At 44.6% G+C, this 116,115-nt stretch overlaps 2 protein-coding genes, 2 non-coding genes and 1 pseudogene across 7 annotated transcripts; 1 reads left to right on the forward strand and 4 right to left on the reverse strand.

Annotated features, from left to right (window-relative positions):
• Window positions 1-12,507: 12,507 nt before the first annotated feature.
• On the reverse strand, window positions 12,508-18,488 carry LOC128598415 (cAMP-dependent protein kinase type I-beta regulatory subunit-like; annotated as a pseudogene).
• On the reverse strand, window positions 17,950-18,022 carry TRNAC-GCA (transfer RNA cysteine (anticodon GCA)). The gene has a single exon. It is a non-coding gene; the product is annotated as a tRNA-Cys (tRNA).
• Window positions 18,489-38,496: 20,008 nt separating the features above from the next.
• On the reverse strand, window positions 38,497-67,693 carry ZNF777 (zinc finger protein 777). Its single transcript, XM_053553657.1, has 6 exons — window positions 67,432-67,693; window positions 62,160-63,017; window positions 61,105-61,231; window positions 58,252-58,365; window positions 43,338-43,589; window positions 38,497-40,055 (listed from the first exon to the last, which is right to left on the reverse strand). The coding sequence occupies exons 1-6, from the start codon at window positions 67,546-67,548 to the stop codon at window positions 38,902-38,904; spliced, it is 2,622 nt and encodes an 873-aa protein (XP_053409632.1). The 5' UTR covers window positions 67,549-67,693; the 3' UTR covers window positions 38,497-38,901.
• Window positions 53,741-53,845, forward strand: LOC128560655 (small nucleolar RNA U13). The gene has a single exon (XR_008373124.1). It is a non-coding gene; the product is annotated as a small nucleolar RNA U13 (small nucleolar RNA).
• Window positions 67,694-79,231: 11,538 nt separating the features above from the next.
• ZNF746 (zinc finger protein 746) lies at window positions 79,232-105,709 on the reverse strand. Of its 4 annotated transcripts, none has more exons than XM_053553523.1 (7): window positions 105,387-105,709; window positions 101,977-102,276; window positions 101,762-101,888; window positions 100,678-100,791; window positions 83,292-83,483; window positions 82,670-82,795; window positions 79,232-81,592 (listed from the first exon to the last, which is right to left on the reverse strand). In XM_053553523.1, the coding sequence occupies exons 1-7, from the start codon at window positions 105,408-105,410 to the stop codon at window positions 80,505-80,507; spliced, it is 1,971 nt and encodes a 656-aa protein (XP_053409498.1). In that variant the 5' UTR covers window positions 105,411-105,709; the 3' UTR covers window positions 79,232-80,504. The 4 variants fall into 4 exon arrangements, with proteins under 4 accessions (XP_053409498.1, XP_053409501.1, XP_053409500.1 ...); XM_053553526.1 differs by having other exon boundaries at window positions 79,232-81,589; window positions 101,762-101,843; window positions 105,387-105,651; XM_053553525.1 differs by having other exon boundaries at window positions 101,762-101,843; window positions 105,387-105,651.
• Window positions 105,710-116,115: the final 10,406 nt, after the last annotated feature.

A 116,115-nucleotide genomic window follows, 5' to 3' on the forward strand; every position in this document is an offset into this window, starting at 1 on the left:
GCAACAAAGTGACACTCTGTCTCAAAAACAAAACAAAAAAACCTTTCCTTTTTGCATTTCCTTCAGAGGCTTTTCTCTGCCTATATATACCGATCATACAAATAAACATTTTCAACACTGGGATAATACTATGTATGCTGTTCTGCAAATTTAACAACAATACATGATGAATATCATTCCTTAATAGACAAGCCTATTAATATTTTAGTTTTTGTTTCTTAGAATCCCTCTGAAAAGGTGCTATAATTTATTTGGGGGGGATTGGATGCTGTCAAACATTTAGGTTCTTTTTTATTATAATTCACAAATATTTATTAAGTGTTGGCTGTGTGAGGATACAACAGTGAACAGACTAGAGAACAAGGTGCCTTTCTAGGGCTTACGTTCTCGCTTGAGAGACAGTAATAACTAAGTAAGTAATAAGTAAATAAGGCATCTTGAAGAGTGATGCAGAAAACACAAAGAAAGTGATAAGTGATAAGATGGAGGGCTAGTATTCATTTGAAAACTGTCCAGCTTTTTAAAAAAGTAAATTTCACGCCTGTGGCTCAGTGAGTAGGGCGCCAGCCCCATATGCCGAGGGTGGCGGGTTCAAACCCAGCCCCGGCCAAACTGCAACCAAAAAATAGCCGGGCGTTGTGGCGGGCGCCTGTGGTCCCAGCTACTCGGGAGGCTGAGGCAAGAGAATCGCGTAAGCCCAAGAGCTGGAGGTTGCTGTGAGCCGTGTGACGCCACGGCACTCTACCCGAGGGCGGTACAGCGAGACTCTGTCTCTACAAAAAAAAAAAAAAAAAAAGGTAAATTTCTACACATATTATCAAATATCCTTTTAGTTTATTTTGAGACAGAGTCTCACTTTGTTACCCTGGGTAGAGTGCCATGGCATCCTAGTTCACAGCAAATCTCAAACTCTTGGGCTCAAGTGATCCTCATGCCTCGACCTCCTGAGGAGCTGGTGCTACAGGTACCTGCCACAATGCCTGGCTAGTGTTTTTCTATTTTTAGTAGAGATGGGGTATTGCTCTTACTCAAGCTGGTCTCCAACTTCTGAGCTCAAGTAATCCACCTGCTTTGTCCTCCCAGAATGCTAGGATTAGAGGCATGAACTAATGTGCTCTGCCAAATATCTGTTTAAATGTACCACCAATCTTGGAAGGAAATCTCCAGGAGTCAAAAAGAGAAGAATCTGGAAGCAGATCAGCACTGCTATGAGCTGATCTCAGTAACTGAAAGGCTAGGGGGTTAATGATTGTGTGAAGCTAGAACTGAGATCTCTGTGTAAAGCTAGCTCCCTCATTTTGCAGTAGGAAAAAAGAAAGGACCAGAAAAAAATATATACCTCCACAGGGGGTTGACAACAGAGCTTCTTCATCTCAGCCCAGACTTTGGGAGAAAAAAGTCCCACCAGAGAATCTATAATCAGAGATTTGTCCTCATGTGTATGTGGGTTTGGGGTTTGGATCTATACCACTCACATTGTCCTGGCATTCTCAGACTAAGATTTTAACAACAGGCACAAAATGATCCCAAGCCAGTATTAACTGCCTGGTGTCTGTCTTAACACAAAACCTCTCTGGAGGGGCACTCTCCGAACCCCCCTGCTGCATACAATTCCCAAAGACAAAAGGCCCCAAATAGGAGCTCACAATCCAAAATTACAAAACATGCATGGAAATAATTCAGTAGGACTAAAGGTCAGCAGAGTCATGAAAGAGCACAAGTACATCTGCAAGAAGTTCATATGATAAAATCTGTGGATATACCTAGCACCCAGATCTTGGTTTCCAGTACCATTTTTCAATAAAAGGAATCAGGGCTCCTTGATGAACAGAAGATTGTAATACTGAACATCATGTAGTGCCAGAAGGTCAGGAGATGCTCTAAAATCCCATGGTGATGGGGGGCGGGTATGTTAAAGCAACACAGGAGCCAATTGAAAGAGCTCCCAATGGCCAAGGCCAGATAAATTTAAGCATTAAAATAAAGTACCATCGGATCGTAACCTAAAGTATATAATTGATATTCATAAGTCTATACAAATATAGATGAATGAATGAATGAATGAGTAGGGGAGAATAGACAAATCTTCCATGTAGAAGAATTTAAAATAATTTATGTAGGGACATATGTGTAATTATGTAACTTATCTCCTTTAAGTGTGAGCAGCACATGGTAGATATGTACAATATGGGAAGGAAAAATTAATAACTTTACAGTAGAGAAACCTAATAAACACTACCTCAGCCACATAATAAAGGTTAACACTGTGATAATGTCACATAGGTAACATATGTCCCTTGATATAACATGATAAGAATGACACTTTACTTCTGTGCCCTTCCTTCCCCAAACCCACAATACCAGTCTAATCATAAGAGAAATGTGAGGTAGATCCAAGTTGAAGAACATTCTATAAAATATCTGACCACTAGTCCTCAAACTGTTAAGGACATCAAATACAAGTTTGAGAAACTGTCACAGCAAAGAATAGTCTAAGGGTACATGGCAACTAAATGTAATATAATATCCTGAATGGAATTCTGGAACACAAAAAGCGCATTAGATAAAGACCAGTGTAAAATGGATAATGATTTTACTTAATATATATATTTTTTGAGACAGAGTCTCACTATATCGCCCTTGGTAGAGTACTGTGGTGTCACAGCTCACAGCAACCTCAAACTCTTGGGCTCAAGCAATTCTCTTGCTTTAGCCTCCCGAGTAGCTGGGACTATAGGTGCCCACCACAATGCTTGGCTATTTTTTTGTTGTCGTTGTCATTATTGTTTAGCAGGCCCAGGCTGGGTTTGAACCTGCCAGCCCCAGGGTATGTGGCTGGCGCCCTAAACACTGAGCTACAGATGCAGGAGCAATTTTACTTAATATTAATGTATCGATATTAGTTAATTGTGAAAAATGCACTAAACTAATGTAAGATGTTAATAATAGAGGAAATAGGTTGGGAGTATTTAGGAACTGTCTGTAGTATCTTCATACTGTTTTTTGTAATCTAAAGTTGTTTTAAAATTAAAAGTGGAGGCCAGGCATAGTCAGTCACTCATGCCTGTAATCCTAGCACTCTGGGAGGCCAAGGTGGGAGAGTCACTTGAGCTCAGGAGTTCGAGACCACCCTGAGCAAGAGTTAGACCCTGTCTCTACTAACACTAAAAAAATTAGCTGAGCATTGTGGTATGGCTCTCTAGTGCTAGCTACTCAGGAAGCTGAGACAGGAGGATCACTTGAACCCAGGGCTTTGAGATTGCTATGAGCTAGCAATTGCTATGAGCCATGGCATTCTTGCCTGGGCAACAGTGAGACTCTATCTCATAAAAAAAAAATTAAAAGTCTGTTTAGGACTCAATGTTATGACCAGATGTGGTGGCTCATGCCTGTAATCCTAGTACTTTGGGAGGGAAGACTGCTTGAGATCAAGAGTTTGAGACTAGCCTGGGCAACATTGTGAGACCAGGTCTTTACAAAAAAATTTAAAAAGTAATCAGGCCTGGTGGGATGTGCCTGTATTCCTAGCAACTTGGGAGAATAAGATGAGAGGATTACTGGAGCCCAGGAGTTATATTAGCTATAATCATGCCACTATACTCCAGCCTCAGGAATAAAGCAAGCATATTTTAATAAAAACAAAACAAAAACAAAATTAAAAACTCAACAGCACAGATTATATGATAACCATTTTTAAATTCATTAAAGAAATAATTTATTAAAGAATGTTAATAGGGTGGTGCCTGTGGCTCAGTGGGCAGGGTGCTGGCCCCATATACTGAGAGTGGTGGGTTCAAACCCAGCCCAGGCCAAACTGCAACAAAAACATAGCCAGGCATTGTGGCAGGCACCCTGTAGTCCCAGCTATTTGGGAGGCTGAGGCAAAGGAATTACCTAAGCCCAGGAGTTGGAGGTTGTTGTGAGCTGTGTGAGGCCATGGCACACTACCATAGGCGATAAAGTGAAACTCTGTCTCTACCAAAAAAAAAAAAAAAGAATTTTAACAAAATAAAATTATTAAAGAATTTTAATAAAAATAAAATTATTAAAGAATTCTAGTAAATAAAACTTATTAAATTTTATAAAAGAAATAAAATAAAATAACTTGACTAGATTGATTGAGGTTTTATTTAAAAAGACAAATCAGATTTGAACAAAAGATAAATGGAAATTCTAGAAACAGGAGGTGGAGCAAGATGGCGGCCGAGTAACAGCTTCCCTGCAACTGGGAACAGCGAGTCCGGGGAGCTAAGACTCCAGGCATTTCTGGCTGGTGGGATCTGCCTATAATCATCCCTTTGAGGATACAGGTAGTCAGCAAGGGACTTCTGGACCACACGAGGAGGACAAAAACAGTTGAAAACTGGCAAGTGGTTGCGTGGGCTCGATCGACGTAATCCTGCCGGCAGCTGTAAGTATAAGCAGCAGTGAGACTGCAAACTGGAAAGGCCTTACCTGTGAACTGTTTCAGTGTCTTTGGATTTGGCACTCAGTTGAACTGCCCTGGGGAGAGCTTGAGCAGGAGTGAGGAGAACTTTGGGCAGACTGAGCCACTGAGCCAGACAGAGCTAATAGTGTTTGGCTGTGGGCTGCAGGGAGCCATTGTGAGAGAACTGCCCCGGCAAGCTCCACCCTCAGGATTGCAGAGCAAGGATTGGGCAGGAGCTAGTAACCTAAGTGACTGAGTAGCCTAAAGGCAGGGACTGAGCTGCCTTACAGCCGTAACCCTCAGGGGCAGAGTGAGACCGGTTTTGGCACACTGGAGCCTCGGGCTGTTGCCCTGGGTAGAGTGCCATGGCATCACAGCTCATAGCAACCTCAAACTCCTGGGCTTGGCACCACCCAGACCTCCATAAGAGCTGTCCCGTGACCCCCGACCCAAGACCCGCGCCCACTGGGCCTCCGCATGCCCTGACCAGGAACTGCAGGAGCCGTGCAACCCTGCGTCCTCCCTCTGGTACTTTCCCTGCCTCCACACCAGCCCGCTCATCTGGCCAGGGACTCTGGTAGCCGCGTGCCCTCTGGAGCCCTCTGTGCCTCTGTGCAGAGCCCCCCTCCTGGCCAGAGACTGCTGGAGCCTTGGGCTTTCTTTGCCAAAGTCACTGGGAGCCAGGCACTCCGAGAACCATGAGCACCACCTCAAGCCCTGTTGCTGGATCTGGGTGTATTACACTCCGGAGCTGCTTCCACAACCAGAACTCCCTGGCTGGGGCAGCCTCAGAGAAACTACACAGGGTCACTCCCTATGAAGATCCAGCAACAATAGAGTGATCCCGCTGGGGTCTAATCTTGGAGAGACACCTCTCCAACTCTGAGGACAGCCAGAGGCAATGGTGAAAAACAATCATGAGGCGAAATCAACAGAAAAACTCAGGCAATATGAACAATCAGAGTAAATTAGCTCCCCCAAGGATCAATGGGGCAGAAAAAGCACAAGATCCCATGCACAAACAAATAGCTGAGATGTCAGAAATCGAATTCAGAATCTGGATAGCAAATAAGATCGAATTAGAATTCCAAGAAGTAACCCAAAAGATATCTCAAGAATTCAACGAATTCAAAGACCAAATGACCAAAGATATTGACACATTGAGACAAGAAGTTGTAGCCCTCAAAGATCTGAGAAACACAGTAGAATCCCTCAGTAACAGAATGGAGCAAGCAGAAGAAAGGATTTCTGACATTGAAGACAAAGCTTTCAAACACTACCAAACTCTCAAAGAAGAAGAGAAATGGAGGGCAAAAACAGATCACTCTCTCAGAGACCTCTGGGATAATTCAAAGAAAACAAATATTCATCTTATAGGGATGAAGTGGCCAAAAGCGACGAAGTGGCCTCACAAGGCACAGAGTCTCTTCTCCAAGCAATTATGAAGGAGAACTTTCCAGACATGCCAAGAGATTCTAAAATTCAGATAGCAGACAATTTCAGAACTCCAGAACGACTCAACCCAATAAGACATCCCCCAGACACATCATAATCAATTTCACTAAAGTTAATATGAAGGAGAAAATTCTGAAAGCAGCCAGACGAAAGAAAACCATCACCTACAAGCCTAACCAAGCCGAAAAAACAGTCAAGGACTCTATTCCTTTCACAGTAGTGCCAAAGAAGATGAAATATTTGGGAGTATACCTAACAAAGGATGTGAAAGATCTCTACAAAGAGAACTATGAAACTTAAGCAAAAAAATAGCTAAAGATGTTAACAAATGGAAAAACATACCATGCTCATGGCTGGGAAGAATCAACATTGTTAAAATGTCTATACTACCCAAAGCAATATATAATTTTAATGTAATTCCTAGTAAAGCTCCATTGTCATATTTTAAAGATCTTGAAAAAAAAAATACTTCGTTTTATATGAAATCAGAATAAACCTTGAATAGGCCAAACATTACTCAGCAATAAAAACAAAGCAGGAGGAATCACGCTACCAGAGCTGAGACTGTACTAAAATCGATAGTGATGAAAACAGCATGGTATTGGCACAAAAACAGAGAAGTATATGCCTGGAACAGAATAGAGAACAAAGAGATGAATCCAGCTACTTACCATTATTTGATCTTTGACAAGCCAATTAAAAACATTCAGTGGGGAAAAGATTCCCTATTTAACAAATGGTGCTGGGTAAACTGGCTGGCAACCTATAGAAGATTGAAACTGGACCCACACCTTTCACCATTAACTAAGATAGACTGTCACTGGATAAAAGATTTAAACTTATTTCATATTCATATAGATATGAAACTATAAAAATAGTTGAAGAAAATGTAGGGAAAAATCTTGAAGGAATCGGCCTGGGTGAATATTTAATGAGGAGGACTCCCCAGGCAATTGAAGCAGTATCAAAAATACACTACTGAGACCTGATTAAACTAAACAGCTTCTGCACAGCTAAGAACATAGTAAGTAAAGCAAGCAGACAGCCCTCAGAATGGGAGAAAATATTTGCAGGTTATACCTCCGATAAAGGTCTAATAACTAGAATCCACAGAGAACGCAAACATATTAGCAAGAAAAGAACCTGTGATCCCATCTCATGGTGGGCAAAGGACTTGAAGAGAAACTTCTCTAAAGAAGACAGATGCACAATCTACAAACACATGAAAAAAAGCTCATCATCCTTAATCATCAGAGAAATGCAAATCAAAACTACTCTGAGATATCACCTAACCCCAGTAAGAGTAGCCCATATAACAAAATCCCAAAACCAGAGATGTTGGCGTGGATGTGGAGAAAGGGACACACTTCTACACTGCTGGTGGAAATGCACACTAATACGTTCCTTCTGGAAGGATGTTTGGAGAATACTTAGAGACCTAAAAATAGACCTGCCATTCAATCCTGTAATTCCTTTACTAGGTTTATACCCAGAAGACCAAAAGTCACAATATAACAAAGCCATCTGTACCAGAATGTTTATTGCAGCCCAATTCACAATTGCTAAGTCATGGAAGAAGCCCAAGTGCCCATCGACCCATGAATGGACTAGCAAATTGTGGTACATGTATGCCATGGAATACTATGCAGCCTTAAAGAAAGATGGAGACTTTACCTCTTTCATGTTTACATGGATGGAGCTGGAACATATTCTTCTTAGCAAAGTATCTCATATTTTGGAAGAAAAAGTATCCAATGTACTCAGCCCTACTATGAAGGTAAATTATAGCTTTCACATGAAGGCTATAACCTGACTATAGCACAAGACTGTGTGGAAAGGGCCAAGGAAGGGGAAGGGAGGGGGTGTGGTTAGGGTGGAGGGAGGGCAATGGGTGGGGCCACGCCTACGGTACATCTTAGAATGGGCACACGTGAAACTTACTAAAGGCAGAATACAAATGTCTACATACAATAACAAAGAAAATGCCATGAAGGCTACGTTGAACAGTTTGATGAGAATATTTCAGATTGTATATGAAACCAGCACATTGTACCCCTTGATTGCACTAATGTACACAGCTATGAGTTAACAATAAAAAAAAAGAAATTCTAGAAACAAAATATATATTAATTGGAATTGAAAACTCAGTGGATGGGTTAAACATCAGAAAAGACACAGCTAGAAGAAGGTATTGGGGACTATAAAGATAAGAAATTACCCTAAATGAAGCACAGAGAAATAAAGGAAAGCAAACATGAGAGAGAGCATAAGAGATTTGCGGATAGAATAAGATGGTTTAAAATATGTGTAATAGGGTTTCCATAAGAAAAGACTAGAGAAACAGAAGAGAAGCAATAGTTAAAATGATAATGGTAGAGGATTTTCCAGAATTGATAGAGGACATAAATCTTCAGATTCACAAAATACAACATATCTCAAGAAAAATAAACAAAAGAAATCTATACCTAGGAATATAATAGTGAAATTGTAGAACACCAAAAACAAAAAAAAGCTTAAAACCAATCAGAAAGACAAAGAGACCACAGCATAGGGATGCATTAGATTGACAGCAGACTTCTTAACACAACAATGGAAGCCAGAAGACAGTGGAATATTATCTTTGCTGTATCGGGGATAAAATCAACAGCATATTCAACCCTAGCTGTGATCCTTAATTTTATATGTCAACTGGTCACAAAGTGCACAGTTATTTTGCTAAACATTATTCCGAGTATGTCTGTGAGAATGCTTTAGATGAGACTAACATTTAAATGGGTAGACTGAGCAAAGCAGATTGCTCTGTCTAATATGAATGAGCCTTATCCAATCAGTTGAAGACCTGAATAGAACAAAAGTGCTGACTCCCGGCTAGGTATGGTGGCTCACACCTGTAATCCTGTCATTTTGAGAGGCTGAGGCAGGAGGATTGCTGGAGCCCAGGAGTTTGTTGAGACCAGCCTGAGCAACATAAGACCCCAATCTCTACTAAAAATAGAAAAATTAGCTGGACATTGCAGCAGGTGCCTGTAGTGCCAGCTATTTGAGAGGCTGAGGCAGGAGGATCTCTTGACTCCAGGAATTTGGGGTTGCTGTGAGCTAGGCTGATGCCAGGACACTCTAGCCTGGGCAATAGAGTGAGACTCAAAGAAAAAAAAAAGCTGATTTTCCTCCAAGTTAGAGAGAATACCTCCTGCCTGATTGCCTTTATTACTTTTAGACCAGGCCATTGGCTTTTTTCCACATTTTGACTCAAATTAAAATAATGGTTTTTCCTGGATCTCAAGCCTGTTAGCATTTGGACTTGGGCTGAAACTAAACCATCGGCTCTCGTGGGTTATTAGCTTGCCAGCTCACCTTGCAGACTGTGAAACTTCCCAGCTTCCATAATCTCATGAAACCAACTCCTTAAAATAAATCTCCACAGATAGTTAGATCAATCTCTTTCTCTATCAATCCATCTATCTAGATGTATGTATGTAAGTAATGTATGTTTCTATTCATCTATATTTATCCATACACATCCTATTGGTTCTGTTTCTCTGGAGAACCCTGACTACTATATGAGCTAAACCATTGTTCAATAATAATAAAAGGTAAGGGGTGTTTGTTGATAAAAGTGAACAGAACTGTCCATCAGCAAACCCTCATTAAGTACATTTAAAAATAGATTATGTTTCAGGAAAAAGAAAACTATATACAGAAGGAATGAAAGATAGAAACTAAGGAAGTGAACAAAGCAATAAAAATTGGCTCATCTAAAACATTAACTGAGTAAAAGATTAATAATAAAGTAATAATTTATTTTTCATTAATAATCATATGCCAACGATTCAGGCATTAACAAGGTAAAGCCGAACACTGGTTTTAATAATAAATTATACAGAGAGATTTTATTTATTTATTTATTTATCATTTTATTTTATTTTATTTTTTGAGACAGCGAATACAGCCAACCTGTCTGTGCACTGTGTGAAGACACAGGAGAAGATGGCCCTCTGCACCTGGGGAGAGGGGGCTGTGGAAGGAACCAGCTCTGCCAACACCGGGATCTCAGGCTGTACTTTCAGGACCGATGGGAAATAAACTCCTGCCGTGCAAGCCCAGCAGTCTGTGCACTTTGCAATTGCAGCCCCAGCAAACTAACACACCAGGGATGTGTGATTTTTTTTTTCTTTCTCCAGCAATATGCATATGCTTGACTGAGTGTTTTACTGGGTTTATTCCAGGGTGGGTTTTGCCCAACAAGAACAAGGGGGAAGAGAGGGGCAGGGAATGAAGAGAGTTATAAAGTATACTCTGATGAACAGGAACATACATCTTTGCCCATTTCTCAGATTGTATCCCTAGGATTATGTCACTTTTAGGATTGATTCCTACATGTGAAAAATATTTGGATCCAAGAATACTGCCCAGTTAAGTGGCTCACAACAGGGATGATCAACAGTAACTTCATCTGTGGTGTTTCCAAAGGCTCTCCCCTCCACACTTCCCCACAATGGCACCTGCTGGGCTACAACCTTCAACATGACCCTCACCGGAGTGCTATTAATTGGTTTCAGAAAGGCGTCCAGAAATCCCAAACTGGCAGAACCTCAATGTGGTTGTCAAGGTATAGAGCTTGGGCTTCAGGTTTATAGCACCAGAACCCTGAACTTGCAGATGCAACTTAATTTGACCTGGCTTTCAAGACCTCCCTAATTAGACTCTGAAAGACTGACACATAAGAAGCAAGAATGCCCTTTAGGTTACCTGGGAAACCAAATTAGCCATCTGGAGGTTGCTTAGTGAAAAGCCACAGCACTCTACCGAGGGTGATAAAGTGAGACTCTGTCTCTAAAAACAAAAAAATAGAAGAAGAAAGTTACTTAGTGAGACTGCAGTCAGAGCACATGGAATTGAATGCTCTTGAGGGTATTTTCTCAGGCCGTGGAAAATTATTATGAATTATCCTTGTTCCAAAGTATTTTCCCCTGAATTGAGGCCAGAATATTTACATCCCCCAAACTGAGACCCTTGGTGACTCCTTGATTACTGGCAGCAGATGGCTGTATCCCGTCCCTCAGTTTCACTGGCTTGTCACTGCCAGTGTCTTGGCCTGTGACCTGTTGAGTGTTTCCTTTTGTCTTCACAATGACTTTGTGAGGTAGGTACTGTCATTATCCCCCATTTGCAGATGAAGAAACTAAAGCTGAGAGTCGGTAACCCAGATAGTCTAACTTCAGAGCCAAATTTTGTGATGACATTGCAAGAATTCTTTCCAAATACAGGTTGGAAAGGGTCTTTGCCTGCATGGCATAGCTGGATAAAACATCTACTAATTCCTTACTGTCTGACTTCCCTTCTAAAATATTTGGGGGAGACATTAGCTCATCACCCACGTTAGGCTGTGGGATTGTGGTGCAGTTAAGCCATTTAAGTCTGAAGAAAGCACTGTGGCTGCTTCTCGTAAACATACCTCTCTGGGTCACTTGTGCTGAGGCCAATCCCATCCATTGTGTGCTGATGCTAGTTTCCCTTTCAGGGGGTGATTGTATCTTCATCAAACTTGAGAAAGGCTTGGCGCTGGCCACATACACCAAGGCTGGCGGGTTCGAGCCTGGCCTGGGCCTGCTAAAGAACAATGACAACTGCAACCAAAAAGTAGCTGGGCATTGTGGTGGGCATCTGTAGTCCCAGCTGCTTGGGAGGCTGAGGCAAGAGAATCGCTTAAGCCCAGAAGTTCAGGTTGCTGTGAGCTGTGATGCCTCAGCACTCTACTGAGGGTGACATAGTGAGACCCTCTTTCAAAAATAAATAAATAAGTAAGAAACTTGAGAAAGGGACTTTTGGAAACTTTTTATCATGGGAAATTTCAAATACACACAAAAGTAGTGGGACCCCCTCCCTAGATCCAACAGTCTTAGTGGGGGAGAACTAATTTATTTGGATTTATTTTTAATTTTAAATTGTATATTTTATAAATAAACACTGTAGGTACAGAATTCACATGATACAACATTCAAAAGGAACAAAAAGTGTGCAGTGAAAATTCTTCCTCTTGGCTGGGTGTCTGTAGCACAGTGGTTATAGTGCCGACCACATGCACAGAGGGTGGTGGATTTGAACCTGGCCCGGGCCAGCTACACCACAATGCCAACTGCAATAAAAAAATAGCTGGGTTATTGTGGCAGGTGCCTGTAGTCCCAGCTACTTGGCAGGCTGAGGTAAGAGAATCGCTTAAGCCCAAGAGTTGGAGGTTGCTGTGAGCTGTGACTCCATGCACGGCACTCTACAGAGGGCCACCTAGTGAGACTCTGTCTCAGAAGAAAATTCTTCCTCTCATTCATCTCTTAAGCCTCTCACTCCCATCACTGGAGGAAACCCACCCACGTTAACCATTTATGTATTTATTCTTCTGTAGATAATGGGAAGTTGTGAGTTATTGATGCATATTTCCTCCTGCTTTTTCTGTAAACCAAATGGTACTATAGTGTGTACACTGTACTGTCTTTTTTAATCTAATTTAATTTTATACAAATAAGGCATTTTTTTTGAAATGCACAAGGTGATTATTGATTCCAAACAGTGAGTCCTGGGAAGGGAGCCCCACCCCACCCTCCAGACACAGACACCACACTTGGCCATCACGTGGGTGGGGGGCTTGGACATGAGGGAGGCAACGGCTCAGACGGTGGGAAGGTGAAGCTGTTGTAGTGCTAGATGCCCCTCTTCAGGATCTCGGAGCAGGGGCACAGCACACGCTTGAAGTGCAGCCGGTCCAGCTTCACACACTTGAGGTGTCCCCGGGCCGCCACCGTGGCTGCACGCAGCCTGTTCAGTAGCAGTGCAATCTCCCTGAAATAGTTGGAGGGCCCAAGACGCCCCACCCCCCCATACTCCTCACTGACTGCTTTGGGCCCTCCGTGATGATGAAGTCGTCGTCTCATCTGGCTCCCCCCAGACAACAATTTTCTCTCCATCTTCAAACTGGACGGGCTCCAGGGCATCAGCCCCGGTCAGGCGCTCCCACTTCTCCAGGGCCTCTAGGACGGACATCTTGCTCAGGAACTCCTCGCACATCTTGCATTTTCTCCGTGTGCTGCCCATGAGGATGCGCTGGTAGCTGTCCCAGTCAATGCCCCAGAGCTTGAGGTCCCTCTTGGCTTTCACCGTTGAGGCCCTGGGGGTGCCATAAATGAGCGCCAGCTCCCCAAAGCTGCATCCCTCGCTGATGCTGGCCACCCACTCTACATACACATCCAAGTCTCCTGGGTCAATTACATAGAAATTATCTCCTTCCGGGAAAACCTGGCCAGGCATTGTGGCAGTCAGCTGTGGTCCCAGCTACTGGGGAGGCTGAAGCAAGAGGATCTCTTGAACCCAAGAAACTGAGGTTGCTGTGAACTATGATGATACCATAACACTCTACCCAGGGCAACAATGAAATTTTGTCTCAAAAACAAAAACAAAAAACAACTCATTTTCTCTCAAATTCTACATTCAAGCTGTCAGCCAACTCCATTGGCTCCATCTTTAAAATTTATTAAAACTCTGGTCTTAGCGAGTGGCTCATGCCTGTAATCCCAGCATTTCAACTTGGGAGGCCAAGTTGGGAGGGTTGCTTAAGACCAGCCTGGGAAACATAGTGAGACCCTGTGTATTTTTTACATGTTATAAAAAATAATTAGCCAGGTGTAGGTGTACTTGTAGTCTCAGTTACATGGAAAGCTGAGGCAGGAGGATCACTTGAGCCTAGGAGTCAGGATTACTGACAGTTGTACTATGATGATACAACGCTACCCTGTCTGGGCAGCACAGTGAGACTCAATGTCTCAAAAAGAAAGAAAGAAAGAAAAAGAATCAGAATGCTTCTCATCCTTCCACTGCTACCCTACGAGCCCAAGCCACCATCATTCTCGCACCTAGGTTATTGCAATGGCCTCTTATCTGTTCATTCTGTCTTCATTCCTGTCACTCGACAATGTTTTCAACATAACAGCCACAGTGACTCTTTAAAAATACAAATCAGATTATGTTACTTTTCTGTTCAAAACTCTCCAGTAGTTTCCTATCATACTCCAGAAAAAAACAACAACAACAGAAATTATCTCCTTCCTCCCTTGCTGTATAACTGTCTCACTCCAGAGATGTGAGTGATAAGGAACATGGCCTTGAATATGTCACTTCTCTCATTGTCATCAAGATGAGAAGAGAGTACATTCTTGGAGATGGCTTTGGCCAGCGCTGCGTGGTCTTAGAGTCCTTGGAATCACCTTTCTGACACAGGAGACAGCATCCTTCTCTGTGTACACCTCGGCACTCACACCTCTGCACCCGTGGCTGGCTTCACTGCAGGGTTCCGAGGGGCAGGAGAAACTTCCTCATTGTGGGAGTCCAACTGCGAGTTTGTCTTCTGCTGAGGCAAAATCTGTCTGTTTTCGTCCTTCTTCAGATTCTCAAAGTGCTCCTGGAGGAACTTCATGGGGTGGTTCGGCTTGTAGATGCGCAGGTGCACCACACAGTCTTTGAGCACCTGCTGGATGCAGAGCTTCTGAACATACAGCTCACACATTTTCACTCAGTCTTCCTCCTCAGAGGGGACACTGGATGAGAGGCCATGGTGAGGGTGCCCTCTTCTGTCCTGGATACACACCCGAGTCCAGGAGGCGGTTGCAGGAGAACGTGGGGACAGCCCACAAATAAGGCATTCTTTGTAGTCCAATGGTAACGGAGTAACAAAAATTCAAAAGTCTGCAGGAGCCTTTCATGCTGTAAAGGAACTGGATCAGGTTTCCAGTGGGTATTTGGGGTAACATTACCCAGAGGCAGAGCAGAGTAAAGGGAGGTTTGGGAATAATTACAGTGGGGACCTGGACTTGAACTGGGCACCTCTTGATCTACTGTCAAATGCTCTACCTCTGAGTTATACCTACTCTTGAGGGTAAGCTTGCCTCCTTAGCACTTCTCACTTTGGTAACCACACCCAAGATCTCTGCAATATCTATAATATCCACTGTTTTTGAATATTTATAATGTACCAGACAAACCGTTCTAAGAACTTCATATATACAATTTAAAAATTATTTGTGATAGTACTATCATCACCACTATCATCATCAATGAAGTGACACAGGGAATTAAAGAAACTTGTCCCAAATCATAATGAGTTAAGTGACAGAATCAAGTGTTAAACAGCCACTACATTATCCTGCCTCAACTAATGCTGACTGCTCTTTAGGATGGGCTCCAGCCTCTGATGCCGTCTGCGATCAGCCCTCTCCCTGCTCTGTCCTCTCCCGCCTCCTTGCCATCCCACTCTTTGCATACAATGGGGTTGCCCAGAGAAGCAGAAAAGGCAGCCTGACCCCATTCCTTGAGAAGACCCAACAGAGGCTTCTGGAAGTCAGAAGGTTTGAACCGAGGTTTTCTGAACATGTGCGTTAATTAACTTTTGTATGAGTATCTCACATGGCTCAGAACTGGAAATGTACAAGATGGCATCCAGAGAAAAATTAAGACTCCGTTCCAGCCCTGTCACCCAGTAACCACGTTATCTCTTCTACACCTTTAAAGGGAAACACTTCTCTTAGAGAATCAGTGTTAGTAAATGTTAGTTTATTATAGTGTTTATAACTATATACAAATATGTACAAAAAACTAGATATGAATGCCTTATACTTGCAATTTCATACATGTACAGATAAAATAATTTTGGAAATAAATACAAATGAAGTCACAAATCTAATAACATTCAAATTAATAGCCAGATGAAATTGGCTTGCTAGAACTAACAGACTCTTTGCAATGTGCTTGTGAGACTGTCTGTGCCTGTGAAGACCCGCTGGTCCCCTCCATGCATCTCAGAAACTGCCTCAGAGAACAAACCTATCATTTAGCCTCTTGTGCACCAGATTATGCATGGCTAAATCATAAACACAGCCACACTCAGGCACTGAATACTAGAAACAGCTCTTGATTATGAAGAGGCCATTCAAGCAAGCCATACCAAGCTTACATTAAAAATGTGGAGATTAGCAGGGGGCAGTGGCTCATGCCTGTCACCCTATTACTCTAGGAGACCGAGGCAGATGGATTGTGTAAGTTCAGGCATTCTAGACCAGCCTGAGCAAGATTGTGACCCCATTTCTACTAAAAAACAGAAAAACCAACCAGGCGTGGTAGTGTGTGCCTATAGTCCCAGCTACTTGGAAGGCTGAGGCAAAGGGATTGCTCAAGCCCAAGTTTGAGGTTGTTGTAAGCTACAATGACTCCATGGCACTCTACCAAGAGAAACAGAACGACATTCTGTCTCTCAAAAAAAAAAAAAAAAGTGAAGATTGTTATTAAAATACGAATAGAAAAATTCTCAGGAGAGATCAGGTACCACTGAAAAACAGATTAAGCCACGTCCCCCATGCTACCCACCTGAAAAGGGACTCAGGCTCACCTGTGCATGATCCGGCAGCTGACAAGAGTCAGGATGAGGATCCCCAGGATTCATTTCTTCTCCAGAATCTCAATCACAGGGCCCACCAGGAGCCCAGGCTGCCCACCTCTCTTCTCCTTCCTGATCACCTCCCCCCTCATCCCAGGGGAGATGAGTCTTTATGAGGAAAACACCATCCTGAGGAATAACGGACTAGTAAGCTGGTGATGGAGGAAGCTGAGGAACTATGAAGCCCTCGTTAAGAGGGGTGAAATACGTCTGTTACTGGGGACAGTACTGCTTTGAGGTCCATTGTCCTACTATTCAGTTCATGGAATCAAAGCAAAGCTTTTGAAATATCATTTTGTCAAGACATTATTGTGATGCAATTTCACTCATTTTAAAAGTTCAGTACTGGGGGGTGGCACCTGTGGCTCAGTGGGTAGGGCATCGGCCCCATATACCAAGGGTGGTGGGTTCAAACTCAGCCCTGGCCAAACTGCAACAAAAAAATAGCCAGGCGTTGTGGTGGGCACCTGTCCCAGCTTCTCGGGAGGCTGAGGCAAGAGAATTGCCTAAGCCCAGGAGCTGGAGGTTGCTGTGAGCTGTGATGTCAAGGTACTCTACTGAGGGCGACAAAGTGAAACTCTGTCTCTAAAAAAAGTTCAGTACTGGCTCGGCGCCTGTGGCTCAAGCAGCTAAGGCACCAGCCACATACACCTGAGTTGGTGGGCTCGAATCCAGCCCGGGCTGGCCAAACAATGATGGTTGCAACCAAAAAATAGCCAGGCATTGTGGCGGGTGCCTGTAGTCCCAGCTACTTGGGAGGGGAGGCAAGAGAATCACTTGAGCCCAGGAGTTGGAGGTTGCTACCCAGGGTGACAGCTTGAGGCTCTGTATCAAAAAAAAAAAAAAAAAAAAAAAAGTTCAGTACTGAAGGTAGAACTCTGTTTTTGCAGTAATAATACAAGAATGCAATTTTAGGAGCACAGCACTGTGATAGCAACAATGTTCTTAGCAAGGAAGTCTCTAGTAAATCCTAAGAAAATTAAGCAGAAATGTCATTGGAATCAGTTGTGGTATATACATAACACAGCTGCATCCAAGCAAGCCATGATATTCTACCAATTGATATAAAAGCTGAATTTGCTGTAAAATAAAGAAGTGGTTTATATGCAAATAACCTATTTTTGTGACAGCTAATTTACTTACTGCAAGAAAATATTTCATTATGGTAGTATGCACTTTTTCTCTGTATCTTCGAAAGTAGCTATGAATAGAATTATTTTGTAGGTCTACCCAAATACTGAAACAAATATGGCTATCAATAAGCAAACAGTTCCCAAAAGTACATAATGTAAATGACTTTTAGCAACCTCATTTACTCTCCAAGTCATGCTTACTTGGACAACATAGTATATATACACGTTACCAGTCGGGTGGCTAGGGAGCCTGGCTGTGACCAAGGGGTGCCCTCACCCTCCACGCCTCTCCACCCCACTCCCTGCCTCCCGCATTCAAAAGGAGCTGCAAGAGGAAGGTGATGAGGGACTGCGACAATGAGACAGCAGGAGGAAGGCGGAAGCAGGTCCTGTTTTTAGGGGATGCAGGCTCTTTGAAGACCCGGATTAGACCCTGGAAATCCCCAAAGCCAACACACAGCGGGGCACCCGGATTTGAACCAGAGACCTCTTGATCTGCAGTCAAATGCTCTACCCCTGAGCTATACCCCCACACAGGTGTAAGATGTCGCTCGCACCTTGACAGTCCGACAACCTCACGCAGCACCTGCCCAGGGACTGTCTCCAGCTTCAGGCTCCCGGCACAGCCTCCCTCTCACACTCCCCGGGCACTTTCTCTCCGAGTATGGACGGGCTGTTCAGCTGCTTAGTACCTAGACAGGGACACCCAGGCCACCCGGGCCCTTTTACCCGCGAGCTCCGTCTGGGAGAGCCCAGGCGCACCTCGCACCTGGTACCTCGGCAGGCGTCCTCACCCCTAATCTGGGCTCTGTCGTCCTGTTTCTACCTCTTTGCTCCTACCTCTTCTCGTCTTCATCCTCCTCGTCCTTCCTCTTCCCATGACCCCTGACCTCACCCGCGGCCTGCTCCACACTCTGTCCTGCTTCTCTCCACCAAGACCCCGAGGCCTTTCCGTGGTGCCAATAAATTGAACGGCCGCCCCGGCACCTGGCGCCATGCGCCAAGCCCAGTAAATGAAAAGGTGGGCCATTTATTTTGGAAAACAGGTGAATGAAGCTAGGAAAATGGAATAACAAGAGCCATAGCAGAGAACTTGTCCTACTAAACATTAGAACATCTACTAAACACAGGGATGAGAACAGGGCAAGGACAGAACTCCTGGAATCCAGGCCTATAGTACATCTGCAAATCGCTAAGGTTCACAGAGCAGCAAGTATTTCCACAACAACCCTGTAAGACTGGTGCTGTGATTGTTTACAGATGAGGACAGTGAGGCGCAAAGATGTTAAATAAGTTGTTTGACATCAAATAATTAGTAAGTGGGGATGCAAACTCAAGCATTCTGGCACCAGAATCCACACATTTAACCATGGTGTTTTACTGCCCGGTAATTACAGCAATCACAAATGTAGAGAATTATTTACATAAATTTTACTGAAAGACTTAGTGGGCCATTTGGGAAAAAAATAATTAAAGTGGTAACTAACCTTCATATCATATAAGAAAATAAAGTCCAAGAGGATTAAAGAATTATGTATAATGTAATCAAACAAAAGGCCGAGTGTGCAGCCTAGAATCCTAGCACTCTGGGAGGCCTGGATGATCACTTTATGTCAGGAGTTGGAGACCAACCTGAGCAAGAGTGAAACCTGATCTCTACACATTAGGGGGGTGTTGTGGCAGGAACCTATAGTTCCAGCTTCTCAAGAGGCTGAGGCAGGAGGATCGTTTGAACCCAGGAGTTTGAGTTGCTGTGAACTAGGCTGACGCTAGGGCACTCTAGCTTGGGTAACAGAGTGAGACTGTCTGAAAAAAAAAAAAAAATCACAAATAAAAGCATAAGGAAGTATAAATTACATCTAACTGATAACTAAAAGACAGGAAAGGCATAATACTCAACAGAAGTCTCAATCAAACATACCAGCATAAATAAAATCAAAAGGTTAATAGCAAATTAAGAAAATATTGCTATTATGGGTGGCGCCTGTGGCTCAGTCGGTAAGGCGCCGGCCCCATATACCGAGGGTAGCGGGTTCAAACTCGGCCCCGCCCAAACTGCAAAACCAAAAAATAACCGGGCGTTGTGGCAGGCGCCTGTAGTCCCAGCTACTTGGGAGGCTGAGGCAAGAGAATTGCTTAAGCCCAGGAGTTGGAGGTTGCTGTGAGCTGTGTGAGGCCACGGCACTCTACCGAGGGCCATAAAGTGAGACTGTGTCTCCACAAAAAAAAAAAAAGAAAATATTGCTATTATTTATGACACTCGAAATATTACTGATTAGTATCCCTAATATGTAAAGAGCCCACAGTATAATGGCAAAGGCCATGAGCAGACAATTCACAAAGGAAATAAGAGTAACTAATAATAGACAACCATAAGAGTTCACTCTCTGTAATCAAAATAAATCTTAATAAACTGAAGAAAGACAAATGTTAACTACATCATTCCAAGGTTTTTCACCTATTACAATAGAAAAAAATTAAGAGTGTATTGCTTACACTGTCAAAGGCATGGCGAGACCAGTACTATTTTAGGATTGTAAATTGGTATAACCTCTCTTAAGAGGAAGGACAACATAAAATAAGAGATCAGTTAAAATGATGAATTCCCTTTGACCTAGTAGTAATTTTGTTTCTATGAATCCAGACTCAGAAAAAAACAGAAATAGGAGCAAATACTTGCTTAAAGACATTTAAGTACTCAGGTGTTATTTAAAGTAAACACAGAAACTGAAATGCTCAATAGAGAAGTGGTAAATAAAGTGTGGCATAGCCCCTGATAGAAACTATGTAGCTATTTAACATGCTTAATATAATTTACACAAAAATGTGAGCAACACACTAGGGCAGAGAGCCTCAGTTCTCACTATACCTTAGAATTGCCTGGGAGGTTTAGAAGAACTAATGCCGGAATGCAGGGATTGGGGTGCAGATCAGTTGAATGAGAACATCCAGGGTGACGACCAGACTCTAACTGTTTTTTTTTTTTTTTTGTAGAGACAGAGTCTCACTTTATGGCCCTCGGTAGAGTGCCGTGGCCTCACACAGCTCACAGCAACCTCCAACTCCTGGGCTTAAGCGATTCTCTTGCCTCAGCCTCCCGAGCAGCTGGGACTACAGGTGCCCGCCACAACGCCCGGCTATTTTTTGGTTGCAGTTTGGCCGGGGCCGGGTTTGAACCCGCCACCCTCGGTATATGGGGCCGGCGCCCTACCAACTGAGCCACAGGCGTGGCCCTAGACTCTAACAGTTTTTAAAATCAGGGGATTCCAACATGCTGCCGTGGTTGGGAATGTCAGTGTTAAATGACAGGGACCCTTAATTCAAAGGTAAAAATAAATGAAACCAAGCAAACAAAAAGCTATAAGGAAGTCTTTTAAAATTCTAACAGCTCGTAGCTCAAAGGTGAGATTATTAGTGATTATTTCTTCTTTATACTTTTTTGTATTTTCAGTACTTGTATTATTTTCCTAACCTACTTAGAAATTAAGAAATAAAGGTTCTTAAGGGCCTAGGGAAAAGCACCTCTGAATTTAAATTGGGACCTCTCAATCTATAGTCAAATGCCCCACCGTGGGCCACAGCTCCCTCTTGCCAGCCTTCTTCCTGTGCCAGCCACTCCCAGGACCCAGACAACATCAGGGCCTGGGAACATCAGCGTGGGTATTTTCTGTGGCCTTTCTGGAAGAGACCTGCCTGTCAGGCTTTCCGTCTTGTCCCGACTGCACTGAGATAGCATTTGTTTGAATTTCTTGCCCTGTGGCATATAGGTGAGAGCTAAAAAATAAAAAGGATTATGGGAAACTTTAAAACTTTCTTCTTTGTATTTTTCTATAGTCTCCAAATTTTTTGCAATAAAATATATCACCTCTAAAATTACAAAAACCTCTGCTGGGCGTAGTGGCTCATGCTCCCAATCTAAGCACTCTGGAGACTAAGGCAGGTGGATTGCTTGAGCTCAGGAGTTCGAGACCAGCCTGAGCATGAGTGAGACCCCATCTCTATGAAAATAAGCTGGACATTGTGGCGGGTGCCTATAAGTCCCAGCTACTCGGAGGCTGAGGCAAGATGATTACTCAAGCCCAAGGGTTTGAGGTTACTGTCAGTTATGATGCCCGACACTCTACCCAGGGCAACAGAGACTCTGTCTCAAAAAAATAGAATAAAATAAAATTACAAAAACCTCATATTACCTAAATTTCAAAAATATTATAAATGTAAGCATATCTCTTCTAGTAATTTTAAGCAATATCATTTCCTATTGACATCATGAATAAATAATTGCTTAATTAAGACAAAAAGAGAACCTGTGGGCTCAGCACCCATGGCACAGTGGTTACGGTGCCAGCCACATACATGGAGGCCGGTGGGTTCGAACCCAGCCTGGGCCAGCTAAATAACAATGACAATTGCAACGAAAGAAAAATAGCTGGGTGTTGTGGTGGACATCTGTGATCCCAGCTACTTGGGAGGCTGAGGCAAGAGAATCACTTAAGCCCAAGAGTTAGAGGTTGCTGTGAGCTGTGACGCCCTATCACTCTACAGAGCATAACATAGTAAGACTCTTTCTCAAAAAAAAAAAAAAGAACCTGTGGAATCTTAATGTGGGAAGTAAGTACATTATAATTTACGTATCACTCATTCAAGCTTTTATAGGACTAATTATTTCCAATCACAGCCTCAAGTTCCCAAGGAACTCAATTTCAAAACCTCTCTGTCCAAGTCCAGGGCAGTTTCCACAACACCACACTTCTTCCATCTTTTCTAGTAAATGTTAGGTAACTAGAATAACATGAGGGCTAAATCATCAGGATCTGAAAGAGTTACCACTTCACTCGTGGTGCATCAGTCTCAGATATGGATCCTGGCAGTGTTTCCTTGGAGGCACCGCCTATATATTGTGCCATTTAATCCTCACAGCTCGGCTCGGCACCTGTGGCTCAAGCGGCTAAGGTGCCAGCCACATACACCTGAGCTGGCAGGTTCGAATCCAGCTCTGGGCCCGCCAAACAACAATGACGGCTGCAACCAAAAAATAGCCGGGCACTGTGGCAGGCGCCTATAGTCCCAGCTATTTGGGAGGCAGAGGCAGGAGACTCGCTTGAGCCCAGGAGTTGGAGGTTGCTGTGAGCTGTGACACCATAGCGCTCTACCCAGGGTGACAGCTTGAGGCTCTGTCTCAAAAAAAAAAAAAAAAAAAAAAATCCTCACAGCTCTTTGTGGCAGGTACCATTATTATTTCCTATGAAGTAGTTAAAATAGACTCCTCCCTATTTCACAGGTGAAGAAACAGAGCTTCAGAGAGGGTAAGTGACAGGTTTGGTAACCCAACAAACGCTTAGTGAGCACACATCACATTCCAGGGTCTGATCTAGGCTCAGTAGTGGATGAGGCAAACATGATCCCTGCCCTCATGGAGCTTAATTCCAAGAGGTGCAGTGTAATAGACATGCAAATCAATAAATGACAAGATTGTTACAGACATTGAAAACATGACTTGATGATAAGCCTGGGTGATTTGATGGCATTGGGTCAGCAATTGCCTGCTCTTGGTTCTTGGTATGCTCTTGGTTGAGAATGACCAGACACACCGAAAGCAAGTTAAGCATGAAGTAATTTTTATTGAGGGAGATCAAGAGGGTGTATATAGCAAGAGCAAGGTATGCTCACTACAGACAACAAACAGGCCCCTGTCCTAACAAGACGCTCTGGGTATGGTCTGGGGTCTGGATGGGCCCTCATTGAGATTCAGAGGTCATCACTGAATCACTTTTTTGTTGTTGTTTTTTGAGACAGAGTCTCACTACGTCACCTTTGGTAGAGTGCCGTGGTGTCGCAACTCACAGTAACCTCAAACTCTTGAGCTTAAGTGATTCTCTTGCCTCAGCCTCCCAAGTAGCTGTGCCTACAGGTGCCTGCCACAATGCCTGGCTATTTTTGCTGTTGTACTTGTCATTGTTGTTTTAAATGGCCCCGGGCCGGATTTGAACCCCCCAGCCCTGATGTATATGGCTGGCGCCCTAGCCGTTGAGCTAAGGGCATTGAGCCTTGTTTGTTTGTTTCAAGACAGAGTCTCACTTTGTCACCCTCAGTAGAGTGCCAAGGCATCACAACTCACAGCAACCTCAATCTCCTGGGCTTAAGCAATTCTCTTGCCTCAGCCTCCCAAGTAGCTGGGACTATACGTGCCCACCATAATGCCCGGCTGTTTTTAGAGATGAGGTGTTGTTCTGGCTCAGACTGGTCTGGAACTCATGAGCTCAGGAAATCCACCTGCCTTGGCCTCCTGGAGTGCTAGGATTACAGGCATGAGCCAACACCACAGAACCACTTTGATGGACAGTTAATGACATGATAATTTGCCTTAGATTACTCTAGGTCACTGTCCAAATCTTACTGTGCTTGCCCAGTGGGTGTTCCTCTTTCTTCCAGGGGTGGCAGTTGCCCTGAGAGGAATCAAGGGTGGGGACAGCACCAAGACAGAGTGCCGGTCCTTGTCCTTTTTCCCAGGTAGGGCAATTGCTTGAGGCAGCACCAAGGTAGAGCACCCACCCTTGCCTTTTGTCCCTCACTAGCTACCTAATAAAGGGAGAAGGTGTGGGGGGTGAACTGGGGGGTGGGTAAGGGAGTGATGATGTCAATGAAACCTGAATGATAGAAGCCAATATTTAAAAATCCGGATGGAGAGGATTCTAGGCCTTGGGTGCAGTGACTGTGAAGGTGGGAAGTGGCTTGGCGGGATCAAGGGGCAGGAACAATACCAGTGTGGAGCAGCAAAGGGATGATTTCAGTAGAGGTCGGGGAATGGGGTGGGGCCTTGTGAGCCAAGGTCAGGAGGTGGGTTTATTTCCTGTACCACCTAGTGGAAAGTATAGCCTGGATTTGGATGTCCCTCCCACATGCAGGGGCCACCACCTCCTGGCCTTCTCCATGGACTCTCTGTTGTGGATTCAACACAGGTCTTTGTCATCTCTGGCCTGTCCTATGGGGGAAGGCTTCCCATGTCCTTTGTAAGCCCTTTGGGCCATACACTTAAGTTTATTGTTCAGCAATGCCACTTAAATCATAATTGTGATAAGTGCTGTGAGCCCAGTAACGGGTTGGGGAAGGGGTGGTGGTTACTCTAACCTATGGGATTCAGTGACATTTCCTCAACACTTTGCAAGTTAGTTAGGAGATGAGTGCTCCACGAAGACGGGCAGCATGGGTGAACCCAAGGTAGTAGGGTGCCCCAGAAGCACAGAGAAGGCCAGGGTACTGGAGTCTGGGAGACAGCCTGTGTGGGTTGAATAGTGTCTTCCCAAAATTCAGGTCCTTCCAAGAACTTCAGAATATGATCTTATTTGGAAATAGGGTCATTGCCAATGTAATTAATTCAATTAAAAAGGAATGGAGTCATTACTGAAGTAGAGTGGGCCCTTAATTCAATGTGACTATTATCCTTTTTTTTTTTTTTTGGCCAGGGCTGGGTATGAACCTGCCACCTTCGGCATATGAGGCCGGTGCCCTACTCCATTGAGCCACAGGCGCCACCCGACTATTATCCTTTTAAGAAAAGGAAAAAAGTGCGAGGTTGCTCACTGTGGCCACAGTAATGGGAGGCACTCTGGGAGACCAAGGCAGGTGGATTGCCTGAGCTCAGGAGTTCAAGATCAGCTTGAGCAAGAGCAAGACCCCATCTCTAAAGAAAAATAGCCAGGCATTGTAGCAGGCACCTGTAGTCCCAGCTACTTGGGAGGCTGAGGCAAGAGAATTGCTTGAGTCCAAGAGTTTGAGGTTGCTGTGAGCTGTGATGCCATAGTACTCTACCCAGGGCACACAGTGAGACCCTATCTCAAAAAAAGAAAAAGAAGACGAAGAAGAAGAAAGAAAAGAAAGAGGCCTGGTGCTTAATCACGCCTGTAATCCCAGCACTTGTTGGGAGGCTAAGGTGGTTCGATTGCCTGAGCTCACAGGTTCGAGGCCAGCCTGAGCCAGAGCAAGACCTGGTCTTTGAAAATAGTCAGGTGTTGTGGCCAGCACCTGTAGTCCCAGCTACTTGGGAGGCTGAGGCAAGAGAATCTCTTAAGCCCAGGAGTTTGAGGTTGCTGAGAGCTACAATGACACAGCACTCTACCAAGGGTGACAAAGAGAGACTGTCTAAAAAAAAAGAAGGAAAAGAGACTTAGAAACACAGAAGAATGCCAAGTGAAGACAGAGGCAGACCTTGGAGTATGATGTGTCTACAAGTTAAGGGATGCAAGCAACCTCCAGAGGATAGAGAGACGCCTGAAACAGGTTCTCCCTCAGAGCCTCCGGTAGGAAGCAATTCTAACCACACCTTGATCTTGGACTTCCAGCCTCCAGAACTGGGAGAGAATACATGTCTGTTGTTTATAGCCACCCCAGTTCAAGGTCCTTTGGAGCCCTAGGAACACACAACAATAGGAGGCTGGAGGGGCTTATTGGGCCCTAATGAGATGTTAGACGTTAGCCTAAGAGCAATGGGGAACCACCCCAAAGGAGCTAAGCAAGAAAGGACCAGGATCAAATCCAGTAAGAGTCCAGCCCCTGCCAAAGTCCGCCGGCGCGGCACTCCCCCCACTCTCGCAGATACACACACAGTTTCTTAAATGCACCAAGGGCTTGCCGGCCTGCAAGCCTCCCAGAGAAGTTTAGCAATGTGCCTGAAAAGCCTTAAAAAAAAAACCCACCCATGCCCTTTGACCTGGCAGTTCTACCTCTAGGAATTTAGTCTTTGGAAATAACTAGGCAAATATTAGAAAATGTATCAAGAAAAAAAAAGTCCAGCTCATCATCAGAGAACGTGTCAAGGTCCACCTCCCCATGGCACATCTGCCACTAGGTTCATTTACCTGAGCTTCAGTTTCCTTCCTTATCTGTAAAATGAGAAAAGTGGGTTAAGAGTGAAATGTTGGGTGGGAAAAAGTTTTATAAACCCTAAAGTTCGGGGTAAATTCACGGTGTCCTCCTTTCCTTCTTGGACCCGACAGCCCTCGGGATTCCTTTTGTACTCTTCTGAGTATGGGAGGTAGGGGAGGCACCGCTCATCTCTACTGTGCTTTTCAAATTCCTGAGGCTTCACCTTTGTGTTTGCACGAGGATTTGCAGAACAGGCTCCACTAAACTTTGGGAAATTGGGACAGGCAGCCCAGAGTGCAAGAAAACGAGATGCTAGAGCTGCTTCCGCTAAAAAGAGCTGGTCTCATGGATCGCGGCAAGAAGGTTCGAAAGCCGCCACAGGGAAAAGGCAAACAGGCTGGCAGGGTTTCTGGGGCTCGGGCTTCCGGGCCGGCAGGTCCCTGGGCGCTGGGCGGGGACTGTGAGCGCGGAGGCCGCCCCGCGCCACCACCGAGAGGGCCCCCCGCGCGTTCCTAGAGCGGCCGCCAGCGGCCAGGTACCGGCCCGGAGGCTGCTGGGGCCTCCCTGGCTCTTGCCAGCAGGGGGCAGCAAACCCGGCCCCGTGCCGCCCGACGTGGCGCCGGCGCCGGAGCGAGGCCGTGGCCAGCCTCCGCTCGCTGCCGGGCGCCGCGGGCCTTACCGGATTGGGCACAGGACGGTTGAGCAGAAGAACGTTTAAAAGTCAAGCCATTAAAATTAATTTAAATTTATAAAATTTACATGTTTAAAAGATAAATATGGGTAGAGACTTTTTTTTTTTTTTTGCGTAGAGACGGGGATGCGCCATCTTGCCCAGCCTAGTCTCGAACTCATGGCCTCAAGCGAGCCTCTCGCCTCGGCCTCCGAAAGTGCTTGGGGTTACACGTGTGAACCACCGCGCCCGTCTCATATTAATACATCTTTCAAATTTTAAAAATACAGTAATTTGTATTAAGCCCTTTCTCCATTCACTCGCAGCAACTTGGGGCTTGTATAAACTCTCTTAGCTGGCGAGGATGGAGCTGCGAAGCAAGCCAAGGAAACTGAGGAGGGGTCCTAGGGGCCAGCGGGCTGCGACAGGGCGGGGTTGGGGGAGGCTCGTTGGGAATCTGGAAGGGGTTGGAGGCCTGGGATTGGGGGGGACCACTTGCAGGGGTCCCAGAGGTCTGTCTGTAAGCTGCTGCTTAGAGGAACAGAGAGGCACAGCCAGGCGAGGCGATTTAAAAGGAAATCATCAGGGTCGCTGCCTTCCGGCGCTATCTGGAGATGCAAAGAAGCCAGGAGGGGTGGCTTTGCCTGCGCTTGGATCCCTTATCAGGCAGCTAGGTGACCTTCCTTCAGAGGGCAGGGCGGCCCGAGAAGGATTTCTGCCACCCCCCAGGCATCACGGTGGTGAGAAGATTTGGCAGGGATCTGGGGGGCTCTAACTACCTAATATTAGGGCTGAAATATCAGACAGAATGATAAAATCATCTTTAAGTGATATGTTTCAAAGGTTTTGGATTAGTTTGAATAAAGAGAATCATCCCATCCCTGCTGGGTAGAGATTTGGGATTGTTCCTGTTTCGTCCTGCACGTCGTCACCTGTGGCTGATTTCATCCATTTATTTAACATTCTCTGAGTTTCTTCTCGGTGGCGGACAGTGCAGCAAGCGCGAAATGAACAAAAGCCGTCCCTGCCCTTAGGGAAAATCAAACACACAATGGCCGCTGAGCGCCGGCTCTAGGCGCTCACCAAGCCCGGGAAAGCCGGGAGGAGCGGGGACCCTCTGCGCTGCCGCAACAATGCGTGTGTGGCCAAGGATCCTGCCGGGCTGCACCTTGCCCCTGCGTCTTCCCCTGCCTTCCACTGGAAGCGTTTCCCGTAAAAATAACCCCAGGGGTTCTTGTAGATTTTCTGACACAGGTCTTTTCAGGACATCTGTGCTATTTTTCCTGGCCTTCTTGGGATTCTTGGTGGGCGTTAGAGCGCTCGATTTCACTGGCAAGGTTATAGGGACTCACCATTTTCTGAGATGAACATCTGCCAAGTAACGTAGGGGTTATAGAGAACAGAAATGCACGTATACGCCACAAGGAAAAATAAACCTAAGAAACCCTGTGCTCTTTCAAAGAATTAAACAAGGAATGTGTCATCGAATACGTTAAACTTATAGAGTTTAGATGGAGGCTGGGAAAGTTGAAGCAAGGGTAAAAAGAGTCCTGGTGACTTGCCCAGGGCAGGGGTTATGAAGTGACCTTACTCCATGGAGACCACTCAAGTGCAGCCCTGTGGTTGGGGAATTGCCCAGCAGGTAGGTTGGGATCCCTCTCTCTCCAACTCTAGCCTCCTTCAAAAGATTATTTCACATAGTATTTAGCTTCTGAAATAGTTTTATTTTAAACAAGGGATTCTGGGGCTAAAAACAAGCTTGAAAATGTTGACAGATGAAGTGGGGAATGTTTGGCTGATAATTATAAATTCAATATTGGTTTTGTGTCCTGAATTTGAAAGATATTCTAAAATATAATACCACAGATTTAGTCTCTACAGAGAAGGGATGAACGCTTCCCAAACAATCCACTTAATTTCATAGGTATGGAGATGGTTAAAAGTCTTTATGCCGGGTCGTACATAAGATGTGTTTCTTCGTTTATATTTAAGGAAGAGACTGAGTATCATCTCTTGGAGATATAAAGGATTCGTTCAATTCTAAGTTAAGTTTTTATTGCTTACAACTCAGAAATTCCTTTTACGGTATTAAAAATGATATTTTAATTTTGGGGGCAAAGAGTTTTAAATAAAAACATGCAATTCTGTTATGTGATTTACTAATAAGGTGAGCTGATCTTTTTGGTTAAATGAACACCCAACCATGTTTGAATGAAATTAATGCTTATTCCGAGACTGAAGAATTGGCACTGATTTGGGCAAGAAAAATGTGTCTATCTCAATTTGTCTACTGTTTGATTAAATATACCAGAGATTGGCTTGCTTTGGTCTGAACTTTAACTTGTTCTTTTAGCAGCATTCTGAAACATTTTTGAAGGTTTTTTTCCAAACTTATTTTAAAATGTATCATAAACTTTTGGCTTGGTAAGGCATTGATTAATTAAAGATGAGCTAAGCAACTGCTGGGTTAAAGTGGGAAAGGAATAATAAGAATTTTAGTTGAACATTCATTATTTTTAAATTATTCAGAGGGTTACTATCAGTGTCAACTTTGTGTCTTTACTTTTGGACAAAATTAATGTGATTTATAGTGAAGACCATCAATCCAAGTAGAAAAATGCAAACATAAAAATTTAATCTTAGATTTTAGAATTTACTTGCAGAAAACTTGATCATGGGACCATGTAGATCTTGGACCAAACTTCCATGGAAAAATTATACATGTTGCCTTTTATAACCTGTTTACTTTTCTTCCTTTTTTTTTTAGAGACAGTTTCACTTTGTCACCCTTGGTAGAGTGCTATGGCATCACAGCTCACAGCAACCTCCAGATCTTGGGCTTAGGCAATTCTCTTGCCTCAGCCACCAAGTAGCTGGGACTACAGGCACCCACCACAACGCCTGACTTTTTTGTTGTAGTTTGGCCGGGGCCGGGTTTGAACCCACCACCCTTGGTATATGGGGCTGGTGCCCTACTTACTGAGCCACAGGTACCTCCCAATCTGTTTTTTCTTTTTTTTTTTTTTTTGAGACAGAGCCTCAAGCTGTCACCCTGGCATCACAGCTCACAGCAACCTCCAACTCCTGAGCTCAACTGATTCTCCTGCCTCTGCCTCCCAAGTAGCTGGGACTACAGGCGCTCGCCACATAGCCCAGATATTTTTTGGTTGCAGCCATCATTGTTGTTTGGCAGGCCTGGGCTGGATTCGAACCTGCCAACTCAGGTGTATGTGGCTGGCACCTTAGTGGCTTGAGCCACGGATACCAAGCCCCTGTTTACTTTTCTTAATTGAGTTTAGCTTAAATCCTATCAATATCAATCCTTTGAGGGCATAATTTTAGTATTTGTGTATCTTGTAAATAAAGAACTGATTGAATTTAGTTCTTAAAAAGGTTTTAGGGCAGTGCCTGTGGCTCAGTGGGCAGGGTGCCGGCCCCATATACCAAGGGTGGTGGGTTCAAACCTGGCCCTGGCCAAACTGCAACAGAAAAATAGCCAGGTACTGTGGTGGGGGCCTGTAGTCCCAGCTACTTGGGAGGCTGAGGCAGGAGTTGGAGGTTGCCCAGGAGTTGGAGGTTGCTGTGAGCTATGTGACGCCATGGCACTCTACCATGGGCAATAAAGTGAAACTCTGTCTCTACAAAAAAAAAAAAAAAAAGGTTTTAGACTTATTAGAGTATAATGATTCTAAAAAAGAAACAGTCTGTAGTCCTGATATTCATTTTTTTAGGATAGAAATTTTCATTGGTGTGTTTAAAATTCAATTTTTCATTATCCTAATTAATAGATACCAGTGACGGTCCTATTGTATAATATGGGTGTTATTTTGAGAAAATGGATATTTCTCAAGCAGTGAGCTTCATTTATGTAGCAGTGAGCAGTGAAGGGAATGGTGAGAACCCAAAAGTTAATATCAAGACTGGCAGGTTAGAATCAAGGGCGTGTGTTATTTTACCAGGTAGCATGTACATTTTCTTTATAATAATCTTTCACCCAACTACTTCTCTGTTAAACGAATGGCTTCTTAGGTCCCAACTTCAGAACTTAAGAAGAGGAGCCTCTTGATGCAATAGATAGCACTCTACCCAAAGTCCCTAAGGAATAGAGGGGCTCAGTCTAACATGGGGGTGGGTGGGTAACCCAGCAGTTGACACCAGCCTGAGTAAGAGCAAGACCCTGTCTCTACTTAAAATAGAAAAAATTAGCTGGGCATCTCAGCAGGTAGCTGTAGTCCCAGCTACTTGGGAGGGTGAGGTAGGAGGATTGCTTGAGCCCAGGAGTTTGAGGTTGCTGTGAGCTAGGTTGAGGTCATGGCACTCCAGCCCAGACAACAGAGACTCTGTCTCAAAAAATGAAAAAAAAAAATGGCTCGGCGCCTGTAGCTCAGTGGCTAGGGCACCAGCCACAAACGCTGGAGCTGGCGGGTTCGAATCCAGCCCGGGCCTGCCAAACAACAATGACAACTACAACCGAAAAACAGCTGGGTGTTGTGGCGGGTGCCTGTAGACACAGCTACTTGGGAGGTTGAGGCAAGAGAATCGCTTAAGCCTAAGAGTTTGAGGTTGCTGTGAGCTGTGATGCCATGGCACTCTACCCAGGGCGACAGCTTGAGACTCTGTCTCCAAAAAAATAAAAATAAAAAGTAAAATAAAATGGGGGTTGGATTGGTGCTCTTATTGCCAATGCGCCAAGCAACATGACTTCTACCTTAGTGAGGTGAATGGTGCCCCCTGTCCCAGTGTTGCCTGGGCTGAGCACTTCAGGCAGCAAACTGGTTTCAGACTTACATGCAGTGATCAGGGGATAGCAGAGCTCCAAATCAGAGAGAAACAGTAATAGTTTGCCTTCTTTAAAATTAATGATCCACATTGAAGTTGGGAGGCAGTGCATAACAGTGGTTAACAGAACACATTTTGATTTGTTTGATTTAAACTTAAACACACTTAAGTTTAAATTCTGGCCACGTGAACTTGGTCTCTGAACATGATCTATTCAAGGGGACACAAATACTGATTTCACAGGTTGTTGCAAGATAAAATGAAATGAAAGCATTTAGTACTTAGCACAGTGTCCAGAACATAGTAAGACTTAGTGAGTTGTAGTGATTATTATTATTATCCTTAATAAACTCACAGCTAGGTCTGATTTCTGATTGGAAGTTTTCGTTTAAGGTCACTATTACACTTGATAGTGTAATTGTAGCCAAAATGCTGAGTAGTGGTAAAGTCACTGTCAGTAGTACTAAGTTTAGTTTTTCTTTCCTTTTCTGTCTCTCCCTTCCTTCCAGTCCTTTCCTTTCATCTTCTTTTTTTCCTTTTTTAGCCCGGAGAAGTCTTTTCTAGAAATCAGAAATAAAGGGCAGATCTACATTTTAACTCGAAATACTCATTTCAAGTAACCCAACTAGAGAGGGTAGATGTAAAATAGATTTAAAAAAATTTTCAATCTAGAAGTTCCCACCATGATGGGGAAGCAACAAGAGAGGCTGCCGCAGGCAACATGCTTTCCAGGCTTTCCAGAAAGCTGGAGGAGAGGCCCTGGCCTGACTCCGCGTTGCCCTGGCAACAGTGGCCTGGAGGGCCTCAGCCCCTGATCCCTTAATCTGAGGAGCTGCCACCGTAGTGCCTCAGGAAAGGTCTCCCACAGACACCTGGCTAGTTCACGCTACACTGACTAACAAGGGATGTAGAAAAGATGGAGACGTGGCTCTTTCTGTCAGAGATAGCTGCTGTCAGATCTCCCTGGTACTCCCAGGTTTTCCACATTGCCAAAGGTTTAGTTTACAGAATTAGGCAGCAAAGTCTCTACCAGATTCTAAGTGCTGTCAAGGCAGCGGATGGTTTCCTAATTTTGTGTTTCTCCACGGAGTCCACTATAATGATTTGCACACACTGGTACTTAATAAATACTGGGGGAGGGGGCTGAAAATGAGCATCCCCTAAGGTGCCAGTCCTGGACCCTGCCCCATTTGCCACCTCTAGAAGTGAGCTTCACAGGTGACCCAACTCTTCTCTTCATTCTCCAGCTGTAAGATGATAGCATTTGACTCTAAGGCTTTTTTCTGCCTCTAAAGTTCTTTTTTATTCTCTTACTACATTCACCATTTTGACAAACACACAGAGCATGCTCTGTTTGATACATGCTGTTTCCCTCAATTTTATCTTAAGTCAAGAAATCTTTTGGGAAGCCCAGGTGGCAGGATTGCCTGAGGCCAGTTCTAGGCCAGCCTGGGCAGCATAGCAAGACCTCATCTTTATAAAGAATAAGAAAAATTAGCTGTACATGGTGGCATGTGCCTATAGTTCCAGCTACTCGGGAGACTGAGGCAGGAGAATTGTGTAAGCCTTAAGGAGTTCAAGGTTGCAGTGAGCTCCATGATCAAGCCATTGCACTCCAGCCTGGGCAAGAGAGCAAGACACTGTCTTAATAAAAAAGAAAAAAGGCTTGGTGCCTGTGGCTCAAGCGGCTAAGGCACCAGCCACATACACCTGAGCTGGTGAGTTTGAATCCAGCCTGGGCCCACCAAACAACAATGATGGCTGCAACCAAAAAAATAGTCGGGTGTTGTGGCAGGTGCCTGTAGTCCCAGCTACTTGGGAGATGGAGGCAGGAGAATCGCTTGAGCCCAGGAATTGGAGGTTGCTATGAGCTGTGATGCTACAGCACTCTACCCAGGGCAACAGCTTGAGGTTCTGTCTCAAAAATAATAATAAATAAATAAAAGAAAAAGAAAAGGTTGGGGGCAGCACCCGTTGCCCAGTAGGTAGGGCGCCGGCCACATGCACCGAAGCTGGTGATTTGAACCCGGCCTGGACCTGCTAAACAATGACAATCGCTACAAAAAAATAGTCGGGCATTGTGGTGGGCATCTGTAGTCCCAGCTACTTGGGAGGCTGAGGCAAAAGAATAGCTTAAGCCCAAGAACTGGAGGTTGCTGTGAGCTGTGACACCACAGCACTCTACTGAGGGTGACAAAGTGAAGACTCTGTCTCAAAAAAATAAAATAACATAAAATAAATGGGTGTAATGATACATAAATCAGCATTAGGAAGTCTATAAATTCTTTAAAAATAAACAGCATTCCATAAATGGCAGTTATTCTTTCTGGCACACAACACCATGGGGTTATGGCAATATAGGAGTTTGAAAGTCTGACCTTCTAAAATTAAATTAAGGGCACCCCAGGAAAGCACTGTAATAAAGTACTGGAAAACCCCAAGTTGGAGAGCACCACCTGCTGCAGACCCTGGTGTGTGGCTGAGAGGTGAATGTAAACCCTGCCCACCCCCACATTAGGACCACAATGGAGTTGCCTGTGTGGTTTGATTTGAACTTCACACCACAATAATTTTCTGCTTCGCCAGTTGAGGAAATTTCTTTTTCAGAGATTCATTCTTTTAGGATATAAAAATAGTCCCGTACTAACCTGAACGTCTGCTTTACTAAATTAAACCACCATTAGCCAATAAAGACATTAGAAAACTTTCAATGAGCCCCTAGGATGTCTTTACTATGTATTCTTTCTTATTTATCCCTCAGAACAATGGCAACTTTATTATCCCCATGTAACAATGAGGAAATTGATGTTCCATTAATTGACTTGTTCAAAGGCATGCTACTGTTAAGTTTAAATTCCTATCTGTTGGACCTTAGGGGCTGTCCTCTGTTTGATGTTGGCCTCTGAGGCTAGCGGAGATTACGGCAGGTAGAAAGTGAGAATTGCATTTCTCTAATATATAGAGATGATGAACATTTTTTCATGTGTTTGTTAGCCATTCGTCTGTCGTCTTTAGAGAAAGTTCTATTCATGTCTCTTGCCCATTGATATAAGGGATTGTTGGCTTTTTTCATGTGGATTAATTTGAGTTCTCTATAGATCCTGGTTATCAAGCTTTTGTCTGATTGAAAATATGCAAATATCCTTTCCCATTGTGTGGGTTGTCTCTTTGCTTTGGTTATTGTCTCCTTAGCTGTACAGAAGCTTTTCAGTTTAATGAAGTCCCATTTGTTTATTTCTGTTGTTGCAATTGCCATGGCAGTCTTCTTCATGAAGTCTTCCCCCAGGCCAATATCTTCCACTGTTTTTCCTATGCTTTCTTTGAGGATTTTTATTGTTTCATGCCTTAAGTTTAAGTCCTTTATCCATTTTGCACCAACCCAGGAATGGATTAACAAGCTGTGGTATATGTATACCATGGAATACTATTCGGCCATTAAAAAAAATGGAGACTTTACATCCTTCGTATTAACCTGGATGGAAGTGGAAGACATTATTCTTAGTAAAGCATCACAAGAATGGAGAAGCATGAATCCTATGTACTCAATTTTGATACGAGGACAATTAATGACAAGGTTATGGGGGGGAAGCAGAAAGAGAGACGGAGGGAGGGGGGTGGGGCCTTGGTGTGTGTCACACTTTATGGGGGCAAGACATGATTGCAAGAGGGACTTTACCTAACAATTGTAATCAGTGTAACTGGCTTATTGTACCCCCAATGAATCCCCAACAATACAAAAAAAAAAAAAAAAAAAAGTGAGAATTGTGGTGCTATGGGGAGAGGGAGTTAGGCTAGGAAAGGGGGTTAGAGTACAGAGAGGCCCCAGAAGCCCAGCTCCAGGTAAGGTGTGCCAGTCTTGAGATAACATTATGTCTCTTGAAGGACTTCAAATGGTGTTATCCCAACAGACAGAGACACAAGTTCTGTGAACAGGAATAGGGCTGTCCTAGTTGATGCAATAAATGAATTTGGGGCCAAATGTGGTGGATCACAGCACTCTAGGAGACTGAGGCAGGAAAATCTCTTGAGCTCAGGAGTTTGAGACCAGCCTGAGAAAGAGCAAGACCCTGTCATGTGGCATGCACCTGCAGTCCTAACTACTTGGGAAGCTGAGGCAGGTGGATCCCTTGAACCCAGGAGTTTGAGGTTGCTGTGAGCTAAGCTAAGGCCATGGCCCTCTAGCCTAGGTGACCGAGCAAGACAGCACTGCAAAATATATAAATAAATAAGTTTGTTTTTTAAAGTCCCAATCTTTGACTATATTAGTTTTTTTGTTTGTTTCTTGAGACAGTCTCAGACTGTCGCCAGGGGTAGAGTTTGTGGCGTCATAGCTCACAGCAACCTCCAACTCTTGGTTTCAAGTGATCCTCTTGCCTCAGTTTTTTTTTTGAGACAGAGTCTCACTTTGTCATCCTTGGTAGAGTGCTGTGGCATCACAGCTCACAGAAACCTCAAACTCTTGGGCTTAAGTGATTCTCTTGCCTCAGCCTCCCAAGAAGCTGGGAATATAGGTGCCTGCCACTATACCTGACTATTTTTGGAGACAAGGTCCTGCTCTGGCTCAGGCTGGTCTCAAACTTGTGAGCACAGGCAATCAACCTCCTTGGCTTCCCAGAGTGATAGGATTACAGGCGTGAGCCACTGTGCTGGGCCTTGTCTCAGTTTTTCTATTTTTAGTAGACACATGGTCTCACTTTCTGCTCAGGATGGTCTTGAACACCTGAGCTCAAGTTCACCTCCACCTCCCAGAGTGCTAGGATTACAGGCATGAACCACCACACCCGGCCCTATATTTGGTTTAATTCTTTAAAAAATCAGATTTCCTAGGAAAAGAAAACTTCTCAAGCACCATTCTCATTTGATCCCAGGGTTACCTGAAAAATTCATATAACAAATGAAGTCATTCTCTGAGTCTCTAACTTCGATTCTAGTCCAAACCTCCACAGTTTCAACTTGAGTTGAACATCTCTAGTACTCTGGTGAAGATCTGGGGCACTGAGAGCTCCCGAGATGCCTCTGCTAATATCTCTTGAGGGCTTCAAATATCCTGATATTCAAACATTTCCCTTGCCATCCCTTCATCCTCCACCCACCAGTTCCATCGTCTGTGATCTGTTCATGGGCCATAGCTGTTCTCCTGTGTCCTGTGACTATGTTAGGTTTCCTTGCACGGCAATTTTGGTCCTGTGAGACCTATTTGCATCGTATCTCTTTCCTGCTCAATAATCTTTAATGGTTTCTCATACAAGATCCAATTCAAACTCTAAAGCCTTGAAGTCTTAGATTCACAACCTTCTCTGCACCCCTGATCTACTCAAAGCCAGTATTTGACCCTATTCCTATACAAGTCCTCTCTCCAGCTCAAGGTTTAATCCGTTACTGCTCCTAATTGCACCTGGCACTAACTTTGCAAACTTTTGCTTTTACAATTATCCCCCACCGAGAAGGCCATCTTCATTTTTCTCATCTTAGAAATCCTCCCACAGACCCAGCTCAGATCCCGCCTCCCAGGGGAAGCTGTCCTGGACTCTCACAGGCTCCCTCCACATGGCACCTGGCATTTGCTGCACACTACAGTGCCCACCAGCTCTCCAGGTGATGCTGGAGGTCTCTGTGGGCAGGGACTGGCCTCCCTTCCAGCCCTTCATGCCAGCTTAGACTCTCCTTCCTCCTCTGACTGCCATCCCTCATGTCCTGCCATCAACCTAGAAATTTTCAGCATAAATGAAGTTAAATCTCCTCAAATGTGAGCTCTTGGGACATCACTTCCCTTCTCTCTGCATCAGTTTATACATCTTGTATAAAGAAGAGGGAGCTGACATCTCTGTGGTCCCCTGAAAATCAATAATGTATCTATCACCTTCTCCTCCAAATCCTCTTCTTTGAACCCCCTTCAAGCATCTTGCCTTCAGCCACTGTCCTCAGGCCTTTAGGGAAGCCCAGCCTCCCCAGTGCATGAGGCCACACTCTGCTAGCCACCATGAATTGTGCCTTCAAATGGCCTGAATTCTCTCTGGGTCACTGCCAAGCCTAGCAGCAGGGCTGCAGAGAGAGTAAATCACTTTGTTGGAAGTGTCATATCCCATAGAGAGAGAAAAAGCCAGGGAGTGATCGGAAACGGATAGCTAGAGAAATCAGGGTTCCTTAGTGCAATCAACAAGTCTAGAGAATAGCTTTGGTGCAACACTGGAATAAATGTTCCCACTGCTGCCTTCTGTGGCAACCAGCAAGCACCCCTTCCCAAGGCCTCCGGGCCAGCCGACTCCTTCAGCAGCTCCATTTCAAACTGGACAGAACCTAGGCTCTGAGGGAGGTGTCCAGCTTTTGTTACAGCTCATTCCAAAATGTAATCTCTCCCGCTCATTCCAAAACTGTCCCTCTCTCTGGCCATGCTAGTTCACTGGTGCCTATTCCATCCCGAACCACGCGGTTCTCGCGGACTCCAGAACACGCTCCGTCTGCAGACAGGACCTTGTGCCCCTCCTGACTCGTTACTACTTCAGAGTGGTCAGTTGCTTCTCTCCTTTCCGATTTTATGATGGGCAGATCAGCATCTCCTCTTAACCCAACACCGGGATAAGCCTGTAAAGCCCAAATGGAGCCTGTCAACTGACACTAGCACGCATCTCTGGGGCCACCTTCTTTCTCATCCCCTCCCCTTCAAAACCAAACAAAAACGGCAAACAGGAAACGCTCGTCTTTTAAAAATTACTCTATTATTATCAAATAAAACCACAGTATCCAAAAGGTAATTATAAAGTTCTATTCCCAACTAAACGGCCCTGCACCGCCCCTCCGAGTGGCCGGCGGCCAAATCACTCCCCCCGTGCTGATTGGTTTCATCCATTTTATTGTCAAGGAAATTAACAGCCCGAAGGGGTTCCCCAGGTCCGCGCCCTCCCCCCTAAGGCCCCCCAAAACGCTGCAGCAAGCGACTGGTGTCACTACCCCGTGTCCTTGGGAGGAGGGACGAAAGAAGAGGGGTGCTCACAGCAAAGGGGCTGGGGGGCGCCCCGCCCCCGCCCGCTGGGCTCGGCCGAGGCAGGTGTCCCGGGTGCGGGGCTCGGTCATGCAGCCGGCAGGGCGGCGGCGGGGCGCGTGCTCACTCGCCCGTGTGGGTCCGCAGGTGGTACTTGAGCGACTGCTTGTAGCGGAAGCACTTGGCGCAGTGCGTGCAGGGGTAGGGCCGCTCGCCCGTGTGCGCGCGCTGGTGTTCCAGCAGGTGGTGCTTCTGCGTGAAGCGCTTGCCACACTCAGCGCAGTGGTAGGGCCGCTCGCCAGTGTGGATGCGCCGGTGCTCGAGCAGGTGGTGCTTGCGGATGAAGCTCTTGCCGCACTCGGGGCAGGCGTGTGGCCGCTCACGCGAGTGCACGCGGCAGTGGTTGGTGAGCTTGGACTTCTCGCTGAAGCTCTTCTCGCACTCGGGGCACTTGAAGGGCCGCTCGCCCGTGTGAGTCCGCTGGTGGCGCAGCAGGTGCGATGGGCGGCTGAAGCTCTTGCCGCACAGGCTGCAGATGAAGGAGACCTCGTGCTTGCCCGCGTGCACGCGCTGGTGGATCACCAGGCTGATGTGCAGGCGGAAGCTCTTCTTGCACTCGGGGCACGTGTAGGGTCGCTCGCCAGTGTGTGTGATCTGGTGCTTGGTCAGGCTCGACTTGTGGCTGAAGCTGCTGTCGCACTCGGGGCACTTGTAGGGCTTGGGGCCGCCGCTGCCGCTGCCGGAGCTGGGTGACTTGGGGCGTGGCTTGAGCGCGTGCTTGGGGTTGAAGGTGGGCCCGCGCTCAGGCGAGCTGTAGCCGCCGCGCACCCGGTGGATGCGCTGGTGCAGCGTGAGCTGTTGCTTGTGCCGGAAGCTGATCTCGCACTCAGCGCACTCGTAGGGCCCCTCCTTGATGTGGTTGCGCTGGTGGATGATGAGGTTGATCTTCAACCGGAAGCTCTTGCCACACTCCATGCAGGTGAAAGGCCTTTCCCCACGACGGTTCCGCTGCTGCTGGCTCGAAGCCCCGCGGTTCTCATGCCGCTCCCCATGGTGCGTGGTCGGCGCCAGCCTCTTCACTGCTGGGTTCCCCAGCTGCAGGGGCGGGGGGCTCTCCTCGCCCTCGGGGGACATCTCCCCGGGCAGGGAGGTCTGGTACATACTGGCCTCGTATCTGCCGGACAGCTGCCCCAGGGACTGCAGGTGCTGCGGCAGCTCATCTTCTTCCTCCTCCTCTTCCTCCTCATCTTGTTCCTCTGTCTTTATTACGATCCCCTCTGCTCCAGGGACAGACAGACAGACAGAGAGAGAGAGAGAGAGAGAAAGAGAGAGAGACATTAGCTAGTGCCCAGAGGCCCTAAGCTGAAGTTACAGCACAGCCATCACCCTCCGCTGCAAACGCTGTGTATATATTGTTGGCCCAAATTCCTTCTTTTGGGAAATGATTCCTGTCTCTACGGCCCGTGTGCCCCACCCCCACGGGGCTGGACGTGTAAGACAGTGAGGCCTTGGTGTCTGATTCAGGAATAAGTTCCGACCTAAAACGGGCCACTCAAGAACCCTTCCTTGGAATTTTATCCGGAGGATGCAAGGGAGATAGATTCTTGGTGGTCAGGATGGGAAGGTGCACACGGGCTGCTATTATGAGAGCTCCGAGATCCAACCACGCCTTAGCTGGCGTACTCATGATCCTACCAATTATTTCAGTGATAAGCACCCCTTTGTCATTTAGGCTGCTTTGAAAGTTGGGTTTCTACCAGCTGTGCCAAAGGGGTTTGACTCCCAAAGCTCTCGGTCTTCTCTCTAAGGGAGCCTCTGCCTGAGCTCTGCTGACTAGTCTGCTGGACACCTCTCCTCCAGAAATCTTCCCCCCCCCCGCCCCCCACTCCCCTCCACGTCTCTGTGTCTGCTTTAATGGTCTCAGCCCATAGCACTCCAGCCTCCTCTGAGCCACTGTAGTGGGTGTCCCTCCCCAGCATTAGGAACTCTGCCTTCTGTCACATCTCATGGATGGATGACTCTCCCCAGTTAGGCTCTACCAGCCTTGAAGCTGGATCAGGTGTTTTTTTCTCACCATTCCCACAAGCTGTGGTGTGTAGTGCCATGTACACACCAAATGATCCCCACCCTCTAGCCTGGTCCTTTAGTGCCCAAACAAAGGTAAGTTATATAGTGACCCGCGAGAATGAAAAGTCTTAAGAAAAAAGGAATGGCCTCTGGCTCCCATTTGAATTTTGTCAAGTGCCCTGTACTTATTTGGCACTCCCTAAACACTGTTAATTGGGGAGTGCTATTTTTAGTCACTGCGTGACATAAGAAAGTCACTCACCTTCTCTGAGCCCATCTGTAACCCATAGTCTGTATTTTCAGGATTCTTAAAAACAAATGGCTTTTTTCAAAGCATTTTCACACCTGTTCTTTCTTTCCAGGTGTGTAGTATCTTATAGGATAATTAAGAATGATCCCCATTTCAGAGAGGAGGCATCCGATCCCGGAGATACTGAGTGATGTTTCCAAATAGGCCTTTTCAGAGGTTGTACTTTAGGGCCATCTAGTTTACACTTCAACTGACAGCAAAGAAACAAGCTAGTGACGTTGGGGACTCCTCTATTCCTCCTCCAGTGCCAGTAAACTAAGGTGTTAAAATTAGGACACATGTGTGCTGACTCAGTAATGTTGGGATTCTCAGCAGGAAGTGATTCTTGGAGCATGACGCCTAAAAGATCAAGGAGGAAGCAGGCTGTATTTTCTCCTGAAAATACAGAGTTAGGTATGAAAAGCATAGGGGAAAATAGTACTCCAAAAGATCCAAACTCTCCTTGAACATCAGAGTTGCTTTTTTCTTAATGACATGAGAAAAAATGGAACATATGGTCCTAAATTAGGACTCAAAACTCCACAAACAACTGTTCAGTAGTTTTCTAAGGTTCTACTAGAATTAATGGGGAATGCTCAAATGGAATTTATATTACGATGCTCCCAATGCAGCACATACTCAGAATATGCCTTATGTCTTTCCCTGGTTCTTTTATGAAAGACAATGTGGCGTGTCTAAAAAGACTTCTGAAATGTCTTACAGTGATTTAAAAATAAGAAGTTGGGCGGCGCCTGTGGCTCAGTGAGTAGGGCGCCAGCCCCATATGCTGAGGGTAGCGGGTTCAAACCCAGCCCCGGCCAAACCACAACAAAAAATAGCCGGGTGTTGTGGCGGGCGCCTGTAGTCCCAGCTGCTCGGGAGGCTGAGGCAAGAGAATCGTGTAAGCCCAAGAGTTAGAGGTTGCTGTGAGCCATGTGACGCCACGGCACTCTACCCGAGGGCGGTACAGTGAGACTCTGTCTCTAAAAAAATAAAATAAAATAAAAATAAGAAGTTAGGTCCACATCTTTTGATGAAGAAGGATGCCCATGATATTTTATTAAGTGCAAAAAGGCAAATTATAGAGGAATTATCTGCAGATAAACTTAAAAAAATTAAATCAACACGATCTTTTTAAAAATCTAGATAAACGGATGTGGATATATTTCTTTTCTTTTCTTTTTTTTTTTTTTTTTTCTGTTTTTGACTGGGGCCAGGTTTGAACCTGTCACTTCTGGTATATGGGGCTGGCACCCTACTCCTTGAGCCACAGGCACCACCCAGATGTGGATACATTTCTAAATATAAAAAATAAGATACAAATATGTGATGGTTAATGCCTCACACATAAAACTACAAGTGGGTCCTATCAAATTTTCAAGAACACAATTCCTATCTTATACATTTTTTTCATAATATAGAACAAGAGCAAAAGCGGTCCGGTTCATTTGATAAGTCTTATATAACAGTGTTTCTTAAACTAGATGAGGATAATTCAAAAAAAGAAAATTTCAGGTTCATTTTATATATGAATACAGCTGGAAAACTGCTGAATAAAATATATTACCTAAGTGCAATGGTGTATTCAAAAAAACTATGCCAAGTAGGGCTTTTCCCAGGACTGCAAAATAGTTTAGCATTTGAAAATCTATCAGCAAACCAGTCCTGGGATCAGGACACAGTGAACCCACTTCCTGAGTGTTGTTGAAGTTAGAGCAAGAGTGGGCAGAATGGTGACATTGAGGCTTTGTAGGTAAACCAGAATGATGACTGGGTTCAACCCAAGAAAGCCAGTACCATAGTCATGTTTAAAAACATGCTCTCTAGGGTGGAAATCTTTAGGTTAGTTGAGGACACAAGTGTGGCAATCAAGGACACCTCAGGAGAGGGGAGCTCTAGCTTTACCATTATCTATGTGGCCTTGAAGACAATTTATTTGGCCTCTGCCTGTTGTACGTGGGGGATTGGACAGATTTATCTCTAAGATCCATTTGAGTCTTACCTGGTCTTGGGATATAACGACTTCCTTCCTAGCCCAGAGGCAGATTCTTAGCAAACCCGAGGCAAGGCACCTACACTTGAGGCAGTGCTGGGGCTCTTTCAAGCCTGTCATCCCCTCTGCTTCCAAGTCCCTTTCTGAGGGAACCACAGCTTTTCCCAGAAGCCGGACCCCAGCAGCACCCCCTCTGCAGCTCCATCTTACCTGTGCAGCTTCTCTGCTGCACCAGCATCTGCTTGAGTTCGCTGAACTCGCTGGATCCTTCTGTGGACTCCTCCAGCATGTTCTCCTGCTCCTGCATGTCCAGGTCTGCCTGTTCCCCGCAGGGGTCACCGAGCTCTGAGTCCTGAAAGCCGTGTTCTTCTACTTGCCCCATCAGAGGCTCAGGCGTCTCCAGACTCTCCGAGCCCTCGTCGTTGGTCTGCACCTCGATCTTAATTACGATCCCATCATGTGCTGAGGGAGGGGAGGAGACAGAACATGTTCATGCCACCTGTCCTAGTTTCTGCAACCATGGCATTCACATTTCAACGATTCTAATTTGGGGGAGCCCTAAGGAAATGTAATATTGAGTCGGCAGTGAGTACACATAGAATTTTCTGGACACTCTGTAGCCTTGAACACCAACACTAACTGGAGTCAAGAGATGCAAGTTTGTTTTCCTTGAACCCCACAGTTTCTAAAAATATTCAGCGTGGTCAGGGTTTAAAGAGGCCCTCCTTCCCCTTCCTAGTTAGGCCAGCTGGCTGGCACATTCAACAGGGTTTCTCACTCACAATCAAGTAGAATGAAAACAAGGCGCCCACCACCTCCCCACTCTCACCTTTGGCCCCAGCCCCATACACATGTACCATAGGAGCGTTTGGGTTTGTTTTAATTAAACAGCATCCTGTTACACACATTGCCCTGAATTTGTGTTTTTTAGCTTGTCTGTAGGTTTGTAGGTTTGTAGGTTAATTTCAAATCATCCTTATACATAAATGGGATTATAATACATATTTTTGGTTTAGTGCAGTTTTTTTTCCCCTTCCCCCTTCTCTCACTTCCCATTTCATGGCTATGGGGTAGCTAGTGTAATTAGGATTTTTCTCCATGCTTATATATAGTTATTCATAACAATACATATACATCTCTATTTTCTGGCCATTACTGGTGTTGAAATAAAATTGTCTTACGTCTCTCCTCAACATTCCTTTTCTCACTCAAATACCTTGTAGAAATCTCTTCAAACCAATTTCTACAGCACTACCACATTCTTTTTAAAAGCAGCATGTATCCCATCAGAGGATAATACTTTAATTTATTCATTCTTTCCCTAATGGAAAAGCACTCACTTTTTGTTCCCCGTCTTTTGCTGTGGTGAACAATACTGCAGTAAATATTTATTTACTCACATTTCTCTAACCACGAAATATTGGCTTTATTCCTAAAAGATTCCTAGAAGTGGGGCTGCAGAGTCAGGAGGTGTACATATTTTTAATTTTGACAAATGTCATCAGACCGCTTTTCTTTTTTTTTTTTAAGAGACAAGAGTTTCACTTTATTGCCCTTGGTAGAGTGCTGTCGCATCACAGCTCACAGCAACATCCAGCTCTTGGGCTTAGGCGATTCTCTTGCCTCAGCCTCTGAGTAGCTGGGACTATAGGCGCCCGCCACAATACTGGGCTATTTTTTGTTGCAGTTTGGCTGGGGCTGGGTTCGAATCCATCATCCCTGGTATCTGGGGCCGGCGCCCCACCCGCTGAACCACAGGCACTGCCCTGTCTGTTACTTTTATGTGTGGCACATTTTGCACACATGAAAGTCACCCATGGCTTTTCAAAAGTTTCCATATGGTCAGTTGTGTCCCTGTTTCTTTTTATAGCTCCAGGGTTTTCTGCCTTAGTTAAGAAGTCTCCTCTGGGCAGCGCCTGTGGCTCAGTGGGTAGGGCGCTGGCCTCGTATACCGAGGATGGCAGGTTCAAACCCAGCCTTGGCCACACTGCAACAAAAAATAGCCGGGTGTTGTGGCTCCCATAGTCCCAGCTACTGGGGAGGCTGAGGCAAGAGAATAGGTTAAGCCCAAGAGTTGGAGTTTGCTGTGAGCTGTAACACCACGGCACTCTACTGAGGATGACAAAGTGAGACTCCGTCTCAAAAAAAAAAAAATTGAATTTGGGCGGTGCCTGTGGCTCAGTGGGTAGGGTGCCAGCCCCATGTACCAAGGGTGGAGAGTTCAAACCTGGCTCTGGCAGAACTGCAACAAAAAATAGCTGGGTGTTGGGCGGCGCCTGTGGCTCAAGGAGTAGGGTGCCGGTCCCATATGCCGGAGGTGGCGGGTTCAAACCTAGCCCCGGCCAAAAGCCACAAAAAAAAAAAAAAAAAGCTGGGTGTTGTGGTAGGCTCCTGTGGTTCTGGCTGCTTGGAAGGCTGAGGCAGGAGAATAGCCTAAGCCCAGGAGTTGGAGGCTGCTGTGAGTTGTGACACCACAGCACTCTACTGAGGGCAATGGAGTGAGATTCTGTCTCTAAAAAAAAAAAAAAGTCTCCTCTGGTCCTAGATGGTCCATCTGGTCTCCTAGGTTGCATCCCAAGGTTTTTATTATCTTATTAACATTTAGGTCTTTAATCCACTTGAAACTTATTTTTATTTGTATGCTGTGAGGTAGAGATTCAACTTTATTTTCTTCTATTTGGGTAGACTTGTGTGAGTGTAAACCTTACACACTGAAAATCACTTCCTTAGTTGAGGAAATGTGTCATGCATAAACATATTCATTATTCACTGAATGTTTATTAACAGATATTTTGGGGCACAGACAATATGTCTGTCATACGGTGTTCTAATGCTTGGGATATTAAATAAATCACATTGTCAGAAGGTGGTAAGTGCTGTGGGGAAATCAGAAGTCTGGGCCAGGCACAGTGGCTCACACCTGTAATCCTAGCACTCTGGGAGGCTGAGGAGGGTGGACTGTTGAGCACAGGAGTTTAAAAGCAGCGTGAGCAAGAGCACTACTAAAATAAGAAAAAAAAAATAGCTGGGCATGGTGGCATGTGCTTGTAATCTGAGCTACTAAGGAGGCTAAGGTAGGAGGACCACTTTAGCCCAGGCATTTGAGGCTGCAATAAGCTATGATGATATCTCTGTACTTTAGCCAGGGGCCAACAGAGCAGGGGGAAAAGGGAGGGGGCGGTCAATGAAGAAGCAGCTGCAGCTCTGCCCTAGGGAAGCTCCTCACATTCTCCCACCAAATCCAAGTACTCCCCATCCAAAGTGACCACCCTACTGAGGAACCAGACCACTTTGTCAGCTACACACTGCTGCTTATGACCCAGGGCTGGGTGCCTTCTGATGCTTGGTGATGCTTTGATTCCTCTCTGATGGGCCAACCCAACTCGTTTGGAGGAAGACAGGGTATAAAGCAGCTCTGATGTTCCCATGTCGCATGTCCCACAGCTTTGAATGCAGACCTTTGCTATTTCCCTCCAACTGAGGGCATCTCTCACTCTCTCTCCAAAGACATTTCTACCCTATTCTCTATTAAAAGAAAAAGAAAAAGTCATCCACATTTACATCCTCAACTTCACCCTGCGCTAGCTCAAAGTTACCATCGTTACCTCCCTCCCCTTGCTCTCCAATCTCAGGAAAAGTAGTGTTCCTCTTCCCCCCTAGAACTGAAATCCTCGTCTTTCTTTCCTGGAATTTTGCTCATTAGTTTTATCCCCTTTCCTCCTTCATCTTCAATCCTTGTCTCTGCTTCTTCCACAAACACAACCATGACTCCAGCATCAGGGAAAAGTTCTTTCCTGACTTCACAAACCCTTTAAAATATTTTGCTTGCCTACACCTTAAAATAAGTTTTCAAACTATGCACCCCTCTGCACCTTCTTGGATAAATATGTAAAATGCATCAGTGACTGCAAAAGATGTAATTTCTGAAGTATTGTAAATATTGATATTTTGAAATAAACTCTTCCATCACCCTTTAATGTCACCAACGGAATCTAAGAACCCTAGCAATTTTAAGCCCAACATTATTCACTTAGAAAATACATGAACAAGTTCTTCTTTGATAGCTGGAATTTTTATATCATTCCTTTTCACCTTGAACTTCTATTTCCATTCCCACTTTGCCCACAGAATTTTATCCTAATAGAACATATTTTTAGGCTTAGAAGCCTTTTACTCATCACTTCATCTACCTGTCTGCCACAAAAATGTGTAAGTAAATTTAAGGTTTCATTTTGCTTTCATTTCTAATCACCACAGGGATCCAAGTGTTCATTCTTACTTGGTTTAAGTTATTCTTAGTGATTATTACTATAGAATGGTAAGTGATTATCCAAGATACAAAACAAAAAACTTTTGGAAATATATCTTTTATAAGGATGAATAGAAAATCTTTTCCAATTAGTTGACTTATCAGAGAACGAATATTCTTACTGTAGAATGAGAGTTCAGAATTAATTTTATTCTATTCTTCAGTTTTATAAACAAAACCTCATTTATATTGGGAAACCTCACTTACACAAATAGGCAGATGGGCTTGAAGGAGCTTTGTTTTAGAACAGCCCTAATTCTCTGAACGTCTGCTACAATACAAAATCACATGGTTAACATACCATCAAAAATTATTTTCCTGCCCTAGGGCTATGGCAAAGAAAAATTGTTTTGCATGACCTATTAGCCCATAACTTGATGAGGTCATCTTCAATTTTGTTGAAAGCTAAATTTTGCAAACAACCTAATTTGCAAAAGAATTTGCCTCCAGGACCCCCGAGCAATGTGCTTCTAGACATGTACCCCAACATTCCCGATTATCTCTCTGGTGACTCAGGGGGGTTTATACCTGGGAGAAATGCTCCATGATGAGATGGGCAGAGGTGCCTTTCTTTTTTGTTTGTTTGAGACAGTCTCACTATGTCACCCTCAGTCTCACTATGTCAGTGTGCCATCGCATCACAGCTCACAGCAACCTCAAACTCTTGGGCTTAAGCAATTCTCTTGCCTCCGTCTCCCAAGTAGCTGGGACTACAGGTGCCTGCCACAATGCCTGGCTATTTTTTGGGTGTAGTTGTCATTGTTTGGCAGGCCTGGGCTGGATTTGAACCTGTCAGCTCCGGTGTATGTGGCTGGTGCCCTAGCTGCTGAGCTACAGGCACCTAGCCTTTTTTCTTCACTAGTGAGAGATGTAGGAGATGAGAGCTGAAATTTCAGGGACTACTTGTGTTGTGTGCTCTATGGTGACCCGTTTTCTAACGGATGGACTAAGGACCTGGAAATTACATCCTAAAAGCCATCTATGTGGTGTCCCTCTTGGAGAGTCTCCTTGACAGCATGGGTGCCCAAGCTTAAAGATCAGGGCCTTAACACCTGCCCCTATTTCAAGACCCCACTCAAATGTACACTGCTGTACCAGGCTTCTTACAGAACTCTCAGCTAGGGATGCACTCTGAACCCCCAGCACTTTCCTGCTGTGCTCTGTGTAGGACTTAACTCTTTCTGCCTTAAGACAGCACTGTTCACACTGTCCTTGTTAGACAGTAGGGAAGCCAGTGTTTCTCACCAAAAAAGTCTCCCTATCCCAGACAACTTTCTAAAGATTACTGACACCAAACTGCATTTATAAATAGGAATTTATCCTCCCACTTAAAAAAATGAATCAAAGTCACACTGTGGGAATATAGTTTCTCATATATGTGGGAATGGTAACGTTTCAAACCAGTAGAAGAAAGCTTTAAATAGAGACAACTGGCTTTCTGACTGGAAGGGGAAAAGCTACCTTCACACACTGTACATCAAAATACTCTCCTGACGAATAAGAAATTTAATATGAATAATGAAATCCTACTAGTACTAGAAACCCAGATATACAAGTGTTACAACTTTGAGCTGAGGGATAGGCTATTCCCAGACCTCTGGGTCCCTCAGATGTCCCTTTTGGAGACCATCTGGTTGTTTACACCAAACATGTTAAACATGCTCAACCCAGATCAACTATACATTTTTCCTATAAATTGTTCTGAAAGGATCTGTAAGTTGCTTAGACATTATCAATTGGCTATACTTAATTAAATGGCCTCACTTAATCTGTGATTGGTTTTTAATCTCTATAACCACACTGGTCCATAATGGTCTTGTAAGATGGAAAAAAATCTCTCTTACAAATTGTTTTCAAACATATTATATGTTTGTGAAGACTGAATTTAATAATTAATGAAGCTGATATGCTATATAAATAGACATTTAGTTAAAATAAACATTAAATTATTTACATTTAGTAATTTTCTTTTTGTTTTCTAGAGCAAAAAGTATTTTATTTTTGGTTTCAAGTATTTTCATAGGTTTCCCAGAATCTCTAGGCCTAACACCTGTGATAAGTGTTTACTGAATAATATGGCCTGAATAAATATTTTTACTACGTGAAACCCAGACACCGTAAAGAAAATAACTAATGAACCTCAATACACAAAAACTTAAAATTGATAAATTTGAACATATAAAACTACTGTATCCTGACCATCACATAAAGACTATATACAAAAGTAAACCACAAACAGGGGTAAAGTATCTGCATACCTGTTACAGACAGAGCCAATGTCCTCAATAGTTAAGCTTTTACCAATCTTAATAAAAAGATGAATAATCTCCAAAAGAGAAAAAGATAATTTACAAAATAAGACATTTTAGTAGTCAATAAGGTATGAAAATATGCTCAAAATCATCCTTAGAGAAAGTCAAATAAAAACATCAAAATATCGTTTTCTCTACTTATCACCTTGGCAAATAATAAAAAGATAAACAATACCTACTATTTTCATGGGTGTGTGGAAATAAGTATTTTCATGCTTGGATGAAGGTGTATAAATTGGCACAATTGTTTTGAAGGGTACTTGCCAGCATCTATTAAATTTTTAAGTGGGTATATCCTTTCACCCAGAAAAATATTTCTAAAAAAGTTTCAGACAAGTGCCCAAAGATCTATGTTACTGAAGTACTGAAACTTGTGAGCACCTAAATGTACATCAATGGGATAGTATTTAAATAAATTATGAAATCAATACGCAAAGTACTACAGTCTGCCGTTCTGAAGAACAAAGTACATTTATATATTTTAACATGTAAAGAAAACTTGAAAAAAAGCAAGTTGCGAAACAGTATACTTGTATATTGTTTGAACTGTCTTACAATGACCATGTAGAGTATTATGTATTACTTACATTATTAACCCTGTGTATGTACTACGTGTATAACCACATGCATATAAAATTGGAAGAATAAACTGTTGACTTTTTTTTTTTTTTTTTTTGCAGTTTTTGACTGGGGCTGGGATTGAACCTGCCACCTTTGGTATATGCGGCTCGCGCCCTACTCCTTGAGCCACAGGCACCACCCTAAACTGTTGACTCTTGAGAGAAAATTACGGGGAGCTTTCATTCTGCATTTTTTCTTTTTGAAATTCAAAACCAATGTTGACACATTATTTTTCCTGTGCTCCTCCTGGCTTGTAAGTTGCCACATTAATTTTCTCAACCAGCTCAAAGCAAATAAATATTGGTTGACTCTGGCTATGGATCTTCTCATGGCTATACTTTCTGTTAGGTTTTGCTCTTTTCCACCCCTCCACCCTTCCTTTCCTGCTCCCCAGAGGCAATCGTCCACCTGATTCTTTTATTATTTATCTCCGTAACTCTAAGTAACATACTTATGTTGCTAATCCTGAGTTTTCAGTTTTAAGCATTATCTATTGACTTCTAAGACCTGAAGGTCAGGGCCATCTCTTCCAAATCCCTGATCCTCTCAATGTAGCTTCATTATAGTTTTAGTTGGATCGATACCGGCTATTTACATTACAGGATTATGTGTTACTTATCATTAAACTATGTAGTATACAGTAAGTACTTTCCTGTGCCTGAAAACCTTTTTGCTTTCCTTGGAGCTAATGTTTTCTTTTGCTTAGCTCACTATTAATTATCACAAACTCAGCCCCAAACTTACCCCTGACTTTACTGTGTCTCTCTTCTCTCTAAACATTCAAACATATTGGTTATTTATAAATTTCTCTACTTGAAAAAATTCTGGAATGTTCTGCTATGTTCCAATCTGGATTGACTGCCTATAGGTGAACGGCTACCTTCTTGGCACCCTGAAAGATCCTTTATAATTTCCTTACTTTTCTTGTTTCTTTCTTTCTTCCTCTTTTTTTGGAGATAGAGTCTCACTCTGTTGCCTAGGTTAGAGTGCCATGGCATCAGTCTAACTCACAGCAACCTCAAACTCCTGCGTTCAAATGATCCTCCTGCCTCGGCCACCCAAGTAGCTGTGACTACAGGTGCCTGCCACAATGCCCAGCCAATTTTTCTATTTTTAGTAGAGATGGAGTCTCACTCTTGCTTTGGCTGGTCTTGAACTCCTGAGCTCAAGGGATCCTCTTGCCTCAGCCTCCCAGAGTGCCGGGATGACAGGTGTGAGCCACTGTGCCCACTTCAGTATTTCTTTGCATTTAAGTTCCTCATGCCTCTTTCTTGGTTTACTTCCTCATTTTGGCAAAGTTCTTCCCTTAGCTTGACAAAACGTTCACGGAGATCTTGAACATCTCAAAATATCTCAACTTCATTTCACACTTAACAGTATGGCTAAATATTGAATTGTAGAGTAGAACAAATTTCCCCCCAGAATTTAAAGGGCATTGCTGTACTATCTTCCAGCTTCTAATGCTGCTGAAAAGTCTGGGGCCATTCTAATTCTTGTTTCTTTATTTGAGCCTATTTTTCCTCTCTGGAAGCTTGTAGGGTTTCCTTTGTCCTCAGTTGCTCTGAAATTTCACACTTAAGTATTTGAAATGTAGGTTATTTTCACAGAATGTTCTAGGCAATTGGTGGGCTCTTTTAATCTGAAAAACTAGTTCTCCAATTGTTGAGAATTTTTCTTGAATTATTTGTTAATAATTCTCACCTCTACTTTCACTCCCCCCCCCCTTGATACTCTTATTATCTGGATCTTGGACTTATATCCTTTAGTTTTCCTAGTCTTTCCTTATTTCTTCATCTTTTGACTTTATTTTCTTGGAGGTGAGCTCAACTTTATCTTCCAACACTGATACTGGGTTTTTAATTTGCATTATCATATTTTTAATTTCCAAGAGTTCCTTTCTAATTTTTTTTTTAAATAGGCATAATACTTTTATGTCATGGATGGATTTACTTCTTTTATCTAGATATATTACATGTAAGTATTTATACATACTTTTTTCTCTTTCTCGGTGGTCTCTGTTTTTCTTAAATGTATTTCTTCTGGTTTTATTTATTTATTTCACCCTGGGTAGAGTGCCATAGCATCACAGCTCACAGGAACCTCAAATTCTTGGGCTTAAGCGATTCTCTTGCCTCAGCCTCCCGAGTAGCTGGGACTACAGGTGCCTGCCACAATGCCCAGCTATTTTTTTGTTGCAACTGTCATTGTTGTTTTAGCTGGCCCGGGCTGGGTTCGAACCCACCAGCTTCAGTGTGTGTGGCTGGTACCCTACCCACTGAGCTATGGGCGCTGCCTGGTTTTCTTTCTTTCTTTACTTAATTTGTCTTTGTATATGAAAGGTTTTCCCCAAATGTCTCGTGGTTCTTGGTTGGCCATGTAGACTTAAAAAAAGTGGAACACTCAAAAAAGTATTGAGAGCTCAGTGCATTTGGGTGGGGCTTGCCAACTATGACTAGTGCTTGAGACAGGTCATTTTACTAGATCTCCGGGCCTAGTCCCAAAAGTCTCCAGGTAAGACTTCCAATATCCTGCCTGAAGGGTTATCCTAAACATTGGTATATTTTGGGACTCAATTTAGGAAGGAAAATGGAGATCTCAGCATCTGCATGCCTAGAGTCACTTATTCTCCTGTTTTCTGTATTGTACCCCACCCCCAACTGCGCCTGGTGCCCATGTCTAGAGATCCTCTTTTTCATTCTCTCCAGAGAATAAGCCTCAATCATGTAGCGGGGCTGGGGAGAGGCCAAATGCCAGTGGGAGGGACTGGGGGAGGCTCTTTAAAAGATGTAGCCCTCTGTGTTTGGGCTCACCTTACTGGCACCTCCAGCCTAGTCTCTGAACTGCTAACTCCTGAGTCTCGAGCAGGGGTTGGGGTGCAAACTGGGTTTCTTCTCAGCTTTCCCCAACACCAATTTCAGATTTAGTTCTCTGCATCAGTCATCACCCATCCATCTGCTTTTAGATCCCAAAACTTTGTTGCTGTTTCCTCTTACCCATTCTTTCAAAAAGTCCCTTTCCTTTTGTTTTAGAAGAATTTGCAGAGTTAGGAATATGCTCCTGCCATCTTTAACGCAAGGTCTTTCAAGCACTCTTTTTTTGTTTGAGACAGAGCCTCAAGCTGTCACCCTGGGTAGAGTGCCATGGCACCACAGCTCACAGCAACCTCCAACTCCTGGGCTTAAGCGATTCTCTTGCCTCAGCCACCACAAAGCCCAACCATTTTTTGGTTGTAGCTGTCACTGTTGTTTGGCAGGCCAGGCTGGATTTGAACCCGCCAGCTCTGGTGTATGTGGCTGGTGCCTTAGCAGCTTGAGCTATAGGCGCTGAGCCTAGTTTTTAAAAAAATATTTTTCCTGAACAAGTTATATATGATCCTTTTGTAGTTCATAAGTGTGATGGTGGGGTATTCACATGCATGCGTAAGATGTGCCTCTCTCAAACCTTGTTATGGCTTCGGCACATTACCTGAAGTGAAAAAAAGGAGTAATATATGCTCACATCAGAAAATTTTATAAAATACACAGAATATAATTTTGATATGTTTCCATGGCCAGTTTTCTTCTTTTCTTTTTTTTTTTTTTTGAGACAGTGTCACGATGTTGTCCTCGGTGAAGGACATAGTCCTCAGTGGGTGAGGAGTGAGTGGCAGGTAAGGAAGTAAAGATGGCACAAGTTGACTATGGGGTGACAAGGTTACCTGTGAGGGTCACTGGGAATATGGAGGGAGAGGTTCTCATTTGCTTATGATGAGGATTGCTCAGGCCTGTTTGAAATGATGGGAATGGTCCAACTGAAAGGGGAGATTTGTCAACATACAAATGGGAAATGTCACGTGAGGCCAATGGTGTAAACAAAAGATAGAAAAAGGTCAGGCTCGGCGCCCTTAGCTCAGTGATTAGGGCACCAGCCACATGCACCGGGGCTGGTGGGTTCAAATGCAGCCAAGGCCTGCTAAAACAACAACAAAAATAGCCAGGTGTTGTGGCAGGCGCCCGTAGTCCCAGCTACTTGGGAGGCTGAGGCAAGAGAATCGCTTAAGCCCAGGAGTTGGAGGTTGCTGTGAGCTGTGATGCCACAGCACTCTACCGAGAGTGACAAAGTGAAACTCCATCTCTAAAAAAAAAAAAAAAAAATACCAACACCTGGGCCCCACCCCAATCAATATGTCCCAAACCTCCAAATCTGCCCCAAAAGTCAGGGCTCTGCAGGACATGGCTGTGTTCTCCTCTCCAAGGACTGAGTAACCTAATCCAGTTTAGCCTACCAATGCTGAAATTTCCAAATGTCTCAGTGACAGGTATCTCCAGTTCAGACCCCTTTCTTTGCACTTAACTTTATTCAGCTACTTCCTCAACATTTTCTCTTTGATGTCTCACAGCTATCTCAGATCTAACATGTTCAAAGTCAAATTCTCATCATTTCTACAAATCTGAACCCTACATTGTCTTCCAGCCTCATTACTTAAGCCAGAGGCCTGGGAGTTATCCTTGGCACCTTCCTCTCCCTCCTGTTCAGCATCCAATAGTCACTGAGTCCTTTCTCTGACTGCCAACAGGTATCTTGCAAACAGTCACTTCCCTCTTTGGCTATGCCATGGTGTCCTATCTGAAGACAAAAAGAACCCCCAGCCATTCTCCTAGCCTCCAGACTTTCCTCCCACCAATTAGTTCTCCTTGGAGCAGCTGGAACCTTACTTTTTCTTTAGCTTTCCACTAAAAATTCCATGTCCTCAAAGAGGCCTTTTCTGATCTCCCAAACTCAAGGGCGTCTTCCTTGATGTGTATCTTAAAGCCCTGGATGCTTTTGTCTCAGCTCCGCCACAGCTGGTGACTGTGTTTTTATGCAGGTAGAGCATTTGGGTTGCTAACATCAGTCTCTCCACTGGAGTGTAAGACTGAGTGCAGGGACCTCTGGGGCACATAGTTCCTGACACAGTATCTGGTCCAAAAATATCCGATGAACTAAATAATAAACATACAAGTGAAACTTACAGTATCAAAACTCTTTATAAATGTGATTTTAGTTGCTGTATGACAGTCTATTGAAACATGTTTACTTGTACATCTTAATCCATAATTTTGGATTCTTTTTCATGCTATAGATTCTCAGAAAGAAAATTATGAGGTCAAATGTATGAACATTTTAAGTATTTAAAATACATCTAGAAAGCATCAGATTGCTTTCTCAAAAGAATGAAACTATGCACACTCTGAGTGGAATGTATGGGCATGCAGACTTCAGCCACAGCTTCTGATTTGTCACATTCTTGGCTAATTTATTAAGTGAAGATAACACCTGGCTTCTCCTGGCCTCCATGGCTACCCTTGTAGGCCCGTGAACGGGAACACCTATTCTGAGGATTTTGATGCAGGGTTGATAACTGAATTATCTTGGGGTATCTTTGGGAACTAAACCATAAAATTGTCATGTTTGGTATAGATGGAACTATGAAAAGTCCCAATATTCTAGACTTTTCTTCCCTTTGCATCTAGCACAGGGCTGGCTTTGCTGCCATCCAGCTAAGAGAGAAGATGCATGAACAGAGAGGTTACCCACTGGTGTGTCTGGGGCTATGGTAGCTTCAGTTCCACAGAACCATCCTGCTATGGCAAGACCAGGGCCTTTGTCTAGCATAGAGATGTGAGCTGAAGGCCAGTTCTGTACAGCGATGGCTGCTACATCCTCCTCTGTCCTCCCTACCACTGTAGACTCCAAGGGGCTGAAGGTGGTGAGTGGACAAATCACACATTTCAGCCATACAAGGAAACCTCTGTAAGGCCACCACTTCCCAGAAAGAGCTCAGGCCGTGGTTGTACAGGTGCCAGAACAAACCCTACCCAGGGTAGAGAGGACCCAACGTGCCCATCACCACTCTCGATTTTGCTTTTCAATTGGCCACATTCTGTGGGAGGCCCATCTGTGATAAGGATGTGAAAAGTAGCCAGAGAAAGGGCACTGATGCTCTTGCATCCAGTCCTTCTAAGAAAATGCTAAATGAACCACAAAGCCCCAATGGGACATCAGACTATTGTAGGATTTTTACCACAAAACCGCTCCTGAATTCTCATTCTTTGTCTCCTAAGCTTTCTTTCTTACTTATTCTACCTCGATCTCTCTCTTCCCACTTGATCCTTGTTTCTGGATGTGGCCTCTCAAACTTTTAAGGTACGTTTAAGGTGAACCAAAAGATCACCCTGCCATGTGCCACATTCCTTTGCTTTTAAATTCATCTTTTCTGTCTGCCAGAATGAATTCAGGGTTAGACCTTTGCCCTGATTAAAATCTCCAGGCACAGCCTTAGAAAAGTGAGGACACTGGATTTCTCTGGGACGTGCCAGCACTTATATTATCACAGGGTTCTGCCTTTCCCCTGAGCTACCTTCCCACTTAGTACATGGGGCTGACATTGCCCAATGAATATTCCTAGAACATCTTCTTGGAGCCAGTTTCTAGGGCTCAAAATCAATGATATTAACTCATAATGAGACCAGAGTGTTGGCCCCAAACTGAGGTCTCCAGCTGGATCATCCTCTTTTTCAACAGACACAATCTCCAATGATGTTTGGCCACTCTCACATGTCATGTATGCCTATAAGGGACGAGGATCTGCTTCTACTGAAGCCCATCAAGTTAAGTGATGCACATCCAATCTCGATTCTAAAACAGGGGCTCCAAAAACTAATTATGCCTCAGGAAAACACCTGCAGTGCAGGCCACTGGTCTGGCTGCTGTGAACGCGATGATGCCCCATGCACAGCAACAGTAGCTGGTTTTCACTGAGCCACTGCAACGTGCCCATCACCACTCTAGGCCCTACGATTAGATATTCCTACCAGTCCTATTTTATTTATTTATTTATTTTTTGAGACAGAAAGGAGTTCTGTTTAAAACACACCCCTTCTCTGTTTAAGAAAAACAACTTTGTCACTCTCAGTAGAGTGCTGTGGCATCATAGCTTATTAGCAACCTCAAACTCTTGGGCTCAAGTGATTCTCTTGCCTCAGCCTCCTGAGTAGCTGGGACTACAGGCACCTGCCACAATGCCCAGCTATTTTTAGAGATAGGGTCTTGCTGTAGCTCAGGCTGGTCTCTAACTCTTTTTTTTTTTTTTTAAGAGACAGAGTCTCACTCTGTCACCCTCAGTAGAGTGCTGTAGCATCACAGCTCACAGTAACCTCTAGCTCTTGGGCTCAAGTGATTCTCTTGCCTCAGCCTGTTGAGTAGTTGGGACTACAGGCACCCACCACAATTCCTGGCTATTTTTTTTTGTTGTTGTTGTCGCGGTTTGGCCGGGTACGGGTTCAAACCCGCCACCCTCGGTATATGGGGCTGGCGCCCTACTCACTGAGCCACAGGTGCCGCACCAGTTCTATTTTATAGATGAGGAAACTGAGATTTAAAATGATGGAGCAACCAAAATCATACCACTTGTAAGCAGAAAAGCTGGATTCACATGTAGGCAGCCAGACACCAGAGTCTGCACTCTGATCAGCCATGCTTGCAGCATATAGCTGACTACACCTAACTGCCACACCCAGACACTGTCCTGATGGTAATGCATGTAGGATGTTTCCGGTAAAGTCCACTCTGACCAGCTGCAGGACTCAGGGATGTGGCACTTTTTTGAGAAGCTCCAGGTGGAATAAGCACTAGTGACTGCCCGGCAAGTGGCTGCCTTTCTTTGAGTTCCTTGCTTTATTTTCTGCAAAGAGTGAGCTGACTCTCCTATTTACCAGTAACTTGGGCCACCAGTGACCCTGGAGGCCCTAAGCAGGTCCCAGCACCAGTAGGTCTTCCTTCTGCATACAACTTGTAACACACCCCTTCAGGGTCTACCCTGGATTGCGATGCCCTGTGCTGGGTCCACCTGTTAGCCACTCACCTGCGCTGGGATCTGTGGGTGCTTCGCCCTCCTCAGAGTCCTCCTGTTCCTGCATGGCCGGCCTTTCCCCGCGCTCCATCTGTGACATGAGGTCTGGTTTGGAAATTGCATAGTCTGGGCAGAAGAAAGGAAATGAAATACACTATGGGATGAGGTTGCACTGGATAATGTTAAGTGTCATCTGTGGGTGTGGCACCAGGAACAGCTCCTCTACGTGGGACTGGCAATGTTGGAAAACAAATGGCCCAGGGTCCACCCTTTTCCTCAGGGCCCACTGTGTGTGTGCAGGGGGGTGGGGGTCATGTTGCGCACAAGTGGCTGAAGCCTGTCCAGGTCTCTCATGACCAAAGCAAAAGATATTTGAAATTTTATAAAGTAAAAAACTAATCCTGATTTCTTCACATAAAACAAGTTTAAAGTTCTTCAGAAATAAAGTTAAAAGATGAAGAAACTTAGAAGGAATATTACACGCACATATGTGTGTGTATATATATAATATATACATAGCCATACACACACATACACAAACATATGTATATATGTATTATACACACACACACACACATACACATACACATATATATGGCCAAAGGTTAATATCCATAATTATACAAAAGAACTTCTATAATTAGTTAAAAAAAACAAAAGAAAAGTTATAAATAGGTAATTCACTGGAGAACTATGAGTGACTGGCAGGGCACAGTGGCTCACACCTATAATCCTAGCACTCTGGGAGGCTGAGGTGGGAGGATCCCTTGAACTTAGAAGTTTGAGAATAGCCTGAGCAAGAGCGAAACCCCGTCTCTACTGAAAAATAGAAAAAAAATAATTAAGTCAGGCATAGTGGCATGCCCATGTAGTGTCAACCTCTCCGGAGGCTGAGACAGGAGGATCACCTGATCCCAGGAGTTAGAGGTTACTGTGAGCTAGGCTGATGCCATGGCCCTCTAGCCTGGGCAACAGGGTGAGATTCTGTCTCAAGAAAAGAAAAAAAAGAAAGAGAAATACAAATGGCCAGTAAATATATAAAAAGATGCACAAGTTCAGTAACCATCAAAGATTACATACTGTAGTTATAATGGCATTTTCATACATGGCTGCCAAAATGTAAACTAGCTCAGCCTTCCAGAGAGCACTAGGGCAGTAGCCATAAAACTGCAAATGTGCATCCTTTTTCCTCCACATTCCTATTTCTTGGTGTCTATACTATTGAAGAAACACTGTAAGTGCACAAATACACAGAGATGTTTATCACAACACATTACAAAGTGAAAAAAAAATCATCAACCTACTGTTCATCAACAGTAGGAAGGTCAAAATCCTATGGTTCACCTAGAATTCTGTACTGTCCTTCGGGGGACATGATGGCATGGAATGCTATCTGTGCCCACCACTAGGTAAAATGAGCAAATGGGCCCATCTGAGCAAATGCCAAACTGCATGTGTACCAGTGCCTGCATCGTGCCTATATTTGAAAACACAAAAATATGCAAAAGAACATGGGCCAAAGGGTTCCTGGCACAAGTGGCTAGCTGAGGGTTGTTCTTAATTACATAAATCTAAATTGCTGAATTTCATAATTATATATCTTAATATTTTAAAAAGAAAAAAGAATTTTAAAAAGAGGAGGAAGTTATCCTATAGAAAGTTATATACATCTTTCTGTATCCATTGATATGATCTTACGGTTTTGGCCCTTTATTCTGTTAGGTTTTTTTTTTTTTTTTTAATAAAATGTTACTCTAAAGTCTTTCCTTCTACATCCACTCATTGTCATCCATTTCCAGAGATCTTGAAGTTGATGGTTAGCATTCCTATGCATAGTGTAATACTTGTATTATATATTTCAATGTCCAGATATAATATAGTTTTGTATTATGGATATAAAATTATTAAAATTAAGTAATACCTTAAAAAAAAGTTATATACAAAATTAATAATTCTAGCAAGAATGAAAGTTTCTATGCTGCAACACATTTAATGTTTCTTTAAAACTTGTATTGTGGCTGGACACAGTGGCTCATGCCTATAATCCCAACACTCTGAAAGGCCGAGGTGGGTGGATCACTTGACCGCCCGAGTTCAAGACCAGCTTGAGCAAGAGTGAGATCCTGTCTCTAAAAATAGCCGGGTGTTGTGGCGGGCGCCTATAGTCCCAGCTGTTCGGGAGGCTGAGGCAAGAGAATTGCTTGAGCCCAAAAGTCTGAGGTTGCTGTGAGTTATGATGCCATAGTACTCTGCCAGGGGGCAACAAAAGTGAGACTCTGTCTCAAAAATACAAAAACAAAAATAAAAACTTGTATGGTATATGCCAAAAGAGTTTTCTTCCACCAGAGAAGAGAATATAGGGTCGAAAATCCATAGCTGACCACTTCCTTAAGTTGACTAATTTCCATATACTGGACATGCACCACCTGTGTGTGTCAGTACAGCAGGCCTAGTTCCTTATGTTGACCATCCCTGTGTGCTGACCAGTCGGTTACAGTTGGATGGTCAACTTATAGAGGTTCCACTATATATAAAAGTACAAAACCATTTTCCAGGTTTTTGGCCTTAAATATTGTTAATGAAATTAAGAATCCACGGGAGAAATACTATGAGGGTGAGAGACACCGACATCTAGGTCTGTCTTCTCCCGCTTGCCGCAGAAGCTTTTCCAGGGAGCAGTGCCTCTGTTTACAAGCCATCCCAGACAGTGCTGTACTGAAGGTGGGTATACAGGGGTGAGGTGCTCTCTAAAATTCTGACTTCCTTGCTTTTGACCGTTGGCTCTGCAGTCAGAACTCCCTGAGGCTGCAAATGCACCTTGAGTTGATGTCCAGGCAGCCCTGGCGAGTGAAGCCCTCTCCTTACCCATGGAAACCAGAGATTCGTAGTTGCCCCTCATCACGTTCTTGTAGAGCTCCTTCTGCCACTCGGACAGGTTTCCCCACTCTTGCTCTGAGAAGTGGACAGCAACATCATCGAAAGTGACAGGGACCTGAAACCACACGAGCTCCATTTAGACTGGCTAGAATGCAGTCACAGGCCATAGCTGTCAATTCCCCAGGTCCAAACCTTTGGCCTTGGCTCAAACCCATGGCTCTCAGGCTCCACTAGGACTCCTTTGGAAGTCGGGCCACTGTCCTGGCCCAGAGAATGAGGAACTCATCTTGCCTGGTCTTTCTCCTCTCCCATAGATTACTCCCTGCAGCTCTAAAGCAGGGTCTGCGGTGTCTGTGGACCAGCAGCAATGGCACCACCTGGGTACCTCCTTAGACCTACTAACTAGAGCCTGCATTTAGTATGATCCCAGGTGAGTCATGTCTACAATAAAATCTGAGAAACGCTGGCCTAGAGAACATAGTGTTTTCTCTCCACAAAAAGCTGTGTAAAGGGGCAGCAGCACAGAACAGAGAGAAAGCCAGTCCACGTTCAAGATCTTTGAGAACCTGCTGTAAAACAAAATGAAAACCTAACAGTTCTCGATAATTTTTTTTTGGAGACCTCTCAAAATCACTGTTTTCCTGACATTAACATGATCTGCAGGACAGGTCCTTGTGACCTAGAACCCAAGTCCCCCCTCTGCCCACCCCAACAATGACCCGCTTATACATACCCGCCAGAGACTGTTATGCAGCTCCCACCTGCCTCAGCTTTGCCTTCTTACCCTCAGACACCACAGACAGCTCTGCAGAACACCATTCTAATCTGATAATCCCTGGTCCGTGGGACATTTCTGTTTAACCTATGCTTTTGACAATAGGAGGAATAATTTGATTTTGGCACATCCTGTTCTTAGTGAAGCAGCCGTGGCAACTAGGGATCACTATATTTTTTTCTTTCTCAACTACTGCAATTTCTAAATTCCTAAACCATGTTCCAAATCAGACCACTGCCTTAGGAATCCCCAGTTGGGATAGGTTTACCTTGGGAACTTCTCCATTGCTGCCTGGGGGCAGCCGTAGGATCCAGAAGTTTCTGTTTTTCAGCAGGTTCTCCATGTTCTCCAGCCGCCTCTGCAGCAGCCCATACTCCTGCAGCAGGGTCCCCAACACAACCCACTTGCTTTCCAGATGGTTCGCAAACTCCACGGCCGTCTTTTCGCAATCAGCTATCTTCTTTTCATTTGTCCCTGTCCTGCCCTCCAGGGTCAGTAGCCTCATGGCTTGGGCCTCCAGTTTCCTCTCCACCGCTTGGACAGCAGCCCACATGGCCAAGCGGGTGATCTCTGCCGTGGGGAGTGACTGTTCCTTCTGGGCTGTAGAGGAGATCTGGAAGGATGTGTCCTTTTGAGAAACTGGGCTCTGGAGTAAAGGGTCCATGTCAGCCTCAGGAACTGTGGGGGAAAGGGTCAGGGGGTCCTTCTCAGGAACTTCAGGGGAGTGAAGTGGGGCTTCCTGATGGTGAGCGGAGTGGGAGAGCAGGGAGATTTCTTGTTCAGAAGCAGCTGGAGATGTATACTGGGTCCCTTCCTGGGAAGCTGAGGGGCCCTGGAGGTGAGTCTCTTGCTCAGAAGTGGCAGGATATAGAAGTGAGGGTCCCTTCTGGAGAACATGTGGCATCCGGCCAGAAGTCTCCTGCTTGGGGGCACTAGAAGTTTGGGGCAAGGAGCCTTGTAGGGTAATGGTGGGAGATGAAGGAATTTCTTTGGGGGGAAGAATGCGGGATTGGAAGAGAGTTTCTCGGGGGACTCCAGCAGGGGTCTGACGTAAGGTTTCTTCTTGAGGAACGTTGGGGAATGACAGAGGTGATGACCGGTGGTGCTCCATGTCCAGCTGCTGCACCTGTGTTGAGGGAAAGACAGGACTGAAGGCCACAGTCTCCAGTTGGCAAAAAATCCCAGTGTATCCACATAAAAAGGGTTTCAGTTTGGGTAGCAACGAAATATGCTCCTCAGACATGAATCTCTCCTTGACATTGTGGCACTAATTTAGATATCAAATAAAACTATCACAAACTAATAAAAGACAGTTATGCTACTTTCTGTTTTTTTACAGAGCCATACCCTTTTTCACAACATACATTGCTCAGGTCTCATCTTACGAGCTATGATGTAGGAGAGGGGAAAGGGCACTGGCCTCAAGTAAGAACACGTTTTCACCCTGTCTATACCAGCTGCTGTCTGTTCACCTGGTCTGGTTATGTGACCTCGCTGTTCTCAGCATCCTTGTCCATAAACTGAGGATAATAATATCTAACATGCATACACCGCCTGAGTTGTTGGATAATTGAACATAAAATAAAACTTAGAGAAACAACAGAGCAGAGTTTTGTAAATGCTAAGCACTTCCTATCCCATGATTCCCAGCAAGGGTGCAGGCGGTCACCAGTGGGTGCTGGGGCTGTAATTCAAAGCAGACTTGTCACCCAGCCCCGGTGCTGCCACCAGGGTTACATAGACCTTTGTGATGCCTTGTGTTCCTTCCCTTACTTGGCCCAAGAGTAAGGACAGGAAATTATCTTAATTTTCCCAGATTCTTACTCTTTGATAAAAGTTGAATTATAATCAATAAACTCTCTCAAAGAGTTTATATGGTATATGTTTGGCTTGGAAAAAATCTCCTGTGTGCCCAGCTCCTACTAGAGAGGCTAAATGGGCTTCTGGACATTCTGGACTGGCTTTTGTTATGAGCAGGGAGACACTGAGGCAGGTGAAGGCAGGCAGTTCAGCCACTCCTCCAAGAGCCCAGGTCTCCTGGGCGGGGGGTCCACTGAGGTAGGTTTACTTGGATGGTTTGAGTTGTTCTCTGTGGATCCTGAGGTGGGGAGTGAGGTAGCAAGCAGGTCTAGAAGATGGGAAGCAGAGCAAAAGTCAGCCAGTCTTGCAACTTGCATGAAGATTGTGGTGACTAGACCAAAATAAAGACTCAGATTCCTTTGGGGATTTCAATTATCCACTCTCTCCCTGTTCCCCACCTTGTTACATCCATGTTGAGAGAATTCTTGGATCACCAGGGAAGTGAAGCCATGATCTTCAGAAAGTGACAAGTTCTGTATTTACCTACCCAATCAATATCTTTAGGGGAACTGAACAGAATTTCTCCTATAACAATTTCTGTCCATTTCCTTAAAATCTTCTTTCAACAAATCTGCTCAAATGCTATGCTCTGTGTAGAAGTGATCTTTGAAGTAATTAAAATTTCCATTTCCTTCATTTAAAAATGAAATATAAAATACAGCATGTGCTTAACGAATGCCTGCTGAATGAATGAAGTACTAATTGTTGAGTTACCAAAAAAAAAAAATCTATTAGGATAAATAATGCAGTTCCTTCAGTTTACCTATCAAAGACTTAGCTAAACCTATTCCATAGGTTCAGATAGTCTTCTATAGCTTCCTTTTATTTGCTCATTTACTCACTTAAAGGTGGCTTAACTGAGACAGCATCACACTTTCAAACCAAGGATTGAAGATTCAAGACACTATTCAGCAAAAAATTTCTGAAGTAGCATAATCCAAAAGCTCTGCCACTAACCAGATGTGAGAACTAATTAGTTGGGAATAGCTTAACAATTATTCAGCATTTATTAAGTGCCATTTTAAAGGATTCTTTCATTTAATCCTCACCAAACCAGATGAAATAGGTACTGCTAGAATTACTGTCCACACTCAGCATGTGAAGATGGGGAGGCCAGGAGAAACAGAACAGCTTGCCCCAGGTCACATGGCTCTCTGGCTCAAGAGCCTGCAGGTTGCCTCCAGGCCTCAGCTGTCAATTTAGGCAGTTGGCTTCATAGACATGTGCTCTGAATCCTTTTGACCTCTAAAATTTAGAGGCTTGGAGATTAAACAAACATCTGCTGGAGGAGGCTGGGCACAGTGGCTCACGCCTGTAATCCTAGCACTCTGGGAGGCTGAGGCAGGTGGATTGCTTGAGCTTAGGAGTTCGAAACCAGCCTGAGCAAAAGTGAGACCCCGTCTCTACTAAAAATAGAAAAATTGAGGCAAGAGGACCGCTTGAGCCCAAGAGTTGGAGGTTGCTGTTAGCTATGAAACCATAGCACTCTACATAGGGCAACGGAGTGAGACTCTGTCTCAAAAAAAAAAAAAAAATCTGTGGGAGGTTAGATGGGATTAGGGAGGGTGGGGAGGAAGGTCCACTCCTTAGAGACATCATTTAGGTTGGCTCATGCACCCCCTTCGAAACTGTAACAAAAGTTTCCTCTTCAAATAATACACAAGGGCACATACACAAAATTTCACAAACTTTGTAAGTTCACAGACCCCACAATCTGAAGGCACAGCAGCAGCTAAGCTCTTTCTCAACTCAGGTGAAGGTAGATGGGAGCGACCTGGAGAAGGAGCCTCCTCACAGGGAAAGTTACTAGCATCCTGCAACACAATAGGCACATTATAGCCCTTTCCCCAGACACAGTTTAGGGTGTTTGCTTACAACTAGTAGGAACAAGAGGAAAACAATCCCTGGGGGTCTAGTTAGTATTCCAGAGTAACTCAGGGGTTTAACTGAAACAATGAAAAAAAGACCCTCCCCCACCAGGATAGTAAATAAAGCCAGCTGAGCAGGACACCTTTACAACTAGTTTAATCAGAGCTGAAAGGAAAATACCATTTCTTTGCTCTCTGTTATTAGGCCACCTGTCTCCATTTCCATACTGACTATGGAGCACATACACTCCCCCACTTCCACCCCAAATAAAAGCCCCCCAACCTGTAGCTTGATCTAACTCTAAGCATAAAGAAATAGCCAAAGAGACTGGGAGCAGTGGCTCAGCCTGTAATCCCAACACTCCCTGAGGCTGCTTCAGATGGACTGCTTGAGCTCAGAAGTTCAAGACCAGCCTGAGCATGAACGAGACCTCCATCTCTACTAAAAACATTAAAATTACTCAGGCGTTGTTAGTGGATGCCTGCAGTCCCAGTTATGGGGAGGCTGAGGTGGGAAGATGACCCAGGAGTTTGAGCTTGCTGCACTTTAGCCTCTCGTCTAAAAAAAAAAAAAAAAAGAAAAAGAAAGAAAGGGCCAAAGAGAGAGGCAGAGCTTAAGTATATCTAAAACTGAAAACTAATAAGCTCAAATTCTCACACTGCTAGTGGGGGAGAATTCTTCTGAGCCTTATTTCATAGGATTTAACTGTCCCTCCCCCTTGTGTCAAAGTGGACAGTCTCCAGGATTTATGCCATATTAGCAGGACACATATAACATATACATATATATGACATTAAGAAAGTCTTGCCCTTTTCTTTAAGGACCTATTGAGGTTCACCTAGCATTATATACCACTCAAGGGCCCTGGAGACCTAAACCTGGACCTTAGCATGTAAAAATCTTTGTTTTGTTTCCCCAATAGTTTATTAATTTGTTATTATTATTATTAAGAATTGGCTTTTCAGAAAGCTAAATCTCCCACCCCCTTCCTGTATACTAGAGGAACCTGAAGATCAAAAGCACTGACACCCATGCAGTCATCCTCTCTACCACAGCCAGGCCTTCTCAAACAGCAGATTTGCAGGGAGATCTTAAGACAGATTTTTAAGAACGACCCACTGAAGAAGAACGTCAGCCCCCAACCCCTTAGAACCTCTCTTCCCAGATACCATCTGTCAAGGCACCAAAAGTTTGGCCTGGGGCCCTCCAGATGCAGAGGCTGGAGCCCGGAGGGTCACCTGCTCCCCACCACGGAGACGCTTGGCTGGGCGCTGCCCGGCCTACCCCCCTCCCCCACCCCCGACGGGCCGCGTCTACCGCCAGGCCAGCCTGGCACGTCATCCAGGAGAGGCCGCCGCCAAGGCCGCCCCCCTCCCCGTCCAGGCCCGCAGCAGGCCTTTCTGGGGCCTCAGGCACCACGCCACAGATGACTCGCTACGTGACCTTGGGGCAGGCGGGGCAGGTGGCCGCCAGGTGTCTGTGCCTCAATGTCTCCGCTCTGCGAAATGGGAGAGCCGCGTCAGCGCCGCGCCCGGGCCGGGAGACGTTCGGCGGGGCCGAGCTCTGCGGAAAACGTGCCGGCAGCCACCCCGACGGACGCAGCGCCGGCTCCGCAGGGAGCGAGCGCGCCGCCGGGCACCCCACCTCGGGGCCGCGTGTGTGCTGGGGCCAGCGTCCGCGCAGCCTCGCACGGACGGCGAAGCCTCAGCCCGGCCCTGGCCCGCCTCCCCCCACCTCCAGTTCAGGGGCGCGCGAGCCCCTCCAGGGCGCCCCCACCTCCGCGCCAACGTCGCAGCGTTTCTGTCCCTTACCGAGATCCCAGGCCGGGCCGCGGCGCCCGGGACACGCAGGCCGTCCCCGGGGCCCCGAGGCCGCGCGTCCGTGCGCGCGCGGGCTGCCCTCACCGGAGCCGGGGCCGCTTCGGCCATGGCCCTGTGCTGTCCGGCCCGGGCCCCGGGAGTCGCCGCCGCTGCCGCGCGCGGCCCCACGCAGGCCCGGCCGCTCGGTCCTCTCGGCAGGCGACGCCGGCCAGGCCCTGCCTTCCGCGCCGGGGCTCGCACGCGGCCGTCGGGCCCCGGCCTGCTCGGGGAGCGCGGGGCGAGCGGGCACGGAGCCGCGGAGCCCGGGCGGCGGCGTCGGAGCGGGGCGCGCGGCTATGCGGGCGACCCGGCCGACTGCGCCCCGACCGCGAGCTGGGCCCTGGCTCTCAGCAGCGGCCCCCGGCCCGCGTGCCGCCCCTCTGCGGCCGCGGTTGCGACCCCGGCTTCGGCTCTGGCCCCGGCCCCGGCTGCGAGCTGCGCTGCCGTCCCGGCGCTTCTTCAGCAGGGGAGCTGCACAGCAGCTGCCATGTTGATACAAACTGCATCCTGGGAGGCATGTCCCTCTCAGGCCGTTTAAAGAGAAACACTCCGAGGCTCGTCGGAGGCTGCCGGAACCCAGACAGCTCCATCTACAGCCGGTAGGAGCGAACAGTGTCGAGCGAGCAGCCAGCCAGGCGGCGACGGACACGCCCTGAGCCCGGCCAGCCCGTCGTGGAGCCCGGGCCGAACCGCCGGGCACTCCCACCCTTCGGGACCCTCCCGCCTCTCACCTGGGGTCCTCGCCTGCCCCGGCACCCTCGGGCGAGGCTGGGAGGAGGGCGGGCAGGGGCGAAATCAGAGAGCGCAGCCCGGGCGACGTGCTGGGGTCTGGAGGCGGGTTGATTGGCTCCGACAGCCTTCCTCCCGCCGGATCCCCTGCTCCTCTCAAACCCAGAACCCAGGGTCGTTGCCTTTCAAAACCTGCGCTCACAAAGGGATCTAAGAAGCCCGTCACACCAGAGAAAGCCCGGAGTTCATGTGACCAGCTCAGTGCAGTCCGGGTTCCAAGGAAGAGGGCTGTGGTTCCAAGGGTAGCCAGGGGGTTGGGTGCCTTTTGTGAAATGCCCGAGTGTTGTTTTCGACATGAAAGGACAGAATTCCTAGAATCAGAGTGCTGGGGCTGGACGGTTCATTTAGGAGAAAACCGAGGCCGAGTGGGGAATGACTGTTTTACCCTATTACAACCTGTTACAGGTTGAATGCGCTTTCTAACCATGATGTCCCAAAAGGACTGGTAGAGCTTAGAGTTGGCGACTCCATTTCCTGGACAGATCCACTTAAACACACATTTACTGAATATTTTAGAGGTAGCAGGAACTGGGGAAGTATGGGCAGACATCCTGGTTCCTACTGGAACTAACTTAGAGGGGTGAGGGGAGCAGGATGTATTTGTCCAGCTAATGGAACCTCCAGGGCGTCCGAAGTGGAGCTGTAGCCCTGGCAGGCGACTAGAGCAGGACTCCATGTGCTGACTGTTCAGATCTCTTTTTAAACGTGTAAAGTTAGGGACAGAGATAAGGCCAGGGTGACTGCGTCCTGCCCCTCTGTTCCCAGGGATTTCTTTAAGCATTTCCTACCACATGGGCAGGGGCAAACAGTGCACAGTACTGGTTTTGGTATTTTTAAATTTTATGTGACTATTACTCCATCCATTTTCTGTTGCGACTTGCTTTTTTTCGTGGGCCATTATGTTTTTGAGATATAGTCATGTTTTCACCACTACATAGTATTTCACTGAATTCATAAACTCTACATGAGGTGAATGAAAACTTATGACTTACTGCCAGGAACACCTGCATAGGTGTCCCATTGTGCCCTGTTGGAGTGTATCTCTAAGTAAGACACCTAAACATGGAATATTGGGTGACAGAAGCACCTTTTCTTTTTTGTCATTGTAGTTTAGCTGACCCAGGCCGGATTCGAACCCACCACCCTTAGTGTATGTGGCTGGCGCCATAACCACTGTGCTACGGGCACCACGCCTGACAGAAGCACCTTCATCCTTCTCAGCTCACCAAAGAGATGGTGCCCACTTACATTGCCATCAACAACGCATGTCTGCCGGTTTGCCCATCCTTGCTAATGCTCATTGAGAATGGTTTCAGAATGCTTGTGGAAGTGGTGAGTGTAAAATTGTAGCTCATCATTTTAATTTGTATTTGTATTTCCCTGACAAAGGAAGTTATCTTTTCACGCTTAGTAGACATTTGGTGAATTTTCTCTTCATATCCTTTGCCAAGGTTTCTGTTGTGAGATCTTTTTCTTATTGGTTTATAGGTGTTTTGCAAAAGATATACTCTAGATATTAATTCTATCACCATGCATTTATCGTAATTGTATGTATTATCTGACTGGATTAAAGTCTGCCAAATTACTAGTTGTTTTCTATGTATTCCAGATGTTCAATGAAACTTTCTGCTCTCTTGCTTTTTTTTTTGCCTGTTTGGAGATTGCGTATATTTAGTGATTCTGTGTTTTTATTTATGTCTTTAGAACAATGCATTTTAAAAATTGTATTTATTTATTTTTTATTTTTTGAGACAGAGTCTCATTCTGTCACCCTGAGTAGAGTGCTGTGGCATCATAGGTCATAGCAGCTTTGAACTCTTGAGCTCAAGAGATCCTTTTGCCTCAGTTTTTCATTTTTAGTAGAGATGGGGTCTTCCTTTTGGCTCAGGCTGGTCTCAAACACATGAGCTTAAGCAATCCACCGGCCTCAGAGTGCTAGGATTACAGGCGTGTGCCCCAGCCGTAATTCAATTTTTTTTTTTTTTTTTGCAGTTTTTGGCCGGGGCTGGGTTTGAACCCACCACCTCTGGTATATGGGGTTGGCGCCCTACTCCTTTAAACCACAGGCGCCTCCCCATAATTCAATTTTTAAATTAGTCACAGGTGAGGCTGGAACTCACCACCCCTGGTTTGCAGGGCCAGTGCTTTAACCACTGAGCGACTGTGCCACTGTGCCCAGATAATTCTATTTTTATATTAGCATTCTATTTTTTTTTTTTTTTAGAAATTTCTGTTTTTCCTCATTCTTACTAGTTACACCTCATTTGAAATGGTCACCTTTAGTGTTGCAATATACCTCTTCAACAGCCTACTTCACATAGATTATACCATTTCACATATGGTACAGTAACCTTACAACAGGTGGTCCCTGCCATCCTTTACATACATGTTATGTTATATATGTTAGAATCCCCACAATACCCCAACTGTTGGTTGTGCACACAGCAAACATTTTTTCCCAGTCTGTCTTTTGTCTTAACATTTTTCATAGTAAGTGTTGCTCATTAGGCATTTTTAAGTTAGAGTGTTACTTATATACAGTATAGTGCACTGATTTTAAATTTACAGTTTTGACAAGTGCAAACACCTATGTCATCCATACACCCCCATCAAGTTCATCACTGAAGAAAGTTCCTCATGCTCCTTCCCAATCTGTGAGTCTGATAAATCCATGCATCTGTGTTCTGCCACTGTAGATTATTTTTGTCTTTTTCATATAAATGGAATCATACATATACCCTCCTCTGTCTGGCTTCTTTTGGTCAGCATGCTGTTTTTGAGCTTTAGTCACGCTGTTGTATCTTTCAGTATTTCAGTGCTTTCTATTTCTCAGTAATACATATTTCATTTCATGCAATGACATGTTTAATATGAATTCACTTTTACAGGCTTGGCGCTTGTAGCACAGTGGTTATGGCACCAGCCCCATACACTGAAGGTGGCGGGTTCAGACCCGGCCTGGGCCAGTTAAACAACTGCAACAAAAAATAGCCGAGCATTGTGGCAGGCACCTGTAGTCCCAGCTGTTTGGGAGGCTGAGGCAAGAGAATCGCTTGAGCCCAAGAGTTTGAGGTTGCTGTGAGCTGTGATGCCACGGCACTCTACCGAAAGCGACATAGTAGTGAGACTCTGTCTTAAAACAACAAAAAAATTACTTTTATAATTGTGTATATTCTGGGATACTCCAAGATTACCAACTATATATTTGCACATTAATACCAAATATTCTATAATCAGCTGAAAAATTTTGTTATAAACAATAGGAATTGTTTCAAAAAACAATATTAGATTTTGAGCAAAATTTTTTGTATTTTCTTCAATAAATGGTTATTCTTTAAAAAAAACCTTTTTGTATGTTGTTTTTTCATTTCTAATTTTACTTCATTGTGATTTTAAAGAGCAGTCTGAATAAAATAGCTTATTTGGAATTTGTTGTAATACGCCTTATAGCCAATTTTTGTAAATAGTCCATATATACTTGAAAAGAACATAAAATCTCTAATTGTTTTGGATAAAACTAATTAAATATGCTTTTCAGAATTTGTGTATCCTTGCTACAAATTCTTATTTGTTTTATGAATGGGGGTGCAGAAAATTTAAATTTTTTTCCTTGTAATTCTATTGTTTTTTTGCTTTATGTATTTTAGGCCATGTTGTTAGGAACACTGTACCTTTTTTTTCATAATATTGCGACCCTTTTTATCCTAGTAATGCTTTTTGCATTAAAGCCTATTTTTTCCAATAGTATTAATGCTCCAGCTTTCTTTTGGTTACTGTTAGTTGGTATATCTCCCTTCCCCCTCCACTTAATTATTTATTTTGAACTATTTTATGTTCTTAAGTTTTAGGTATATCTCTTGTTAACAGCATGTGACAGGATGTCAGGCATTTTGCCCTTGTCTGGGAATCAAGGCTAAGGCTTAAAGCTGTGATCAAAAGATGTCAGGTCCCCACAGTCACATACCCACAGTGCTTACCAGGAGGCATGACCTCCGGACTGGCCAGCCACCAACAGTCCTCTCAATCCCCAGCCCCACATACACAGAAAAAGAAGGCTGTGAGAGAGGGGCAAGAAGAGAGAGAGAGTGCTGACCATTCTTTCTCTTTTGGCCATGCGAGAGGGGCTTGGTCTCCTTTAGTGGAGCCTGGGACTCTGGCTCACGGTCCTCTTCAGTCTCCCTGTCCACTGGAGGGAGGAAGAGGCCTTTGATGTGTGTCCCCTGAAATGTGTGGACATGCCACAAAATATATCGGACATACCAGTTTTTAGTGTAGATTTTTGAAGGAATGGCTCATCAGAGTAGGGTTTAAGGCATCACAGGTAGGGTTGCTCCTGCCCTTTCCAGTTCCTCTCCAGCCAGATGGAGCCATGTGAAACTCTAGCAGCTTCCCTGCTTCCTTGCAAAGGAGCACAGAGGTGAGGGAGGAAGGGGCAGGGGCCCTGAGGCTACCCACAGGGCCATATGCCACAGAATGGGATGCCTAGACCTGAGAAAGAGTGAGGGGCAACAATTTCCAGCACTTCTCTGGGTGTCTCAGTGTCAGAGGTCAGGGTGATGCTGGGCATTGATTGCCTCACTCACCAGGATACCACCATTCCAGAGTGGCTGTAGTCACAGGTGGAACCAAGCTGGACCAAGGCGCTCCATCAGCAGCTGAGACGTGAGCACATCCTCTCTACCTCCTTTTTTGTTTGTTTGTTTTTTTATTGTAAATATATATATATACATACATATATATATATGAGCAGAGTCTCACTATGTCACCAGCAGTAGAGTGCCCCCTCCAACTCCTGGGCTTAGGCGATTCTCTTGGCTCAGCCTCCCAAGTAACTGGGACTACAGGTGCCCGCCACAACTCTCGGCTATTTTTGTTTATTTATTTATTTTTTGGTTTTTGGCCGGGGCTGGGTTTGAACCCGCCACCTCCGGCATATGGGACTGGCTCCCTACTCCTTGAGCCATAGGCACCGCCCTCGGCTATTTTTTATTGCAGTTTGGCCAGGGCCGGGTTTGAAACCACCACCCTCGGTAAATGGGGCCAGTGCCCTATCCACAGGCGCCACCCTTTAATGAATATTTTAAACATGTATGTTTTAGTCACAAACTCTAAATGTAATTGATATCTCTGCCCTTCTTTTGAAATCATCAGGGCCAGAGAATGATTTCATTTAGATCATACTTCATTCCTTTTACATGTTACTGTTCACTAATATTTTAGTTACACTGTGTTTTGTATCCCTCCAATTTATTTTTGTTATTGCTTTATAAAGTCAATCTAGGTAAATATTTACCCACGTTTAGTGTTTTCTTGTTTATTTTCTCCTCATTATTCTTTCTTACATCCTTTTCCTACTGGGTTCAAGTTTCTTCTCCTCAGAATATAGTCCTTAGTAGTTTTTTAACATTGAGGGTCTATGAATGAAATATCTCAATTTTTATTTTCTAAAAACGTATTTATTTGCCTTTGCTGTTATGTGATAGTTGATCGTGGTATGTAAAATTTAGGTTGACAGTTATTCTCCTTAACCATTTTGTAGGTCTTAGTCCATTGTCTTCTCATCTGTTTTTTTTTTTTTTTCTTTTTGAGTCAAAGTCTTACTTTGTCACCTCGGTACGGTGCCATGATGTCACAGCTCATAGCAACCTCAAACTCCTTGTCTCAAGCAATCCTCTTGCCTCAGCCTCCTGAGTAGCTGGGACTATAGGCATCTGCCACAAGTTCTGGCTATTTTTTTGGAGATGGGGTTTTGCTCTTGCTCAGGCTGGTCTCCAACTCTTGAGCTCAAGTAGTCCACCCACCTCAGCCTCCCAGAGTGCTGGGATTACAGGCATGAGCCACCGTGACCCACCTGTGACCTCTGTTTTGTATTAAGGAAGAGCCTATTGTCAATCTCATAGTTTTCCTTTGATGCTAATCTGTGGTTTTTTTCTCTAGTTGCTTTTAGGATTTCCTCTTTGTTCTTGGATCCTGTAGTTTTATCATAATATTTTTACATGTGGCTTTACCTTTACTTACCTTACTCAGGACTTATGGCTCTTAAACTTGAGGATTTATGTCTTTCATCAGTTCTTAAAAATTGTTGGCCATCTCTTAAAAAATACTTTTCTCCTAATTTCCTAATAATCTCTTTATCGATGAGAATATCTGATTGAATAGATGTCTGATAAGAATTCCTAGTCTACACTTTTAATATGTTTCAGTCAATTATTTCCTCTCTGTCCTTTATTCTAGGTACTTTTGCTATCTACCTTTGATTTAACTAATTCTTCTAAGCAGTATCTAGTTCTGTTTAACCAGTCCATTTTTAAAATTTCAATTACTGTATATTTTATATTTCTAGAAATTCTGTTGAGAAATTTCCTTCTCAAGTATTACTTTTCTTTCAAAGCATCTTGACTTTTCTCAGGGTTTGGTAGTTACTATTTATTAGGCTTTTCTTCATGATGCTTCTTCCACTTCCTACCCTTTATTAGTTTTATACATTATAAAAATACTCATCGTCTCTTTTGGATTAACTTTACATAAATTCAAGTTCTTGGACTTTAACCCTGCTGTTTGTATTCTCACTAATGGTGAATTTTTCCTTGTGGGTTTGGCAGTGTGTGACTGTGAGTTTACATTGTGCAGGAATTGTGGTATAGATTGTGGGATGGTTCCTCCTGTTCTGTTTTTGAGTTTGCTTCAGCCAGAAACCTCAAGTGCTATCACTGGCGAGGTCCATGTTTTATGTCAATTTATCAGCTTAGTGGATAATATAAATTTGAATCCCAAACTTGCATGAGGTACTACCTGTGGTTTTGAATTCTCAAGGAAGATATCACCCCTCCATCACCGTTACCCAGAGCCCACCTGAGATAGATAAGATGTCTGCTGCCTGTGGCTGCTCACATCTTCATTTAAGAACTTACAAGTCAGCTACAAGGAGTACAGCTAACTGACAGCTCCAACAGTGAATGCCTCCTGGAAATGCCTTGGTTTTTATGATCTTCTTGGGAGTCCCAGCCAAAGACAGTGTCTGGAGTCCTAGGGCCTGGTCATTTTTACCCAAGACAGGGTTCCTCTAATGGGCAATATTTGTTCTTGAAACCCTTGTTGAGTTGTCTTGGAACTTTGTCAGACCTGTCCTCCTGCTCAGTTCCTCCTTCCACAACCTGCTTTCTTACCTCTTTTCTTTCACAGGTATTGGACCTGCCTTATGGCCCGAGACTTGCCTGCAAAATCCTGCTTCCTCCTCTTTTATTTTCCACAGGCATTATTACTCAGTAATACACTTCCAACTTTGTTTCAGTGGATCCAACTGCTTCCCAGAGGATCCAACTAATGCATCATCTTTTGGTGATGGTATGCATTTTCTCCATGTATTTCCTGAAGATGAGAACTTCAAGGGGGCTTCGTGTGGCAGGGGAAGTTTTCACCTCTGTGGGCCTAACGTTTACATACCCTTCTCTTCACCCCACCCTGGGTTGGCACATCAGTGACTCGTGTTTACAATTTGGCTGTACAGTTTTGGCCTCATTTTGGGCATATTAGGGTTTCCTTTTATGTCATTCTATCTGAACTCTGTATTTAAAATTATGTTTATTAGGTCCCGTTTGGAATTTGTAGACATTTATATCCAGTGTCCAAGTCATACAATGTGCAGTCTTTGCATTTATTATGCAAAACTTGATGAAAATTTTAATAAAAAATTATTTATGTGTACATGTGAGGTCTGACAATTAAGTTTGCAAACCTGCCGCTGTGTGCATACATGGTAGCACTGTACAAGCAATTCCATGAGGTTTCATAACGTTGGTATATCAGTTTCTCATAGCTGTATTCATGGTGACATGTGGTGGCGTCTTGCTAAGTGGCATTCATTATTGTTGCATGTTTTTGTGTGCCATCTTGAGAATGTTGGAGTTCAAATTAGAGCAACAAACATTAAATTCTTGTTAAACTTGGGAACGGTGGAAATAAAATCAGGGACATGTTAGTCTAAATTTATGGGGATAATGCCATAAAAATAGCAGTGTACAAATGGATTAAATGTTTTTCTGAGGGGAGAGAAAGCATCACTGATAAAGAGAGGTCAGGGTGGACAGTAACAAGCAGAACTGACAAAACATTGCAAAAATGCATTGAAATGTGTAGCAAAATCATTGGCTGTGAGAATCACGGCAGACCAAGTAAACACTGATAGAGGAAGTTAGGAAAAATTTTAATGAACATCTTGGCAGTAGAAAGGTGTGTGCAAAATGTTCCCAAGGAGCTCACAATAAACAGAAGCAAAGGAGAGTTGAAGTTTGCTGAGACCTTTAGGAGAGGCAAGATGATGTTTTGGGCCATGTTATCACTAGTGATGAAAGATGGATGTACCAATATGACTCTGAAACAAAGTGTCAAAGTACACAATGGAAGTAAGCCAATTCTTCATGACCAAAAATTTCTGCCAGTCCAAGTGTCAAAATGTTGCTAACCCTTTTTGATAGCAGAGGAATTATTAATTATGAATATGTGCTAACTGGACAAACAGTTAACCAAGTCTACTATTTGGAAGTGCTGAAAAGGGTGTTTGTAAAAGTTAGATAAAAACAACCTGAATTTTTCACCAACAATTCATGGCTCTTGTTTCACAACAATGCACCAGCTCACATAGTACTCTCTGAGGGAGTTTTTAGCCAGTAAACAAATAACCATATTGGGACACACCCCCTACTGACCTGATCTAGCCCCCAATGACTTTTTTGTCTGAAGATAAGGAAATACTAGAAGGAAAACATTTTGATGACATTCAGGACATCAAGGGTAATATTATAACAGCTCTGATGGCCATTTCAGAAAGAGTTCCAGAACTGCTTTAAAGGGTGGATTAGGCACTGGTGTCTGTGCACAGCTTCCCAAGTTGAGCACTTGGAAGGAGACCATAGTGATATTCATCAATGAGGTATGTAACACTTTTTCTAAAACGAGTTCATGAACTTAATTGTCAGATCTTATATTTCATGTTTAAACTGTGTTTTTATTTTATTTATTTATTTATTTTTTGAGACAGAATCTCACTTTGTTGCCCCTGGTGGAGTGCTATGGCATCACAGCTAACAGCAACATCCAGTTCCTGGGTTTAGGCGATTCTCTTGCCTCAGCCTACAGAGTAGCTGGGACTACAGGCACCCGCGACAATGCCCAGCTAGGCTATTTTTTTGTTGTTGCAGTTTGGCTGGGGCCGGGTTTGAACCCACTACCGTCAGTATATGGGACCAGCGCTTTACCTACTGAGCCACAGGCACCGCCAACAACTGGCTATTTTTAGAGACAGGGTCTGGCTCTTGCTCAGGCTGGTCTTGAACTGGTAAGCTCGGGCAATCCACCTGCCTCAGCCTCCCAGAGTGCTAGGATTAAAGGTGTGAGCCACCGCACCTGGCCTTAGACTGTGCTTTTAATTATTTTTAAATAATCAGTATAAATTGTACAATGCTCTTGGTTAAAAGGAACTTGACAATTATGCCAAAATCAGGAACTTCACTTTCTAGGTGTCAAGAATAAAGGCCTCTTTATGATTTCTAAGCCTATTGTCTCATTTTAAACAGACTGCTGCAGGGGCAGCAGATCAGGGTTCCTGTTTAGTCTGTGGGATGGCAGTGACCCCTCATTCCATAGTTCTCATCTGGTCTCCCTAATAACATCAACCCCCCCCACCACCACCACACACACTTGCTCCTCCCCATGGTGACTGGGACCAAAGCCAGAGATCAAGGCATCCTCTATTTAGGGAACCATGGTTAGGGGTCTGGCCATGACATTCAACAGTCTTGTGTGCAGAGTGTGTGGATAAGAGGAGTGTGAAGGCACAAGAGAGGACGAGAAGGGGTGGGGGAAGAGTTTCCTTGAGCTGGCAAATGCCAGAGGATGCCCCGCTTGGCTTCCAAGCTGGACACCCGTCCCCTGGGGAAGGTATATAAGAAGTATTGATGAGAGGTAAGGGACAGAGAGAAGTGTGGCATCATCCTCCTATGGGAGATCTACACTCCGCTCTTCTTCATGTCCCATTCTTGTGGCAAAATTAAGGTCGCTTGTACATTTTCATTTCCTTAAAAAGGATCAAAATGAGAAAGACTGAAAGCATGAGCTAAAATTAAAATGTTAACATTATCTTAACTCTGACTGGTAGAAATAGGGGTGTTAGCCTGGCTCAATCAGTATCCGATGGACTTTTCTCTGGGACCTGGATCACAGGCATTGCCCATCATTTCCTCACCTCCTGCCTAGCCAAGAAAAAGATGCAAGGAGAAAATATCCCAAATCCATTTTTCTTTGATATGCCACAATTCTATTCCCAGATCTTCCTGTCTTCACGTATCTTCATTTATAAAACTAAATGACATAAACCATGTTTATATTCTGCTACAAATATCTTTGATTTTGGATTCTCTTTCCAAATATCAGTTTATTACCACAAAAATAAACTTCTCTGGAATCTTCTGTTCCTACTTCTCAAGGATGGTCAGCTTTCTGGTCCAAGTTGGCCAAGTGCAAAAGGAAGGAGTTGAGGGAGCTGACCAGACAGGCCCATGAGGAAGTGTTCAGAAGCATCAGCCACAAAGACGCAAGGTCTAATAATGGGAGCCACCAAACCGCTTGGTGCTGGTTAGGTTTTATTTTAACAGGATGTTTTCTGTTCATTTGTTTTTCAAAATATGTTATATTAATATTAGAAGTGTAAACAGGTACAAAATATACAGTACATAGAAACAATTTTCTTAACTAGTCTATTGCCTAATAGAAGTATGCATGAGGGAGCTGAAAGAACAATGGCCACAGCCTCCCCCTCCGCAGGGGAGACAAGGTGCCCGTTTTGGGCGAGAAGACCAGTGGCTACTTCAACAAAACAGGAATGGATATTTGTGTGGTCAGGACAGCCTGTGGTACAATCAAGAAATCCGGGCCCACCTTTAAGACATCAGACACAAGGATGGACAGGTCACTGTCCGTCATATAGCCTCTGAAGCTGTGCTTTCTAGGACGCCCAAGGGCGGCTGAGCCCTGGTACTCAGAAGCAGCTGCTACAAGCAGAAGTTCCTTTGAGGCCTGATGATTTGCCTTTGATTGTTGTGGGACAGATCTTTTAAAAGGGCAGAAATGGAAACCTCCCCCAACAGACGTTCCAGGAGAATGAGCTGTGTCTCACCTAGGCTCTTCCCAACTCTTGGCACATCACTATGTAGCCACGGTAGAAGCTGAGATTTATCCCGTTGCAGTGGTTTACTTCATTTCTCAGAAGAAATCCCTGACCTGGTGCTTCCCAAAGTCACAATAATGACGAGATGACAGATGGAAGCATTTTGAAAATGAGAAAACACTGCACAGAGGGGACAGGAAACAGAGGCCTCTGCTGGGAGCCGCAGCAGCCCCTGGTGGGGGCAGGAAGGCTGGGCTGTGCTCTGAGTTCTGCAGGGAATTAGATGGTGTGTGTGTGTGTGTGTTGGGGTTCCACTCCCTGAACCTCGGGTTCTTCACCCCTCCAGAGCTTTTCCAGAGCCCTCCCTCCCCAGGCCCAGGAGTTACACGGCTATGGCGGAGGTAGGGAAAGGATGGGGCCAGCACGTTGAGGAGGGCCTTTTCTGATGGAGGTGAGTTGGGGAATGTAAGCACTGCTCCTGGACCATCTTCCCAGCTGCTCTGAAGTGGGTGGGCTCCATGGCACACGCGGCCCTCACTGCCCAGGGGCTTAGCATTCCAGGCTGGGATTATCCTGCCTGAACCTCGCAGAGTCTCGACTTTCACCAGACTGTGTGGTCCGCAAGACCCCATCCCCAGGAGTCAGCGGGGCCGGGGGCGCGCCCCAGTGGCCAACCTTCCAACACACTCACGATCAGACTTGGTGAGACACAGCAACGCAAACGCACGCCCTGAAAACCAAAAGTGCGCTACAAAATTTAAACTGACACTACTACTATTTTCCAGCATTTTCCTCAAGAATTAAAAAAAATAATAAAAACAAGAACAGGTTTGCAATTAAATTACTTAAAATTCTACGCTGCTCAGATTTCACAATCAGAGAATTCTATTTCATTTAGAGGTGGAAGCTGCATTGTTTGGTAGTTTCTCTTTTCCCAGTGATCAGTTCAGCAATGTGGAAAGTCGGCTCCCTAGTCTCCATTTCCATCTCTGAGCTCGAAAGGCCACCTAGCTGTCCATGGACCAACGGGGCTTTTTACAGATGAGGCCGGCAGGGGCTCTGGGGCTGGGGGCGCTCACAGGTCCCCGCCATCGGCAGGTCCCAGGGGATTGAGACCACAAGTCCAGTCGGTCACTAGGTCTGTGGAGGCCAAGGGTCCTTTGGGGGCAGGGCTCTTGAACGGGTCCGGAGGTCCGGTGGGCAGCGGCGGCAGCGGCTGGCCACGAGCCGGCGTCTTGGCCCCCGCTGTGTGGTTGCGCTGGTGCTTGCGGAGGTGGTCCTTGCGGATGAAGCTCTTGCCGCACACGGTGCAGGTGAAGGGCCGCACGCCTGTGTGCGTTCGGTAGTGGTCGATGAGCTTGGAGCGTTCGGTGAAGCGCTTCTCACACTCGGTACAGGGGAAAGGCCTCTCGCCCGTGTGCAGCATACGGTGGCGGATGAGGTGCGCCGGGCGCGTGAAGCAGCGGCCACACTCTCCACACCGCAGGGCGCTACTGTCCCGCGCGCTGCCCGCTGTCCCCGCCGCCGCCGCCCCTGTCCCGGAGCCCGCTGCCGCTGCCCCATCGGGCAGCCCGCAGCTACGCTGGTGAGCGCTCAAGCTGACCTGCAGCTGGAAGCTCTTCCCGCAGGTGGCGCAGGTGAAGGGCCGGCCCCCGGGGGGCGCCGCCGGGTGCTTCTTCAGCCCGGGCTTGTGGCCAAAGCCTTTTGTCCGGCCAGGGTATTTACAGGGATCGTTGAAGGGCCTGGCGGCCTGGCTGGGGTCCAGGACAGCCTCGCCATTGTCTGGGGAGGTGTAGGGAAGCCCCTCAGGCCCAGTCCTTGGGTTCAGGCCCACTGGCGGTTTACAACGAAAATTCCAGCCCCACCGGACCCCACCGAAGAGCCATTCCCCAGGAGGGGTCTCCTCCTGGGCCATGGCAGGGCTGAGCTCACCCATGTCTCTCTCAGGCCGGGCAGGCTCCCGCAGCCCCAGCACAGGGTCCTGGCTGGGGAAGGAACTGCCCTGGCTCTCCCAGGCGCCTTCCTGGCCAGGACTAGGGAAAAACCTTGTGGCTTGGCCTGGTCCAAACAAGGTCCCGTGAGTCTCTAGGTCAGTAGAATGCACGGGTGTGGCCACTACCTCTTCTTCCTGGACTTCTGTTTTTATCACAATTTTTACATCTGCTGAGAAAGAAAGACAGAGATCATGCTGCCTGACATCTGCCCAGGGAGCTGCAAGTCTGATAGTACCATCAGGCCGCTGGGCAGCGGCTTAGCCCAACACTCCTGGCCCTAGTGGCTCAGCTTCAGGATGGCTGCTCAGCACAGCACCCCTCTGGGGAAACGAGATGTTCTAGCAACCTTCATTACAGTAAAAGCAACCATGAAATCTCCCCAAGTTCCATTTTTACTTGGGCTGTTAAGGCTCATCATGAATATATCCTAGGAAAGGAAATCTAACCACTGGTGACTTGCTCAAGTGCAAAGCAGGGGTTTGTGTTCAGTGGGATCTGGGAATGCCACAGCTGTGCCAGATACCAGCTGTGGGATGTGGTACCTTGACTTTTTTTTTTTTTTTTTTAATTTCAGGCTAATTTGACTGTACAAAGAGTTAGGTTACAATGTTTGCATTTGCTAGGTATCGTCCCTCTTGTGGTTAAGACCTGCCCCCAGGTGTGCCATATATCCCCACATTGTGCCCATTAAGTGAGAGCACACCAGTCCCCCCTCTCCTCCCCTCTTCTTGGCTTACTTATATCAGGGATCTTACCACAACTTTTGGAGTGCTAAAACATGACAGAAATTACTTAAAGTAACAGGTAACAGGCCTTCAAAACTAAGTAAACAGAAAAATAACATAAATCTGGCAGTTGTTCTGAATGCTAGCCTTCGGACACCCGTCTCTGGTGGTACCAATGTCTAAGACATGGTTCTGGTTCATTCTGGTTTCCTCCATGCCAGAGAGGGCACGGGCTGCCCGAGTGCCAGAGGAGGAATACTCTCCAAGAAATCAGCTTATCAGAAGATACGAGTTAACCCTATATGAAAAGGGAATCATCTGAAACAAGGAAGCCTCAAGGAAGGCTGTTGAAGCCTAAGATTTGGGAAGGAGATAGAGAAGAGAATGGATGGAGAACCATAGGCCATCCTAATGTCTGTTGGCTGGAAGGTCAGGGCAGTTCAATAAAAATGGGCACCTGGGCTGAGGCATCTCCCAGGCAAGCACTGGCCTTTCTCCTCCTCCTCACTGAACCCCCATACCTTCTGTGGAGGCTGCGGTGTTGAGCTTCAGGGTCCCATCTGAGCATGCTGAAGAAGGGTGGTGGGGAGGGAGATCTGCCTGCCAAGAGGTGGGCGGGATGGTGGTTGAAAAGCTGGAATGGACACCTACAAGGAAGGGAGAGAAGACTGAGGGTTAGAGGGAGAAAGTGGGGATGAGAAGCAGAAGAAAACCATGGGAGAGGAGGGCAGGCAAAGCCCTGAGATCCCCACTGAGGACTTTTTAAAGTGACAAGAAGGACTCAGCCTCACTGAACCCAGTGTTCTTCACTCCTTTGCCGAAGCACTAGGAAGCTCAGACCTACCACCTTGTCTCAGGCAGCCTCTCTTGAACAGGAGGCCGCCAGTAACTTCAATGCCCACCAATGGGGACACAAAGAACAGCTGTATGGTTGAAGAAGGGGGCCAATGATACTGAGAAAAGCCTGGGAACAGCATCACTGGCCTCAGAGGGGCCATGAGGTATCCACTGGTATATCCCCTGCCTCAAAGTGGGAAAAATTCTATAGTGACCACAGGGTACCAGGTGCTCTTGGAGCCCTCCCTATTTCTGACCATGGGACAACTTGGTCCTTGTGTCTGCTCCCCTGCCTCAGCCACTTACCAGAGGTTGTGTCTGTAGAGATGTCTCCTGCTCCAGAGTCCAGCTGGCTGAGGCCCCAGGGCTCTTCCCCAATATCTGGCTGCCCAGCTGCCCATGCCTCCACACCCAGAGCCTGTTGCTCCTGGAGCTGGAGCTCATTTTCCTGCTTGATCTGCATTAAGAGGTCAGGGGCAGGGACCGGGGCCCCCGAGCCTAGGAAAGGGAGAGTGTGTGAGCACACAGCATTCTGGCCCACCCCTTGGCCCGGGGTTGGACATACACCCAGCCAAGGATAGGACACAGGGGCCTTCCAAGGGTCCAACAGCAAAGGATCCTGGCAGGAAGAGAAGACAAAAGCAAACAGGGCCTTTGGGTGAAGCATGAGGTCACATGGTGCTAGGAACTTGGGTAGGGTAGGAAAGGGTGAGGTGGGGAGGGCATAAATAATCTCATTCTCAGGGCTGGGCCACTGGTCCACAGGGGAGATTGAGCTGCTCAGTTGAATCACAGATATGCCAGAAAAAATAGAACCCCAAGTCCCCCTAAAACCTTACCCTCCTACATGTATTTAAATGAGCTCAAAAAAAAGATTCTAGATATGAGAATTGAAGAGAAGACACAAGTCCAATGAAGAGTTATAGTGAAAGGCAAGTTGGCTCATAGAATTGTTGGAAGAGAATACAGGCCTTAGGGGCTGGACTTTTCGTGTCCACGGGAGGCTGAGAGTGGGTCCGAGCTGCTTGCACAAAGCCAGGAGGCATAGGGCTCTGTCCTTCCTGTGAGATGGGAACTAGGAAAACTCCATCCACCAAGGGAGCTACCAGGAAGTTGCCTACTTGTCTATGGCTACGCTTGAGGAAGTGACCCATAAAAAACCAGAATCGCTAACATTTGTACTCTTCTTGTATCAATCTGAAATGTAAAAAACAAAACGAAACAGAATTCAAACTATCCACATACAGCAGAGACCCTAAGCCGAGAAATTCACAGAAAAATCAACCGACAGCCATGGCAACTCAAAAGTCTCCAGCACAGGCAAAAGCAATCTGCCCTAGAGGCAAACCCACAGTGCAGTCCACAAGGGGCTCCCTTATAAACTAAAACCAGAAGAAAAACTGAAGCTTGCAAACCAAAAGAGAAGCCAAACAGCCATAAGAGTCATGGCAGATTTCACTCTTAAGACCTAGAGAAAAAAAAGGATAGGCGGAATGATACAGTAACAGAAGTATGTCTAAAGTCATCAAAGAAATAAGGGAAGGAGCAGACTCTCTAAGGTGAGAACATAAAATTACTTTTTACAAGTCACATTTGAAAAATAACTTACTAGACATTCTAAAATAACAAAACTACTTCTGAAAATGAAAAACCCAATGGGTTAATAATAGATTGCACATAGCTGAAGAGAAGATTAGTAACTTAGAAGATGGATTTGGGGAAATAATCCAGATTATAGCACTGAAAAATAAAGAAATGAAAACTATGAAAAAATTAAGGGACGTGGAAGATAGAATGAGAATTTCTAAGACATGCTGATAGAAATCCCAAGAGAATAGAGAAATGAGTAAATGGTGATAGGTAAAGAAATAACAGCTTAGAATTTTCTAAAATTAGAGGCATTATGGGCTCATGCTTTAGGAACACACCAATTCCCAAGTAGGAAATAAAAACAAAAAATTAAACGAACCTAGACAACATTCATGTGAGATGGAATAGCAGAAAGATATTAAAGATACCAAAGAGAAAAGAATGACATTTTTCAGACTCAAAGTAATCAGTATTCTTCAGCAACCAGGATACCAGAAGATAAGGGAACATCTTCAAAACGCTAAAAACAAATATATGTATCTCATTTTATGAGACTAGTGTAATTTTGATTACACAAATAACAGGGAGCTTACCTGAAAAAATTTATAAAATAATCTCATTCATGAACAGATATGCAAAGTTTCTAAATGAAAGAATTGCAAATCAAACCCAGCAATGTATTTGTGAAAAAGAAAAAGAGATAATATATCATGAACAAGTTGGGTTGATCCTGAGAACTCAAGGATAACATTAGAATATATAGTATTATAACTCACAAAGTTAAATACATAGTATTATAACTTGCAAAAATAATATAAGCATCTTAACAGACAGAAAAATAGCTTTCTATTTCTGGCACACAGTTGGCTAGATGTACAGAGAAATTCCTTCTGGTGTGGAACATCTATAAATGCTGAGTGAAGTATAGAAATAAAAAATATTTTAAGCAAGGATGACCAGCAAATAAAGCAAGGAAATCAAAGAGAAGTCAGAGACTGTAAGAAAGCCTAAATCTACAGTGGTTAAGTTGGAGGTGGCCTCCTGATCTCCTGATGCCTGGGTTAAGGTGGACTGTGCGTATTTAGGGTAGACTGTAACAAGCCTGGGATCAGGCAACCTTCTGTCTCCACCACACGCACATAAACCTGGGACCCCAAAGGGCAAAATTTTCAGTGGACTAAACTTACTATAAAAAACAAAAGCCCAAACCACTCCACAGAAGGAGATTGCCTGTTCTGCCCAACAGGGTGGGAGAAGAATCTTCCTTGGGAGTTGACACCCACAAGCCAGGACTCAAGGGTGTCTGGTACTAGGCCTCACAGCACCATCAAGGCCCGAAAACCTCCAGGCCAAGGCTGGAGTGGCCCTGAAGCTGTGCTGACATGAGATGACCAAAAAAGGCAAACACACACACACAAATTCTCAGGAGGAAAGCATTTTAAACCAGCTTTCAAGTATGTATTACCACCTCAATATGAAAACGAGCCATCTCAAACAAACTCAGAAATCATGAACTAGGGAATGGACCAGCAGATTTTGGATACAGGAAATATCAAGTAGAGAACATAATGTTTAATATATTTAGAGAAAGAAAAGTGGGGAGTTAAAAGTGTGAGAAACAAGAGACTATAAAAACTGACCAAATTTTGAAAAAGAATCAAATATAACTTTAGAATATTAAGATAAAATAATTAAAATTTAAAAATTCAATCTATAGGTTAAATAACAGAATGGAAACAACTGCATAAGACATGGTGAACTAACTAGGAGATCAGAAGAAATCATTCCAATCTCAGCAGCATAGAGACTGAGCTGAAAATATAAAGAGGGGCTTAAAATCATAAAGGCTAATATGAGGAAGTTCCAGAATAAAAGACAAATTTTTTTCCAATTGGTGACACATATCAATGATTGAAACAGGATAAACAGAAAGAGATCCACACCTAGACACATTATAGCAAAACTGCAAATCACCAAAGAAAGAGAATTAAAAGCTGGCAGAGAAAGAAGGCAGAACACCCCCAAAGTAATGATTAAACTGACGGCTGGTGTCTCAATAGCAACAATAGATGCTATGAAAAAAGGATGAATTATTATCAAGCACTAAGAGAAAATAACAATCAAACTAGGATTATGCCTTTCCAGTAGAGTTGCTCCTTGGAATCCATGGAGAATGGGTTCTGGGACTCCCTGCAGATGCCAAAGTCCATGATGCTCAAGTCCCTTATATAAGTTGGGGTAGTATTTGCGTATAACTTACACATATTCTCTTGTATACGCTAAATCATCTCTAGATCCCTTATGACACCTAATACAATGTAAATTCTATGTAGACAGTTAATAGACTATGTTGTTTAGAGAATAATTTTTCAAAAAGGTCCCTCCATGTTTACTACAGACACTTTGTTTTTCCCAAACATTTTTAATCTGTAGTTGGTTGAATCCATGAATATGGAACCCATGGATATAAAGGTCTGACTGTGTAAGGATGGGAATAAAGATTTGATGAGAATATTTCAGACTGTATATGAAACCAGCACATTGTACCCCTTGATTGCACTAATGTACACAGCTATGATTTAACAATAAAAAAATAATAAAAATAAATTTAAAAAAAGTATTAAAAAAAGATATCTTCAGACATTTACTAACATATACACACACACAACATGAGAGCTCATTACTATCAGACCCACAAAAAATAACCTCTAATGTGGTAGTCCCCAATATTTTTGGCACCAAGGACTGGTTTCAGGGAAGACAATTTTTCCATGGATGGGGTGGAGGATGGGTGGAGCAAGGGAGGAAGAGCATTACATTCTCGTAAGGAGCACACAACCTAGACCTCTCATATATGCAGTTTCCAGTGGGGCTTGTGCTCCTATGAGCATCTAATGCCACTGCTGATCTTACAGGAGGAGGAGACGTGAGCGATGGGGAGCAGCTGTAAACACAGATGAAGCTTTGCTTGTCCATCGCTCACCTCCTGCTGTGTGGCCTGGCTGCTAACCAGCCATGGACCAGTACTGGACCATGGACCAGAAGTTGGGGACCACAGTTTTAAAGAAAGAAAAAACTTCTGAAGTCTCCTGTAAAAGAACAGAAATAGAATGTGTAACTTTAAAACTAATTAAAAATAACAATAGTTCGAGAAGGGGAAAAAAACCCTACATGAATAATTCCCAAAGGAGGGAGTGGGGAAAAAATACAGAAAAGATAGGACTAAGAATGAAAAGGCACAATTTAAAATGGTAGAAAAGAATCCAAATAAACTGATAACTACCATGATCAGTACAAATGTTCAAGACCAGTGCTATCTAATAGGATAAACAGTGTGAACCACATATCTAATCTTAAGTGTTCTAGTAGCTAAATTAAAAAAATAAGAACAGGTGAGGGGGTGGTCACAGAGGCTCATTCCTATAATCCCAGCACTCTGGGAGTCTGAAGCAGGAGGATCACTTGAGCTCAGGAGTTTGAGATCAGCCTTAGCAACACACTAAGACTTCATCTCTACTAAAAATAGAACAAATTAGCTGGGGCTGGGTGTAGCGGCTCATGCCTTTAACCCTAGCACTCCAAGAGGCCAAGGCCTCAGATTGCTTGAGTTTAGGAGTTTGAGACCAGCCTGAGCAAGAGCAAGACCCAGTCTCCACTGAAAATGGAAAAAATAAGCTAGGCGTTGTGACAGGTGCCTGCAGTCCCAACTACATGATAAGCTACATGATCACTTGAGCCCAAGATTTTGAGGATGCTGTGAGCTATGATGATACCACAGCACTCAACTGCAGGGTGACAGAGTGAGACTCTGTCTCAAAAAAAAAAAAAAAAAAAAAATTAGCTGGGTATTGTGGTGGGTGCCTGCAAGTCCTGGCTACTTGGGAGGCTGAGGCAGGAGGACTGCTTGAATACAAGTTTCAGTTTGCTGTGAGCTAGGCTGATGTCATAGCATGCTAGCCTGGGCAACAGAATAAGACCCTGTCTCAGGGGCTGGGCTCATGCCTCTAATCCTAGTATTCTGGAAGGCTGAAGCAGGTGGATTGCCTCAGCTCAGGAGACCAGCCTGAACAAGAGTGAGACCTGGTCTCTAAAAATAGCTGGATGTTGTGGCAGGCGCCTGTAGTCCCAGCTACCTGGGAGGCTGAGGCAAGAGAATCACTTGAGCCCAAGAGTTTGAGGTTGCTGTGAGAAATGATGCCACAGCACTCCAGTGGGAGCGACCAAGTGAGACTCTGTCTCAAAAACAAAACAAAACCAGAAACAAAACAGAAGAACAGGTGAAATAAATTTTAATGGTATATTCTATTTATCCCAATTTATCCGAAATGTTATTTCAACATATAATCAATATAAAGTAGGATGATTTATATTACTTTTTATTCAAGCATCTTTCACACGTTCATCTTTTTTTTATGTATATGTTTGAAATGTGGTATGTATTTTCTCCTTACAGCACATTTCAAGTGCTCAGTAACTATATGTGGCCAGTGGCTACTGTTCAGGAAATTTAAAAGGAAAGGATTTTCAGACTAAAAACAAAAAACCCAGCCATATGCTATTTACAAAGGACACACATAAAACAGAAGGATGCAGAAAGCAATGTAAAAGAATTAAAGATACACTAAGTATGAATTAACAACTTTAAAAAATGATGTATATACCATAGCAGATAAAATAAGCTTTAAAATTCACAATATTGGCTCAGCACCAGCCACATACACCAGATCTGGCGGGTTCGAATCCAGTCCGGGCCTGCCAAACAACAAAGAGAACTAGAACCAAAAAATAGCCAGGTGTCATGGCTGGTATTTGTAGTCTCAGCTACTCAGGAGGCTGAGGCAAGGGAATAACTTAAGCCCAAGAGTTTGGAGTTGCTGTGAGCTGTGACACCACAACACTCTACTCAGGGTGACATAGTGAGACTTTGTCTCAAAAAAAAAAAAAAAAAGCACAATATTATAGAAATAAAAAAGGATTATTCTACGCTAATAAATTGATCAGGAAGATGACATAATTCTAAATTTTAAAATTCATAATATAGTTTCAAAATAATAAAGCAAAACTGACAAAATTCCAGGGAGAAATGGATAAATTCACTTTCACAGTGGGAGATTTTGACATCTTTGACTCTCTGTAATATATAAATCTAGCCAACCAAAAGCTATAGAAAATTGGAACAACACTAGTAACAATCCTGACCAAATGTAAATAAGCAGAATCCAAATATAAGGAGGATATGTGCTTCTCAAGCTGAACAGATCAGGAAAAACGAACACTTTCATAAAACAAATTTCAGCAAATTTTAAAAGATCAGTATTTTACATGGTGCATTTTCTAGATGTAACACAATTAAGTTAGAAATCAGTAACCCCACATACATACTAAAAATTTTAAATATAGATATTTTTTTCTAAACAATCCAAGGGTCTAAAAGGCAAAATCACAATGAAAATCAGAAGATATCTGGAACTCAATGTTAATGACAATCTGATCTACCCATATGTGTGGGCTACAGCAACAGTGGTACTCAGAAGAAATTTTGTGGCCTTGTATGTTTATATTAACAAATAAAAAAATAGGTCAAAAATTAACAGGGTAAGCAGCCAATGAAAGATGTTAGACAACAAATAACATCAACAACAAAACCTTTTAAAAAGTAGAAGAAATAATAAATGAGTGTAAATTGATAAAAGAGAAAACAAAGAATTCAACAAGGCAAAAGTTGGTTCTTTGACCAGACTATTAAGCTAATTCATCTCTAGCAAAATTAAAAGAACAGGAGACAGTTCACTAAGCAATGTGAGGAATGAAAAAGGAAAACACAATGATAGATGCAGCAAAAATGAAAAAGAGAAAGAAGATATCATGAAATGCTATTCTAAGCAATTTGAAAACTCTAGGGAAACCGACAAATTCCTAAAAAAATTTCAATTTGCCAAGACTAAGAAGGAATAGAAAACCTAAATAATTCTATAACTAAAAAAAATCAGTAGTCAAAAAACTCTCCCACAAAGAAATCTTGAGCCCAGGGGGCCCCACTAATGTTTTATATGAAACATTCAAGGAATAGCTAATTCCAACATTACACAAACTCTCTGAGCAAATAAATACAGAGGAAATACATCACAGCTCACAGCAACCTTCAACTCTTGGGCTTAGGCAATTCTCTTGCCTCAGCCTCCCGAGTAGCTAGGACTACAGGTGCCCACCACAATGCCCAGCTATTTTTTTGCAGTTTGGCTGGGGCCGGGTTTGAACCCACCACTCTTGGTATATGGGGCCAGCACCCTACTCACTGAGCCACAGGTGCCGCCCCACAGTTCACATCTTTAATACCAAAACCAGACAAAGACAGTCTCAGAAAACTGCAGATTTGTCACACTCATGACAAAGACTCAAAAATCCTAAGCAAAATAATTAGGAAACAAAATCTATAATGTACATAAAGGATCTTGCAAGTTTGGTTCAACATTAGGAAATAACAACTTGTGACCTACCTTAACAGGTTAAGAAGAAAAACCACATAATCATCTCAATAGACACCAAAAGAAAAATTGTATTAAATTCAACAGTCATTACTATTAGAAGCACCTAGCCGAACAGAAACATAGGAAACCTCTTTACCAATTATGCTACATACATATTTATTTGTATTTAGCAAATACATATAACACTCAAGGTGAAAAGTTAAAAAAAATTCTCTTTAAAATTATGAACCAATAGGATACCTATTAATCACTGCTTCTATTTGAGAATTTTCCTGGGAGTTCTCAGCCAGTACAATAAAACAAGAGAAAAACAAACTATAAAGATTTGAAAGAAAAAACAAACAAAAAAAATTCTATTACTCATAGATGGTATGATCAACTAACTTTGCAGGAGAATCATAAGACAATTATTAGAAAAGTTAACAGTATTAGTGAGAATTTTAGCAAGATTGCCCAATAGAAATATCAATAAGTGAAAAATAGCTTTATTCTTATGTACTATTAAGATTTTTGAGGGAGTCTATCAACTACCCTTTTATCTTCTCTGTCACAGATCTTACCAGAGAAATAAAAAAGCAAGATGGGTAAGGCTAAGCTATTTTTATTACTGATAATTTAGGATGTAGTTTTTATCTGTGGGCAAAGAGGGACTCCTCAGTACTAACTCTAGAATCAGGAAGTTATCGAGCAGACCAGGGTAGAAAGAGCCTGAATCTAGCACAGACCACATGCAGGCTGGAGGCAGCCAGCTGCCCAAGACTGCACTGGGCCTACTATTGTTCCCAAACTCTCCAGTGAGGCATGTCACCTCCCTGCACCTCCCTTGCACACCCTCTCTTCCCAAGGTAGAGTGGAAGAAGAGCCTTTGGAGAGATGTTCCCTGCCGTCACCCACCCCCAGACATATCAGCAGCAAACAGAAAATCCAAGTTAGAAAAAGATACCACCAAAAAAAAAAAAAAAAAAAAAAAAGAAAAAGATACCACCAACAATCGTGATTTAAAAAAAATACAAGGGGGCGGTGCCTTTGGCTCAGTGGGTAGGGAGCCGTCCCCATATACCGAGGGTGGCAGGTTCAAACCCAGCCCCAGCCAAACTACAACAACAACAACAAAATAGCTGGGCATTGTGGCAGGCTCCTGTAGTCCCAGCTACTTGGGAGGCTGAGGTAAGAGAATTGCCTAAGTCCAGGAATTGGAGGTTGCTGTGAGCTGTATGACACCACGGCACTCTATGGAGGGTGAAAAAGTGAGACTTTGTCTCTACTAAAAAAAAAAAAAAAAAAGTACAAGGAACCCAGGATCATATCTAACAAAAAAATGTCCAAGATGTTTTTAGAAGAAAATTACAAAACTTCACTGAGATATTATTGACAAGCCACTTGGAGGGACTTAGGATGTTCACAGATAAACATGACTCAATATAATAAGCAGGACCCTTCTCTGCAGGACATGTGAACTGAATGCAATTCCAACCATGACCCCAGGTGGATTTTTTGTGGGACTTGATAAGGTGATTTTAAAGTTTAGTAAAATAGCAAAGGGAAAGAAAAGCCAGAGTTCCAGTGAAAAGAACCTGGGTGTCTACCTCACATAACCACAAAACTCCAGTCTCAATGGATTAAGAACTTGAATGTGAAAGACAAAATTTACAAACTTTTTTTTTTTTTGAGACAGAGTCTCAAGCTGTTGCTGGGGGTAGAGTGCCATGGCGACATCATAGCTCACAGCAACCTCCAACTCTTGGGCTCAGGCGATCTTCTTACCTCAGTTTTTTTTTTTTTTTGCACTTTTAGTAGAGATGGGATCTTGCTCTGGTTCAGGATGGTCTCGAACCTCTGAACTCAAGCAATCCACCTGCCTTGGCCTCCCAGAGTGCTAGGATTACAAGTGTAAACCACTGTGTCCAGCCAAAATTTACAAACCATTAGTAGGAAATACGTGATGGTGTATGACAACCTGGAAGGGGGTAAAAATCTCTTAATTGTTTAAGATACAAAAAGGACAAACCATAAAGGAAAAGACTAGTAAATCCAAGTATATTATAATGAAAAATATCTGTTCTCTAAAATATTCCATGAAGAGGAGACAGCAATGCATATAACTGACAAAAAGCTTAAGATTCATCATACTGGATTAGAGTCCATTGCAACAAAAAAGATTAATATTCAGAATATGTAAAGAATGGCTCACAAATCAATGAGTACAGAAAAAACAACTTAAAAGAAAATGTGGCAAAAGATATAACCAGGCATTTCACAGAAGAGGAAAGACATATGGCCCATAAATACAATCTCATTAATGGGAAAATTCAAGTTTTAAACCACAAATTTTAAACCATTTCACTCTACCACATAGGCAGAAATGAAAATGGCACTTTTAAGGCAGTTGATAAGGGGGTGTGATAGGAGACCCGACCCCCAGGGGCTTCTCAGACTGGGATCCCCACCTGACGTGACCGACTATGCCTCTTTCCTGAGACCCAGCACTTCCACTCCCAAGTCCACACCTAGACTTTTACGCACACGTAAGAATTTCCACAATAGCAGTGTTCCTAGAAGGAAGATAAATTAGAAACAACACAAATATCCCCCAATAGAAGAAATACATTGTGTCACAGTTATAAAATAGAAAACTATGCAGTGGTCACAGTCATAAAAATGAATGAAACACAGGTACACTACAGCAATGGGAGTGAGTCTCAAAAGCAATGTCACATGAGAACAGCAGGTTAAAGAAAAATATGTGGTAAGATTTCATTCAGAAAAAGTTCAAAAACAGCTAAAATTAAACATTATTTAGAAATAAATGCATAGGGTACAAAAATGTAAAGAAATGTAAGGTAATGATTACCTCTGTTTCTGAATTTTCTGTTTATCTGTGAGAGGAAGGAAAGGGGATGGTGATTGAGGAAGGACAGGGGTCCTGGCAGGTTCAGGCTGTGATCCGTCTCTTATTCTGGATATTAGAAAATGGGTGTTTACTATCATTCTCTAAACTTTGCATGAATTTTATCCTAAATGCATTTTGTTTATTATTATATATAATATACAGTAACAATGTTTTAAAAGAAATAAAACATAATATTTAGAAAGTAAAACAAACAAACAAACAAAAACAGCATTTGATTCAAGCTAGCATTTGTTCACAATAAAGGCTTTGGGCTAGCCAGAATAGAAGGAAACTTCTTTAAATGAAGAGTATTAAAGAAGCCTTTGACAAAAAAAATCATATTTAAGGATGAAATTCTATCTTATCCATAGATAAGGATGCCGACTATCATTGCTCCTATCCAGCACTGTCCTAGCCAACCTGCTACACAAGAAAAATAAAGCTATGAAATTTTTAAAAGAGGAGATGACTTTTGTATTATTTGTGGAGGATATAATTGTATGGATAAAACACCCAAAAGAATCTAAAGAGACAAATCATTACACTTAATAAGAGTAAAATTTTTCTTTTACTAAACAAAAGCCAATAGCATACCTGTACACCTGCAATGACTATTTAAAACATGTAATTAGAAAAAAAACATTTACAATAAAAATACCTATGAGGAGAAAATTGTAAAACCTTATTCATATATATACACAAAAGCCTTCAATAAATGAGTGTTCCTGTAGATAGAAAGGCTCAATGTTGTAATGAGGGCAATTCTCCAGAAATTAGAAAGTAATGCAATTCCAATCAAACTTCTAACAAAATTTCCTTGAGAACCTGACATAAAGACTCTGAAATTCATGTGGAAGAGCAAAAGTCCAAGAATAGTCAAGAGAATTTCTGAAGAACAAGCAGAGGATTTATAACAAGGCTTATTTTGAAGCTGTAAGAGTACAATGGAAAACACAGAGACCAAGAAACAGAATGAAGAGCCCAAGGCGACCTCCTGCACTTATGGACACCTGGGTCATGAAAGGCTCCCATTACAAACCAGTGAGGAAAAGACAAACCATTCAGCAAACTTTGTTGAAAATCAGACATCCTTGTGGGGGAAACATTAAACCTTCCCTTGTAACCTATGCTAATATCAATTCTAGATCGATTAAAGGCAAATTTGAGAAGCAAAACTTTTAAGAGTTTTATAAGAAAATATAGAATAGCTTTCTGACCTTGAGTGAGACAGGTAAGGATATCTTACTACAGAAAAAGTACAGACCATAAAGGAAAAGGCTGATACAACGTTTGACTTTGCCAACAACAAAGACAAAAGTTAAAGAAGCTGCCACTGACTGGGTGAAGATGTTTGTAATGCAAATAGACAAGAGATTAGTATCTAGAATATATACAAAGAAGTTCCAAATCAATAAGAAACTGAAAACCAACTTAGCAGAAAAACAGAGAAAGACAATTCACAGGAGGATAAGAAACCAAATAAATATATGAAAAGGATGTTCCACTTCACTACCAGTTGGGGAAACACAAATCTAAACAAGATGCCACTTCACCTCCTTCAGGCTACAAACGCTTAATTATGAAAACGGGGCAAAGATGTAAGAAAACAGGAACTGGGCGGCACCTGTGGCTCAGTGAGTGGGGCGCCGGCCCCATATGCCGAGGGTGGCGGGTTCAAACCCAGCCCCGGCCAAACTGCAACAAAAAATAGCTGGGCGTTGTGGCGGGCGCCTGTAGTCCCAGCTGCTCGGGAGGCTGAGGCAAGAGAATCGCTTAAGCCCAGGAGTTAGAGGTTGCTGCGAGCTGTGTGACGCCACGGCACTCTACCCAAGGGTAGTACAGTGAGACTCTGTCTCTACAAAAAAAAAAAAAAAAAAGAAAACAGGAACTTCACACCTTCTGGTGGGAGCATCAGCTGGTGTAGCCAGGGGGAGAGCAATATGGAAATTTTGCCAGAGGTGAAGACAAACCTATGATACAGTGAGGCCACCTCTGGGTCTCTTCCCTGGAAAAATATCCCCCCTGGGCACTAAAGACATGTTTAAGAATGTTCACTGCAGTACCACGCATGACAGTAAAAATCCAGACACAGCATAAGCGCAAATCAGTGGAGGAATGGGAAATAAACTGTAGTTGCTTAAGTATCTGTTAAAATGAATGTTATCAATGTGGATAAATCTGAAATACAGAATAATGAGTTATAACTATAATGACACCTATGTAATTTTTCAAAACATAAAAAAATATTGTTTACTGCTATGCATGTACACTGCAGACATTTTAAAATGTGAAGAGAAAGGATAAACATACAATTCAGGGCAAGCAGTTACCTGGGAGGGATGGCACTGGGAGATCTAAAAAGAGATTTAAATGGTATCAGAAATATACCATTTCTTGGCTGGGCATGGTGGCTCACGTCTGTAATCCTAGCACTCTGGGAGGCCAAGGCAGGAGGTTCAGCTGAACCCAGGATCAACTGATCCACCTGAGCAAGAATGAGACCCTATCTCTAAAAATAGAAAAAACTAGCTGGGCATGGCATTGCATGCCTGTATTCCCAGTTACATAAGAGGCCGAGGCAGGAGGATCACTTTGCCCAGGAGTTTGAGGTTGCAGTGAGGTATGATGAAAGCACTGTGCTCTATCCAGAGTAATAGAGCGAGTCCTTGTCTCAAAAAAAAAAAAAAAAAAAAAAAAAATATATATATATATATATGTATACACACTGTCTCACACATATACACTGCACACATGAGTTTTAAATTGTGAAGCATGACATACACTTAAATATTTGTTAACTGAATTCCTACTCTGTGCCAGCCAATGTTCTAGGTACATGGAATGATCATATGAACAAAACAGATACAAAATTTTGTCCTTTTGAAATTTATATTCTAGTGGGGAGGGGCCCGTGAATCTACAGCATGGAAATGGATCTAAAAGATGCTGCTGCCTGACAGGAAGAGTCTGGTAATCCTGGAAGGGAAGGGCTGCCACAATAAATTGGGTGATAGGGGAAGTGCTGATTAGGCAAAAGCCCTGGCTGGGACTTATCTGAAAAACACTGGAGCGGGGCATTGCAAAGGCCCTAAGACAGGGCTGAGGGAACAGCACGGAAGAGTTAGCTGAAGCAGAGAGAAGTTAGCGGAGGTGAGCCAACCGTGTGGGTCAGGTGGAAAGCTGGGAGTTGGGTCAAGCAGACTGGGGAGTCAGGGCAGGAGCAGAGGTACTTGTGATAGACTGAGCAAACATAGCTGAACTCTGGACAAACCTGAGGGAGGGCCAGTAGGTTTTCTGATGAGGTAGATCTGAGGAGGACTCAGAGGACTCAAGGGGTGGGGACTACATCTGGAAGGACAGAAGGATGCTGAAAGAGTATGGGGGAACAGGGGAAGATGAAGAGCAGGCTTTGAGTGTGTTCAGATGTCTGTGGACAAGCCAATAGAGACCAGCTGACGGTGTGGGATAGGGGTAGAGGCCCAGGCTAGAGATGCATTTTCCTAGGTGGGATGTACAGCTGTAACACCCTATGAGATGGTGAGAGTTGGGCACATGGGAAGGAGAGAGGGCGCTGTGCTGAGGGCACCCTAACGCTGAGTCCCCCAAGACCAACAGGAACCAACAAGAAAAGAGGGGTGGAGTGGAGGAGGGCCAGAAGATGGGACTCAGCTGGGCATGGTGCCTCACACCTGTAATCCAGCACTTTGGGAGGCTGAAACAGAAGGATCACTTGAGGGCAGGTGTTCAAGACCAGTCTGAGGAATATATTGAGAACCCTGTTTCCGCAAAAAAAAAAAAAAAAAAAAAAAATTAAAAATATTAGCTGGGTATGGTGGTCTATTCCTATAGTCCCAGCTACTCGGGAGACTGAGGAAGGATTCCTTGAGCCCAGGACTTTGAGGTTGCTGTGAGCTATGATCATGCCATTGCACTCTAGTCTGGGCAACAGGGTGCAACCCTGTCTCTTAAAAAAAAAAAAAAAAAAAAAAAAATATATATATATATATATATATATATATATCTGAAAGTGACACTAGGAGGAGAGAATGTTACAAACAGGCCAAGAAAGAAAATACACCTTTTAGCACTATGGGGGTCACTAGTGACTGAGATGAGAAGGGTTTTAGTGGGAGGGGATTAACAGAGAGTGGGAAGGGGGGTTGGGAAACAGAAACAGAGACAGTGTCCCATGGAGTCGGCCAGAGGAGAGCAGAGGAGTGGGAAGGTGGCTGGAGGGTATGGGCTCGCGGCAGGACTGTCTGGGTTGCCCGGAAGACGCCAGAAGACAGTATAGGTGGGATCTAGCACGGGTGGAGGGGCTTCTGACTGGAGGACTGATAGTTCAGCAGCCACAGGACCCAGTGCAGAGCAGTGGGCACAGGAGAAGGCCAGTGGGCTGTGAGGGCCGTGAGCATGGTGTGCTTCTTTATAATTAAAAAAGTTTTTTTAAAGTACAAAAACCACTCTCAGTTTGTGGGCCATGCAGAAACTGATGGGCTGGGTTTGGCCCTTGGGACAGAGTTTGCCTAATGCTGGGCTAGGGAGGTGGCTGAGGAGTTTCAGTGACCACAGGGCAGAGCGTACTGAAGCCACTGATCATGAATGTCAGGACGCAGTGTGGCTCATGAGGTTTTCTCCTGCCACACACAGCTGCATGGGTGCAGCCACAGAACAGGCAGGCAGATTTCACCAGGAGGGATGGCAGGAGTTGGGGAGTGGAGTGCTAGAGGTGAAGAGGTGGATAACTCGTTATGCAGTCATGGGAATGGCCATGGGGGCAGGTGGAGGGGGCATAGGACTGTGTGTGTGGATGTTGCCATCACCAAGAGTGAGGGCAGGAAGAATGGGGGGAGGTCCTCAGAGGTCTGCAGAGGGCAGCTGAAAGAGGGCTGAGACCCACAGGCAGGGTTCCTGGAGAGGAGGGAGACTGACATGGTGGCAATACCAAGGAAAAAGGACACAGTTCCCACATGTCTGGTGGCTTATAGGACATGGGGAAGAGGAAGACAGCATGCAGGGAGTTCAATGAAGGGCTCCCTCTGAGCAGGAAGGGGCAGGAACACTCAGGAGGGTCTGGCTGGGTGCTGGGTCCCGCCAAGTTCAGGGGAAGGATTAGTAGGAGGTGAAGAGAAAGGGAACTGGGGTCTGACAAGGTCATGGGCCAAGCCAAATGGGGGTGAGGGACAAGCTGTGAGTTGGTTGCTTGGACGAGAGGACAAGGACAAAAGTCACATGGGATTCCTGCTGACAAGCTCAAGGTGGATATGGGTGAGTGAGTGCTGGGGGTGGTGGTGGGGTCTCGCTGACAGCCAGCGCATTTCTGAGTGTGAAGGTGTGGAAGCCAGGGAAGCTTTCACACACACATTACAAACAATAAAACCTACTCAGCATGGACCTCCACCACGGGTAAGAAGCTAGAAGCTGAGAACAGTGTCTGTTCTCAGTATCTTTCTATCCTCTGCTTCCAGCCCTATCCTTAGCACCCAAAAGATTCTCAAAATACATTTGCTGAACTAAGTGCATTAGTGCATGCTGGCGATGTGGTCAACTCCACACATGCTTCTGCCCTTGGTGACGTGAGAGATCTGAGATCAAACAGCAAACATGGAAGACACATTTAATTCTGAGTAAGCAGGGTCAAAAGAAAAAAAGGGAAACCCAAGGCTGGTGACATAGTCGGGGGGGCGGGGCGGGTCTTCTGCAGAAATCAGAACAGGGACAAGCCTGGCAGAGACAGTCTTCCTGGTCAAATGACCCAGCAAGGTCCTCACTTCAGGAATTTCCAAAGGTACGGGACTGGCCCCAGGAAAATCTGAGACACTGACATCTGGTAAGTAAATTTGTGCTTCTAATCCTATTGAGCCCCATGGCTAACTGATGGGTTTACATTCTGCAGCTACTAATGGAGTTAACTGAAATTTGGTTCTTGGATGAAGGCAAGCTGATTCTTTGCATATCTATGAATTAATTTTGCTTTCAATGCACAGTTGACCCTTGAACAACATGAGTTTGAACTGTGCCTGTCTACTTATATGTGGATTTTCTTCTGCCTCTGCCACCCTCAGATGGAAGACCAATCCTCCTGTCCTTCCTCCTCCTCAGCCTATTCAATGTGAAGACAAGAATGGAGACTTTTATGATGATTCACCTATACTTAATGAATAGCAAATATATTTTCTCTTCCTTATGATTTACTTAATAACATTTTCTTTTCTCTAGCTTACTTTATTGTAAGAATATATGCACGATACATAATGCATAGAATATACAAAGTAAATGTTAATAGACTGTTTATATTATTGGTAAGGCTTCCAGTCAATAGCAGGCTATTAGTAGTTAAGTTTTGGGGGAGTCAAGTTATATATAAACTTCTGCCTGCATGGGGGACTGGTGCTCCAATCCCTATCCTGTTGAAGAGTCAATAATTGTCCTACCTGCCCTCTTAGTGTCTACCTCTCTCTTTCCCTAATTCTGTGCCACTGGCTCTCTTTCCTAAAAGACTAGGTTGGCTCTCTCCTTCCCTGATGGAGAATGTCAGTTTCTAGAATATTAGCTGAATAGGTTAGACAGGTTATTACTCAAGTATAAAAAATTTAGATTTAAAACATGTTAAGGTTGATGTTTCTCCTTGGCTGTTTCTGGAAAGATCACACTCTCCCTGGCCCTTATTTTCTGTTTCCAGCTGATTACCTGCCATTTCCCAGGACTTCTCCTAGCCTCTCACCTGGACTTGGGTCCACAGGAACATCTGGGATCTTGGGGCCAGTGCGACGCCAGCTGCATGGCTCCTTGCCTTGTTCAATCTGGGAGAGGACCTCGGGCTTAGAGATGGCATAGTCTGAGGAAAGACAGAAAGGTAGGCTTTTGCCATGTCCAGTCAGAGTGGGAACAGTCAGCCTGGAAAACCAAGAGTGGTCTAGGAACTAGATTTCTCAATTGATACAGAACAATGGCTCTCAACCAGTCAACTTTGCTCTACATGAGACATTTGTCAAACTTTAGAGACAATTTTGATTGTTGTGACTAGGGGTAGGGGTACTGCCAGGGATGCTGCTGAGCATCCTACAACACACAGGACAGCCTCTATGACAAAGAGTCATCTGGTCCAAAAGGTCAATGGTGCTAGGGTTAAGAAACTGGGATAGAGGTCCACAGCATGAAGCAACTCAGTTCCCAACTAGAACCTAACTGGAGTGTTCACCTGCTCCGGTCCTCATTAAACATGCCTTATTACCCTCAGCTCTGGGGTCACAGAAACCATTGGGAAGAGGAAACCAGCCCAGGAAGAAACAAAGTCCAGACCCCTCCTGGGAAGTACAAATGAGAAGAGAGAGCAGCAGTAGCCCTAGAGTCTGGGGGAAGCAAAGCTTTAGGGCATGAAGAAAATGTTTGCTGCAAGAAGCACAGTCTGCCTGCGTTCTCTCCTGACCCCAAGGCATGTCAATGTGAAGGCCATACATCTTTGCAAGAGAAGGCTGAAAGAAAGTCTTTCTCAAATGTAGGGTTGATCATTTACTGGGTATGGGAGTAGTAGGAGCCTTCTCCACTCCAAGCCTGAGCAAGAACAGAAAGGCCCATATTCAAGCCTGGTTAGGAGAGGGGTACTCCATGACCCTCAAAGCCCAGGGAGGAGGGAGCTTCAGACTTCATCCCCCAGGACCTGTCTTTAGCAGGAGGAAAAGATAACTCCTTGCAAGGTCAACATTTCTAGTGATTTATAAATCGCTCAGACAAAAACAACCCTAATAGAAAGAGGTTTGAGGGCTTACAAATTCCCATTTAACAGAGAAACAAGTGCCAGGTCTTACCCAGGGAGACCAGCGTCTCGTAGTTGCCCCTCATCACATGCTTGTAGAGCTCCTTCTGCCAATCCTCCAGCTTGCCCCACTCCTGCTCGGAGAAATACACGGCCACGTCATCAAAGGTCACGGGCACCTAGAACCACAAGGGTCGCACGTGCTCACCCACATGCTCACAGGCCCAGCCTCTTGGGTTCCCCCAGCCCTGGGTGTCCAAGGGCTACCTTGGGGGCCTCTCCCTTGTTGCCTGGGGGCAGCCGCAGGATCCAGAAGTTCCTGTTGCGCAGCAGGTTCTCCACGTTCTCCAGCCGCCTCTGCAGCAGCCCATACTCCTGCAGCAGGGTCCCCAGCACGGCCCACTTGCCCTCCAGCTGGTTGCCAAATTCCACAGCCGTCTTCTCACAGTCGGCTAGCTTCTTTTCAGCCATCCCAGTTCGACCTTCTAGGGAAAGCAAGCGGGCAGCCTGCGATTCAATCTTCCTTTCCATGGCCTGAATTGTAGCTGCCATTGTCCACGGTGAAATCTTTCAGAATAAGAGAAACTCACATCATTCGTTCCACCCAATGTGTTCCTTGAGCCTATCTCCCCTAGGCATAGGGGAGCTGGGCTGGTAGTGGGGAGCCCTGTATGTGGACAGTGGGGTTATCCTGTTACCACAGGCCAGATCTCAACATGGCAACCACCTCCTCAGGGTATCTTAGGCCTGGCCTCTCCTCCAGGCCTCTGAAGTGTGCTGTGCAGATGACCATCATGGCTGCCCACCTTGTATAGTAACTGCCTGATGTGTGCCCCACACTGTGGGCTCCTGAAGTGGTATTGCACGTTTTCACAGCACAGTGCTTGACACATATCAGGCTCTCAGTGCAATGTGGCTACATAACAGTGACTGAGCATTGCTGGGGCATTTTAGTGGAGAAATGGTAAACTGCAGATTTACTAGAGCCCAGTCTGCACCTCCCAACACGATTACACAGGAACTGTCTACTGGTGATGACCCAGCAAAAAAAAAAAAAAACAGCTGGTTCACTGAAACAGCACAAACAAGAGTATTGCTCAATTTCTTTCTTTCTTTTTTTTTTTTTTTAATAAAGCATCTCATGTCCCCTTTTAATAGGCATAAAAATCTAAAGGCCAATTCCCCTTCACTCTGGACAATCTGACTTTATCCCTTCCCCAACCACCCCTCCCCCACAAGCTAAACCCACTATCACTGCAAATCCCTACTAGACAAGAGTTAGATTTTTTGACACAGCCAAAGCCCTCTAAGATTCTGACTTCTTCTCTCCCAATTTCCACCCCTCCCAAGGTAAAAATGATATTCCCAGACATTTTTGTAGCTGCACCAGGATCAGTGACACACCCTTTTTATCTCTGTCAAACACTGGGAGAGTAAAAGTTGTCTTGGGCCACACAGTAAATACACAAACACTAACTGATTAGCAAGCAAAAGGTCCGTGCACACCTTTTGTGACATCAACACCACAGATAAGCATAAAAAGTCCTCAGAAAATCAGCATGTGCTGCATGGCTGCAAGTTGGACACCCCTGCCCTATAGTCTGCTGAGGAAGACAGCCACATGCCATAAAGTAACACTTTTATACATGCAGCAATGAGCTTAAGTGGTGCTTCCTTGTCACTGGGAACATTCCCACAGTGTCTTGAGTCACCAGCAGTTGGGGACAATGACGAAAGGGCATGTTTTACTTTGGGTGGGGAGCTGGGCTATTTAACCCACCCCATCTACGGGGACTTACGGGGCACAGAAGCGGTCCTGGGATTGGTGCCTTCTCATCACTGACTAAGGATCAATAGCTCCTTAAACATTCTGGAAAATCATTCTCAAAGTAAAGCTTCCTAACTATTTGTAAAGCAAGAAGTGACTACTAGGATCAAGTAGGGACTCATGCAGAGAAAGTCACTGAAAACTAGAATATGGAGGGATACCTCAAAACATGGGAGACAAAAAGAGAGTTTGAGTAGAGGCAGAACAAAAAAAAACTGCAGGATGCTACTTAAGAGGTTCTTTGCTTATTTGGAGGGAAGCTGGACCTGAAGAAGGAAGGACTTTCATGAGTCTCAAAGGATGGAAGTTCTGGATGGGCAGAGACCTGTTTCAAGGAGAAACTCTAGACTGTAGGGCAGGGGTGTGAGCCTTACTCTGGAGCAGTGGATGGTCTGGGCTTGCTCCCGTGACTGGCTCTGGGCTCTGTGAGGCCACTGTTGGGTCTCTCACCTCTACACTCTCTCAGAGCAATCCCTACCACATGGTCCAGACTCCAAGAGCTTACTCTAGAAGGGTCCTTTCACATCAACACCCAGCTCCCCAGCCACTGAAATCCTACCAAGTGCAGGATTACGATCTTTCTGTTGCATATAAAGGGTATCTGTACATGCTCTCACTTTATTAAGAAAACATTACTCTTTAATATTTGAACAAGAGGTCACCCTTTTACTACCATTTTGATGTGACCAAAAAGCCCTGCTAAGGCCTTCACACTGGTTGAAGGTGGTGGCTGTGTTCTGCTCAGTCAGGTCCAGCTCCTTAATATCTGGTGGCTGGGTAATACACGGGGCTATCCCCTAAACTCTGCTTGAGAGGAGCTGATGGTAAGAAGAGCCATTTCCTAAGGGCTGCCCATCCACCAAACTCCTTCCAACTCTCTCTGTAGCTCCTACCAAAGCCATCCTTCCCAGGCCTTGGACTCTTCTCTGTTCCTGAACACGCTCCACACTGTTCTCCCTCTGTGCCTTTGCCCAAAGTGCTCTGCCCTCCCTGATAGGCACTGCGGGCCTAGCTCCCGGCTGAAATCCTAGCCTACCTTAAGAGCTGGGCTCCAATCACAGAAGCACAGAGCCTCAGGCCAGGACGGGTGGGCAGGGGTCCCCTGCCCTGCGGCCAGGCCAGCGTTGGCTGCTTTCTGTTTTACATGATTACCCATGTACCTGCTGTCTGCCAGGTCCTTGAACACACAGAGTAACAGTCTTTTCACATTTTCCAGCTGTGCGATCCTGGGCAAGTTAACTTCTCTAGGCCCCGGGATTTTCTTTAATGTGGCAGATAATAATAGTATCTACTCCACAGGTTCGTTGTGACGACAAAATAATGTCTAAACGGGCTTGGTGCAGTGCCTGGCTCGACACGCGGCAGCAGCTCCCTCCGCGCCACCCAAGCGAGCTGGGCACGTAGTGGGCGCTCAGTGTATGCGGAATTGAAGCCGGACATCTCCCAGGTGCCACCAGGCCGCTGGGGGGAGCTGGGGGGAGGGCACGCACGGGTGGAGCGCTAGGCAGAGAAAGGAGCCGCGGTGGGGGGGGTGGGGGCCGGAGATTCAGGGGACCGCGGCTGGGGCGGGGGCAGGAAGCCCCGCAGGGCTGCAGGAACTTGGCGTGGGGCGGCCCCCGGCGCGGGGATAACCGTCCCGCCGATGCTTGGGCTCGGCCCGGGGCAAGGGGCCCGGCCGGCGGGCGCCGTAGGCCCAAGCGGACCCCGCGCTCCGCTTGCCGGCGCCCCAGGCCCAGTGGGTCAGGCCCGGCCCCCGGAGCCCCTCCCCAGGGCCTGCGGCGCCGTGTGCGGGGCCCTGCCGCCCGTGGCCCCGAGGCCGCGCATCCGTGCGCGTCCGTGCCGCCCTTACCGGAGCCGCGGCCGCCTCAGCCATGGCCCTGAGCTGTCCGGCCCGGCCCGGCCCGGAGGAAGTCGCCGCCGCCGCCGCGCGCGGCCCCACGCAGGCCTGGCCGCTCGGTCCTCTCCGCAGGCGGCCCCGGCCCGGCCCTGCCTTCCCCGCCGCGCTCCTGGGTGGCCGGTCTGCCGCCGCTCCGCCCGCAGTCGCGCCGCCGCCGTCAGCGCCTGGCCGGTCCACACTGCATCCTGGGAGCCGGCGCCGCGGCCCGGCAGACGAAGGCCCGTGAGGCTTCCTGGAGGCAGCGCGGCAGCACAGCCCCACCTGCAGCCCGAGAGGCGAACGGCAGGCGCGGCGCCCGCCCGCCCGCCAGCCCGCGGCCCCACCCCGCCCCGCCCCGCCCCGCCCCGCCGGCCCGGCCAGGCCCGCGGCAGCCCGACGGCCCGACCCGCCACCGGCCCGCGGGCCGGGCGCCCGCGCACTCCCTGACCTGGCCCCGCGGGCCGGCCCAAGAGACTCGGCTGCCAAAAGTCATGTACTGCTTGGGGGGCCCGCCTGGCCGGTCCGGGTTTGGGAGCAGATGCCTCGCTGGGCAGTGTGCTGCCCGGGTGACCATGGCCACCGACGCCCGCGAGGCCCAGCGCTCCTGGCACCGTCACTTCTCCGGCGTTAGGTCCTGGGTCCAAGATTTGGGCTATTTTGGGGGGATGGGGGGCAGTTGTAACGTCTTTGGTTTGAAATGGATACCGACTTTCAACAATAGGAATACAGTTGGGTAAATTCCAGTAGGCAGCCACTTAGCATCTTCTATGATGTGTTGTTTATCTACAGTAAATATTTTCATGGGATGAACAACAGAACACAATGCCATCATTTACATCTTATACCAAGAAATACAATGCCATCATGAACATCTTCTTGGTATGGAAAGATGTTCATGATATTTTAAGAGAGGTAACCTGTCCAGGATGATCCCACTTTTATTTTAAAATGTACATATATATTCTCCTAAAGAATGTGCACATGTATGTAAAGAGGATAACACTATATATAGTGTATATGTAATGTTTAGACAAGTTTGGAAGCACATCAATCAACATAGTCTAAATAGTTTTCTTTAATAGTGAGACCACAGGCCATTGTCATGCATTTTCTGATATTTTTTCAGTTCTGTTTTTATTTTGCAGTAACAAGAACAGCATCCTTAAACAAGGAGAGAAAAATAAAAATTTTAAACTCCCCTGGAGGGGAACCAAAACAGGCAGATGGAAGGGGCCTGTAATGCAGCCTCCATGTGGTTACAAAGAGGCATTGCCTAGCCCAGTCGCCTTTCCTAAGTGGGACTCTTTCCAAGGGAGGAACTTGTACACCTTGTGATCCCGAGCATATTGGGCTTTCCAGGTCTAGCGTCTGGGGTCAACATTCTGCCTTTCTTCAGCCTTGGCTGAATATGCATCCATGGATTGCTTGGATGCTCCTTTTTTATTGAACTGCCCCACAAGTTGTTGTGGGAGATGACCTTACTCATACCGGAGACGACCTTACTCACACTGTTTCCAGCCGGTTCCCTACCTCTGACTTTCCTGTTTTCACGAAGCTAACCCAGCTATTTTCTTTTTTATTTATTTGTTTTGGAGACAGTCACACTCTTTCACTCCAGCTAGAGTGCAGTGGTTCAATCATAGCTCACTGCAATCTTGGACTCCTGGGCCAAACCCATCCTCCTGCTTCAGCTTCCCAAAGTGCTAGAATTGTAAACCTGAGTGATGGTGCTCACCTAACCTGTTTTCTGATGCCTCCCAGCTCTCGGCAATTACCCCCCCCCCCAAATGAAGGGTTATAACGACTTTCTGCTTGGAGCCTTTGGCATCATTTTCTCTGTTGGAGTAAGTCCTTGAAAGGGTAAAGAGGCAGTATACTCACCTAATGGACTATAGGGGAATGTTCTGTATCTTTTCCCTGTCTTTTACTAATTTTTTTCCTTTAGTCCTTCTCTGAGATTCCCTTCTCTTCCGAAGTAACATCTCTTCTGCAAGGGGTTGGGCCCATATTTTGTGGATCTGAAGCTTATATAATTTGGGGGAACAGTATAAGAAAAAGACAAAATTACAAATGTAAAAATAGGTGCAGAGCTGGTGCAGGGGAGGCACTCTGAAGCCTAAGCTTTTTAAGCTTCATTGTAAAGTCTTGCATTAAAAAACATAAAAGCCAGCAGGGACATCAGAACATAGACAAGCCTTGTCTATGCTGGGACGTGCACTGATGGTATTGTGGGGAGCATTGGGAACTGGAAGACCTGCAAGTTCTTCCAGGAACTGGTTAAGGTCCTTGGGCAAGTCAGGCAGCCTCTCGGGACTCTCCTTGCCTCATATGTAAAATGAGGATCTTGGACTAGATCATTCTGTAAATGTCCCTGTGTCTGGCCTTTTTTACACTGACTGGCTTTGATACTGGACTCAGTTGAAGAAAACTGCCTCTTTTCTTGCTGTGGTCTACTTGCTGGTCATTCTGCATTTGCTTATTCTCATGACCACTGTGTGCTGGTCTGTCACTTTCATGTTGCCTGGAAGAGCTGCTTCTCGATTATCTTGAAAAAGGGGGGCTTGCTCCCATTTAAGCAAACAGGTGCTATCTCCATGGTGATCTGGCCTCTGGGAGAACTAGTGCTTCTAAGACAGATGTGTTACATGCCTCCTGGACCACACAGACCTCAGGATAGGTTGCAGTCTGGGCTTAAGTGACCATCTGTGTGTCCCCCAAAGAAATTCTTCCCAGAAGAGAGACGCTGATTGGGTTGGTTCTTACCATTCAATAGGGGGTGCCCCTTTTGAGCACAGTTGAAAGATGGGGCACACCATAGGAGTTAGAGGCCAGACTAGTGGTGTTAGGGTAAGTCTCTGTACTTACTTACAGTTACCTGTTGGCAACTTTATGTAGCCAGAATTGCCTTGGATTACTTTTTTTTTCAAAGGAAGTTGTGGGCATGAGAAATCTTTAAATTTCATGGGCCTTTTCTCCCTATCTGGTCTTTTGGGGCAAGAAACATGACTTGCCCATTTGTGTATTATCCAACATTAGAAAACTGCCTAGCACATGACTGATAAAAAATTACGTGATATATATATATATAACATATGTAATATATACACACATATATAATATATATTTATAGGGAAGACTTTATAGAATAGATAAAATTTGAGCTGGATAGAATTTTGATAGGTAGAGGGTGGTAGCAGAAGTATGAGCTGGCAGTAGAGGGAGGCAGCAGAGGGAGGCAGGTATAAGGGACTTTAGGAGGAGAGTGTTCGAGTCTGGCTAGGACTTGAGTAGCATAGGGAAGTAGGCTGAATGATACTATAACACACTCAAATGCTACGGCTCTTCAGCTCTATTCAGGCTAAGGGGCTGGAGTTTGTTACTGTGGTTGAGGGAGTAACCTAGTTATGGCACTGAGAGCGAGACTTACCTGAGGGCAGTGTGGAGGGGAGGGGATTAGTCAGGAGGCTACTACAAGAGTCCAAGCAGGAACTGAAGAAAGATCCGACCCAGTACAGCAGCAGTGGGAATGGAGAAGAAGGAACAGGTTTGGAAGCGCCATAAAGGATACGCAATAGAAGTGGCAACTAGCTGGGTGTGCAGTTTACGTGAAGAATTCCAGGACGATGCAAAGGTATTGAGCCTAAAGGAGGGAGAGCACAGCTGCAGCAGAAATAAGAGCATCTTAGGAGTGTGCTTTAAAAATTCACATTTGACATGCTAAGTCAGATGTGCCATGGCAAAATTTAGGTAGTAATTACCTAGCTTCGTTCTTAGACCAGCTCCATCATCATCTCTGGGGAAGCTTGTGAATGATATGTGGATTTCTGGATCCCATCCCAGATCTACTGAATCAAACTCTCTAGGGCATGGGCCCTGAGTGTAATGGAGAACACTCATTTTTAAAGAAGGACTATTTTTAACAGGTTTCTTATAGGGGTTGGGGTAAGGGTGAGGGTAGAGTTCTGATGATAGCCAAGTTTGGAAAATAACTTGCTTTACCTTATACCTAAAACAGGAATCTATTGCAAAGCATTTCTGGTATTTGTTCCTCTAGCCTCTGTTTTCAAAAAGAATGAATACAAAGTTCCTTGGGTTGCTGTGCAAGGTTTTCTGGGCTTTTCTGTTCAGTCCTAGCTATGGCTCAGCCTATCTGCATATGTGTCATGAGTAGGCACAAAAATTTTCGCTCCTGTGCCTTTGTCATACTTATCTCCGCTCCTTTTGTCCACCTAAAGCTCTCCCATCTTTCCAGACCACCTCATGCCCTAATTCTTCCAATGAAGTCTTTTCATTCCAATCAAACCTTCAGCAAAGTCTGCCCTGTCCCAACTCTAATAACTTCTATTATTGTACCATTCTTATGGCACTAAGAGAAAGGTTATGATATACACGAACAAGGTAATATGAGGTGTCCTAACTCACCTCATAGACCATAAATTCCCTGACAGCAGGGACTGTGTCTTATTTCTCATCTCTCCTGTAGTATCTAGTCCAAGGTATGTATAGAGAACATAAACTAATGACTTAGTACAAGTCTTAATTGATTGCTCAATGTGGTGTGTGTGTGTGATACAATGTGGTGTATGGTCCTGAGAATGATCACTCTTCTCTGATCTAATACCACTGTCATCTCTACCTCCTTCGTCCTCCTACTGAGTTTTCCTGGAAAAATCTAAGGTAGGTGGCCATGGAGCCTTTGCAACTTAACCAGAAGAAGACTGGAAAGACTGGTGAACATGAACCCAGGTGTCAACTCAGGGGATGAGAGCAGCAGGAAGCATGTGGTTCAGATGTGTAGGTGTGGAGGCTACTGATCCACATGCCCCTCGGCTGCTTCTTAGCTGGGCCAGGTATAGCAGTGTGGATGTGGGTGGACCTCCGTTTTTCCAGCTGCTCTGTTAAGCCTGAACTTTTCTCTTGGGACCAGGCATACAGCCTAAGGGCTTTCAAAAAGGTTATGGTAGTCATTGCTGTCCACTAAATCTTCCCTCGAGGAACATGGTTGGGTTGTATGTCCTGGCTTCTTCTGTTTGGGTTGGTCCATGTGACAAGTTCTGGTCAATGAGTGGAAATGGAAATCCATCATTCTTGGGCTGAACATTGAACTACAGGTTGGGGCCTTCCAAAGATTTATTTTTATCTTATCTGGTGCCCAGCAGTATTTGAGAAAGTGGCTGCTATTTTAGTCTGCATCTTGGAGGAAGGTGACATTAAACAGAACCTCTAGCAAACCACAATGAGCACGCAACATGAGCAGGAAACTCTTCACTATAGTAAGCCACATGATTTGGGGGTTGCTTGTTACCACAGCTTCATGTAGCCTATCACGACTGATACAAAGGCTTGGGGAAAGTTGGCCAGGGGTGGTCTGTTCAAGCTTAGCTTCACATACACTGTCTGAGGGTTGCCACAGTGAATGCTACCCTGAAGCTGTTAGACTAGCAGAGTGCTGCAGAATTTTCAGCTGGGCCCCCACTCTCTTCCTCAGAGCAAGTGCCAAGTCCCCAACAGAACTCCCTTGGCAAAAGATGCAGATGGGGGATGGTTTTCAAGGCCATGACTCTGAGGACCAAGCCAGATCTTTTGCTGGGAGCTGGGAGACTCCCCTCCAGGTTTGGTTGGCTATAAACCAGTACCTTGCAGACATTGAGCACCCAAGGACAGAGAAAAGTCAATGTGTGTCCTGTGGGTCTGCATGCTGCCTAAACCCACCCTCAGCAAGCCAGAAGTTGTGCTGAATTGTCTTTCTTTAACAACCCATGTAAATTTCTTAGTCTTGTTTATGAAACTTCCACCTCTGTTTTAATTTCAAAAGATTATTTTATTAACCACAGAAAAAAGTTGATGATTGGATGCTTTCCTGGAGAGGTGACCCTCTCCTGCACCCACATCCCTCCTTCCTCTGGACCACCATCCCTGGGAGACTGTGCCTCTGTCTGAGAAGTAACACCTATGGTTGTCTCGGGTGTTGCTGCATTTCCACCATAATGACATCACCCTCGATCGGCCAACTTGGAGGTAAGATCCTGATGTGGCATTAGAGGGTCATGGGCAAAGTGGGTGTGTGGAAAATGCATGGAGAAAGTTTTAGTGCCCTGGGTGTCCATGACTGTCATCCAGGTTTTCTAAAACCTCAGTTATTCTGATATTCTGATGTCAAAACCTGCCTACAAGGGTGGCAACAGCTTAGAGAGGGATCATCCTAGGGCCTCTGCTTCTGCTCAGGAGTCAGAGCTTTGAGTCACAGCAATGAAGGATTAAACAACAGGACATCCCAGGCCCCCTTGGCCAAATGACAGGCTCTGAGCCTGAACTCTTCAGCGTGGGAGTGACAGCACCCTGGACTGGTAGAGAGGAGGAATACAGTAGGAGATAGTTGGGCCTTACTTTAAGCAAACTCCAAATATGGAAAAATCCAGACTTATATGAAACAAACATTGGATTTTGTTTTTAGGTTTATTTTTAAAATTTGATAGCTATGTTATTGAATTTCCTCATAACTAAGATCTCCACAGATTTTGAGAATAGTGTTCTAGTTACAAAAGTTAGATTTTTTTCACCATTCACATTTGGGAACACTTATGTGCAGAACATAGCCCACTCCAGCAATGACATTATTAATCATAATAGAAGAAAACTTATTACTCAGATTCTGACTCATATTTATAAGAGATTTTGAAGTTTATATGGCTGATCCTTGAGTCATCAAGTTTTGGTGACCTCATAATGAATACATTACTGCCTGATGATGTTCAGAGCGGAGGAAGCCTGTCACATTAGAGGCTAGTCAGATGAAATTAGCAGTATTTTACAGGGACACCGAGTCCTTTCTAGCTTGGGTAGAGACAAAACCCACTTAGTAGAAATTAGTCAACAAGTCTATACTGAGTATTTACTAGGTCCTCAGTGCAGTGTTGGGCATGAAGTGTATATAATTAAGGTGACCATATTTTCTAAATAAAAAACCTAAGGTTTTTAGTATAACAAAATATTTTTATGTCACTTTTTGGTGCTAAGAGATAGTCTGGGTTTGATTTGGACATCAAACAGAAAAATCTGGGAAAATTTATAATTCATCTGTAAAAGAATATCTGAAACTACAATTGTCCTATGAAAATAGGAATGCATGGTCATTCGTTCAACAGTTGCCTAGGGCTAAGCACAGTTATGAAAGTTGCCATCTTTCTCTCAAGGAGCTCTTTGCCTAGTGTGAGATGGATGCACAAATCAACAATAAGGGGATGAATGTAAAAATAAGATTCAGTAGAATGAATGAGTTCTGAGTCTTTCCTGGGAGCCAGGGAAGATTTCTCAAAGCAGGTAAACATGAGCTGAACAGAGAAGGATTAGCAGGCATTTGCTAAACACACAAGGTGGGTCAAGGAATATTCCAGACAGGAAATAGAATGTCTGAAGCATGTAGAAATAGGGCCAGACACAGAGACTGACAAGAAAATTCAGTATGGTTAGAATGGGGTGTGGTTAGAATGGTGGGTGATCACGGGGAGGGTAAGTGGTAAGATCATGATTAGGTTTGTATACCATAGTGCTATCAAATCATTTTAATCATAAGCCCCCCTTTTCAAATGAAAATCCGAAAAGTGCAATGTAGAAATCAGACCAATGAGAAACTTTTCCGTGGGAACATTGGAAGGGGCAGGGTTGACAAGCCTCTCTGCAGCTTGACCTTCTCCCCACCTCTACGGGAGGTCTCAGAAGATTTCCACAGAACACACTTTGAAAATCATTGATCTAGGAATTGGAGAGTAACTGATGGATTTGAGCAGGGAATATAAAATGGAAGAGATCACTCTTCCATTTGGAAAGATCACTCTTAAGACTATATGACTGGTTGTTTTAAGGCCAGGATGGCAGATGCCAGGAGTAAGCACAAGAGTCCAGGTGAGACATAGTGAGAGACAAATTGGCGTTAACAGCTGCTAAAAAGAGAGGCTCTACTAAATGCACACAGAGCTACATCCGCTTCATAAAAACTGACATGCAATTTGGAATTATATCATCCCCAGCTTGATCTACAATGATCTGCTGCTATCTTAACTTCCTGCCAGAAGGAAAAGTAATTGTCTCTGGAAGAAGGTAACATCTTTCAGAGCCTAAAAATATCTTTACAAGGTTTCAAATATAGTATCTTTCACGTAGTCATAAACAACCAAGCATGCAAAAAGATCAAATTGGGCAAAAATTAAGAGCCACACAGGTAAGACTAGTACGCGACTAGTAGTTCACAAGATAGCCAGATAGTGAAGTTAACAGATGTAAACTGTGATTTATAAGTTTAAATGTTATTAATAAATGACAAGATGAATAATTCAATAGAGTTTTGGATGCAATTCAAAAGAATCAAACAGTAATTCTGTAATATAAATAAATAACTTAGTAGCTGGGTTTAATACCAGAGTGGGCACAGCTAAAGTAAGAATTGATAAACTGGAAGAAATGTCAGAAAAAAATATACAGACTGATATACAGAGAGAGAAAATAATGAACAATATAGATGACATAAAAGAGAATACGGGACATGGCAGAATAGCCTAATGTATGTGTAATTAGAACCCCAGAAGGAGAGGAGAAAGAGAAATAGGCAGGAGAAATACTTAAAAGAGATAATGATTTTCAAAAACAATAACATGAGACAATTCACAACTGCAGGAAGAGTTACAAACTCCAAATAGAATACACGAAAAGGAAACTATGTGAATGGATAGATAAACTGTGGTACATCCTCACAATGGGATATTATTCATCATTAAGAAGAAATGACCTATCAAGCCATGAAAAGACATGGAGGAAACTTAAATGCATATTACTAAGTGAAAGAGGCCAATCTGGAAAGGCAACACACTATATGATTCCAGCTATGTGATATTCTGAAAAGACGATGGAGACAGTAAAAAGGCCAGTGGTTGTCAGGGGCTGGGAGGAGGAGGGATGAATAGGTAGAGCACAGAGGCTCTTAGGGCAGTGAATGACTCTGTGTGATACTACCCTGGTGGATATATTTGTCCAGACCCACAGAATATATAACATTATGGACTTTGGGGGATGATGATGTCAATGTAGTTTCATTCGTTGTGACAAATGGGCTACTTTGGTGGGAGATGTTAATAATTGGGAAGGTTGGCTTGGCGTCTATAGTCAAGCGGCTAAGGTGCCAGCCACATATATCAGAGTGGGCAGGTTCGAATCCAGCCTAGGCCTGCCAAACAAGAATGACAACTACGACCAAAAAAATAACCAGGCATTGTGGTGGGTGCCCGTAGTCCCAGCTATTTGGGAGGCTGAGGCAAGAGAATTGCTTGAGCCCAGGAGTTGGAGGTTGCTGTGAGCCATGACGCCACAGCACTCTACCCAGAGTGACAGCTTGAGGCTCTGTCTCAAAATAAATAAATAAATAAATAAATAATTGGGAAGGTTGTGGATATGTGAGTGCAGAGGGTATATGGGCAATTTCTGTACCTTCTGTTGCTCAATTGTACTATGAACCTAAAACTGCTCTTAAAACCTTTTTCTAACCCTCCTCAACACAAAAAAAGATACCTACACTCACCATAAAAGTAACTGAAACCCAAAGTAAGACGTAAAATACTGTGCTACAAATGCCCAGATAAAAAATGAAATGACATATTTATTTCCAAGGAGCATAAAATAAGACCTATCACTAACTGCTCCAAAGGAAAATTGGAAGCCAAAAGCCAACGGAATGATGCTTTAAAAGTACCAAAAGACAATAAGTCAGAGAAAGGCAAATCAAAACCACCTTGAGGTATCACCTAACCTGAGTGAGAACAACCCACATGACCAAATCCCAAAGTTGCAGATGCTGGCACAGATGTGGAGAGAAGGGAACATTTTGACACTGTTGGTGGGATTGCAAACCAATACAGCCTCTATGGAAGGAAGTATGGAGCTCCTCGAGGAACTCAAAACAGACCTTCATTTGATACCACAACCCCATTACTAGGTATCTACCTAGAAGAAAAAAAATCATTTCATCGGAAGGACATTTGCCCTAGATTGTTTATTATAGGTCAGTTTACAATCACTAAGATGTGGAATCAACTCAAGTGCCCATCAACTCAGGAATGGATTAATAAATGGTGGCATATATACACCCCAGAATGCTATTTAGCCATAAAAGATGGAGACTTTATATCTTTTGTATTAACCTAGAGTTGGAGAACATTCTCTTTAGTAAACTGTAACAAGAATGGAAAAGCAAGTATCTGATGTATTCAATACTAATATGAAGTCAGTAGATGAACCAACACATTCCCACACAAGAGAAAAATTCAATTTAATTCAAGGTGTGGGAGGGGGAAAGAGGAAGGAGGATTGGTGTGCTGCCCCCTAATGGCACAATGACAGAGTATATGGCACATTGCCTGGGTGGGGGGCACAGCTAAAACAGGGACCTTACCTAACAAATGCAAACATGGTAACCCAATCGTTTGTACCCTCATAATAATCTGAAATTAAAAAAAAGAGACAAGAAGTGACAAGCTAGAATTCTATACCCAATAAAAGTATCCTTTAAACATGAAAATAAAATACAGGTACTTCCAGACAAGCAAAAGCAGACAATCCATTAGCAATACATCCTTACTAATAGAAATAAAAAAGGGGACTTTTTTTTTTTTTTGAGACAGAGTCTCAAGCTGTGGCCCTGGGTAGAGTGCCATGG

The sequence above is a fragment of the Nycticebus coucang genome, chromosome 11, assembly GCF_027406575.1.
Source record: "Nycticebus coucang isolate mNycCou1 chromosome 11, mNycCou1.pri, whole genome shotgun sequence".
Taxonomy (NCBI): Eukaryota; Metazoa; Chordata; class Mammalia; order Primates; family Lorisidae; genus Nycticebus; species Nycticebus coucang.

Excerpts from the sequence above, each read along its gene's own strand:
- ZNF777 (XM_053553657.1), bottom strand. The coding sequence starts at position 67,548 with ATGGCCGAAGCGGCCCCGGCTCCGGTGAGGGCAGCCCGCGCGCGCACG. Across the intron at positions 58,366-61,104 it reads CGAATCTCTGGTTTCCATGG|ACTATGCAATTTCCAAACCA; the intron begins GTAAGGAGAGGG and ends TCTTCTGCCCAG. Across the intron at positions 43,590-58,251 it reads ACCCACAGATCCCAGCGCAG|CACATGATGGGATCGTAATT; the intron begins GTGAGTGGCTAA and ends CCCCTCCCTCAG.
- ZNF746 (XM_053553523.1), bottom strand. The coding sequence starts at position 105,410 with ATGGCTGAGGCGGCCGCGGCTCCG. Across the intron at positions 83,484-100,677 it reads TCCTGTGGACCCAAGTCCAG|GCTCGGGGGCCCCGGTCCCT; the intron begins GTGAGAGGCTAG and ends TCCCTTTCCTAG. Across the intron at positions 81,593-82,669 it reads CACCGCAGCCTCCACAGAAG|CAGATGTAAAAATTGTGATA; the intron begins GTATGGGGGTTC and ends TTTCTTTCTCAG.